This window comes from Manis pentadactyla, chromosome 2 (assembly GCF_030020395.1).
Source record: "Manis pentadactyla isolate mManPen7 chromosome 2, mManPen7.hap1, whole genome shotgun sequence".
In the NCBI taxonomy this organism is placed as follows: domain Eukaryota; kingdom Metazoa; phylum Chordata; class Mammalia; order Pholidota; family Manidae; genus Manis; species Manis pentadactyla.
Genome location: NC_080020.1, coordinates 32,732,388 through 32,876,566, shown reverse-complemented (window position 1 = coordinate 32,876,566; position 144,179 = coordinate 32,732,388). Strand labels below are relative to the sequence as shown.

The following is a 144,179-nucleotide window of genomic DNA, read 5'->3' as shown; positions in this document are numbered from 1 at the left end:
AAAACCATTGAGGAAAATATAACTGAAACTTTCATATGCTGCTGATGGGAGAGCATAATGGTAGAATTACTCTGTTAACAGTTTTGCAATTTCTTAAAAAGCCAAATATATGCTTACCACACAATCCTCTCCTAAGTATATACCCAAGGGAAAAGAAGGTATATGTAGACACATGAAACTTGTGTGCAAATGTTCATAGCAGCTTTATTCATAATAGCCCAAAAGTGTAAACAACTCAAATACCTATGAATAGGTAAATGAATAAGTAAATTGGAAATCCATACAATGGAATACTACTCATCAATAGAAATGAATAAACTATTGATACAGACAACATGGATGAAGTCTCTCAGACTGCCTGCCTTTCTTTTGTCCCAGAGCAGCCATATGTGGATCCCTGTTTTCCACAAGTGGCTGGAAACTCAGTTTCTCCAAGTATTCCACCTGTCTTAGCTTTCCACCCCCACTAATCTCCAGAGCACCATACAATGTAGGTTTGTGCTTGCAGAGCAGATCTCCAGGGCTGGGTCTTCAGCAGTCCTAGGCTTCCACTCCCTCCCCACTCTGTTTCTCCTCCTCCCTTCAGTGAGCTGGGGTGGGGGAAGGGCCTGGGTCCTGCTGGATCATGGCTTTGGTACATTACCCTTTTCCTTGAGGCCTGCTGGTTTCCCCAGGTGTGGACAGTCTGCTGCAGCCTTCTTTCCCATTGCTCTTTCAGGATTTGATGTATTTGCTATATTTTCATACTATATGTGGTTTTGGGAGGAGGTTTCTGTCTCACCTCTCATGCTGCCATCTTTAATCCCAGTTCTGGACAGACAACATAGATGAACCTCAAAATAATTACAGTGAGTGAAATAAATCAGACAAAAAAGATTATATACTATAGGATTTCACTTATATATAATTCTAGAAAATGAAAAATAACCTAAAATAAAAGAAAGCAGACACTACAGAAATACAAAGAATTATTAGAGAATACTATGAAAAATTGTATGGCAATAAACTGAACAACCTAGAAGAAATGGATAACTTCAAAGAAAAACACAACCTGCCAAGACTGACACAGGAAGAAACAGAAAATGTCAACAGACCAATTACCAGCCATGAAATCAAATTGGTAATAAAAAATTCCAAAAAACAAAACTGCAAGTCCAGATGGCTTCACAGATTAATTCTACCAAACATTTAAAGAAAAGCTGATACCCATCTGTAGGGAAGACCCTCCCCTACTGTTCTATGAGGGCAGCTGCCCACTGCTTCACCTCAGATATGTCTGGCCTTGAGAAACCTGAAAACACAGCATGTTATACCCATGGGAAAGGAGCTAGATAAGACCCTGAAAACCAGACACCTGGCCATGAAGGCCACACACATGCACATCTTCAAATACTTCTGTAACCATGAGTTAGTACTGGAGCAGTATAAGAAGTACAGCTTTGTGCAGAACAAAGTGGCCTCTTTCAGCACCCTCCATGATGACTCCCACTGCCTTCTTTGCTCATTGCATTGCCCTAAAACCTCAAAGGCAACCCCCGGATCCCGACACCATCCTTCTTAAAGTATTCCAAAAAATAGTAGAGGGAATACTTCCAAAGTCATTCTATGAGGCCAGCATCACTCTAATATCAAAACTAGACAAAGACACCATAAAATTATAGACCAATATTCCTAATGAACATAGATGCAAAAGTCCTCAACAAAATATTAGCAACCTGAATTCAAAAATATATCCATCATCCATCATGACCAAGTGGGACTGTGGAAAGCAGTATGGAGGTTCCTCAAAAAACTAAAAATAGAAATATCATGCAATCCAGTAGTTCCACTTCTATGAATCTACCCAAAGAAAATAAAATCCCTGATTCGAAAAGATATATGCACCCCAATGTTTATCACTGCACTATTTTCAATAGCCAAGATATGGAAGCAACCTAAGTGTCCATCAATAGATGACTGGAAAAGATGATGTGGTACATATGCCAGAAGAATATTATTTGACCATAAAAACAAAGGAAATCCTGCCATTTGCAACAACATAGATGTATCTAAAGGATATTATGCTCAGTGAAATAAGCCAGGCAGAGAAAGTGTCTTGCCAATGGGTTTCATCCCTGGGCAAGTTCGCTATGGATTCAGTGTGACCAAAGAAATCAACAGCAAAACGTTCTTGGGGTGAAAGGGTTTATTACCTGGCTTGTTCTCCGGCGATAGGTGGAGCACAAGCATCTCTGCATCTGCCCAGAGCACTGGGCTGAGCCCTCTATATAGCGCAATACCTTATTGCCTACAGGTGTGGAAGCGGCAGCCCAGCAACAGGCCAGTTACATCATCAGGTGATCTAAGTTCAGGGAGGATCCTGGCCATAGGAACCCCAACTTCCCCACACTCCACCCCTCCAGGATTCTCGCCTTACAATCTACACACTTTCAATCTTCTGCAATGGTCCCTGTGCAAGAAAGCTGGAGCACTGTAACCAGATTCCACAATAGCAACTGAGAAGAACAACTCAGAGATAATAAAAATTAAGATATAGCAAGATTTTGATACAAAAATTATAATAATCCTCAAGCCAGAGGAGGTTCCTAATAAAAAATATTATAATAATCCTCAAGCCAGAGGAAGTTCCCAATCCACAAAGACTTTAGAGGCAATAAGACACATGTTTTAATGCCACCAACATAGGCAAATCTTGTCCATCAGGTAGGATGCATGCAAGAGAGTGGTGCTGTGATAGGACTGTGGCAGGAAGGGGGTCCCTTCAAGGTCTAGTATACCATACTTTTACTTCTTTCCCCATGGAGGTTATGGAAGGGTCTATATATAGTGCTACTGGAGGAGCATGCACTGGCCATAATGATAAAACAAAACTCCCCAGTAAGATGCTCTTACCTTCTGGCCTTTCAGGATATACTACTGTGACCTTTGCCAGCCACTCTGCTGTTATTCCAGGAATACACAGGAGGCCAGCTTCCAGGCCTTGTCCCCAAGGTGCCAGGAAAGCCAGCCATCATTGGTCCATGTGTCGAAGGGTCCAAGGCCACGTCCGCTCAATGGAGTCTCCGGGGTTCAGTGCAGTTGGTGCTGGCAGCAAGATGTTATTCTGGTGGCCGAACCTTGGCTTCAGTGATTCTTCCTTGGTTTGTACTTGCAGTTGTATAGGGGAGGCAGCCATATGTGTTAACATGTCTACAGGACTCAGGGCTCCCTTCGGGGTCTCTCATTCAAACGCTGTAGCACAGTCCATAAGTGGACTGACCATCCCCGCAGACTATTGGTATCTGACTTTAGTCCGGATTTTAACAAGCCATTGTGCCTCTCTATCATGCCTGCTGCAGTAGGATTGTATAGGACATGAAACTTCCACTTGATTCCCAGCTGTCGCACCCATTCTTGCAGTATATGTCCAGTAAAATGGGTGCCCTGATCACTCTCAATCACCTGTGGTCAGCCATAGGCAGCAAAGAGATGCCCCAGGCCTCTTTTGGTCACCTGCTGGTCTGCACAATGGGTAGGAAAAGCAACCGGATGTCCAGTAGCTGTGTCCACACAAATCATCACTTACCAATATCCTTCTCACACAGATAGAGGCCCAATATAGTCTATCTGCCACCTGACAAGGGGTATAGGCCCCTTGGCTATTATCCCATGTTGCTGTGGAACTCGGTATAAGTCCCTTTTGAAGCACACAACACACTCCTGCTGGGCTCTACTAACTTCTTCGAAGGTCAAAGACAAGCCCCACTGACGAGCTACAGCCCACATTGTCTTTTGCCCTGCATGCAACAAACACTGAGGTAGCCATTGGGCTATATCAGAGGCAGGCTTTCCTTCTAACCAACGTATCTGGGCCAATTTATCTGCCTCATCATTTCCTGGGGATGCCAGTGCAAGTGACCTCTCACATGGTATACTGTAATTATTTTGGTCTGACCACAGGCCCATAAGTCTTGCCATAATTCTTGCCCCCAAAGAGGTCAGTGACCAACCAGCCAGTTGGCATGGTACCAGGTTGGTAGCCACAGGGTGAAGCCCCGATAGACAGCCCAGCTGTCAATGCAGACAACTATAGGGGAGGGCTCCTGGCTGATCACAAGCCACACAGCCCACAACTCTGCCCATTGGCTGCTCTTTCCCTCACCATCTTCCATCCATATTGTCTCAGTCTTAGGATGGAAAGCTACGGCCCTCCATTTTGGGGGCTGCCCATGGCTGGAGCCATCTGTGTACCATGCATCTTCAGGTATAGGGGCTCTTCCCTCTCAGTAGGGACTCTGCTTCTAATGGTTCAAAAGCAAGTTCTTCCTGCTTTTTACTAGTATATGTCACTGGCCCCAACAAGCATTAGAGTTCTTTACTCAAATAGCTACTAGAGAGGGCACTACGCTGCTGTAGGTAAGCACCCCATTTGGCTAGTGTGGGTGTTTGTGCCACACCACTCCTTGGCTTTTGGGTCCAGTCTCATACCCACCCCAAGATGGGATAGGTGGTTATTACCTTTATCGGGGCCATTTCAGTGATGGGTTCTGTAGCCAGCAAGGTGTGATACATGGCAGCCAGTTGTTTTCCTATTAAAGTGTATCGTACCTCTGCCCCTCTCCAGAGTTGTGACCAGAATCCAACGGGTTGGCGAGTTCATTCAAGCCGCTGCCAGAGACCCCAGTCATAACCATCTTCAGTCACATGAACATCCAGCTCACAGGGTCTTGATGGGCCTTTCACACTCAAGGCCTGCATGGCCTTGACTGCCCGTTTTGCTGTAGTAAAGGCAGATGCACATGTCTCATCCCAGTCCCACCTGATGCTCTTTTGTACCAACCGGAATAAGGGCTTCAGAATTTGCGCCAAGTGTGGTATAAACACTCTCCAGTAGTGTAGAGACCCAGAAATTCCTGTAGCAATGTTACAGTTGTGGAGGTAGGAAAGGCCTGGACTTTGTCTATAATTGCTTCTGGTATAACTTTGGTCTTACCCGACCAGACGACCCCCAAGAATTTAACAGGCAAACCAGTTCCCTGACCTGTGGTGCTGTTCACAGCCCATCCTTTCTCCTGTAAATGTTGCAGCAGTCTAGGTCCTGCACCTTCTAGATCTGAAAGAGAATCGGACATGAGCATGACATCATCAATATAATGGTACAGCCACACCGTTGGCAGTTTCTCCCATGTAGCCAAGTCCTGGGCTACAAGTCCATGACAGATGGTGGGGCTGTGGAGGTATCCCTGTGAGAGGACATCCTTCCCACGTGAAGGCAGACTGTTCCTGACTTTCCTGCTCAGTGTCACTGGAAAAGAAGGCATTAGCAAGATCTACCACATAATGGTATGTTCCTAGTTCATGGCTGAGGGTATCCATCAGGCCTGCAATAGAGGGGATGGCAGCATGCAAAGGGGGTATGACTTTATTCAGTTCTCTATAACCCACAGTCATACACCAGGAGCCATCTGGCTTTTGTACAGGCCACACTGGGAAACTGAAAGGACTATGGGTGGGCTTTATAATACCCACCTTTCCCAGCTCCTGGAGAGTTTCTCCAATTTCTTTATGCCCTCCAGGCAGTTTGTATTGTTTGGTATTAGTCACCGCTGAGGCACAGGCAAAGCTATGGGTGGGTGCCTAGCATGTCCCCTCAGAACTGCCTTCACCACACATACTCTCAGTCTGAACTCACCTGCAGTGTTCTGCAGCCATAGACCCTGCAGGATATCAATCCTCAAAATATACTCAGGAATAAGATATATACACAGAATACTCTTTTGGGGAGTCGTTTAAAGTACAGTATTTCTCATCCCAGTAGTGAAAATCTCTTCATCTGGGTTATAATTCTCTGGACTATAGATGGCATTTCTTATGCCTAGCTCTCATAGCACCTGTTGGAGCTCAGCATATGTCTGCCATCTAAACAGGGGAGGATGGCAGATCACCCGGATTGGGCCACACAGCACAAAGTGCAGCCATAAGCCAATGGAGGAGGGAGTGACTCCCTGGGGTCCGATGTGCATTTTGTAACCGCTGCCTCAAGGCAGGCTGCACTGTCAGGGAAGCCAGCTTTCCCATCTCCGATCTGGACAGAACAATTCCATCCACCCCTAAGTCCCACAGATGCAGGAGCCCAGCTGATATTGACTCAGAGGGCTTCTGCCTAAACCAGGAGCCCAAATCCACCAGCACAGGTTGAGTATAGGGGCGGACCATAGAGTGCTCCACGACCTGGGGAGGGGGCTGCTCCTCTCCTTGAGGAACTTTCAGCTGCTGGGTCTTTATTTTCTTTACAACCACTGGGCATGCTTTCAATACAGGAGGGGCCAGTGCCTCTGGCACCACCCCTTCATCCTTCTCCAGCTCCTCCATTTCTGGGGCTGATGGTCCTTTCTCTCCCCTCCCCCAATGCCTCCTCTGCTACAACCTTTACCTTTTCTACTGTGCCTTGCAGAAATGCTACCTCTGTCTTCAGAAGCTCTCTTACCTTCAGCTCAATGCTTCGCAGCTGATGTTCTCATGCCACCTCCACCTGCGCTTCCCTCAGAAGCTCGTCTTTTTCCTTGATGGCCTCTTCCTCCTTCAGAACACCTGGCAGCGCTGCCGACTTGTCTCCAATGGCACCTTGCTGCTGGCGCTCTCGTGCTGCCTCCTCCCGCATCAATGCCGTCTCCCTCCTCAGGGCATCCACAGAAGTCTGCAGCTCCCTTTTTCGTGTTGCCTCTTGCAACAATGCCTCTTCCCTCCTCAGGGAATCTACTGAAGTTTGCAGCTCGTGTTCTTACGCTGCCATTTCTTGGGTCTACTCTGCACACCTTTTTAAGACTGTGAGAAGCAGCCAACCCACAGTCCCCGCTGCCTCACAGGCACGCTGCTTCTCAAAGGCTCTGCTTACTATACCAAGGGCCACCCCTACTGCCTCAGGTGTCACCTCCACTTGCCTCCAGTCCTGGGGTGGGGCCCAGTCCTCTAGGAGGAAGCCACCTGAGACCACATACCCTTTGGGGGACAATTCACTGTCTCCCCATTCACAGGGGCAGCCTGCTGAAGCACCCCTCCCATAAGGGCAGCCTGTCTTTTTCCTTGGTCAACAGTGAACCCTGCCGACTTTCGCCAGTTGTCCTGCTGGTGGGTTTCTGCCCCAGGCAAGTTCGCTATGGATTCAGTGTGACCAAAGAAATCAACAGCAAAACGTTCTTGGGGTGAAAGGATTTATTACCCGGCTTGTTCTCCGGTGGTAGGTCGAGCGCTAGCATCTCTGCCTCTGCCCAGAGCACTGGGCCAGCTCTCTATATAGAGTAATGACAGCTTATTGCCCACAGGTGTGGAAGCAGCAGCCCAGCAACAGGCCAGTTACATCATCACGTGGTTTAAGTTCAGTGAGGATCCCGGCTGTAGGAACCCCAACTTCCCCACATAAAAACAAACACCATATTATTTCATTTATTTGTGGAATATAAGAACAAAGCAAAACAGAAGGAACAAAACAGCAATAGACTCATAGACACTGAGAAGTGACTGGTGGTTGCCAAGGGGAAGGGGCTGCAGAGGGTGGGGTGGGCAGAGAGGCATAAAGGAGCACAATAATTCGCAATCACAATGTAAGTTGGTCATGGGGGTGGTAGTAGAGCGTGGAGAAAATAGTCAATGATTCTGTAATATCTTTCTGCATTGATAGTGACCATGCTACAGGAGGTGAGGATTTAATAATATGGGTAACTGTTGAACCACTGTGCTGTACATTTGAAACCAATATATGATTGTGCATCAATAATACTTCAATAATGAAAAAGAAAGAAAGCAAATCAGTGTGCTCGGGAACATGGTAGGGGGAAGGGATTATAATGGAAAGTAAAACTGGAGAGATATGAATGTGTTCACTCCATTGATTTTGCTGATGGTTTCACAGTAAATGATTTGCCACAGCATAAATACCATATACTCCCAGTGTTCCATTTACAACTGTCAACAGGCTCATTTATGCCTTAAAATCAGATCAAACACCCAATTCTGAATTCCCATCATTATGGCTCTATTCTCTAGAACCATGCCTAGTACCAATAACCAATAACCGTATCAGAGAGGGTTCAGAGGAGCACAATCACCATGAGTACATAAAAGAAGTAATTTAACATAGAAATTAGACCTTGAACAGATGTGAAAGTTGCTGGGAAGTAAAGGCCAAGTAGGGAAAGCTAGAAGAGCCACTAACTCGCCAATCTGAGAGCCAAGAACAGTTAGCCTCTGAAGCAGAACACACAGAGAAGGAGCTCGTGGAAAGATCTGTGGAAACTGTTGCTTCTGTGTTACTGCTGCCTCTGTGGGTCCAGAGCCAAGAAAGTGGTGTTGAGTTCAGGACCCACAGTTCGGAAGACATGAGGAGAACACCAAGGATGAACTGGAGCCCTCCTGGCATTTATCTGCCATCACAACTGACCACAACAACCCTCTGAGAGTGACAGACACTTTTTTGATGGCCACTTTTTGACTTTGACCTTCCCAATCTCACAAAAGTTCCTCTTTCGACCAATCCAAACCCTAACCCTATAGGGAAGAACTCTGGGAAATAATTCCCAGCTGAATCAAGTTCACCCAGCATTATCTAACACAGTAGTATGCTATAAATAGGTGTATCATGTTTTATTTCTTTATTCCTTTAATGATTACATGTATTTAAATTGATTCTATATACTTGCTGTGTAACATTGTTGCAATAAATGTCTTTGAATATATATATCTTGGTAGGAGTACTTTTTTAAACATAAACTCCTGAAAGTAAATTGCTAGGTGTCTTGCCAGTGGGATTCAGCCCTGCGCAAGTTCACTATGGATTCATTGATCCTGGCGATAGGTAGAGCACTGGAATTACATCTGCATCCAACAGTCCGCAGGTCTGTAATCCTCCTTGGTCTCTGCCTCCACGCCTCTCTACTCCCACAGTCATCTCAGTCTCTGTCCTCAGCGCTGCCACCGTTCCAGTCTCTGCTCTCCTGCAGCTGTGCACAGGCCACCGTGTCACCCAGAGCACTGGGCGGAGCTCTTTATATAGAGTCAATGGCAACTTATTGCCCACACGTGTGTAGTGAGCTAGCTGACCAGGGCCAGGTGATAATCCTGGCCACAGGAGCCTTCTCTTTATCCCCAGGTCAAAGTATATATGCATTTAAAGTACTTACAGATGAGTCCAAATTGTCTTCCAAAATGATTGGTCCAGTTTACAGCCCTTTCTGCCTTGCTTCCTTGTCAACACTGGATATTACTTACCAATAGGATAGAGAGAAACAGTATCCTGCTTCATTTTGCATTTCTTTGATTATTAAAATGATTGAATCTTTCATAACTTTTGTATGTCTAATGGGTTTATATTTCTTCTTTTTTTGAATTGCCTGTTTATATTTAATGCTCTTTTTCTACAGAGTTATTTGTCTTTTCTTGTTGATTTAAGAGCTCTTTGCCTTTTAAGTGTATTTTAGGTAAATATTTGTACTCAGTTTACCTTTTAATTTGGTTTCTAGTGTTTGACTTTTGTTTTATTTGTTTGGTTAGGGTCATATCAGCTTATTTTACAATAAGAAATTTCAACATATGCTAGTGGGCTTAGCAACAGTGTGACTCCATCAGGTAGGAATTTACCACTTCTAGAAAAGCCATAGGTGTGTAGATCTTATTGCCAGCAGGTCAGAAGCAAAGCTGTCCTAAGTGAAGCAAAGAATTAAAACAATTTGCCTGCCCTAAACAACCCAACTATCATTTGAGGAAAATCCACAGAATCCTAATTCTGAATACAGAAACTCTCTTTGAATGTTTAACCAATACTCATTCACATTGTCTCAGAATTCTGATTGGAATTTATTAGAGTCTGTTCAACCAAAGGATACTAAAAATGAAGCACCCATGCTATCATGACCACCACCACCCCCTTTTTAACACCCATGGTAGACATTGCTAATTGATCTTTCTTTCCAGAGCCCAAATGCGGTTTAAAAAGCACAGCATTCCAGGGAGCTACTATCAAGCAATCGGAATTAGTGTATAAGACAAATCCTGTTTAGCTACCCTGGTGTTATCCCAACTTTCATTTTTAGAGAAAGAAATGAAGGCTCAGGGTGGGAACATGACTTACACAAAAACATGCAGCAAGTTAGATGCAAAACCAGAGTTCAAAGCTAGCCTTCTGCCTCCCAATTGAATGCTCCATCCATAGTACCAACCATGTCTTGCCTCCTCTGCCACCACCAGAGAAAGCCCTTTGTGGAGCATTTGGTGAAGACCTTTTCACAGACTGAATAATACATAAAAATAGTTTAATCATAAGATCTGTGTCAATAATATCCTGATAGGCTTAGAGCTGGGTTAAGAAGGGGACCAGCTGGGCAATCCACAATCTATAAGGCATACTGAAACCCAATGAGAAGTATAAGAAAGTGGAGAACCTGGCTCAGGAAGAACTCCTGTGGAATTGGAGGGAATAGCAAGTGAGCTAATTGTGGGAATGGAGCACAAGAGTGCCGTGGAGGAGCAGGCTCAGTATCAACAGATGGTCTCTGAGCTGGTGGTGTGAGTAACTTTCGTTTTGCCAATGGAGCAGTAACAGGTCTTTGGCAACAATACAGGAGAAACTAAAGGCTGACTGTAAGTCCAGGGAGAGGAAATCCTGGGGCAAAATACCTCTAAAAACCGAAATCAGTCAAAGGGAGAAATAAAGTTTAAAATCCGTTTATTGCTCACAAACTGCAGTCCTGGGCTATCTTTCCAGGTCCAGCAGAAGCAAAACCAGCCCTCCCCTCAGTACAGGGCTGTACAGATAAGCCCTCTATCACCCCAGGTAATTACCCATTGATATAGAGATGAACTTCTCTCTACCCCTGAGGAATGATGCAAACACACTAAAGCCATACCTCTTTCCACCTCTGAACACCTATTGATATACAGATGTACTAAAGCCAGGCGAGATATTCTGGAAATGTTAGAATTTTACCCACACTGACAAAAGCTAGCTTCCTTCTCTGTCCTGCCCCCATGAGTGAGCCTCTAAACTAATACCAAATAAATATCTAAGGACTATCAATTTAATGAATCACCACATTAGTCTCCTCTGAGCACCAATTCATTGGTCTTCAAGGATGCAGTCACATGTCTCCAATCAGCCTTGTTTACCCCCATTCCTAACTCCACCCATCCTTCCATCTTACTGCTCTACAAAAGCTTCCCTGACTCCTACTCTGCCCAGTTACCTGTCTCTCCTCTTGCTTATCATCTGCATCTTGATGAGACCCTAGGAATGTGCCATCTGTTATCAGCAAGTATCTCTATGGAAAGACAACCTTATTCTTTCCCACTAGGCACAAACTATGCCTTCTCCTTCTTTATCTGCAGCCATGTGGCACCTGGTTGACACTCATTGCCCAAAAAATATCTGTTGAGTAAATGCAAAAAGAAAAACTCAGTGACTTCTGAATTTGACTTTCATAGGGTCTGTGGAAATCTTGAAAGCAGTTTCTTTTCCTCAAAGGCCTAGGGGTGACTGGTCCTGTGCCATTCATGGGAGGATTCTACTTAGGGAGGCATGATTTTGAATTGCCTAGACTGTTTTTGGTTTTTGACTGACTCCCGTTTTACCATAGTATGGCACATATAGTAACGTTTGTTTCTATTTGCTCTCACATCTAAAACTAGCAACAATTTACAATGAGGCCTACTATGTTCTTTATTTATCCTCTATCATGACTGCTGGAATTAGGGAGATAGGAAAGAAAGAAGAGTCGGGCAGGAATAAGAAGGATGAGGTGGTTGATAGTGTGTGTTCACTGATAAATACAAATCTTTATCTAAAAGAGTGGTTCTTAACTAGAGGGGGATTCTGTGACCCAGGTAGGTTACCAGATTAAATATAGTATGCCCAGTAAAACTCACACATTCCAAAATGTATTCACTGTGTCTCTTAATATCAAATTTAACTATACATCCTGTGTTTTTATTTGCCAAATGTAGCAATCCTACCCCAGGGGACATATGGCAATGTCTGGAGGCATTTTTGATTGTCATGACTCAGGTTAAAAGATAACCTGAAGCGTATTAAAAATTTTAAGTTTACTTGAGCAAAAATCAATTCAAATCAGGCAGCACCAAACAGAAAGCAGGAACTCTCCTACAATAGGAGGTAGGGGCAAGATTTTATAGAGAAGACCCAGGAACAATGCAAGATTATTTAATTGGCTATAGGTAAGCAGTTGCCTTATTTGGGGAAGCCTAGTTGGCTCTGTGTGATTGGTTGTCCTTAGGTTTTGATTTCATAACCTTGAGTCACTTACAGGCTTAGGATCTCCTTTATGTTAAGTAGGCTGCTAAGGCATTGAACCACCTCAGTCTAGGCCTCCTTGTTTATTAACTCAAAAGGTGCTACTGGCTTCTAGCTGATAGAGGTCAAGGATGATAAACATTCTACAATACCCAGGCCAGTCCCCTCACAGCTAAGAATGATCTGGTCCAAAATGTCAATAGTGCCACTGTTAAGGAGCCCTGATATAGACAGAAGAATAATTTTTATCTCAAAAAAGTACCTAGTATGGCTAAAAGAGCATGGTAGGGAAACAGTATGCAAGTATACGCATAAGCATATATATTTTCCCCCAGAAAACATGTCTGCAAAGTTTCTCTTTTAAATCTGCAACCTATGATGATACAGTATTTTATATTAGTAATCTCTCCAATTTGTCCCCAGGAGATATCACAAAATTCAAAATTCAGGTTACATTTTGGGAAAAAAAATTACTCAGAAATATTAAGTGATTTTCCAGGATGCCACAGAGCCCTAAGGAAAATAGAACTATAACTATCAACTGTTAAACACATTGCTCATTCCAATGAAACCAGTCTGTCTGCACCTCTCCTGCTCAGTTCTTACCAAGCTCAATACAGGGCAATTGCAAAGGGTTTTAGTTTTCAAGGGGAGATCAAACGTTTCACAACTGATTAGCATCAACAGCCTTCTCTAACCTTGAGCTGCAAATAGCCAAAGACTGTCAAAGGACCTGAAGGGTGGGAGGATTTGATGGAAGATCAAATTCCCGACATTTCCAGGGTGAATAGTTTCACTTGCAAAGTCGCAGGAAGGTCCTGCCCAATCAGTAAAGCGGTAATAAGACTCTAGGCTTTACAAACTCAGACTAATTGGCTTGCACCCACTCAGCAGAGTTCATAGTGTTATCCCCATTTCATAGAACACAGAAGGTAGATAGATTATCTTTTGACTCTACCACCACCAGGCATGGCTTCTTTAATACTTCCGACTTCTTATCACTATACATAAATTCCAGATACAAAGGTTGGAATTGCTCTTTTAATTATTCATACTAGAGGGAAGGAAAGGTCTGGAACTAAGTCAAATCTCTTTGCGGGTGCCTCTTAAAATTCTACTTGAAGGTGAGTCCTGGCCTCAAAAAGGTTTAAAACTATTCAAACACTTTTATCTGATAGTTAAAGGAACTAGGCAGGAAGTTGCTGCCAATTACAGCCAGGACTTTGGAGCATGAGCTAAATTATTTTGAAAGATCTGATTGCAAAACGTCTTCCCTTACACTGGTGGCCAGGGCTGGAGCACAGCTGACCTCTCCAGACACGCTGTGGTGTTCATGATCCAGCCAGGTGGCCACGTCCACTTGGTGGTTCAAATGCAGCCTGTTGTCATGATAGATTTTCCGCTCACAAATGTACACTGATGTCTACATGTCTTATGTCACTGCCTCAGCTCCCTGAAGGGCAGCACAGCAGCTTTCTCCAGGCCGTTTAAAGGCTGGGAATCTTCCACTGGGAGACCCTGCCTGACAGACAAGATGTGTGACAACCGCAGACTCTTTAGGCCTTTCACCTTGACATTTCCCTTCCTCCGGAATGATGAGACTTTATGTTACACAAACTGGCAGCCCTGCTTTCTCAAATCAGCCAAAGGACACTGGACGCTAAGACTCGCCCAGAGAGAATGTGGCCAGCCACAGATGCTGATGGAATCCTCGCTGGCAGGACTGACTCCTGCCTGATCAGCTTGGCGCTGGCTTCCTCACCCTTTTGGCTTTCCACTCAGGTTTCATGAAAAAGGAGGGACTGATAACAGGAAGTCCAGGCCCTACAAAGGTTTCTGCCTCCCCTTATCTCACTTGTAACAGTAAGGTATGATAGTTAAGAACAGGACTCAAGTCTCTGCATTTTCCTAGCTTTGTAACCTTACACAGGTTATTTTTTAACTGCAGTTTCCTCCTCTGTAAACATGGGATAACGATACTGAGACCACAAAGAGTTGGAGGGAGCAATAAATGAACCATTGGCACGTGGTAAGGGCTTAATAAATCTGACCTTGTAGTGGTGGTGGTGTGGTCTTCCCCTGTAAATCTAGGTCACAGGCCAACTCAAGTCCTCAGGCCCACCATATGACCCCCACAGAATGAAAGGAAAGGGAACCATGAAAAAAGCCCTCCAGGTTGCCTCATTTTCTTGTTTGCCTGTTGCACTCTAAAACCTCTATCCCCACCCAGTCCCAGTGCTGCCCTTCTGCCCTGTTTTTACCAGAAGTCTTTATCACCCAATGATGTTTACTCAGACAGTTCTCCCCCACACACCCTGGCACACATTAAAACCTACTGTCCTTTATATCAAAACCCCTGCTGTCTCGGTCGCTCTGGCCTCCCCGGCCATTACAGCATCCACACTGGGCCGGCCCTGGGCACGGGCAGGTCAGACAGCTACCTTGAAAGTCTGACCTGAGGAATGCCAGGAGGCTGTGCTTGTCCATAGGCCTCCCCACAGGGGTCTGCCTCAGGGCACCCCTTTTGTCTAACTGGCCTAAAATGTCCCGTTTAGGCAACATCAAGTAACCCATGGGCTACTATGGAGATGTTCATTTATTACATGTGAGGTGAAGGAAAGCAGTAAGTTATTAGTTCACCAAAACTGATCAGATTAGTGCATTGCAAAGAGCCAAGTGAGAGAGCTGAGCCATAAGATGGGGAAGTTTTGATGGGATCGTAGGGAGCCATCTGTGCTAGTCATGAAAAATGAATAGGCTTTAGCCAAACAAAAGGCAAAGCTGAAGGTAAGAACATTTCAGGCAGAGGACCCAGCCTGTGCAAAGACCAAAAGGTGAAAATGAGGACAGCATATGCAGAAAACTGCAATAAATTTAGCCTGACTAGGACCCACAGTGCAGAGAGATGGAATTAAAGGTATATCAATTAGCTATTGCTGTGTAACAAACCACCCCAAAACTCAGAGGCTCAAAATAATAAGAGCATTATTGTTGCTCATGAGTCTGTGAGTCAGCTGAGCAGTTCTAGTCTTGGCGAGGCTCATTCATGTATGGGTGGGCAGTCAGCTGAGAGCTGGGCAGGTAGCTCTCTCTCACATGTTTGGGCATTAGCTAGCTGTAGGCTGGTTTAGGATAGCCCTGGCTGTGACAGCCAGGCTCTCCTCCAAACAGCCTCTCATGCCCCAGCAGCTAGCCTGGCCTTGTCCACATGGCAGCGGCAGGGTTCCAGGAGAGAGGAGAAACACTTCACGCCTCTGATATCCAGGCTCAGAATTGACACAGTGCTACTTGCAGGGCATTTGGTAAGCCAGAGCAAGTCACAAGGACGGCCCAGAGTCAAGAGGTGATGAGACAGACTCCACCTTTTGATAGGAAAAGCTACACAATATTTTGCAAAGTATATGGATACAGGGAGGAAGAATTTAGACTGTTTTTTTTCTTTTTTTAAAATTCAATCTACCACAGAAGGAGAGAGGTGCTAAGACATAAACCTGCAAAGATAGGTCCAGAACATAAAAGGTCTTGTTTTCTAAACTCGGGTGTTTGGAGAGACAATAGAAGGCTATGGAAGAATGACATGTTCAGAAATGAACTCTTGTAAGGTGCTGTTTTAACCCAGAAGATAGTTGATGAAGGCCTAATCATGGCAGGAGAGATGGCTGGTGCGGTGACTAGATTCAAAAAGATAACTACAGAGACTACCTGCTGTGGGGGTGAAAAAGGAAAGCATCTAAGATCTCATAGCTAGTGAGTGGCAGAGCTAAAATCAAAACCAGATCTCCTACGTCCTGATCTGATGTTATTGCCTGTCTTTCCCTGGCTACTGGGAAAAGTTTTAAATTCAGGCATTTTTTCCACTCACCCCCTTCTAGCTGCAGTGTTTCTTTGGCTGCTTGCTGAATCCATCACCAGGAAACGGGCATACCAAGACCATTCTAAGAAGTAAACTTCACTGAGATAGGAAGCCCTACTTATCACAGCTTTCTGTCAGTAACAGAAAGCCTTTAGAGATAGAGAATTAACAGTAGACCCTGATGACTAGCATGTCCGCTTGTTTTGGCTTGGAGAATCATTAACCATCATTACATAAATAAATCATGGCTGTTGCTTATCCAGGAGCATGCTTCTCAAAGTTGTCTATGTGAGAAGCTGTTCAGTTGCAAATAAAAACCCACCATTAGAAGAATCCACCCTTTGATCTTCAATTTAATTTACCAGTTAGTTTGTTTTCTCTGTCCACAGCATCTTAATCCTTTAGCATATCTCTCCCAGCCAGCAGTCTGCAAGCCTCAGTTGAATATCAGCTGTGCTAGTGAATAACCGCTCCAGAGCTCCTCACAGTGAATCACATGTATGTCAAGTGTGATTGCTTTTATTTTGTCTAATCATTACAAACCCATCCTCCAAATCTGATTAAATCTATCTAATTAATTCTACAGGTCATGGTGACAGACCAGAACTACATCTCTTTATTTATAGTGGATACTGGCTCCTACACTTTGACCGTACACTGTGCTTTTCTGCCAAGGGACTCAAAACACTTTGTGAATGTTGCTTCATTTGATATTACATCTTTGGGGTTTGGTATTTGTCAGCTGTCATTACTCCATTTTTTTTTCCAGGTCCAAGTGACAGATGATCTACAGAGACGGCCTCAATAATTCTGCCCATCCCTTATACTGCACACCCTTTTGCAGCAACTCTCCCACCTAGAGATGGAGTCTGCTTCCCCACCTCTTGAATCTGGTTTGGCCTCATCACTTGCTTGAACCAACAGAATATGGCATTAAGTGACAGTGAGTGACTCAACAGGCCTTGCAGCTTGTGATGCAGCTCTTCTGAAGCTGCTGTCATGTTACTGGGAGCCTGACAAGCTTGCCTGCTGATTAAACAAGGGTACGTGTACTGAGACTCCAGTACATAGCAGGCATTACAGTAGATGGGAGTTTCTTGCCTCTTTCTATAGTAACCAGATTCTATCTAGATAAGGCTTGAATTAAACTAGTAATTTCTGTGCATTTCTTTTTCTAAGAGTAGAATAGTTTTTCCCTCTTCCTTGTTCAGAAATGTATCAAGAACGTGGTGTGATGACGGCCAGCTGAAGTGTGTCAAATACGATCACCATCTGAAGGACAGCAGCAGGGTTCTTCAGAAGCCCGCTGCCCCTTGCTGAGAGAAAGGGTTCACTGTGTAATTTGTGGGCAAGCAATGAGCACAAAGAGTACTTTGAGTTCTGAAAACTTAGTTCAAAAATCCAACTCACTGGAAAGCAGAAAGGAATATCACAGGCTTTACAACAAAGTCACTCTTCAGGTTCTCAGAAGCACTTGAAAAGAACAATTTTACTCTTTGCCTGCCAAACCCGAGTTTTTTGTCCTGTTGCTGCTCGCTGCATAGGTCTCCCTGGGTCACCACAGCCTCAGAAGCAAAGAGACTGGCTGCCGCAGCAGGAAAAACCAGTCTAACTGGTGGAGGTCAGTGCAACAGGTGGCAACTTGCTCCTTCCTTGGAGCCCATTGAGGCTCACAAGGAGAAGAGGTGTGCTAGGTGGATGAGGCAGTGGAGAGGGCAGTGCGATGGTCTCTTGCCCAGAGAACAGCGGCAGAGCTGATAATAGTCTAAAATTTGGATAGTCATTAACAGAAGATACAATGCCTGCTCAAACATCCTGCCCACCCTCAGGAAATACAATGACACAGGCTCAGCAGGCTTTCACAAGCACCCACCCAGGCCTCTGATGCATGTTCTTCCATTCACTGAGTCTGCGCCAGTCCCTAGGGTGCTGTGGGCACTGGGGACTAAGAGTGGGACAGAAGTAAGGGAAGGAGAAAGTCAATAACCCCATGATCAGGTATTTCAGCTGCCGTGGTAGGGTGGGGAGGTTATTCCTCTGCCAGTTTTCTTTGGCATATGCCTGCCAATCGATGTTGAGTTGGTGTTTGCCTATACTTGGAATGAGTTGAAGTCTGATGAAAGTTATCTTAATGAGTAGAAATTGTGAGTCCATACTCCAGATTTGAGCAACGTCACATGTTTTTGTTTTTCTAAACCATACAAAATCCCACTCCATGGGATGAGATCAGTGAGAAGACTATTGTCTGTCATTTTTGTGGCTTCCTCTCTCTGCCTTGGTTTGTATCAGAACATGGTGCTGGTACATTCTGGTGGAAAAATGGAGGTAGGAGCTCTGGTGTCAGTCCCTGGAGATCACTGTTATCATCACTGTGCCTTCACATAGGTGTGCCATGCTTCAGAGCTGCTCCCTCTACTTGCTGGTGCTGGCTGTTCTGCCTTCCTCTCCCTGTGTCTCTAGGCCACAGCAGCTGAGACACCCCTCCCAAGAGCACAGGATCCACACAACTGCCTACTGGCCAAGGGCCTGGGATTTTTGAAGAGCTTTTGACAAGGCAGCCCAGGTTTCAGACACCCTATAGAGAAGACTACAGTCTTAATACCTCCCTCATCTCCAGAATGGAACTCAAGCACAGCCCTCTCATTCAGAAAATGAAGAAGGTTGTCCACACACCTATGGACTGGGGAACACAAAGATCAAGCCTGCCTGCCCTTGCTCAGATGCAAATGGAAAACTTACCTTTCCATTCTTTGGCTCTAAGTCTACCATAATGAATAAAATAAAGTGCAAATAAGTAATTATTAATGACAGCCTGCCTGCTGCTGAACCTTGGTCATTTGTCTGTCCTTCCACTTTTGGACAGGCGTAGATATGCCAAGCTGCTTACATGAGTTGTTTCTGTTGTCATTATTCAAGCTAGCGTTGTCAATAAGACAGTAAATTTCCAGGGAGTCACCACCAAATGTTTACGTTTCAGTATAATTACTATATGATGCACAAGTAGACAGTTACTTACGATAATCCCTTCTAAAAATAATTTTCATCATCATCATAGATTACCATTTATTGGGAACTTCATTTGTGATAAACACTATGTCAAAAGATGTACATGCATTACTTCATTTTATCCTTAGAACAACCCAGAGGAGTAGGCATTATTATCCAATTTTCCAGCTGTGAAAAACAAAGCTCAGAAAGATTAAATTGCCCATGACCATCAGCTAATACATAAAAGAACTGGGGTCAAGGACACACTGTCTAACTTGAAAGCCCATGCTTTGAAGCTACCGCATAACAGGATGTGTCCAAGTCTGGGTTACTATGCTCCTGCCCACCTCTCCACCTCTGTACAGTCACACATCACATTTCAGGTCCATCAAAAAATATGGAACTCCCCGAACACAGCCTGGTGTCAGAACCCTTAGTTCATGTGGGTCCCTTGGCCAGGATCACCCTTTTTGCTCATTTATCTCACACAAATAAGCTGAAACATAAGTTCCCCCAGAAAATTCTCCCAATCCTTTCCCCAGGCTGGGTTTATGTCCTCACTTTTTTTTTTTTTTGTACACTTTCTAAAGTATTTTTAATGTATAATCTTATCTTACATTTGTTTCCAATGATGTTTTGTTCCTTCTGTTTGCTTTGTGTTTATATTCCACAAATAAATGAAATAATACAGTATTTGTATTTCTCCACCTGACTTATTTCACAGACGATAATACCCTCTAGATCCATCCATGTTGTTGCAAATGGCAGGATTTCTTTTGTTTTTATTGCTGAATAATATTCCATTGTGTATATGTACCACCTCTTCTTTATCCATTCATTTATTGATGGACACATAGGTTGCTTCCATTTCTTGACTATTGTAAACAGTGAGGAGATAAACATAGGGATGCATATATCTTTTAGAAAAGAGGGATTTTGTTTTCTTCAGATAAACTCCTAGGAGTGGAATTACTGGGTATCTCTATTTATAGTTTTTTGGAAAAAAACCTCCATACTGCTTTCCACAGTGGCTGTACCAATTTACATTCCCAGTGTAGGAGGGTTCCTGTTTCTCTGCATCTTTGCTAGCAATTGTTCTTTCTTGTCTTGTGGATGTTGACTATTCTAACTGGTGTGAGATGATATCTCATTGTGATTTTAATTTGGATTTCCCTGACGATTAGTGATGTAGAGCATCTTTTCATGTGCCTGTTGGCCATTTGTATTTCTTGTTCAGGTCCTCTGCCCATTTTCTAATCAGGATACTTGTTTTTTGGGGTTTGAGGTATATGAGATCTTTATTTTTTTTTGAAGTTAACCCCTTAGGAAATGAGTCATTTACAAATATATTCTACCATACTACAGGATACCTTTTTGTTCTACTGATGGTGACCTTTGCTATACAGAAGCTTTGTAGTTTGTTTTACTCCCACTTGTTCATTTTTATTTTGTTTCCCTTGCCTGAGGAGATGTGTCCAGGAGAAAACTGCTCATTCTTATATTCAAGAGATTTTGCCTATGTTTTCTTCTAAGAGTTTTATGGTTTCATGACTTACATTCAGGTCTTTGATTCATTTCAACTTTACTTTTGTGTTTAGAGTTAAGCAATAATCCAGTTTCATTCTCTTATAGGTGACTGTCCAGTTTTCCCAATACCAGGTGTTAAAGAGGCTGTCTTTTCCCCACTTTATATTCATAGCTCTTCATCATGTATTTATTGACCATGCATGCATAGGTTTATATTTGGGCTTTCTATTCTGTTCCATTGATCTATGGGTCTGTTCTTGTGCCAGTACCAAATTGTTTGGATTACTATAGCTTGGTAGTAAAGCTTCAACTCAAGGAGCATAATCCTCCCAGCTTTGTTCTTCTTTCTCAGGATTGCATTGGCTATTCAGTGTCTTTTGTGGTTCCATATGAATTGTAGAACAATTTGTTCTAAGACATTGAAGAATGCTGTTGGTATTTTGGTAGGGATTGCATTGAATCTGTAAATTGCTTTAGGCAGGATAGTCATTTTGACAATATATTAAATCTTCCTATTCATAAGCATGGGATGTATTTCCATTTATTGGTGTGTTCTTTAATTTCTCTCATGAGTGTCTTGTAGTTTTCAGAGTATAGGTCTTTCACCTCCTTGTTTAAATTTATACCTAGGTATTTTATTCTGTTTGATGCAAATGAAAATTGAGTTGTTTTCCTGATTTTTCTTTCTGCTAGTTCATTGTCAGTATATAGGAATGCAACAGATTTCCATGTGTTCATTTTGTATCCTGCAATGTTGCTGAATTCAGTTATTAGTTCTAGTAGTTTTTTTGGTAGATTCTTCAGGGTTTTCTATAAATAATATCATGTCATCTGCAAATAGTGACAGTTTAACTTCTTCCTTTCCCATTTGGATGCCTTTTATCTCTTTGTGTTGTCTGATTGCCGTGGCTAGGACCTCCAGTACTATGTTGAATAAAAGTGGTGAGATTAGACATCCTTGCCTTGTTCCTGATTATTAGAGGAAAAGCTTTCAGCTTTTCGCTATTACATATGATGTTGGCTAATGGTTTGTTCTATATGGCCTTTATTATGTTGAGGTACATAACACTCTATACCCATTTTGTTGAGAGTTTTATCATAAATGGATGTTGAATTTTGTGGAATGCTTTCTCAGCATCTATTGAGATGATCATGTGGTTTTTTTCTTTCTTTTTGTTAATGTTTTGTTAATGTTCATTGATCCATTGATTATTTAAAAGCATGTTGTTTCCATCTATCACAGCCCCTTTAACATATCCTGTAAGGCTGGCTTACTGGCGGTGAATTCCTTCACCTTTTGTTTATCTGGAAATTTTTTATACCTGCTTCAAATTTAAATGATAATCTTGCTGGGTAGAGGATTCTTGGTTGGAAGTCCTTCTGTTTTAGTACATTAAATATATCATGCTTCCTTATCTGCAACATTTCTACGTGCACAGCAAGCAAGCAAGGGGGAGTAAGTTTAGGGAATGAGTTTAGAGAGTGAGTGCTTAGCAGAGCGGGAATTAAGGGAGTGCTCTGTTGTTTTTGCTGAGTAGCAGAAGGGAGCCATCTGAACTAGACCGCTGTTCTTGTAAATTTTTCCCTATCACTACCCCAGCCGAACATGCAGCATTGGGTTTGGACACCCATAGGGAAGAAGGAGCTCTTGGGGCTGGCTCCTGCAGGTACATCTCCGGTTGGGCTGAAACAGCCAAGGAAGCTGGAGAGTCTCCCTCTGCCTGCCAGGTAGCAATGTCTGATGCTGCCACTGGGCCAAGTGGGTTGGCTCCTAGAAGCATGCACAGGGAGGATCTTCAGGGGCTGCAATGCCAGCATGGGGGATGGACCATCTGGAGCTCCTGAGAGTTCCTGATCTGGTAGGCCAATGAAGGGCTGGGGAGGTGTACTCTATCCACTTTTCTCCTGAGGAGAGAGTTCCATCCAACCCTTGCCCCTCTGGTACCCCTCCCACTGCTGGCAGGCCTTTCAGACTGCCATCTCTGCTTTGGGTCAGGACACGCAGAATATGCCTGCCCTCCACACTGGCTGGAGTCTCAGCCTCCTAGAGTGTTCTACCTGCCCCTGGTGTCCAGCCCACTTATCACCAGAACCCAATGTAATGTGGGCTTGTGCTCCCAGAGCTGATCTCCAGGGCCAGGTGTGCAGTGCTCCTGGGCTCCAACCCCCTCCTCTCTCCATTCTTCTTTCTCCTGTCTGGCGCTGGTGGTGGGAAGGCTTGGATCCTGTTCAATCTTGGCTTTGCCACTTTACCCTTTTCTCTGTGGTCTTCTCTTTTTCCTCAGGTGCAGGTGGTCTGTTCTGCAGTCTTCAGGTCATTTTCAGGTTTAGTTGTATTTGCTGTATTTTCTTCTTTTATGTGTTTTTGGGAGGAAGTTTCTACCTTGCCTTCCTATTCCACCAACTTTAACCCCCGCATTCGCACTTTCTTTTCCTTTAGCATCCTGGGAATTCTTCTGTCCTTAACTTGTACTATGGTATTATATTTCCTTTTTATCTGTCTTACTAGACTTTGAGCCCCTTCAAAAACAAGAGTGATATAATATACTTTTAAATATATATTTATATTTCATATATTTTTCATCTTCAACATGTAAATACATTCCCTATTACATATCAGACACTCAATAAATATTTGATGAGTCACACATGCCAATATTAAGTGAGTTTCCAATACTTATCTAAAGTATTACCCATAGCTTTGGAATAATAGGTTAAAAAGTGATCACTATTTAATTCAACCAATATTAATCACAGAGCCACTTACTCAAAGAGCATGAAAGGACCTTGGAGAAAATTTATCTCAGAATGGTATATATATAGATGAAACACTAGAATGGGAAACAAGGAACTGAGTTTGAGTCCCTCTTCACTACTTTCCTACTTAGGCCATCTTGTGGCTTCCTTGTGCTTTGGTTGGCTCATCTGTGGAATATGGTCAATCATATCTTACCTACCAAAAATGTCTTGTGTGAGGATCAACTACTATATTTATGCATATACTCTTCTTACTGAAAATATTCTATATTGTTTTGTTTTTGCTTTTCACAGAGGCAGGACATAGTAAGAGTTCAATAATTGCCATTAAAATGAATTAATGATTAAACTCTTCTCACTTCCTAGTAGAGTTATCAGAGATCAGATTAAGTAATCTGCCCAAGGTTCTCCCTAGACTGTAAACTCATTGTGAGCAAAACATTTTTTAATTCTCAGCACCTTACATAATGCCTGGGCCGTGGTAGGTGTTCCGTGACTACTTATGGCAGGAGAAAAGGAGGAATACAGCTGGGAGGGACAGAAAGCTCCAGGGTGCTGATTCTCTGGTCATAGATGTTTCCACTTGTCTATGGATTTAGGTGCTGTAGGTCAGTGGGTCCCAAGTGTGGTCCTGAAAACAAGCACCATCAGCATCACCTGAGAAATGCAGATTTTCAGGTTCCATCCCAGACCTGCAGAATCAGAAATTCTGGAAGTGGGGCCCAGCAATCTGAGGTTTAACAAGACCTCTAGGTGGTTCTGATGTATGCCAAAGTTTTCAACCACTGATGGAGGACAAACTCTTCATTACCTGCTTAGATTTGAGAATAAATGGACAGAAGAAGGTGAATTTATTTATAGCTTTTAAGTATGAACTCTAGGTTTATATTCTAGAAACCTACTGCATATTATTTTCATTGTTATTTCTTATTAATTTGACAAATTTATGATACAAGGGGAAGACATTTCTGGAAAGACTGTAACAATAATGCAATACATTTTTGGTTAAAAATAACATTTACTGAACTGTTTTCTGAGGAAAGAAGACTATATGTGATCATTGCTAATAATATGGACAATACTAAAAATTGTAATGACACTTACATAGTATGGTAGATCCAGCACTTGTATCCACATAATCTAGCTCCAGAGCCCATGACATTAATGATCATGCAATACTATAAATCACCCATAATTGAGAGATAATCATGGATTATTAATATCTGTAGAGAATTTAGTATTTTCCTTGGCTGATAAATATATATATTATAATATACATACACACACATATATGAGCATATACATATATAATGTGTTAATAAATATTTTTATTTTTTATAATTGGCTTATTTATATTCTAAATAATTTTAGCATAGTTTTTCCATTTTTAACATATTTTTAATTTTTCAAGTGTATTTTAAAAATAAAATCACTTCTTATGCTGTTGTGACCTGATTCTTTTATTTAATTAATATATTGTAAACATATTCCATTATTACAATTCTAAAATAATTATAATGTACTGAATTCTCTTCTACTTTATTTAATCAGTTCTCTAGTACTGGATAACCAGATAATATTCAGTTTTGAATGATAACATGCAATGAACATCCCTGAGCTTGAAGTATGATGATTACATACTTCATGATACACTTCATTTTTGAAACTTTGCATAACTCTTTAACGCAGACCCACATAAATAATGAAAAATAACTCTCTCTAAACAGTACATACAGTCCATAAATTTTTTCACTTTAAAACTTTATGACAGCAAAATCAAATTATACCCCACAGCCCAACAGCAAGACTATCTGGTAATTATATGTCATTTAAAAATATTCTGAGTGACAACTTTATTAGCTTTATATTAAGGAAACCGCAGGCATTATATCTTCAGAGATTCAGAGATGCAGTAATGGAAGAATTGAATAGCAATCAAGGGTCAATATATTTATGAAGGAAAATAAAAGCTCCCCTTGCATGGAGATTCACCCCATGGGCAAGACAGTATCTAGAACATAGTAAATGTTTTGTAAATGAATGAATATTAGAGCCCAGTAAATAGACAAAAACATGAGGGAAACTAGAGAAAGGGAGAAAATAGGCCCTCTTTCCTGACTTCTCTGAAAAAGCTATTCATTCCATTCTAGCAAACAACTTGAATATGACTCATACACCAACACCAACCATTTCTCTATTACATATAGGGAAATATAAATAGAAAAACAATTAATTTATGCACAAATAACTTTCCTGATGCACACTTCTAGGGCCACAGCATGTTTGGGTCTGGACTGAGGTCTCCCAAAACATATCTCCCAAAGAACTTGTGGGAAGCTAAAATATGTAAGTCAAGTTGGAGGGACCCAAGATGTCTGCTGCAAGCTAAAAATAGTTGGGTCTCTGGGTCCACACTTACCACAGTGGGAAGGAGAAGTGTGACTCTACTAATCCAGACTTAACTAAAGGGTCAGTGCTGGGGAAAATGTTTAGGGAGGAGACAGGTTGGCAGTGTCAAAAATTTCAGGAAAGTCTCTTTGTGTGTATGGGAGCATCCGGATAATGAAACACTCAACAATTCTCAGTCAAAATGACACTGCAAAAAACTACTCAAGAACAAAACCCCTGGGCCAGATGGATTTACCTCGGAATTTTATCAGACATACAGAGAAGATGTAATACCCTTTCTCCTTAAAGTTTTCCAAAAAATAGAAGAGGAGGGAATACTCTCAAACTCATTCTATGAAGCCAACATCACCCTAATACTAAAACCGGGCAAAGACACCACCAAAAAAAGAAAATTACAGACTAATATCCCTGATGAACATAGATGCAAAAATACCAACAAAATATTAGCAAACTGAATTCAAAAACATATCAAAAGGATGATAAACCATGACCAAATGGGATTCATCCCAGGGATGCAAGGATGGTACAACATTCGAAAATCCATCAACATCATCCACCACATAAACAAAAAGAAGAACAAAAACGACATGATCATCTCCATAGATGCTGAAAAAGCATTTGACAAGATTCAACATCCATTCATGATAAAAATTCTCAACAAAATGGGTATAGAGGGCAAGTACCTCAACATAATAAAGGCCATATATGATAAACCCACAGCTAACATAATACTGAACAGTGAGAAGCTGAAAACTTTTCCTCTGAGATCGATAACAAGACAGGGATGCCCACTCTCCTCCACTGTTATTTAACATAGTACAGGAGGTCCTAGCCATGTCAGTTAGACAAAACAAAGAAATGCAAGGAATCCAGATTGGTAAAGAAGTTAAACTGTCACTTGCGGAAGACATGATATTGTACATAAAAAACCCAAAAGACTCCACTCCAAAACTACTAGAACTGATATCTGAATTCAGCAAAGTTACAGGATACAAAATTAACACACAGCAATCTGTGGCTTTCCTATACACTAACAATGAACCAATAGAAAGAGAAATCAGGAAAACAATTCCATTCACAATTGCATCAAAAGAATAAAATAAATAGGAATAAACCTAACCAAAGAAGTGAAAGACCTATATCCTGAAAACTATAAGACACTCTTAAGAGAAATCAAAGAGAACACTAACAAATGGAAACTCATCCCATGCTCTTAGCTAGGAAGAATTATTAATGTCAAAATGGCCATCCTGCCGAAAGCAATATACAGATTCGATGCAATCACTATCAAATTACCAACAGTATTCTTCAACGAACTGGAACAAATAGTTAAAAAATTTATATGGAAACAACAAAGACCCCAAATTGCCAAAGCAATCGTGAGAAGGAAGAATAAAGTGGGGGGGACCTCACTCCCCAACTTCAAGCTCTACTACAAAGCCACAGTAATCAAGACAATTTGGTACTGGCACAAGAACAGAGCCACAGATCAGTGGAACAGAATAGAGACTCCAGACATTAACCCAAACATATATGGTCAATTAATATACAATAAAGGGGCCATGGACATACAATGGGAAAATGACAATCTCTTCAACAGATGGTACTGGCAAAACTGGACAGCTACATGTAGGAGAATGAAACTGGATCACTGTCTAAAACCATACACAAAAGTAAATTCGAAATGGATCAAATACCTGAATGTAAGTCATGAAACCACAAAACTCTTAGAAAAAAACATAGGCAAAAATCTCTTGGACATAAACATGAGTGACTTCTTCATGACTATATCTCCCCAGGCAAGGGAAACAGAAGCAAAAATGAACAAGTGGGACTACATCAAGCTGAAAAGTTTCTGTACAGCAAAGGACACCATCAATAGAGCAAAAAGGTACCCTACAGTATGGGAGAATATATTCATAAGTGACAGATCCAATAAAGGCTTGACACCCAAAATATATAAAGAACTCATGCACCTCAACAAACAAAAAGCAAATACTCCAATTAAAAAATGGGCAGAGGGGGAGGGGCAGAAGATGGCGGCGTGAGTAGAGCAGCGGAAATCTCCTCCCAAAACAACATATATCTATGAAAATATAACAAAGACAACCCTTCCCAGAATAAAGACCAGAGGACATAGGACAATATCCAGACCACATCCGCACCTGAGAGAACCCAGCGCCTCGCGAAGGGGGTAAGATACAAGCCCCGGACCCGCGGGAGACGAGCGCCCCTCCCCCCAACTCCCGGCGGGAGAAGACCAGGCAGACCGGGAGGGAGACGGAGCACAGGGCTGCCGAGCACCCAGCCCCCGCCATCCGGGCCAGAGTGCAGGGCCCCCGATACTGGGAAAACAGGGCAGCAAGAACAGTGAGCAGGCACTGGAGGCTGGGCGACAGAGGGCATAAGAAAAGCGCGCGACCATTTTTTTTTTTTTTGCTTTTTTGCTGTTTTGTTTTGGCGAGCGCTTTTTGGGAGTTTTAAAGGGATAGGGACCCCAATACTAGGGAAACAGGGCAGAAAGACCGGTGAGCAGAGGCCTGAGGCTGGCACCGGAGAATAAAGAAAAACGAACGACCACCTTTTTTTTTTTTTTTTTTTTTTTTAATTAAAAACTTTTTTTTTTTTTAAATTAAAAAAAATTTATTTATTTTTCTTTTTTTTTGGTGGGCGTTGTTTTGTTTTGGCGGGTGCTTTTTGGAAGTCTGAAAGGACCAGGGCGGGTCACTTAATCCAGAGGTAGGGAATCCGGGATCTCTGGGCACCCTAACCCCTGGGCTGCAGGGAGCAGGGAGGCCCCTTACGCAGATAAATAGCCTCCCAGCAGCTCCTGCTCCAACACGACTCCACCATTTTGGAGTAGCTGCCAGAGCCAGGCAACGCCCACAGCAACAGCGGAGATTAACTCCATAGCAGCCGGGCAGGAAGCAGAAACCCTGTCTGCGCGCAGCTGCGCAGCACAAGCCACTAGAGGCCGCTGTTCTCCCAGGAGAGGAGGGCCACAAACCAACAAGAAGGGAAGTTCTTCCAGCCGTCACTCGTCCCAGCTCTGCAAACTATCCCTATCACCATGAAAAGGCAAAGCTACAGGCAGACAAAGATCACAGAGATAACACCAGAGAAGGAGACAGACCTAACAAGTCTTCCTGAAAAAGAATTCAAAATAAGAATCATAAACATGCTGACAGAGATGCAGAGAAATACGCAAGAGAAATGGGATGAAGTCCGGAAGGAGATCACAGATGCCAGAAAGGAGATCGCGGAAATGAAACAAACTCTGGAAGGGTTTATAAGCAGAATGGATAGAATGCAAGAGGCCATTGATGGAATTGAAATCAGAGAACAGGAACGCATAGAAGCTGACATAGAGAGAGACAAAAGGATCTCCAGGAATGAAACAATATTAAGAGAACTGTGTGACCAATCCAAAAGGAACAATATCCGTATTATAGGGGTCCCAGAAGAAGAAGAGAGAGGAAAAGAGATGGAAAGTATCTTAGAAGAAATAATTGCTGAAAACTTCCCCACACTGGGGGAGGAAGTAATCGAACAGACCACGGAAATACACAGAACCCCCAACAGAAACGATCCAAGAAGGGCAACACCAAGACACATAATAATTAAAATGGCAAAGATCAAGGACAAGGAAAGAGTGTTAAAGGCAGCTAGAGAGAAAAAGGTCACCTATAAAGGGAAACCCATCAGGCTAACGTCAGATTTCTCAACAGAAACCCTACAGGCCAGAAGAGAATGGCATGATATATTTAATACAATGAAACAGAAGGGCCTTGAACCAAGGATACTGTATCCAGCACGACTATCATTCAAATATGACGGTGGGATTAAACAATTCCCAGACAAACAAAAGCTGAGGGAATTTGCTTTCCACAAACCACCTCTACAGAACATCTTACAGGGACTGCTCTAGATGGGAGCACTCCTAGAAAGAGCACAGCACAAAACACCCAACATATGAAGAATCGAGGAGGAGGAACAAGAAGGGAGAGAAGAAAAGAATCTCCAGATAGTGTATATAACAGCTCAATAAGCGAGCTAAGTTAGGCAGTAAGATACTAAAGAGGCTAACCTTGAACCTTTGGTAACCACGAATTTAAAGCCTGCAATGGCAATAAGTACATATCTTTCAATAGTCACCCTAAATGTTAATGGGTTGGATGCACCAATCAAAAGACACAGAGTAACAGAATGGATAAAAAAGCAAGACCCATCTATATGCTGCTTACAAGAAACTCACCTCAAACCCAAAGACATGTACAGACTAAAAGTCAAGGGATGGAAAAACATATTTCAAGCAAACAACAGTGAGAAGAAAGCAGGGGTTGCAGTACTAATATCAGACAAAATAGACTTCAAAACAAAGAAAGTAACAAGAGATAAAGAAGGACACTACATAATGATAAAGGGCTCAGTCAAACAAGAGGATATAACCATTCTAAATATATATGCACCCAACACAGGAGCACCAGCATATGTGAAACAAATACTAACAGAACTAAAGGGGGAAATAGACTGCAATGCATTCATTCTAGGAGACTTCAACACACCACTCACCCCAAAGGATAGATCCACTGGGCAGAAAATAAGTAAGGACACGGAAGCGCTGAACAGCACAGTAGAGGAGATGGACCTAATAGACATCTATAGAACTCTACATCCAAAAGCAACAGGATATCCATTCTTCTCAAGTGCACATGGAACATTCTCCAGAATAGACCACATACTAGGCCACAAAAAGAGCCTCAGAAAATTCCAAAAGATTGAAATCCTACCAACCAACTTTTCAGACCACAAAGGCATAAAACTAGAAACAAACTGTACAAAGAAAGCAAAGAGGCTCACAAACACATGGAGGCTTAACAACACGCTCCTAAATAATCAATGGATCAATGACCAAATCAAAATGGAGATCCAGCAATATATGGAAACAAATGACAACAAAACACTAAGCCCCAACTTCTGTGGGACACAGCAAAAGCAGTCTTAAGAGGAAAGTATAAAGCAATATAAGCATATTTAAAAAAGGAAGAGCAATCCCAAATGAATGGTCTAATGTCACAATTATCGAAATTGGAAAAAGAAGAACAGATGAGGCCTAAGGTCAGCAGAAGGAGGGACATAATAAAGATCAGAGAAGAAATAAATAAAATTGAGAAGAATAAAACAATAGCAAAAATCAATGAAACCAAGAGCTGGTTGTTCGAGAAAATTAACAAAATAGATAAGCCTCTAGCCAGACTTATTAAGAAGAAAAGAGAGTCAACACAAATCAACAGTATCAGAAACGAGAAAGGAAAAATCACGACGGACCCCACGGAAATGCAAAGAATTATTTTAGAATACTATGAAAACCTATATGCTAACAAGCTGGGAAACCTAGGAGAAATGGACAACTTCCTAGAAAAATATAACCTTCCAAGATTGACCCAGGAAGAAACAGAAAATCTAAACACACCAATTACCAGCAACGAAATTGAAGTGGTAATCAAAAAACTACCAAAGAACAAAACCCCCGGGCCAGATGGATTTACCTCGGAATTTTATCAGACATACAGGGAAGACATAATACCCATTCTCCTTAAAGTTTTCCAAAAAATAGAGGAGGAGGGGATACTCCCAAACTCATTCTATGAAGCTAACATCACCCTAATAACAAAACCAGGCAAAGAGCCCACCAAAAAAGAAAACTACAGACCAATATCGCTGATGAACGTAGATGCAAAAATACTCAACAAAATATTAGCAAACCGAATTCAAAAATACATCAAAAGGATCATACACCATGACCAAGTGGGATTCATCCGAGGGATGCAAGGATGGTACAACATTCGAAAGACCATCAACATCATCCACCACATCAACAAAAAGAAAGACAAAAACCACATGATCATCTCCATAGATGCTGAAAAAGCATTTGACAAAGTTCAACATCCATTCATGTTAAAAACTCTCAGCAAAATGGGAATAGAGGGCAAGTACCTCAACATAATAAAGGCCATCTATGATAAACCCACAGCCAACATTATATTGAACAGCGAGAAGCTGAAAGCATTTCCGCTGAGATCGGGAACTAGACAGGGATGCCCACTCTCTCCACTGTTATTTAACATAGTACTGGAGGTCCTAGCCATGGCAATCAGACAAAATAAAGAAATACAAGGAATCCAGATTGGTAAAGAAGAAGAAGTTAAACTGTCACTATTTGCAGATGACATGATACTGTACATAAAAAACCCTAAAGACTCCACCCCAAAACTACTAGAACTGATATCGGAATACAGCAAAGTTGCAGGATACAAAATCAACACACAGAAATCTATGGCTTTCCTATATACTAACAACGAACCAACAGAAAGAGAAATCAGGAAAACAACTCCATTCACAATTGCATCAAAAAAAATAAAATACCTAGGAATAAACCTAACCAAAGAAGTGAAAGACTTATACTCTGAAAACTACAAGTCACTCTTAAGAGAAATTAAAGGGGACACTAACAGATGGAAACTCATCCCATGCTCGTGGCTAGGAAGAATTAATATCGTTAAAATGGCTATCCTGCCCAAAGCAATATACAGATTTGATGCAATTCCTATGAAACTACCAGCAACATTCTTCAATGAACTGGAACAAATAATTCAAAAATTCATATGGAAACACCAAGGACCCCGAATAGCCAAAGCAATCCTGAGAAAGAAGAATAAAGTAGGGGGGATCTCACTCCCCAACTTCAAGCTCTACTATAAAGCCATAGTAATCAAGACAATTTGGTACTGGCACAAGAGCAGAGCCACAGACCAATGGAACAGACTAGAGAATCCAGACATTAACCCAGCCATATATGTTCAATTAATATTTGATAAAGGAGCCATGGACATACAATGGCGAAATGACAGTCTCTTCAACAGATGGTGCTGGCAAAACTGGACAGCTACATGTAGGAGAATGAAACTGGACCATTGTCTAACCCCATATACAAAAGTAAACTCAAAATGGATCAAAGACCTGAATGTAAGCCATGAAACCATTAAACTCTTGGAAGAAAACATAGGCGAAAACCTCTCAGACATAAACATGAGTGACCTCTTCTTGAACATATCTCCCCGGGCAAGGAAAACAACAGCAAAAATGAGTAAGTGGGACTATATTAAGCTGAAAAGCTTCTGTACAGCAAAAGACACCATCAATAGAACAAGAAGGATCCCTACAGTATGGGAGAATATATTTGAAAATGACACATCCGATAAAGGCTTGACGTCCAGAATATATAAGGAGCTCACATGCCTCAACAAACAAAAAACAAGTAACCCAATTAAAAAATGGGCAGAGGAACTGAACAGACAGTTCTCCAAAAAAGAAATACAGATGGCCAACAGACACATGAAAAGATGCTCCACCTCGCTAATTATCAGAGAAATGCAAATTAAAACTACAATGAGGTATCACCTCACACCAGTAAGGATGGCTGCCATCCAAAAGACAAACAACAACAAATGTTGGCGAGGCTGTGGAGAAAGGGGAACCGTCCTACACTGCTGGTGGGAATGTAAGTTAGTTCATCCATTGTGGAAAGCAATATGGAGGTACATCAAAATGCTCAAAACAGACTTACCATTTGACCCAGGAATTGCACTCCTAGGAATTTACCCTAAGAATGCAGCAATCAAGTATGAGAAAGATCAGTGCACCCCTATGTTTATCGCAGCACTATTTACAATAGCCAAGAATTGGAAGCAACCTAAATGTCCATCGATAGATGAATGGATAAAGAAGATGTGGTACATATACACAATGGAATACTACTCAGCCATAAGAAAAGGGCAAATCCAATCATTTGCAGCAACATGGATGGAGCTGGAGGGTATTATGCTCAGTGAAACAAGCCAAGCGGAGAAAGAGAAATACCAAATGATTTCACTTATCTGTGGAATATAAGAACAAAGGAAAAACTGAAGGAACAAAACAGCAGCAGAATCACAGAACTCAAGAATGGACTAACAGGTACCAAAGGGAAAGGGACTGGGGAGGATGGGTGGGTAGGGAGGGATAAGGGGGGGAGAAGTAGGGGGGTATTAAGATTAACATACATGGGGGGGTAGGAGAAATGGGAGGGCTGTACAACACAGAGAAGGCAAGTAGTGATTCTAGAACATTTTGCTATGCTGATGGACAGTGACTGTAAAGGGGTTTATAGGGGAGACCTGGTATAGGGGAGAGCCTAGTAAACATAATATTCGTCATGTAAGTGTAGATTAGTGATACCAAAAACAAAGCAAAAAAAAAAAAAGGGCAGTTCCTGTGTGGTAACCTCCAACGAGTTCTACACAAGGGTATAAAGGGCATATAAAAGTGTAGGCAAAGGGTCTGTTTGTGTTTATACAGAGGATCAAAGCCTAATTGGGCTACCCCGAAAATGAACTAAGATACGATATGAAAAAGAACTTCCAACATCTGCACTCTCTGGAAGACTCATGCCAGAAGATGATCATCAAAAAACCCCAACAAAGATCCACGCACTGCTACAGCAGTAGATGCACTCATCCCACCCGTTCCTGGACTTGCCATGGGAATGAGGAAGGAGATATCTAAGCTGGCCTGTGCATACAGTAAAACAACAAATTTGACTGAATCTATACTGTTGGAACTCAACCAAGAATTTGGAGAAGTGCAAATTGTAGCGCTCCAAACTCTTACAACTATAGACTATTTACTGTTAAAAGAACATATGGCATGTGAACAGTCCCCAGGAATGGGTTGTTTTAATTTGTCTGATTTCTCTCAGACTGTTCAAGTTCAGTTGGACAATATCCACCATATCATAGATAAGTTTTCACAAATGCCTAAGGTGCCTTAATGGTTTTCTTGGTTTCACTGGAGATGGCTGGTAATTACAGATATGCTTTGGTTATGTAACTATACTCCTATTATGTTAATGTGTGTGCGCAATTTAAGTAGTAGCTTAAAACCTATATATGCTGAAGTTACTCTACAAGAAGATATGTCAAAGAAATAATCAATCTTCCCATGTTTTCTTCCGCCTGCTACTTCTATAGCTTTTCTTCTTCCTTCCTAATTACAACCCTTAAATAGAATTCGTGCCTCATATCAAATTTACCGAGTATCATAACTCCTCCAAGTGGTAAAGATACCTCAAGACAAATGCTGGGCATAGAAGCCACAGGGCATAAATATGCAAAGAAGTAAAAAGCTAACCTTTTCAAACAATAAGGCTTCCCTCTCACTTACCAACTCTACATTTCCCCGTATGGCCCCGGAAGATGACTGGTTAGCCAGAGACGGGTAAGATTCCTCAAGGGAGGAACAACCTAAGACAGGCACAGTCGCAGGGGACCATCAGGTGAGAAACTGGGGATCAACAGAGGTGAGGCTTAGAACCTCACCCCCCCTGTTCTGAGAGAAATCTTCTGCATACGTGGATGTTTTATTGCCCTTGTCTAGCTTGGATTAACACATAGTCTACAGGCACACACCTGATCATCTACATTTGCTCTCTTACAACACTAAACTATGTTTTCTACCTTTATCTTGTATCTACCTCCCACTTCAGCATTTTATTAAAAATAATAATAATAAAGAGAGAAATGTGGTTTCCACATATAAATCAAGTATAAAAACCAAATGATTATTCATATTTGAACTGACTGTTTAGAGTTCATAGTGCATGAGCAAAACCAAAAGTTTCTGTGATGACTGCCCTTGTACTGTTCACCATGTAACTTATTCATTATGTAAGAATTTGTTCTCCATGTAAGAACTTGTTTGTTATGCCTCAGAAGATTGGAGACTGACGAAAATTAGGCTTGGGGTGGATTAATGATTGTGCATTGAGCATTGACTCCCCTATACAGAATTTTATTGTCGTTAACAACCATTTGGTCAATAAATATGAGAGATGCCCTCACAACAACAACAAAAAAAAGGACAGACTTCCAATGGTAAAATAAATAAGTAACCGGGATGTAATGTATAGCATAAGGAATATAGTCAAGATATTGTAACAGCTTGGTAGGGTGATAGCTGGAACCTAGAATTATGTATATAAATGTTCTACCACTGTGTTGTACACTTGAAACTAATGTAATGTAATACTGTGCGTCAACTACCCTTAAATAAAAAATAATTAAAATAAAAAAAAAAAAAGGGCAGAGGAGCTGAACAGACAGTTCCCCAAAGAAGAAATTCAGATGGCCAACAGGCACATGAAAAGATGCTCCACATCACTACTGATCAGAGTAATGCAAATTAAAAACACAATGAGATATCACCTCACACCAGTAAGGATTGCCACCATCCAAAAGACAAACAACAACAAATGTTGGCGAGGTTGTGGAGTAAGGGGAACCCTACTACACTGCTGGTGGGAATGTAAATTAGTTCAACCACTATGGAAATCAGTATGGAGGTTCCTCAAAAAGCTCAAAATAGAAATACCATTTGACCCAGGAATTCCACTCTTAGGAATTTACCCTAAGAATGCAGCAACCCAGTTTGAAAAAGACAGATGCACCCCTATGTTTATCACAGCACTATTTACAATAGCCAAGACATGGAAGCAACCTAAGTGTCCATCAGTAGATGAATGGATAAAGAAGATGTGGTACATATACACAATGGAACATTATTCAGCCATAAGAAGAAAACAAATCCTACCATTTGCAACAACATGGATGGAACTAGAGGGTATTATGCTCAGTGAAATAAGCCAGGCAGAGAAAGACAAGCATCAAATGATTTCACTCATCTGTGGAATATAAGAATAAAGAAAAACTGAAGGAACAAAACAGCAGCAGAATCACAGAACCCAAGAATGGACTAACAGTTACCAAAGGGAAAGGGACTGGGGAGGATGGGTGGGAAGGGAGGGATAAGGGCTGGGAAGAAGAAAGGGGGTATTACAATTAGCATGTATAATTAGCATGTAGAGGGAGGCATGGCGAGGGCTGTGAAACACAGTGAAGACAAGTAGTGATTCTACAGCATCTTACTACGCTGATGGACAGTGACTGTAATGGGGTGTGTGGGGGGGACTTGATGAAGGGCGGAGTCTAGTAAACATAATGTTCTTCATGTAATTGTAGATTAATGACAACAAAATGAAAAATGACACTGCAGTATAGGAGGGAGGCCTTATTTTCAGAGTAGATGTTATACGTGAAATTGGAGAAGGAAAAAAAATCATGTTAAAATATATACATACTGCCAGGAGTGAGCAGGTAATTTCAGTGTCAGAACCTAAGGTCACCTCTTTCCCATAATCACTTTCTTGCCAAAGGAAGATTTCCCATTGTAAAGATATAGGTTCTTCAGGTATTACTCATCTTTTTGGATCATGTAACTAAATTTAAAAGTAAGCCATTGACTTAAATGTTTGTGATTCCTAACATGCTGAAGTTGGAAAGATTTCACATTCAACAAATTTCATTCTCGTAGTGTTTCTCAGTTTAAAAATCAAGGCCTATAGAAGATGCAGTGACTTTTTCAGAGTCACAGAGCAAGTCAGTTGCAGATCCAAGACAAGGCCACAATTTTGATTCCCACTGCTATACCACATGGCCACTGCCCCATGTCTGTGGCCTCAGCATAATAATATTGCCTCCCTCAGGCCATCAGCCAACAAATATTATTTTACCCAAATACTGCTTAATTTGTTTGCATTCCTTTATTCAACACCTTTAAATGAGCACTTTCTACATATCAACGTCCTAAGCACAGTGAAGAAATTAACAAGACAGGTTCAACTTTCATGGCAAGGGAAGGAAACACAGGAAGCAAGTAAACATTCAGCAAGATTACTTCAAGTCATGATAAATGTTATAAAGACAAAATAACAGTGTAATGTGGCAAAGGGTGTCTGAGATTAGAAGATGCAATGTGAGAGTGGTTAAGGAAGCCTTTTGTGAAGTAAAACCTGAAATATGAGCAGGAGTCAGTCAATCAAAGATCTATCTAGGTGAAAAGTATTTCAAGCAGGAAAGAAATTAAGTACAAAATCCCTTAGACAGGGGTTCTGGTTCCAGGTACAGTGGAGTAAGAACATTCCATCCTGTCTCTCCCAATGCATGTGGCTAGAAATCATGGCGTTTTCTTAAACTATTGAAGACAAATTGGAGAACCCCAGAATTTGAAGTACCACCAAACCAGCTGTGAATTTCCCTTTTTTCCGGTATTCCAACCTGCTTTCAAGAAATCCTGATAGCTAGAAACGGGCACTGGGCACAAAAGAATGAGGTCTAGGAGAAGCCCTCTAGCTCTTGGCCTCAGGAGAGGGAAGAGGAACTCCTAATGCCAAGAAAGAATGAAAAAATTCTTTGGAGTTGTTCTCTCATTCTGCCAGGCAATGCCAAGGTGGGGACAGCAGAAATGACAGCAGCAGTAACAGCAGCCAGGCCCACAGGCACCTAACATTCTGAAGAGGGGAGCCCTTCTCTCCAATCAGAGGGGCTGTGGTCCGAGCAGGTAGGAACACCTTTTGCTTTTCTCTCTCCCTGTTCTCTCATCACTTGGCCCCCAACAAGTGCAGCTGCATTAAGTCCAGACTTGAGTGTTGTACCTAAAGGCCTGAGGACTGAATGCAGGAGCCCCAGGGCCCTGGAAAGTACGGGGAGAGCATGAAAAGGGAGAAACCAGAAATAATTCCCCTGTCATAAAAAAAGAAATGTAAATGACTCTTAAACATATGAAAACATGTTCCATCTTGCTTATATTAAGAGAAAGGTGATTTAAAACCATGGTGAGATACCATTTCGCACCTTTCAGGTTGGCAAAAAAAAAACAACCCAAAGATTGACAACATATTCTGTGATCGCATTTTGGAGAAACAGACCTTTTCATTCCTTGATGGTGGGAAGGCAAAATGTTATAACCTCTATAGAGGACAACTGGCAATACCTACAGAATTTTCACTTTCATTTTCATTTTGACCCAGAAATCCCACTTCCAAGTATCTATCCCAAAATAACACTTAAAGAAACTTAAAAAGATAAGTATATACCTTGCCAAGTATAAATTGGCATTATTTGGAGTAACAAAAAGTTGGAAACAAGCTGAATGTTCATCAGTAGGGAGCTGGCTGCACAAATAGTACATGCCCACAATGTAGTTCTCTAAGCTGTAGAAACGCTATGAAGTGATCTCCAAGGTGTCACAGTGAGTGAGAAAGCAAAGCAGAGAAAACCTGAGTAAGCCCCTGTTTAAATACATATACACTTCTATACACGTTATAAATGTACATTACGTGCTCATAAATACATATTATATATATGTATGCATATATGTATAAAATATATTTATATGTACATATACAGATACATATTTTATATCTGCATATAATGTTTATATATATTTAAATGGATTGTTCCCTATTGAGGAGGGAGGGAACAAAGGAGAGGGCATAAGGTGAGAAACTAGACTTTTGAGTATAATTTGTTTTGTAGATTTGACTTTCAACCACATAAATGTTTACATAATTAACAAAAATAAAAGCACTCCTCAATAAACAAAATAGAACAAAACTAATGTTATATTTAAAGAATTATTTCACATGACTTAAAACATAGTAATTGACTATATATCCCTACTGAAGAAAAAGAACTGCAAAAACTGTCTTAAGCTATTTTTAGAAATCATATTGTTGGCAATAATATTGCTATTATTCTTCTGAAACTATTACACTCATGGTAAAATAAAGCAAATAAGTAATTGTTAATGGTGTGAGGAACCAAGATTTTCAATATGGGAGAAACAAAATACAAACATAAAAACCAAAGAAGTAATAACCTATAGTAATAGTTTTTGAATTATTGTGAACTCATTATGTTTTTTTTGCTTAAAATAAACATTGTTTCCAAGCTCTGTTCACTGAAAAGTCCTAGAAACAAAAATAAGCCCAATAATAAGAAGCACTGCCAGTCTTTCAGTTTATGGCCTCTAAATACCGTTTCGTTGGAGAAATAACCAATTCTAGGTTGGGTCAGGAAATGTAGAAGATAGCCTGGATTTCCTGTCATAATAAAAAGCAAGGAAGCAACAAAAGAAGTCTAATACTGAGTTAGAAGAACGGAGGAGTCATAGTGGAAACACTTCCCCTGGCTAAAGTTGTAATAATTTGAACATCAAAAATAATAATACACATAGTAATTGATTCAAACAAGTCAAATATATTAAGCTCCATGAGTTTATGTTTTTAAAATAAAACAAAAAGTTTTTTCAAGCATTTATCACTTTCTCAGAGTTTCCAAATAATTGATGAGGGAAAAATGTCTCTTTAGAAAGTAATTCCAGTTAAATGGAGAAGGAATGATAAAATTAGAACATGATGATTTTTGCAAACCTCAGATGAAATAATGGATCCAGACAGTAATCATTAATGGCGGCTAATAATGCCACATAGAAAGACGACCCCTAACGATGTACCTCGTGATGGAAATTCCCAACAGCACCTGTGTGTTTTCTAAAGCTGCCAAACAAAATATCACAGACTGGGTGACTTAAAGGATGAAAATTTATTTTGTCACAGTTCTGGAGGCTGGAAGGGTAAAATTAAAGTGCCAGAAGGATTAAATCTCCTAAGGCCTCTCATCTCAGCTTGTAGATGGCCATCTTCTCATGTTCTCACAGGCTCTTCCCTCTGCAACTGTGTCCTAATTTCCTCTTTTTATGAGGACACCAGTCATGTTGGATTAGGGCCCAGCCTAATGACCAGATCCTAACTAATTTCCCTCTGCAAAGGCCCTGTCTCCACATACAGTTTGCATTCCAAGGTACTGGGTTATGACTTCAACACAGGAATTTTGGGGAAACACAAGTCAGCCCATAATACCACCCATGAAATATTCTTGTCAAAAACTAGAATCTGAATCAGATTAAGCCTCTAGAAATATATACTAGTTTACAGGGATTACAGGGGGAAGAGAAACATGTTAAACACAGTGGGAATGTAATCAGCAAAATTCAGAATTTGGAAAACTCCAAACTCTTCTTCTACACAATTGACCTGTTTCTGCAACAAATAAACTCCAAGGACAAAAGCAAGAAGCAGGAATGTACCTGTAGATTACTAGAGACTTAAGAAATGTATGAGTCAATGATATCTAGGTACCTCATATGGGTCCCAATTAAATCAAAGTTTTAAAGATATTATTTATGAGACACTTGAGAAATCTGAACATTGACTGGTTCTGAATTTCTTTTTACAATATTAAAGAATGACTGTTATTTTTAGGTGTGATAATGGTATTGTGGTTATGGTGTTTAAAATAGTCTTTGTCTTTCAGAGACACATACTGAAATATTTACAGATGGGTGATATGATATCAAGGATTTATTTCAAAATAATCCAGCAAGGAAGGAGGCAGAAAGAGTATAAGTGAAACAAAAGTGGCAATGAGTTAATGATTGTATCTGGGTGATAGGTACATTGGGCATTATTATACTGTTCTACTCTGGGTCATGTCTGAAGTTTTCCATAATAAACAGTTTGTAAATAAATGAATGAATGAACGGTGGTTATGCCATGCACCCCACAGGGCAAGAGATGAAAACAGTGAATACTATGTATGTATGAAGGGTGAAACTGGAAATATAACATGGCTAACAAATAATAGCAGCTGTCCTGTGTAGAGCACCAGCTAGATTCCATGACAGGCAGTAGGCAACATTATCCATCTATATATAAAGTAACAAATCTCTACTGCTTTTCGCTTCATAACATTCCTGAAGCAGGGGGGGAAACTGTGTTACTTTACAGTGAATCTGAGACTCAGAGACTCCTGAAACCACAAGCTGATAAGGATCAGAGACAAACCAGCACCCAGGAATTCGGTCTCCATCTTGTCTGCCCTTTTCCTGCCTCCGGGGTCCACAAGGGAATGAAATAAAGGCAGAAACTTGAGTCAAGAGGAAGGGCCTCAAACTGGAAATAAATCTTTTGCTTTCCTTTCTTTTTTCTTAAGGAAACTTGTTTTAAGAGCTTACCTTATTTTGTCCTCTATTAGTGCTATTTTTTTTTTTAAAGCACTTAAAATAGTCCTTATCCATCAGAAATGCTTGCAGTTACATTTCTTCTGCAGGTTCACTTTTACAGTAATGAGTACCTAACCTTCTCTTTATCCCTGAGATGACATGTGTTGAGTTATGACACCAATGTGGAAAACATGAAGGAAACAGAGACAGTGTGGAAAATATTTGTGATCCTTTATCTTCTGGTATGAGTTTCTAGGTAACCCGCCATAGCAAGATGAAACTCCTCAGACATGATTCACATGTACACGTACTAAAATAAAACAGCATGTATCTTTTTCATCTGGAGAGTATGTTTCAGTTCTATTTTTTATTTTCACCCTTTCTTTAATAACGTAAGGAAGTAGACTCCATTTTAGAAAGATTTCCATCAAGATAGATAAAAGTGAAAGGTGAAGCCTGCATCAGTCTGCTATGCTATTCGGCCAGGCATTACTCAAGCTACTGGAATGTCAGCTTCTCTCTCCCCGCCGGATTTTAGGTACCCTCGTGAACATCAGGGAAGGGCTGAGATGGAGGTGGGTATTAATGAGTTGTCCCTTGCAGAATCATCCTCCTGATACTGCTCCTTCAAGCTGCTTATTCTCCGGCCACTCCTCCGTCTGCAAAAGTAGCAGGAGGGGTCTGGGGAGAGGGAGCCCTTACTTCCCTTTATGAATCCAGCTGGAGCCCAAAGGATTAGGGGTAGAGGGGTGCAAAAGGGCCTTTTGAGCTGGCTTCCCATTCACGGAAGGACAAAAATGTGCCTTTAAAGTTATTTCCAAATGGGATTACATAGGAAGACTGGCTGACTGGACTAGCAGATATAGACATTCACCTTGGAGCTTTAGGTTTGTATACTATCCCTGAGCTACAGTGGCCAAATTACACTACGCAATTTATGTACTGTGTAATTACCCTGTGAAGAGCAAGGTTTTATTGTTTGTATTTTTTTGTGTGTTGCAAAGCATTAATTTGTTATATGTAAATGTTTAAAGCCTACCACAATGTTTTGCAATCATATTTTGTAATTTCCTTATTTTTTAATATACTGGCAGCCTCAAAAAATGAAAGTGACCCTGGCCTCTCTCAATGCCTGACAGGCTTTGAGAAGGAGAGAGGAGAAGGTGGAGTAATAACAGTCACAGCAACAGGTAACATATATACTGAGCGCTTTACCAGGCACTGCCATGTGTCCTAAATTAATTCACATTAATTAGCCATTAATTAACAGTTAGTAATTTATTTAATTCTCACCTATGAAGTAAGTATTATCTCCATTTTACAGACAAGGAAATTGAGGCACAGCTGATTAAGTAGCTGTATATCAACCTTTACTGAAGGGTTGGCAGAAGCAAAAGGGAATTACAGAGTATGAGAGGAATTGTATAAAACTATATATACTAAGTATAATTTTTCATGGTTAAAGGGAAAAGCATCTAAGAAATTAAATCCTTCATATAGAGTTTCCTTCCTGGAAACCTCAGGTCCTATCTTTGTTTCTGGATCCTCATATTTTCTCATGAGAGGCCCACCTTCCTCTCAATCCTCTCAGGAAAATTTCACTCTTCTTCTCAAGGGCTGTTCTTGCTCCAAGGCCAACCCTCTTACCCCACCAGGTGAGGTGTTCCCCATGAGTGAAGTACCTCAAAGTCTAAGTTTTTCAGTCTAGAATGACACTCAGAAATTTGTCAGGAGAGGGTAGGAGAGGAGGAGGTTGTTACTCCAGGTGTCTGGTTCTCTTTGGTGTCTCTTTGATATGGTAGGTGACAGTTGAAGATCTTTATTGACCTATCAGTAACTATTGGTCTGTTTGTATCTTCCAAAGGTTAACATAAATTGTCAGAGGCAGTTAAGTCTAAACCAATCCATAGGGATACAGAGAATCGTGCTTCATAATTTGCGAATTTATCTTTCTTACCAATGGAGTTAGTGCTTTGGATTACTACAGCTTGTTTATTTGGTTCACTGTCACCCTCCCCTCAAATTGGGTTCCTGTGGGCAAACCATATTCCTACCTATAACTGCCTGAGATGGATGGGAGGTGGGCTGGTGAGTGTATGAAGGCTTAGGTCTTCCAGCTCCACCATAATGCGAACACAGTAAGCTAAGACTTTTTTTTAACACATTTCCACTACATTCTAACAAATCAGTAAAAAAAAAAACTACAGTTATAGTCTTTGGTCACCTTTTACCACAGTACCAAAAATAATTATTGAGAGTTCCCTGAAGGCCTGGTTGTTATTAACCATTGTGTAACGACTTTCTTTGAACCAAGTGCCAGGCCTTCCTTACCCAGCTAAGTGGTGAGAAATCTCACATTAATGTTTTTTTTTTTTTAAAGTTTAAAACCCATTAATTGTTTACAAACTGCAATCCAGGGCCCCATCTCTCCTCTGCTCTGGAAAAAGCAAGCCAGCAAGCAAGGCAGCTCCTCCCTTTAAACTCTCAGATTCAGACACACCCATGGTTTTCCAGGTAATTACTCATTGACATAGAGATGAACTTCCCTCCACCCCTGAGGATATGCAAATGACCCCAAGCCAGGAGAGATATTCTGGAAATGTTACAATTTTACCCACAGGCCACCCATCCAGAAATCTCGCCTTACAATCTACTTGTTCCCCTTCTTCCGCAATGGTCCCTGGGTGAGAAAACTGGATCACTGTGACCAGACTAATGATATAACAATAGCAACAGCAATAAAATCATGACAATCCTCTAGCTGGAGGATTCAGCTAGGTTCAAAGTCCTATGCAGATTCAGTCCATAGCTCCTCCATTCCATAGGCAGGCAGCAGCCGAGGGTTCAGAGCAATCATCATGCAGCAGCTGCAGCCAGGGGGGCGCATTCATGCCACGAGGACTGTAGGAAAAAATAACCTTCTGGATGTTTTGGGTACACTACTGTGACCTTGGGGGCCATTCAGCTGTTACTCCAGGAATACACAGGAGGTCAGCTTCCAGGCCTTTCCCCAAAGGTGCCACAGTTGCCAGCCATTGCTGGTCCATGTGTCAAAATGTCCAGGGCCAGGTCCATTCAACAGTGTCTCCAGGGCTCAGCGCAGTAGGGGCTGGCAGCAGGATGTTGCTGTGCTGGCCATATCCTAGTTTCAATAACTCTAATTTGGCTTGGACGTACAATTGCATAGGAGAGGCAGCAAGGTGTGTGAGCATATCCACAGGGCTCAAAGCTCCTTTACGTGGCTTCTCATTCAAATGCCACAGCACTGTCCATAGGCGAACCAACCAATCCCGTAGGCTATTGCTGTCTGACTTCAGGCCAGATTTTTTTTTTTTTGAGAGGGCATCTCTCATATTTATTGATCAAATGGTTGTTAACAACAACAAAAATTCTGTATAGGGGACTCGATGTACAATCATTAATCAACCCCAAGCCTAATTCTCAGCAGTCTCCAATCTTCTGAAGCATAATGAACAAGTTCTTACATGGTGAACAAATTCTTACATAGTGAATAAGTTCTTACATGGTGAACAGTGCAAGGGCAGTCATCACAGAAACTTTCGGTTTTGATCATGCATTATGAACTATAAACAACCAGGTCAAATATGAATATTTGTTTGATTTTTATACTTGATTTATATATGAATCCCACATTTCTCCCTTATTATTATTATTATTTTTTTTTTTTTTAAATAAAATGCTGAAGTGGTAGGTAGATGCAACATAAAGGTAGAAAACATAGTTTAGTGCTGTAAGAGGGCAAATGTAGATGATCAGGTGTGTGCCTATAGACTAAGTATTAATCCAAGCTAGACAAGGGCAACAAAACATCCATGGATGCAGAAGATTTCTCTCAAAACAGGGGGGGTGAGGTTCTAAGCCTCACCTGTGTTGATCCCCAATTTCTCACCTGATGGCCCCCCTGCGACTGTGCCTGTCTTAGGTTGTTCCTCCCTTGAGGAATCTTACCCGTCTCTGGCTAACCAGTCATACAGGGAAATGTAAAGTTGGTAAGTGAGAGAGAAGCAATATTCTTTGAAAAGGTTAGCTTTTTACTTCTTTGCAGATTTATGCCCTGTGGCTTCTATGCCCAGCATTTGTCTTGAGGTATCTTTACCACTTGGAAGAATTATGATAATCGGTAATTTCGTTATGAGGCACGAATTCTACTTAAGGGTTGTAATTAGGAAGGAAGAAGAAAAGCTATAGAAGTAGCAGACAGAAGAAAACATGGGAAGATTGATTATTTCTTAGACATAACTTCTTGTAGAGTAACATAAGCATGTATAGGTTTTAAACTTCTAAGTAAATTGCGCACACACATTAACATAATAGGAATACAGCTACATAACCAAAGCAGACCTACAATTACCAGCCATCTCCAGTGAAACCAAGAAAACCAGTTAGGCACCCTAGGCATTTGTGAAAACTTATCAATGATATGATGGATATTGTCTAACTGAATTTGAATAGTTTGAGAAAAATCAGACAAATTAAAACAACACATTCCTGGGAACTGTTCACATCCCATATGTTCTTTTAACAGTAGATAGCCTGTAGTCGCAAGATTTTGGAGTGCTGCAACTTGCACTTCTCCTAATTCTTGGTTGAGTTCCGACATCACATTAATGTTTTATTTTGGTAAACATTACTTGGGACCGCCCGAAGCCAGAATGGCTAAATTGGTACTATAAACAAATCAAAGGCAGTTTTTAGAATGAAAGCAAGCAATTATCTCTGAATTGCTCAGAATGCCCAGAATAAAAAGTTAAAATTTTCCAAAGCACTTTTACACCTACTGCATTATTTCAATCTCATAATAACACAGAAAGGTCTTTAGACTTGGCATTATTACCAATACTCAATAGACCAGGAAACTGAGTCTCCAAGAGTTTAAGTGATTGGGAAAGGTCACCCAGCTAATTAAGTACAGAGGAAAGTTTGTCTTCTGACAGTCTATTCCAACTCTGGTCAAAGCACTGATGTTTGCCCTCTTTGTATCTGTAAAGCATTCCACAATTACTTCCTGTAACATATATTTGTATAAGCATCTTTTTAAATTTATGGAATCCCCATGGTTAATTTTATGTCAACTTGACTGGACCAAAGGATGTTTACATAGCTGGAAAAACACTGTTTCTGGGTGCATTTGTGAGGGTGTTTCCATAAAAGATTAGCATTTGATTTGAAGGTCCAAAAAACAAAAAGGTGGAGGAAGAGTGAATTCATTCTCTCTTCTTGTGAGCTGGGACATCCATCTCCTACTTTCAGACATCAGCACTTCTGGTTCTAGGGCCTTCAGATTTGTGCTGGGACTTACACTATTACCCTCCCTCCACCACCTCCTTTGGTGGATTCAGTGTTGTGTTAGTCAAAAATACAAGTTTGAGATCCTGCAGTTAGCTCTGAAACAAAAGTACTCAAAGGGAGGAGATTATGGGTTTTTATTAAACCAAAAGCCAGCAATAATTTTAGTCATTATTATTGATATTAGGAATAACTTGGGAGAATTATCATCAATTGATATTCAGCAAAGCACCAAAAAACAATTCACCTGGGAAAGAATAATATTTCCAACAAATGGTTCAACTGGAGAGCAACATGCAAAGAATGAAGCTGGGCCCTTACCTCATACCATATACAAAAATTAATTAAAAGTGGATCAAAGGCCTGAATCTAAGAGCTAAAACTACAAAACTCTTAGAAAAAAATATAGAGATAAATCTTTGTGACTTTGGATTAAGCCACAGTTTCTTAGATGCAACACTAAAAAGCAAAGTAACCAAAGGAAAAAGTAGATAAATTGGACTTCATCAAAATTAAACACTTTTGGGTTTCAAAGGTCACCATCAAGAAAGTAAAAAGACAACCCACAGACTGGGAGAAAATACCTGCAAATCACATATCTGACAAAGGACCTATAGCCAGGATATATAAAGAACACTTACAACTAACAATAAAAATACAAATAATTAAAATATGGACAAATGACTTGAATAGATCCCTATTTGTATATCTCCAAAGAAAATATACAAATGGCACTTAAGCACATAAAAGATGTTCAACATCATTAGCCATTAGGGAAACACAAATCAAAACTATAATGAGATACCACTTCCCACTTACTAGGATGGCTATAGTCAAGTGCTAATGATGACATGAAGAAACTGGAACCCTCATACTTTGCTGGTAGGAGTGTAAAACGGTACAACCACGTTGGAAAACACTCTGGCAATTCCTCAAAAGTTTTAAAATAGAATTACTATATGACTCAGTAATTCTACTCCTAGACATATACTCAGGAGAACTGAAAATATGTCTACACAAGAGTCTGCACATGAATGTCCACAGCAGCATTATTCAAAATAGACAAAAAGTGGAAAGAATGTATGCCATCAAATGTGTATCACCTGATGCATGGATAAACAAATATAGCATATCCATACAATGGAATAATATTCAGCCATAAAAGAGAAAGGAAGTATTGATATAGACTACAAATAGATAAACCTTGAAAATAGCATGCTTAGTGTAAGAAGCCCACATATTGTATGACTTCATTTATATAAAATTTCCACAGAAGACAAATCCATGGAGACAGAAAGTACACTAGTGGTTGCCAGGGGCTGGGAGAGAGAGGGAAGGTAAGTGCCCGCTAATTGGGGGGAGCACTATTTTTGTGTGGGGGTGGATGAAAATAAATGTTTATGTGAGGGAGGATGAAAATAAATGTTCTGAAATTGGATAGTGGGATGGGTGTATGCCTTGTGAATAATATCTCAATTAAAAAAAAAGAAGAATAACTTCTGGCTTTTCACAGGTGCTACATTGAGAAAAACAAATAATTGCTTAATTCAGGGAATCTAAGCCCATCCTCAGGGTGCCAAGTGAGAAAACAACAATGCTCAGAAAATCACCAGAGAGGTCAAATCGGTTGTTATGATTATACATGTATTCTAGCAGCCCTCCATGTCAGTCTCTGGATTTTGCATTCACGCTTTATACGACATCTGGCCTCAGGACCAAGCTGGTCTCATTTCTCATTTACCTCCATCTTCCCATCTTTCAGGTGTTTCCTGTGCAGTATCAGAAAGAAGGAAGGTCAAGTTTATAACTCGATCTCAGATAATTGAACTCACTTCAATTCAGCACATTTTGCTGAATACCAGGCAAGTGCCAGACACTTGGTAGACCCAGGGAATCAGCTGTGATCAGGAGGGATACTCCCCTCCCTTGATGAAACTGACATTCTAATATGAGAAACAGATAATAAGAAATATGCTGGTTCTTCTTCAATGGCCCGCCCATCCCTAATCCATTCAGTGGCCTTTTCTGACCTGCTTTGCACTCTGGAGAGGAGGAGTTGAACTCTGGTAACTCTATCAACCAGGCTCCCTTGTACTGGCAGGTAATCAAGCAGCAGAAGAAAGAGATCAGGGTATTTCTTCAGCCATTCTCTCCTGCCTCAGCACCACAGTAGATTTCAACTACTGCATCTCCTGTAGGTCAGACCTTCTTCCATAGGGTCGGATCTCATTGGAAATTCTATTTTCTACCTTTGTCTTTTCATAGTGAGGCATGTGTGGTAGATTACCTGCAAAGATATCTACTAATGATTCATCTTAATTCTATATGTACATGTTGTTCTTTCCCTTAAAAGGTAGTATCTATTTCACCTCTGACACTGGACTTGCCTTATGACTTCCTTTGATCGGTAGAATGCGGCAAATCTGATGTATCTGTTCTTGAAAAGTCCTTATGAGGCCTGGCAGCTTCCACTTTGACTTTCTTGGGGTCTAGCCACCTACTGAATTATTAAATAATGAGAGACCACAAGGAGAGAAAGGAAAAAAAGCCTAACCCACCTATCTTGTCAATGGGTTTCAGCCCCAGGCAAGTTCACTGTGAATTCAGTGAGACCAAGGACGGACAACGGAACATTCTTGGGGTGAAAGCATGCATTACCTGGCTTGTTCTCCCAGCAATAAATGGAGCACTAGAATTACATCTGCATCCAATAGTCTGCAGGTCTGTAATCCCCCTTCATCTCTGCCTCCACCCAGTGCACTGGGCAAAGCTCTTTATATAGTGACTCAGTCAATAATAACTTATTGCCTATAGGTGTGGAAACAGTAGCATAGCAGCAGGCTAGTTACATCATCAAGTAGTTTAGGTTCAGGTGAGGATCTTGGCCATAGGAAACTTCACTTTATCTACACTCCACCCCAACAGGATTCTCACCTCACAATCTACACACTCTCCATCTTCTGCAATGGTCCCCATGTAAGAAAGCTAGAGCACGTAACCAGATTCCATGACAGCAAGAGAAAATAATAACAACATAGAAATAATAACAAAAATTAAGGTACAACAGTGTCTCACAGAAATACTAGCTCAGTCTTCAATAGCTCTCTTACCTTGACCTCAATGCCTCGCAGCTGGCATTGTTGTGCCACTCTTTCTGTGCTTCCCTCAGGAGTACGTCCTTCTCCTCCATGGCCTTTGCCTCATTCAGAGCATCTGGCAGCACTGCTGTCTCATTCTATAAGGAATCTTTTATCTCCTTTACTGGATCTTGCAGCTCACATTCTTGCACTGCCTCTTCTTGTGCTTTTTGCAGGGGTCTGTCCTTTTCCTTCATGGCCTTTACCTCTTCCACAATACCTCACAGTGACACCGTTTCAGTCACCAACAAATATTTTACCTCCTCAATGGCACCTCGCAGCTGGTGTTCTTGTGCTGCCTCCTCTCATATCAGTGGCATTTCATTCTTCAATGAATACACAGCAGTTCGCAGCTAGCATTCTCATGCTGCCGTTTCTTGCATTTCTTATAGGAGCATATTCTTCTTATCTGTAGATTTTTTTTTTTAAATAATTATTTTTTATTGAAGGGTAGTTGATGCACAGTATTACATTACATTAGTTTCAAGTGTACAACACAGTGGTAGAACATTTATATACATAATTCTATGTTCCAGCTATCACCCTACCAAGCTGTTACAATATCTTGACTATATTCCTTATGCTATACATTACATCCTGGTTACTTATTTATTTTACCATTGGAAGTCTGTCCTTTTTTTTTTTTTTTTTTTTTTTTTTTTGTGAGGGCATCTCTCATATTTATTGATCAAATGGTTGTTAACGACAATAAAATTCTGTATAGGGGAGTCAATGCTCAATGCACAATCATTAATCCACCCCAAGCCTAATTTTCGTCAGTCTCCAATCTTCTGAGGCATAACAAACAAGTTCTTACATGGAGAACAAATTCTTACATAATGAATAAGTTACATGGTGAACAGTACAAGGGCAGTCATCACAGAAGCTTTCGGTTTTGCTCATGCATTATGAACTCTAAACAGTCAGTTCAAATATGAATACTCATTTGGTTTTTATACTTGATTTATATGTGGATACCACATTTCTCTCTTTATTATTATTATTTTTAATAAAATGCTGAAGTGGGAGGTAGATACAAGATAAAGGTAGAAAACATAGTTTAGTGTTGTAAGAGAGCAAATGTAGATGATCAGGTGTGTGCCTGTAGACTATGTGTTAATCCAAGCTAGACCAGGGCGATAAAACATCCACGTATGCAGAAGATTTCTCTCAGAACGGGGGGGTGAGGTTCTAAGCCTCACCTCTGTTGATCCCCAATTTCTCACCTGATGGCCCCCCTGCGACTGTGCCTGTCTTAGGTTGTTCCTCCCTTGAGGAATCTTACCCGTCTCTGGCTAACCAGTCATCTTCCGGGGCCATACAGGGAAATGTAAAGTTGGTAAGTGAGAGAGAAGCCTTATTGTTAGAAAAGGTTAGCTTTTTACTTCTTTGCATATTTACGCCCTGTGGCTTCTATGCCCAGCATTTGTCTTGAGGTATCTTTACCACTTGGAAGAATTATGATACTCGGTAAATTTGATATGAGGCACGAATTCTATTTAAGGGTTGTAATTAGGAAGGAAGAAGAAAAGCTATAGAAGTAGCAGGCGGGAGAAAACATGGGAAGATTGATTATTTCTTTGACATATCTTCTTGTAGAGTAACTTCAGCATATATAGGTTTTAAGCTACTACTTAAATTGCGCACACACATTAACATAATAGGAGTATAGTTACATAACCAAAGCATATCTGTAATTACCAGCCATCTCCAGTGAAACCAAGAAAACCAGTTAGGCACCTTAGGCATTTGTGAAAACTTATCTATGATATGGTGGATTGTAGATTTTTTTAATACTGTGAGAATCAGCCAGCCCACAGTTCCCTTTGCCTCAAGGGCACTCTGTTTCTCAAAGGACCTACTTACTATACCAAGGGCCACCCCTACTGCCTCACGTGTCACTTCCACCTGCCTCCAGTCATGGTGTGGGCCCAGTCCTCTAAGAGGCAAGCCACCTCAAACCACATACCCACAATTGACTGTCTCCCCATTCATATGGGCAGCCCACTGAAGCACCCATCCCATAAGGGCAGCCTGTTCTTTTCCTTGGTGTCTTGCCAATGGATTTCAGCCCCGGGCAAGTTCACTATAGAGTCAATGTGACCAAAGAAATGACAGTAGAACGTTCTTGGGGTGAAAGGGTTTATATACCCAATTTCATTCCCATGGTGGCAGGTCAATCACTAGAATCCCATCCACTCAGAGCGAGTCTGCATGCAACAAGCTGGTCTCTGCCTCTGGGCCTCTCTACCCTCACAGCTGTCTCAGACTTTGTCCTCAGTGCTGCCACCACTCCAGTCTCATCTCTGCTCTTCTGCAGCTTCGCAGCCGTGTCACTGTGTTGCCCAGAGCACTGGGCAGAGCTCTTTCTATAGTCAATAGCAATGTATTGCCCACACATGTGTAGTGAGCTAGCTGACCAGGGCCAGGTGAGAATCCTGGCCATACGAACATTCACTTAATCCACTTAATCCACACTTGGTGAACAATGAATTGGTCACCAATTGTCTTGCCAATGGGTTTCAGCCCTAGGCAAGTTCACTGTGGATTCAGTGATACCAAGGAATGACAAGGAATATTCTTGGGGTGAAAGGGTTTATTACCCAGCTCATTCTCCCAGCGATAGGTAGAGCACTAGAATTACTTCAGCACCCAACAGTCTGCAGGTCTGTAATCCTCCTTCATTTCTGCCTCTGCCCAGAGCACTGGGCAGAACTCTTTATATAATGACTCAGTAAGTAATAGCTTATTGCCTACAGGTGTGGAAGCAGTAGCCTAGCAGCAGGCTAGTTACATCATCAAGGAGTTTAGGTTCAGATGAGGATCCGGGCCATGGGAACCCCACCTTTCCCCACAGGGCCCTCTGCTAGTCTAGCCACCTGAGCAGAGGTGCCAAATGAGAGTGAGCTCATCTTGTGTCCTCCTCCAACTCTTGCTGAGCTGCCTCAACCAACTTCACCAAGTGTAGAGGTGGACATGAATTAATTTCCAGCAAGCCCTTCTCAAATTGAAGAACTGTGAGCAACTAAATCGTTTTTTTTTTTAAGTCACTAAGTTGTGGAGTGGTTTCTTACACCGCAATAATAGGTAAGTGAAACTGGTAGTTAACGACTCTTCACCACTGCTTGGCCCAGGTGCCCTGACATCCTGATTAATACCTAATCCTGACCTTCCCTCCATAAATAGTCCATTTGCTTCATTCTCTTCAATTAAACCCTTTTGAGTTCTGTTCTGTTTTTTGTTCTGTTTTGAGTTCTGAGACCCTGCCTAATACAACAAGTAAATAAATAAATAAGACCATCACAGATTCTTGTTAGTAGCAAAATGAAAATAAGTGCTTTTCTATGATAGGGAATGACAGAATAGGGAATTCTTCCTATTAGGCTATTTGAATTTAAAGAAAAAACAAACAATGGGAATAGCTCCTTCCCTGCCACGCCTGCCTTTTATCTCCCAGTACACATGAAAGTGCAATTTTGGCCATACTGACCAGGAAGAAACAGGACTGAAAAATGGAAGAGATGATAAAAGAGATTTTTATACAATCTATGAAAGCATAGATTTACCTCAGTTAGAAGTACTTCAAAATTAAAGCTGTTAATTTTTTATTAATCTGTGGGGAAAATGGAAGTTCCTATGGCCAGGATCCTCACCTGACCCTAAACTACTCGATGATCTAGATTTTGGCAGGCTACTGCTTCTACACCTGTGGGCAATAAGCTATTATTGACTGAGTCACTATATAAAGAGCTCTTCCCAGTGCTCTGGATGGAGGCAGAGATGGTGGACTACAGACCTGCTGACTGCTGGATGCAGAGTGATTTTAGTGGCCAACCTACCACTGGGAGAATAAAGCCAGGTATAAACCCTTTTACTTTGGGAATGTTCTGCTGTCATTTCTTGGTCTCACTGAATCCACAGTGAACTTGCCTGGTGCTGAAATGCTCAGGCAAGACACAATCCAATAGGCAAAAATTCAAAAGAGCAATAGCATCTAGTGCTGGTGAGGATGTGACAAAATGAGCTTTTCAATATGTTGCTTGAGAACTGCTATAATCTGTTACAGCAGGTGAGAGTGAGAACTGCTACAATCTCTTCAGTATATAATCTGCCAACATCCAATTAAACAAAAAACACACCATTGAAATGATATATTACAATTTGTTTGTCTCTATCCTGTTGATGGACATGTGGGTTGTTTCTAGATTTTGGCAGTGTGAATAAAGCTGTTATGAACATTCTTGCATAAGACTTTTGACATAGATCTTAATTTCTTTCAGATAAGTACCTAGGACTTGAATTGCTGGGTCACAGGGTATTAAATGAGGATATATGAACTTAGCTTACTTTTCTAATAAAGAAAACTAACAAAAACATTTCAAGGAAAAAATTTTGAAGAAAGAGAATGAAACTGAAACTGTATTTTAAAAAGAAAATACATTGTGCTTTTTCTCCACTCCTTTCCCTTCCAACGGGTGTTTAGATCTGTCAGATCTTAGGCTTCCCAGGCCAGATCAGTGACCCACCACTTTTCAGGGTGAATCATCAAAGGTGGGGAAATTCTAATGTTATACCTGCCTAACAGGAACTAGATTTATATGCCACCCACCAGGGCCATAATATTCCAGTGATAATTCAAGAGAACTGCTAACACAGGAAAAAAGCTTCCATTGTTGGAAACCACTCGCATACAAAAATAAAACTCATGGCACTCTTTTTCTATAATAACAAGGTGTCACCAGAATAGATACTTAGCATTAAAAAGAAGAAGAAAGGACTAAGTTCTGAAACTAGTCAAATCAACACATCAAGGATGAGAGCAGCAGAAGTAACCTCACTGGCAAGGGAGAGTTTATAAACAAATTATGAACCAAACCTTGGTACTTCCAAATCTAAACTGCAAGTCCAAAATGCTACAAAAATCCAATCAATAACACAAAGATCTATTCTTAGGAAGGACTGACTAGAACATACATATATTTTTCAGTGCTAAAAAGTACTGTCAGACTGTCAGTGACAGATTTTAGGGGTATCTACTAGGCCCATGGCCCACCACCACCTTTTTTCCTCAAAACTGGCCTTGAGCCCTAACCCTCAGGAGGATTAGGAAGCATTTAGTTGTGATGAGATGATTGTGGCTGACACTGGCAATGAAGGAGAGAGGTAAGTCCTAGAAAGTTCCTCAACATCTACAAGCCAGGCAGAGGAACACAAGGTTTCTGAGGAGCCTGAAAGGTTGGAAAATGAGAAGACCGGGCCCGTGAGAGCTAAAAGAGCAGGGAGTTTTGAGAAGGCAGAAGTGGTCAACTGTGACTTGAGAAATAATGAAGAGGAGCCTGCTTGTGAAGAAGACAACCTTCTCTTAAGAGGAGCAGAGAAACAGGAATGTAAGGACACAGAGTGACAAAGAAGTGGCTATAGCACGGTTGTAGCTTCTTGTTGCCCGCCTGATACAGACCTACAAGGTCATGTCCTTAACTTGACATACATGCCACTCCGTGTTTTGACTCTTTATATCAGTCAGGGTCCCAACAGCAAACACTGGCACATTCAAGAGTTTAGCTGAAGACAGCACAACCAAGACACAATTTAGAGCAGTACTGACAGGGCGAGGAAACTAACAACATTTGGGGAAGCACCCAGGGGTTCGCCTCAGGGTGAAGACATTGCCACCCAAAGCCTGAAGAGGCAAGGGAAGGAAACTTGGAGCAAGAGCCAGAGGAAGGTGGACCACCTGACACCAGAAGTGGCCACAGAGGGACTTGGCTACTACTGGAACCATGTTGCTGAGGCAGGAAAGAAGGAGAAGGAAATATCAAGGCCTAGCGGTCCTCCATTTTCTGATCCACCTCGCATTAGCTGAACCCAACTGGAAGCCAGAAGCCATGAGAATGCAGGTCATGAAGTCCCTGGAGGTCAGGAAGGCATGGGGCGGGGCAGGGCAGAGGACGCTGGTGAACGGGCAGGCAAATAACAAGCACATCTGTGCTCCTCTCCTGGCTCATCTCCAGTCATTCTGCCCCTCTCCCTCCACCCTCACTGGCTCTTCTTTCTCATCCTGGAACAAAGAAGAGCTGCCAAGCTGCCTCCTACCTCAGGCCTTGGTGCACACTGTTCTCTCTGTCTGGAATGGTCTTCCCCTCTCTACCTCATTAACTCAGTATTATCTGTCCACTTCACTTAAAATGTCACTTTCCCAAAAAGGCCTTTCCTGGGCCTTTCCCCTTCCCAGTATAAGTACAATACCCGTTATCTTCTCTCACAGCACCCCCATCCTTTTCTTCCAGAGCATTCATCCTACTTTGCAATGATAGATTTATCGAAATGTTACCTGTTTTAACATTCACCTCCTCCTTCAGACTGCAAACTTCATGAAAACAGGAATTCTGTCTATTTCTCACAGTACAATTCTTGGCAATGGAGTAAGTGTCCAAATTTAAATTTATAAAAGATTTAATGAACCTGTTCTAATACCCTTTGTTATATCTCCCATGATCTCTGGATACAAACAGTTCAGCAATGGTAACATATTTTATTTAACAGATCTGATTAATGTGATGTGTCCACCACTATGCTAGGGTGTCATCTCCTCACAACAACCCTATGAGTCTGGGAATCTTATCAGACCCACTTTTCCAACAAGGGAGCCGAGACTTGAGAGGCCAACTAATTTAGCTAACGTCACACAGCTATGTGGTGTGAACCAAGGACCTGCTGATAGCCTAGCTGGTGCTCTGACCTCTCCCCAACACACTACACCACCTCCTTAAATATCCTGTTGTGGTTTTTGTTTGTTTATATGTCTATCTTCATATTAGACTATAAGCACCTTGGGCAATAACATGTTCAGTCATCTACATTTACCCCACTACACATTGCAGGGGCCCAGTAAATGCTGAATGCTGGCTCTTTCCCACCAAGAAAGAATGCTGTGTGATGAATGACCCTCCACATCTTTAGCCACATTCATTCTATTTATCAAAGAGCAGTGGCTATCCATCGGACTCTTTTGATATCCATTGCAGCAAGCTCTTCCTCTAGAACATAATTCAGCTGAACTGGTTAGAGTTCAAGAAGCAGCAGAGCCTCCACGTGAACTCTGGACACCTGGGGCTTTCCCAGGCCACTTGACCTTCTCTAGAAAGACCGTGCCTCAGAAACCAGCCAGCCTATCCTTTCTGACATCTACCCCATTCACCCTGAATTTGACTTGACAATGAAGGATTGGTTCCCACAGTCACGAGCTGCCTAGCTGCTTCACTGAGGGCACCATGGCTTCCTGTGAATAGAGCGTTCAGAGGCCTAGCTACCAAGAGCAGCACATCCACTCTGGGCTCACCTGTGGACAGGAGACAGAAGGAGACATTGTGTCCCAGGAAGCAGGAAATTATTCCATGGGCACTCTACCTTCGCCTCACCTCCTGCCGGTGCCTGCACATTCTTGCAGAAGGACTGAGACTGTGTTATCCCTTTAAAGCACCTACCAGGTTTTCTGTATAGGCTCACCGGAGCTATGCTGACAGCCCTGAAAGGAAATTGAGTTTCAGCCAAGAAGAGTCCAACTGTCAGCCAAACAGAGAATTAGCAAGAGTTAGCCCTGCTGCCAGCTTACCTCACACAATGCTGCAACTCCACTTAACTTTGATCTACTTCATTGATTCTTCCTTCTTTTTTATTATCCCCCAGGGCACTCTTTTCTCTCCCCAACCCAACTTCTGTAGAATTTGGACCCTAAAAAAAAATGGTGTCTGAGATGAAAAGGACCCCGTGTCATCTAACCAAGGGCATCCCAAACCCTAGCAAAATTATTTAAGAGGTTTTCTAAAAATACAGATTCCTAGGCCCCACCTTAGAACTACAGTCAAAAACAACTGTTGCTTTTGTCTGCCAAAGCAGGGCTTTCTTCAGAGTTTCCCCCACTCCATGTGGTTCTCCTAGGGCTACCAAGTCTGTAATGCACACCTCCCTAGAGGTGATTGGCCCTGACATAGGCACATGATCCAAACTAGACCAGTCAGAGTGATTTCCTGTGATATCAGACTCAGTGGATGAAAGACAAAAGTGTCTCTTCCCCCTTGGTTGCCTCACTGAAAAAAAAATGGAACCCATTCTCCACAGAGTGGTTGCCTTGTTCCCTGCCAACCAGGAGAAACATATCTGCAATTAAGGAAAATGAGAATCAGAGAGAGTTCTGACAATATTTGCTAAGTTGCTGAGGCAAATTCTGTTTCTGAACTCCCCAGTCTCCTATGTCAATGAATTCCCTTGGTCAGCTTAAGAGGGTTCTGAGTTTGTTACTTGTGACCAAAGGTACAGGGAATAATTTACCTACTGAATCAGGAACTCAAGGGGTACGACAAGAGCTTGAAATTTTTAAATATGTCTAGGAATTTCTGATACATAGCTAGGTTTAGGATACTCTGATGGGACCAACCCTTCAGTTTATAAGGAAAAAAGCTGAGAGCTTCATAAGATAAGGAATTTGATGATAATGAGGTAGAATTTAGTGAGCACTTACTACATGCAGGATCCAATGTGAAGTGAGTTGTATGTTTTATTTCAACTGATCCTTAGCATATCACTGAGTTTACTATGTTTACCACATCTATTTGCTTATTTTCCAGGTCTGATTTATCTACAATTATATATCTACCATGTAGCACAGTACCTGGAACATAGTAGGAGCTTACTAAATACCTGTTGAATACTGAATAAGTTGTACAGATTAATACATTACTAGGAGTAGTAATAATAGTAGTAGTAGCAGTATCGCTAACATTTATTGAGTGCTTACTTTGCATTAGGAACTTCTGTAAGTTTTTTTAAACATTACCTTGTCTGCAAAAGCTTTTAAAGTAGTTTTCTATTTTTCCCTTATTATATGAGAAAACTGAGTCACAGAGATGTCAAATAATTTATCCAAGGTCAAACAGCTATTAAGCAGCAAAACTAAGTTTCAAACCCAGGCAATCTGGCTCTGAAGTCCCAGTTCACAATCACTATGCTATACTGGCTTAACTGACTTATCCAGAACAACCAAACTACTGAATAGGAGATGTAAAATTTGGGCCTAGGTTTGCCTAAGTCCAGAATTTGCTCTCTTTAACCACTACTTTATACTTCCTCTCTGTGGTTGTCTGACAGTTCATGGTAGTACACATAATGGTGCCCCTGGGATTCCTGTGGCAACCCTCTTAATGACTAGAAACCAAGTATCCTGACTTTTAGAGAGGGACAGTCAGGTGTGATCAAAAACAAAACTCACTGGGCCAAACAGTGGAGCCAAGGTACAACTGCTGGCTTGTTGTGTTTGTTTCAGTACTGTAGGAAGCAGAAACAAAGATGGAATTAGAAATATAGGAGATTTACTGGGGGGAATGTCTGCAGAGTATAAAGGGAAAAGGGAAAAAGAGTAGGTGGGGATTATCTCAGACCACAAAGAAGTTCTGACACCCGTCAAGGGGGAAAGGGAAGGAAGGAAGAGTGGAGAGGAAGAACACCCATTTGCAGTAAAACTTTGAGGAAATCTGGGCCAAACCAATGGGCCAGAAAGGGTACAGAAAACAGAATTCAGGACAAAGCTATCTCAGATCTGTATCAAGCTAGAGTACTTGGGCAGACCTAAAGTGAGTTGGAAGGTGTGTGTGGGAGGGGCAGGTAAAGAAGAGCAGAAATAGCTAGAGAAATGGGCTTTCAAATAAGAGGTTTGTGTTTCATACTGTGTACAATTCTTTCAACTTACTTCCCTCAGGCCTTAATCCCAAAGCTTTGTTGAAACCATTTGCAAAGGTGCATGAAGAGGTGACTTGACCTGAAGAAATAGGAGTCAGAGGTTCTGGGTTCTCCTGGCAATGCTTGTCGAGGAGAGAAGTCCAGCACTGGGGAGAAATGGCCTGACTCCAGCACACTTGGCTCAGTCACTGGCTGGGAATAGCCCAGTGAAGAGGGTAGCATTAGTGTAAATGCTGTGGCTGATGGCTGAAGAGTGGCTGCTGGAAACTGCTGGCCAGCCACACTCCTCAAAAGTGGTTCTCCTGAAGAAAGATCTGGGCAGTGCCTTCCCATGACTGACATTCCTGCGTACCATGAGATAAACTCCCCTGAAGGAACACCAAGGAGACAGCCAGGAGATAAGCAGTCAACGTCTACAGCTGCTCTCACACATAAATAACACAGCTGGGCATCCGCTTTCAAACCTTATGCTGGTTTGGCCTTACTAGAAGTGTCAGCTCACTTAGTGAAAAATATGTTTTCTTGAAGTGGAGTGGGTGGGGACATTTTCTCATTTGTTTTTCTACCACAGACACATTTAAATTGCCACAAAGAAGTTACTGTGGAAACTGTTCAAAATTTGCAAGGTAAAGGTAAAAATGAAACACTTTGTTGACATGCAGATGGTTAGTCTTTGGAGACCACTTTTTAACAAACTCTCCTTGTCTGGTTCTTCTGAGTCCTTTAGAGGCTCTCCTGAATCAAAGGTAGACAGGCAGGTTTTTTTGGTATCAACCTTCTAGATGGCCCAAGCCAACTGTGAAAACGCCACCAGGTGACAACTCTGGAATAAGTTTAGACATTTTCAAACATGGTATTGAAACAAACAAAATAGACAGTGACATTGTACTCTGTGGGTAACTCTGGTGAGGCTGAATTGTTGTGAATGGGCTTAGTGTAGGGAAGATAGTTATTTTCACACCAGGCCCATTCCGCTGGTGTACCCTGGATCTGCTTGTTTGACAGTTAACTTGCTGAGCTCTTATTTATGCAAAGTAGTTTATCTTATCTTCCTTTGGATCTTGAGCTGAACAGTCCTTTCAGTATGAAACACAAACCTCTTATTTGAAAGCCCATTTCTCTAGCTATTTCTGCTCTTCTTTACCTACCCCTCCCACACACACCTTCCAACTCACTTTAGGTCTGCCCAAGTACTCTAGCTTGATACAGATCTGAGATAGCTTTGTCCTGAATTCTGTTTTTTGTACTTTTCTGCCTGGCAATCCTTTCAATTTACTTCCCTCAGGCCTTAATCCCAAAGCTTTGTTGAAACCATTTGCAAAGGTGCATGAAGAGGTGACTTGACCTGAAGAAATAGGAGTCAGAGGTTCTGGGTTCTTGCCTGGGGAATCATTGTTACCTAGTCTCTTGACTAGCAGCAATCAATTTCACTTGTTTGTAAATCAGTCTTCACCTGTTTCCTCCACCAGGCCTTTTCTTGCATTTTTTTTTTATGGCCAGCTCCTTTTTATTATTCAACTTTCAGCTTAAACATAATGTCCCCAAAACAGCTTTAATGTTATTTTCCTCTAACATCATTCTTTATAACATTATCTTCTCTTCTTTTGAAGCACTTTCTATATGCAATTACCTTAAATGTTTCCTTCATTATTATGTTTCCTTCAAAAACCTTTGAGATCCAAGAGAGCTGAGATCTTGTCTTGTTACCAGCTGTATTTCCCCGTCCTGCACATAGAAGATGCTCAATAAATATTTGTAAGATGAAAAGAACTGTAAAATTTAAGCATTTGAATCAAAGAACTCTAAGGCTTCTGGCAGCTTTAACATGGGCATTGTCAAAAATGAGTAAGTGAAAAATGAAGTGACAACAACCACTGTAATAAAACACTAAATGCAATGACGTGTAGTTATGCATTAAGAATATAAACCTACAAAGTTCTAAGGAGTGTCATTGTGTTATAATTTTGTCTTTCTACAGTTTCCCATGGAGTGTAAACTGAGTTTCTGAGCTTTATAATAAAGTATCTAACAAGGATGTCGGATAGCTCTCTAAATATAAAACCACTTTATTACAGAATTACAGTGGAACCGGTTTTGAATACAATCTTTTCAACTTACAGAGATGGAAACTAAAGCCCAAAAAAGGTCGTGTATTTGGACATTTGGAACCAAATACTGCGGTATTGTCAGTGAGGAATACATATGGCAAGCACACTTCCGTATAATCATTATTAATAACATAGCCATGCCTAATATTTGAAAAGCATGTTAGAGTGTGTCTAGATACAGTATCAGTGGTTCTGAAACTTGAGCACGGAGAATTTGTTAAAGCACAGATGGCTGGGCCGTGGCCCCGGAGTTTCTGGTTCTGTAAGGTCAGGGGAATAGGGATGGGAGTGGGGAACAGGGAGAGTTTAAGAAAAATTGTACCAACCTTACCGCCCCAACTCTCAGCTTGACCGGCCCCGCTCGGCGCGCAAAAATAACTACAAGTCCCGGCGTGACCCGCGCGCAGTCGGCAGAAACTCGGGCACTTCCGCTCTACGCAGTGCCTCTGCCCCAGCGTCTCGACGTGTCACCGGCGGCGCCGCAGCTGTGGCAAGAGGAACCTACTGGGGGAGTTCGAGGCGGCAGGCGGCGAAGGCGACCCTGGCCAGGACCTGCCTCGGCGCGGAAGCGTTCCCGGGTCCGTGGGGAGCGGGAGAGGGAGGCGGCGGCCCGGCCCGCGCAGGGCACAATGTTGAACATGTGGAAGGTGCGGGAGCTGGTGGATAAAGCGTGAGTATCGGGGGCAGTCGTGGCCGAGGCCCACGCGGGGGAGGGGAGGAAGGGGAAGGGGAGCCGGCCGTGTGCTCTGGGGCCGCCGCGTCACGCCCCCCGGCTCGGCCAGCTCCATCATGGCGGCGGCCGACTCTCGCCGTGGCTCGGAACCTCGCCCGGATCGGCGCAGCTAGGAAGAGACCCTTTACTCGTTTCAAAACGTCCCTTTAGCCCCCTTCTCTCATACCCAGCCTTCCTCACCCTGCCCTCACCGCTCCAGGCACAGCCCCTTTGGTTAGTCTAGACCTGGGGCACTGCCCGGGCAGGAGGACTGTCTTTTGGGGCTGCCTTCTGGGCAGCAGCAAAGACTTGGGGGTCGGGGCGCAGAGCACTGAAGTGTTAAAGTGGGTGGTAGGTGTAACAAGTGGCCGTTGTGGTCAGGCTGAAGTTACTCAAGAGGAGACTCAAACTACTTTTCCAACACCAGTGAAAGTAGATCATCACATAACTTGTGGTTTTCTTTTCCTGCTTGCTTTTCCACTGCAACTTCATTTTTGAAGGGCCACTTGTTCATTCGGTTTAATTAACAAGTCTTTGAGAAATTTTCCCTAAAGAAGAAAACAACCTTGTTTCTGTCCTTTTTGATCTGCCTTTAACTTCTTTGACAGGCAAAATGGCTAGTACATAGTTGATTTCCTTTAAGACTTAAGAGATAACTTTAGTTGTTACTAGGAAACTTAAGTACACTAGGAAAACCTTAATACTTAAATTGAGTGTAGCAGATGTAACGGAGGTTAGGGTCTTCTAGGCCTGCAGGAAATAAAGTTTAAGAATTTAATCAACCCTTCCTGTTGGGTTTTAGTGATTATGCAGTAACTGCGGTGGCAAAAATGAAGTATTTTTGCCAAAAAAAAATAATTCACAGTGGCCTGAATAATGCAACAGATAGAATTTAGAGTTTTAACTGTATTTTCAAATTTTCTATGCTCCCAAGAAGGCAATAGGTAGAGCGCCTAAGGAACAGAGGTTTCAGAACCTCCAGAGCTGGGTTCAAGCTGTGTAACCGTGGCAAGTTACTCAACTCCAAGTGCTGCAATATTCTCAGGTGCAGTATGGAAGGAAATAATGATGGATCCCTGCCTTAGAATGTTGTTTGAGGGCTTAGATGGCATATAAAACCCTTAAAAATATTTTTAGATCATACTTTTAATAAGTATAACATGTTTTTCTTTGAGAGTGAGCTGAACTCCATTAAGAGAAACTCCATGTTTGAAGGGTGATTTGCTTTAGTAATTACCTTTTAGCACTTACTCATTTGGCCATTAAGCCCTCAGATGTCTGGGGCTTATTTTGCTATTTACATATCCTTTGCTTTTGCTTTCCAAAAATAAAATAAAATCATGGCTCTTTTCTAGATCCAGGTTCATTGGTTGTTTTTTAATATATCGTATAAAGACTACTCTACCAGCTTAAATCGTTTTATAAGTCCAAGGTCTCTACAAAACCATCTCTCAAACAGGACAGCAGAAGAAAACCTCTGTGAAACACTTTGTTATCTTAGAGGACCAAATTTGTGGTGCTCAAAAATTTGAAGAGGCTGTACATTTTTCAGTAGATGCAAATCAAGGCCATATTCTTGCTGCTGCTGTTCATTTTGTATTGTTTGTCTTTATCACCTGTGTTACTACTCTTCAAGGGCTTCATGTTAAATTTGCCATGTAAGTAATCAAGTCATGTAATGGAAGAGCTGTTACTGTAAAATAACTTCTATCTTCCTTTTTACTACCCAGTTTAGAATGGAGACTTGAACCAAGTTATTCAAGAACATGTAAGAATGTTAACACCAAGGACTTTTCTGAAGCTCTCTTGGAGGACTGACACATGATACTAAGATTAAGATTAGAACATGATATTAAGATATTTTATTGATGAATACTCAGAATTTAATTTTCATCTTTCACTGAAGAAGTTCTTCCCCCAAAATGTAAGCATCTTACAGAATTAGTACCTGTGGCACTGTGTCCAGTTAAATTGTTCATTCACCTGAAAATGCCATAATGGAGTGAAAAGCAGATCCATAAAATGGTAGCCCTGATTATCAAGGGAATATGGTGATGAGGGAACTTGCTAATGAGGAAACAATGAAATGATTAAGGACTGTTCTGAGAGCTTGGATGAATAGAATGCAGGTTAGTTACAATACAAAGGGCACTGGTTAGAAGTTTTGGAGACCTGGGTTCAGGTTCTGACACTGCCTTTTAACCAACCATATATGTAATGAGGCAGAATCACATGAATCTCCAGACTGTGGATTCCTTATATGTAAAATTGAGGGGATTTGACCAGTGTAAGACTTTTTCCAACTTTGCTGATTATTTGGAGATGTAAATTGCTATTGGGCAGAAAAAAATTAGTAGTATTTCATAGTAGCAGATGAATTTTGGAAAGTCATTATCCTCCGAAGATAGTTTTGGCTGAAAAGGGAAATTAGAAAGTGGTAATCAATAATGTTATATTTAAATGCTTTATGCAGTAAATAAGTGGATCCTATGACTCATAAAACTATAACTTTTATCTAGTGTATATTCCTACCCAGTGAAGTTTACTTAAGAAAGAAAAATGTACTGTTTCAAAGTGTGTTCCCTGGATCTACTGTTAGATCCATTATGATGGCAGTTTTTGAATATAATGAGATATTTCAAATATTGCCTTTTGAGACCTTGAAGACAAGGGAGACAGTTTCCACAATTGTTGCACCTCCTGGTGGTGGTGAATGGCACTGTTTCGCAGAACACGTGAAATGAGGAAAAGCAGATAAATACTGTAGGCCAGCTGGAGCTTGGAGTGCCTGTTTCTTCCCACTCGTACTCAACTTGAATGAAAGGCAGCTGTGGTGGGAAATGATAGAAGTGGCACAACTTCCACCAACTAGGACTAGCTTCACCATTGTCATCTTATAACTTGCTGTCCTTTGTTTCAGGCTGTAAAATTGAATATGTTTATATTTTGGTATCTCATACTTGGTGTAAATTGAAAGTTGCTGCATTCCATTTTTCCCTCCAAATTTTAAAAATGGTGGTGAAGATGATGTGGTAGTGGTAGATCAAAAACTGCTACTTATTATTCAAGCCCAAATAGTCCTTCTCTTTTCATCACAATGTGTAGTATTAATGATGAATCAATTTCATCAGTGGGCTTTATTCTTTTTGTGAGAGTGATTCAGACAGCTCTGGCCAAGGTCCTAAGGCAACTGCTATAGATGGTCAATTTTAAGTTATTCTCTTAAGCATAGCTTGCATTTTTCTCTTATATAAGTTGATATTTGTTGGTTTTATTTGCATATTTTTGATTCCTAAATGTTTAGGTTATGTACTGGAGCTGTAGAAACTACAGTTCCAGTCTAGCAGAGAGAGAACCTTTTGCTTTTATAGAAAAGGTTCATTCAATTATTTCAACAGGTAATAATTTTATTTATTGGATTAGCACTATATTTTCTCATAGAAAAGTAAAACACCTGCCTTCAAGAAACTTGCTTCTATAAATACGCAACTTCAACTTATTGTTGGTTTTGCTTTGCTTTCTGTTCTCAGATGTTTTCCCCCATATTTTCCCTATCTTACCAGTAAATCTCTGTTCACTTTGCTTCTTAGAACTTGAAAGCAGAGATTATTGTCAGCTTATTAGTCTTCCCATATCAACTTTTCTTTGCACTGACTTTAAGTAATTATTACTAGTGAAACAATAAATTATCTTTCCTATCTTTTAGTAACTGAATGAAAGTAGATACTAAGAATTTAATTCTAAAGAAAGATGGGTTCTTCTGCCAGCATTTCTTAGGGGTGGTTTTCTGTAGTTTAGTCTCTTTGGTACTTCTGTCAGGGTGCTTTTAAAAGCACTTAACTGCCTCTCACATTTTCCTGTACCCTTTAGTGTGTTTACAAGTAGTTTTTCATCTGTTTACTGATTCATCAATTAAAAGTACTTGGCCTTTTACATTTTAAGTACCACTTACTAGTACTCCTAGTTTTTACAGTGTGGTTCCACAGTTGAACCTTTTTCTATGCTCCTATACTATTTTCTTGTTTCCAGTGTTTATTTAAAACTTTCTTTTAAGAGAAAAAGTATAGGCAGTTTAAAAAGCTTTTTATCTTGAAGAAATTTTATTGTTTTACTTATTTACATCTACCTAACTGGAATTTATTCATATTTTTTGGCTTTTATTATGAAAAATGTCAAATACATACAAAAATGGAGGGGATATTGTAATAAGCTTTGTGTACACATGACTTAGCTTCAATAATTTAGCCAATCTTGCTTCATCTGTACTTCTACCTACCACCCCCCACTCCATATTATTTTGAAGCTAATCCCAGACACATAGTCATTTCATCTACAAATACCAATCTCAAGAAGGTAAGGAGTCATCTTTAAAATCATTAAAAAAATACCATTTTCACACCTTTTTGAAAAAGATGATTACTTAATACCAAGTGTCCAGTGTGTATTCAATTCTTAATTGCCTTATAATTTCTTTTCGCTGTTTCTGTCTAGTTGGTATATCTCTTGATACTTTTAATCTATGGGTCCAATCTCCATCTTTTTCCCTTTGAAATTTATTTGTTGAAGAAACTGGTTATCCCTTAGTCTGGATTTTGCTAATTGGATTCTTTTTTTTTTCATGTTTCTCTAATCTCTATATTTCCTTTAAGTTGGGAATTGCATCTAGTCACTTGATAAAGTTCCAGTTTGGGGGAGCAAAACTGCTTGATAGATTGAAACTTCATTTTTCAGCGTACAAATAATCGACTCTTTTCAGTCTCAGCTGATACTACTTAACATTCTGGGACACCATATTTAATTGTTTATTTGTTTATGGTTTTTTTGAGGTGTCATTTCATGTGAGCTTTCCTTGTTAGTCTAATTATGTGTGTTTGTCCATCTGTATGTTTTTATAGTAACTTGGTAGCCATGCACACTCTCCTGCTGTTTACAGGAATGGCCAGGTGATATTTAATGGACCTGGGATTCAGTTTGTGGTTCAGAGATCAGAATAGGGTTGAAATGCTAAGTCCACTACTAAGGAACAGTATCTCTGAATTTCCCTATGTATAAAATGGAGATGATATTTATTTCACAGTGTTCTTGTGAGGATTAAATTGATGTGAAACACTTAGCATGATACTTGACATAAACTCTTGAAACACATATATATTGTTGTTATTATGTAATATACAGAATACTTTATAACATCTAAAATATCAAAGGAGTATAGTGTTTGAAGGAATAAGGAAAATATTATCAGACTAGATTACTTACATGTATGTTAGAACTGTGTCTTAATCCATTAATCATTTTTCAGTGGGCACTTCCCTGAAACTCTTCCCCTGAATGAACATGTTAACCTACATATACGAAAACTAACATAAATAGCTCTATTGTGTGTTCCTTGTGTTTGCCAAATCACAAATGCTTTCACTTTAATATTGTAGAGGATATTACAGAAACCTTTCAAAAGACATATTGAGGAATAGTCTTTGGAAAGACATACTGCAATTTCCATCTGCTAATTTCTGTTCTGTGTTTTCTCAAGATTTTAAAGATCCTGCTAATGCAAAACATTTCTTCTAAAACGTAAAAAGATTTATGAAGGCAAATTGAAGTTGACAGTTTATCCTTAAAGAGACTGAACAATATCAAGAAAAAGAAGCCTTTAAAGTATGGCATCAAATTCTTGGTCTCTGACAGTAGAAGAGTAGTATATACAAGGAAAACACATTACAGAAAGGGTTTTCCAGTTATTCAGTCCATTCTCCCAAATTGGCAAGAAATCTTTTGGCTTACCAGAGCTCTTTAGCCTGAAAATTAAATACATTGTATTCCCATTTTGGAACCAATTTATAGCTATTTATGACTTGTGGATAGATTTAGGTAATGAATTATTAAATGAGTGATTTTGTTAATGTGCAACAGTAGACAAGAATGTTTTGTGCTTTGCTTGAAAGGGTCTAGTTAGCCAGTCATTTTAGGATGTCTTCTTTTGACATGAATTTTATTTAGTTTCTAAATTCATAGGAGACTATTTAAGTTCTGCATAATTCTATTATAATTTTTTATAATTCATCAATATATAGTAAATGTGTGTGTATGCTTTTGAATTGTTTCAAAATTTTTCATCCATATAGCCTTATATTTTTATAGTAGAAAAAAGACATGCATTGAAAATTCATTTTCTTGCATTTCTTGCCATTTATTTTCATGCATTTTTAGCAAATCACCAAAGAACCAAGCAAATAGAGATATTGAGCTTTTTTTCTATTACTTTTTCTTATATTCATTCTTCAGTTGTCATTTTTTTAAACTGACCTAAGGTGGTATAATTAAAACTTTTATTTGCAGTTAAAATACATGGTTAAGTAGTATCCTTCATTTAATGGGTTTGGCTTTTAAGTTTGGTACTGAAAGGGCTTTTGAAGTGTGGCTCATTTCTCAGTGAAGCCAAATAAAAATTTTAACCTTGTAATTTGTTTTCCATACAAGAGTGATTATTTAAAAATACTGTCAAATCTCAGAATCTCCAATAGCTCGTTGTCTCAAATGCTTACCAGCCTTTACTTGATCTGACTCTCTGCTGCCCCCTCAGACTTCATCTACCACCACTCCGTTTCTCTCAGGATACAGTTCTTATGTAAAATAGCATGCATTCACACATAACACTCTTTTCTCTACTGCTTCCTTTATTTATATTTTTTTTTTTTTTTTTTTTTAATAATTATTTTTTATTGAAGGGTAGTTGACACACAGTATTACATTACATGAGTTTCAAGTGTACAACACAGTGGTAGAACATTTATATACATAATTCTAGGTTCCAGCTATCACCCTATCAGGCTGTTACAATATCTTGACTATATTCCTTATGCTCTACATTACATCCCGGTTACTAATTTATTTTACCATTGGAAGTCTGTCCTTTTTTTTTTTTTTTTTTTTTTTTTTTTTTTTGTGAGGGCATCTCTCATATTTATTGATCAAATGGTTGTTAACGACAATAAAATTCTGTATATGGGAGTCAGTGCTCAATGCACAATCATTATTCCACCCCAAGCCTAATTTTTGTCAGTCTCCAATCTTCTGAGGCATAACAAACAAGTTTTTACATGTAGAACAAATTCTTACATAATGAATAAGTTACATAGTGAACAGTACAAGGGCAGTCATCACAGAAACTTTCGGTTTTGCTCATGCATTATGAACTATAAACAGTCAGTTCAAATATGAATACTCATTTGGTTTTTATACTTGATTTATATGTGGATACCACATTTCTCTCTTTATTATTATTATTTTTAATAAAATGCTGAAGTGGTAGGTAGATACAAGATAAAGGTAGAAAACATAGTTTAGTGTTGTAAGAGAGCACATGTAGATGATCAGGTGTGTGCCTGTAGACTATGTGTTAATCCAAGCTAGACAAGGGCAATAAAACATCCACGTATGCAGAAGATTTCCCTCAGAACAGGTGGGGTGAGGTTCTAAGCCTCACCTCTGTTGATCCCCAATTTCTCACCTGATGGCCCCCCTGCGACTGTGCCTGTCTTAGGTTGTTCCTCCCTTGAGGAATCTTACCCGTCTCTGGCTAACCAGTCATCTTCCGGGGCCATACAGGGAAATGTGAAGTTGGTAAGTGAGAGAGAAGCCTTATTGTTTGAAAAAGTTAGCTTTTTACTTCTTTGCATATTTATGCGCTGTGGCTTCTATGCCCAGCATTTGTCTTGAGGTATCTTTACCACTTGGAAGAATTATGATACTCGGTAAATTTGATGTGAGGCACGAATTCTATTTAAGGGTTGTAATTAGGAAGGAAGAAGAAAAGCTATAGAAGTAGCAGGTGGAAGAAAACATGGGAAGATTGATTATTTCTTTGATATATCTTCTTGTAGAGTAACTTCAGCATGTATAGGTTTTAAGCTACTACTTAAATTGCACACACACCTTAACATAATAGGAGTATAGTTACATAACCAAAGCATATCTGTAATTACCAGCCATCTGCAGTGAAACCAAGAAAACCAGTTAGGCACCTTAGGCATTTGTGAAAACTTATCTATGATATGGTGGATATTGTCCAACTAAACTAGAACAGTCTGAGAGAAATCAGACAAATTAAAACAACCCATTCCTGGGGACTGTTCACATGCCATATGTTCTTTTAACAGTAAATAGTTTTTAGTTGTAAGACTTTGGAGCGCTACAATTTGCACTTCTCCAAATTCTTGGTTGAGTTCCAACAGTATAGATCCAGTCCAATTTTGTTGTTTTACTGTATGCACAGGCCAGCTTAGATATCTCCTTCCTCATTCCCATGGCAGGTCCAGGAACTGGTGGGATGAGTGCATCTACAGCTGTAGCAGTGCGTGGATCTTTGTTGGGGTTTTTTGATGATCATCTTCTGGCATGAGTCTTCCAGAGAGTGCAGATGTTGGAAGTTCTTTTTCATATCGTATCTTAGTTCATTTTCGGGGTAGCCCAATTAGGCTTTGATCCTCTGTATAAACACAAACAGACCCTTTGCCTACACTTTTATATGCCCTTTATACCCTTGTGTAGAACTCGTTGGAGGTTACCACACAGGAACTGCCCTTTTTTTTTTTTTTTTTTTGCTATCACTAATCTACACTTACATGACGAATATTATGTTTACTAGGCTCTCCCCTATACCAGGTCTCCCCTATAAACCCCTTTACAGTCACTGTCCATCAGCATAGCAAAATGTAGAATCACTACTTGCCTTCTCTGGGTTGTACAGCCCTCCCTTTTCTCCTACCCCCCCATGCATGTTAATCTTAATACCCCCCTACTTCTCCCCCCCTTATCCCTCCCTACCCACCCATCCTCCCCAGTCCCTTTCCCTTTGGTACCTGTTAGTCCATTCTTGAGTTCTGTGATTCTGCTGCTGTTTTGTTCCTTCAGTTTTTCCTTTGTTCTTATATTCCACAGATAAGTGAAATCATTTGGTATTTCTCTTTCTCCGCTTGGCTTGTTTCACTGAGCATAATACCCTCCAGCTCCATCCATGTTGCTGCAAATGATTGGATTTGCCCTTTTCTTATAGCTGAGTAGTATTCCATTGTGTATATGTACCACATCTTCTTTATCCATTCATCTATTGATGGACATTTAGGTTGCTTCCAATTCTTGGCTATTGTAAATAGTGCTGCGATAAACATAGGGGTGCATCTGTCTTTCTCAAACTTGATTGCTGCATTCTTAGGGTAAATTCCTAGGAGTGCAATTCCTGGGTCAAATGGTAAGTCTGTTTTGAGCATTTTGATGTACCTCCATACTGCTTTCCACAATGGTTGAACTAACTTACATTCCCACCAGCAGTGTAGGAGGGTTCCCCTTTCTCCACAGCCTCGCCAACATTTGTTGTTGTTTGTCTTTTGGATGGCAGCCATCCTTACTGGTGTGAGGTGATACCTCATTGTAGTTTTAATTTGCATTTCTCTGATAATTAGCGATGTGGAGCATCTTTTCATGTGTCTGTTGGCCATCTGTATTTCTTTTTTGGAGAACTGTCTGTTCAGTTCCTCTGCCCATTTTTTAATTGGGTTATTTGTTTTTTGTTTGTTGAGGCGTGAGAGCTCCTTATATATTCTGGACGTCAAGCCTTTATCGGATGTGTCATTTTCAAATATATTCTCCCATACTGTAGGGATCCTTCTTGTTCTATTGATGGTGTCTTTTGCTGTACAGAAGCTTTTCAGCTTAATATAGTCCCACTTACTCATTTTTGCTGTTGTTTTCCTTGCCCGGGGAGATATGTTCAAGAAGAGGTCACTCATGTTTATGTCTAAGAGGTTTTCGCCTATGTTTTCTTCCAGGAGTTTAATGGTTTCATGGCTTACATTCAGGTCTTTGATCCATTTTGAGTTTACTTTTGTATATGGGGTTAGACAATGGTCCAGTTTCATTCTCCTACATGTAGCTGTCCAGTTTTGCCAGCACCACCTGTTGAAGAGACTGTCATTTCGCCATTGTATGTCCATGGCTCTTTTATCAAATATTAATTGACCATATATGTCTGGGTTAATATCTGGATTCTCCAGTCTGTTCCATTGGTCTGTGGCTCTGCTCTTGTGCCAGTACCAAATTGTCTTGATTACTATGGCTTTATAGTAGAGCTTGAAGTTGGGGAGTGAGATCCCCCCTACTCTATTCTTCTTTCTCAGGATTGCTTTGGCTATTCGGGGTCTTTGGTGTTTCCATATGAATTTTTGAATTATTTGTTCCAGTTCATTGAAGAATGTTGCTGGTAGTTTCATAGGGATTGCATCAAATCTGTATATTGCTTTGGGCAGGATGGCCATTTTAACGATATTAATTCTTCCTAGCCACGAGCATGGGATGAGTTTCCATCTGTTAGTGTCCCCTTTAATTTCTCTTAAGAGTGACTTGTAGTTTTCAGAGTATAAGTCTTTCACTTCTTTGGTTAGGTTTATTCCTAGGTATTTTATTTTTTTTGATGCAATTGTGAATGGAGTTGTTTTCCTGATTTCTCTCTCTGTTGGTTCATTGTTAGTATATAGGAAAGCCACAGATTTCTGTGTGTTGATTTTGTATCCTGCAACTTTGCTGTATTCCGATATCAGTTCTAGTAATTTTGGGGTGGAGTCTTTAGGGTTTTTTATGTACAGTATCATGTCATCTGCAAATAGTGACAGTTTAACTTCTTCTTTACCAATCTGGATTCCTTGTATTTCTTTATTTTGTCTGATTGCCGTGGCTAGGACCTCCAGTACTATGTTAAATAACAGTGGAGAGAGTGGGCATCCCTGTCTAGTTCCCGATCTCAGAGGAAATGCTTTCAGCTTCTCGCTGTTCAATATAATGTTGGCTGTGGGTTTATCATAGATGGCCTTTATTATGTTGAGGTACTTGCCCTCTATTCCCAGTTTGCTGAGAGTTTTTAACATGAATGGATGTTGAACTTTGTCAAATGCTTTTTCAGCATCTATGGAGATGATCATGTGGTTTTTGTCTTTCTTTTTGTTGATGTGGTGGATGATGTTGATGGACTTTCGAATGTTGTACCATCCTTGCATCCCTGGAATGAATCCCACTTGGTCATGGTGTATGATCCTTTTGATGTATTTTTGAATTCGGTTTGCTAATATTTTGTTGAGTATTTTTGCATCTACGTTCATCAGGGATATTGGTCTGTAGTTTTCTTTTTTGGTGGGGTCTTTGCCTGGTTTTGGTATTAGGGTGATGTTAGCTTCATAGAATGAGTTTGGGAGTATCCCCTCCTCCTCTATTTTTTGGAAAACTTTAAGGAGAATGGGTATTATGTCTTCCCTGTATGTCTGATAAAATTCCGAGGTAAATCCATCTGGCCCGGGGGTTTTGTTCTTGGGTAGTTTTTTGATTACCTCTTCAATTTCGTTGCTGGTAATTGGTCTGTTTAGATTTTCTGTTTCTTCCTGGGTCAATCTTGGAAGGTTATATTTTTCTAGGAAGTTGTCCATTTCTCCTAGGTTTCCCAGCTTGTTAGCATATAGGTTTTCATAGTATTCTCCAATAATTCTTTGCATTTCCGTGGGGTCCGTCGTGATTTTTCCTTTCTCGTTTCTGATACTGTTGATTTGTGTTGATTCTCTTTTCTTCTTAATAAGTCTGGCTAGAGGCTTATCTATTTTGTTTATTTTCTCGAAGAACCAGCTCTTGGTTTCATTGATTTTTGCTATTGTTTTATTCTTCTCAATTTTATTTATTTCTTCTCTGATCTTTATTATGTCCCTCCTTCTGCTGACCTTAGGCCTCATCTGTTCTTCTTTTTCCAATTTCGATAATTGTGACATTAGACCATTCATTTGGGATTGCTCTTCCTTTTTTAAATATGCTTGGATTGCTATATACTTTCCTCTTAAGACTGCTTTTGCTGTGTCCCACAGAAGTTGGGGCTTAGTGTTGTTGTTGTCATTTGTTTCCATATATTGCTGGATCTCCATTTTGAATTGGTCATTGATCCATTGATTATTTAGGAGCGTGTTGTTAAGCCTCCATGTGTTTGTGAGCCTCTTTGCTTTCTTTGTACAGTTTATTTCTAGTTTTATGCCTTTGTGGTCTGAAAAGTTGGTTGGTAGGATTTCAATCTTTTGGAATTTTCTGAGGCTCTTTTTGTGGCCTAGTATGTGGTCTATTCTGGAGAATGTTCCATGTGCACTTGAGAAGAATGTATATCCCGCTGCTTTTGGATGTAGAGTTCTATAGATGTCTATTAGGTCCATCTGCTCTACTGTGTTGTTCAGTGCTTCCGTGTCCTTACTTATTTTCTGCCCAGTGGATCTATCCTTTGGGGTGAGTGGTGTGTTGAAGTCTCCTAGAATGAATGCATTGCAGTCTATATCCCCCTTTAGTTCTGTTAGTATTTGTTTCACATATGCTGGTGCTCCTGTGTTGGGTGCATATATATTTAGAATGGTTATATCCTCTTGTTTGACTGAGCCCTTTATCATTATGTAGTGTCCTTCTTTATCTCTTGTTACTTTCTTTGTTTTGAAGTCTATTTTGTCTGATATTAGTACTGCAACCCCTGCTTTCTTCTCACTGTTGTTTGCTTGAAATATGTTTTTCCATCCCTTGACTTTTAGTCTGTACATGTCTTTGGGTTTGAGGTGAGTTTCTTGTAAGCAGCATATAGATGGGTCTTGCTTTTTTATCCATTCTGTTACTCTGTGTCTTTTGATTGGTGCATTCAACCCATTAACATTTAGGGTGACTATTGAAAGATATGTACTTATTGCCATTGCAGGCTTTAAATTCGTGGTTACCAAAGGTTCAAGGTTAGCCTCTTTAGTATCTTACTGCCTAACTTAGCTCGCTTATTGAGCTGTTATATACACTGTCTGGAGATTCTTTTCTTCTCTCCCTTCTTGTTCCTCCTCCTCGATTCTTCATATGTTGGGTGTTTTGTGCTGTGCTCTTTCTAGGAGTGCTCCCATCTAGAGCAGTCCCTGTAAGATGTTCTGTAGAGGTGGTTTGTGGAAAGCAAATTCCCTCAGCTTTTGTTTGTCTGGGAATTGTTTAATCCCACCGTCATATTTGAATGATAGTCGTGCTGGATACAGTATCCTTGGTTCAAGGCCCTTCTGTTTCATTGTATTAAATATATCATGCCATTCTCTTCTGGCCTGTAGGGTTTCTGTTGAGAAATCTGATGTTAGCCTGATGGGTTTCCCTTTATAGGTGACCTTTTTCTCTCTAGCTGCCTTTAACACTCTTTCCTTGTCCTTGATCTTTGCCATTTTAATTATTATGTGTCTTGGTGTTGCCCTTCTTGGATCCTTTCTGTTGGGGGTTCTGTGTATTTCCGTGTTCTGTTTGATTACTTCCTCCCCCAGTGTGGGGAAGTTTTCAGTAATTATTTCTTCTAAGATACTTTCCATCTCTTTGCCTCTCTCTTCTTCTTCTGGGACCCCTATAATACGGATATTGCTCCTTTTAGATTGGTCACACAGTTCTCTTAATATTGTTTCATTCCTGGAGATCCTTTTGTCTCTCTCTATGTCAGCTTCTATGCGTTCCTGTTCTCTGATTTCAATTCCATCAATGGCCTCTTGCATTCTATCCATTCTGCTTATAAACCCTTCCAGAGTTTGTTTCATTTCTGCGATCTCCTTTCTGGCATCTGTGATCTCTTTCCGGACTTCATCCCATTTTTCTTGCGTATTTCTCTGCATCTCTGTCAGCATGTTTATGATTCTTATTTTGAATTCTTTGTCAGGAAGACTGGTTAGGTCTGTCTCCTTCTCTGGTGTTGTCTCTGTGATCTTTGTCTGCCTGTAGCTTTGCCTTTTCATGGTGATAGGAATAGTCTGCAGAACTGGGACGAGTGACGGCTGGAAGGACTTCCTTTCTTGTTGGTTTGTGGCCCTCCTCTCCTGGGAGAACAGCGGCCCCTAGTGGCTTGTGCTGCGCAGCTGCGCGCAGACAGGGTTTCTGCTTCCTGCCCGGCTGCTATGGAGTTAATCTCCGCTGTTGCTGTGGGCGTGGCCTGGCTCGGGCAGCTACTCCAAAATGGTGGAGTCGCGTTGGAGCAGGAGCTGCTGGGAGGCTATTTATCTCCGTAAGGGGCCTCCCTGCTCCCTGCAGCCCAGGGGTTAGGGTGCCCTGAGATCCCGGGTTCCCTACCTCTGGATTAAGTGACCCGCCCTGCCCCTTTAAGACTTCCAAAAAGCACCCGCCAAAACAAAACAACGACCACAAAAAAAAACAAGAAAAAAAATTTTTTTAATTAAAAAAAAAAAATTTTTAATTAAAAAAAAGGTGGTCGTTCGTTTTTCTTTATTCTCCGGTGCCAGCCTCAGGCCTCTGCTCACCGGTCTTTCTGCCCTGTTTCCCTAATATTGGGGTCCCTGTCCCTTTAAGACTTCCAAAAAGCGCTCGCCAAAACAAAGCAGCAAAAAAGCAAAAAAAAAAAAATGGTCGCGCGCTTTTCTTATGTCCTCTGGCGCCCAGCCTCCAGTGCCTGCTCACTGTTCTTGCTGCCCTGTTTTCCCAGTATCGAGGGCCCTGCACTCTGGCCCGGATGGCTGGGGCTGGGTGCTCGGCAGTCCTGGGCTCCGTCTCCCTCCCGCTCTGCCTGCTCTTCTCCCGCCGGGAGCTGGGGGGAGGGGCGCTCGGCTCCCGCGGGGCCGGGGCTTGTATCTTACCCCCTTCGCGAGGCGCTGGGTTCTCTCAGGTGCGGATGTGGTCTGGATATTGTCCTGTGTCCTCTGGTCTTTATTCTAGGAAGGGTTGTCTTTGTTATATTTTCATAGATATATGTTGTTTTGGGAGGAGATTTCCGCTGCTCTACTCATGCCGCCTTCTTCCGCCCCCTCCCTTTATTTATATTTATTCGTCTGCTGTCTCTGAGATGTAAGTTTCTTGAGGGCAGGAACTTTTAAGTCCAGATATTTCTAATAAAAGCTAATCATTTTTGAGCATTTGCCGCATGCCAAGAACAGTGATGACATTATTGTTCTTAACTGACTAATGAGGAAACTGGCTACAGAGAACTTGCCCAAAGTAAAACACCTAGAAAAGAGATTCTAGATTTAAATCTAGATGTTTGCTTTCTTCAGAACATATATTTAACAGTTTCTGCCAACTTTTGCAAGACATTACTTTAAAAATTGTCTTATTTCGATCTCACTCATATGTGGAGTATAAGAACAAAAGAAAACTGAAGGAACAAAACAGCAGCAGAAGCACAGAACCCAAGAATGGACTAATAGTTACCAAAGGGAAAGGGACTGGGGAGGGCAGGTGGGAAGGGAGGGATAAGGGCGGAAAGAAAAGAAAGGGGGCATTACAATTAGCATGTATAGTGTTGGGGGGGCACGGGGAGGGCTGTGCAGCACAGAGAAGACAAGTAGTGATTTTACAGCATCTTACTATGTTGATGGACAGTGACTGTGAACGGGGATGTGGGGGGAACTTGGTGAAGGGGGGAGCCTAATAAACATAATGTCCTTCATGTAATTGTAGATTAATGATACCAAAATAAAAAAAAATTGTTATATTTCACTATAGTAGAGGTGAATTTTTAGTGTATACATTATACAAGTTAAAAATTACTTAGAAAAACTTTATAATTCTTAGGTTTCTGAACCAAATTCAGTGAGAGTGTTTATTATTTTTTCCCCTATATATGTACGTGTCATTAAAAAAAGTTTTTCTGGCCTCTTGCTGTGCTCTGAATAAATGACTGTAAGTTGGATGCCCCTCAACAAAAGGAAAGCAAACAGATGTTTTTATGGGTGAAAAAGAAAATCTTAGCTGTCCTAATGAAGGTACTTACTATAATTAATCCTAAAAAAAATGCTGGCATTCATGAGCTGCATTATGTGCTTCAGAATCAGTAGTCCTCTGTAACCAGCTTTCACAACTTTAATTAAAGTTTCACATTATCCTGTGATCTTTATATTGTTGTCAGTTTGCTGTGCCTGTAGTGCTGTGTCATTATTAGTCTGTGATTTATGCACAACTTTTCCCAATTTTTCTTAGGTCCAGAATAATTTTCCTTAGTCCAATATATGTCTTTCCAAGTAGTGTATTTTTGTCATAGGTTGTAAATACTTAAATGTTATACAGTAACTGAAAATACATTACTGGTGTTCTTATTAATTGCAGCCATACCTTAGAAGGTTCCTGCAGTGACTGCTTATTAAATGCCACAAGCCCAGTAGAGTACTGTAAGATGGGAGACATCTTATGGTTCCAGGGGCAACTTATGATTATGTCAAGTGGATGCACATGAAAAACACATGAAAAAGAAAGAACATAACACAAGATGACATGATATATGAATTGGAGCTATAAGGCAAAAATACTGTAGAAAATCAGAATGAGAAGCAAGACTGAACAAAAGCTTCACTAAAGAGGTGGGTCCTGGTATTTGTAAAAAGTATACTTGCTGAAAGGAAGGTGAGGCTGAAAAAGGTTTCAAAAATGGAGTGATAAATCTGACAGAGGTCCAATGATGTAGGCTCACTGATAAGTTGATTCCAAGCATAGGGTGACAGTGAACACCTTTGGAGACGCTGTTCTGTTGCAGAAGGTCCTCTTTCTACTCCAATCACATAATCCTAATTAAATAATTTCAAGTATAAATGTTTGGGGTTTTAAGAGCTTGAGGGGAAATAATAAATTATAAAGGTTTCAAAGGTTTAATAGTGTGGTTCTTACGGAAACAATTTCCTTCATGTCTGAAAAGTTGAAGTCTAGTTTTTGAAATTTGGAAATGCATTTGAGTAAATCTTATAGTCAGTCACAGGTAAAAAATGAAAAAAAAAAGCTATTACTGACTAAAGTTTTAACAAAATACCAAGTATTTGAATTCTCATAGAGGTAGTTTTTACAGATATTACTGTTGAGGTGCAGGATTTCTCATTTAGTCATTCTGTTGATAAGAATTTTAGTTACATACTGTGGTTAGGGTTTAATCTTTGGCACTGCATCTGAACTTAATCAGAAGTGAAAAAACTCTTAAGTCATGTAATCAAATTGTACAATATAACGCATTTGTGTTTACAAATATAATTTTCACATATTGTCCCAGTGCAGCATGTCTCATCATTCTCTTTGGAGGGTTTTTTTTTTTTTTTTTTTTTTAAATAATTATTTTTTATTGAAGGGTAGTTGACACACAGTATTACATTACATGAGTTTCAAGTGTACAACACAGTGGTAGAACATTTATATACATAATTCTAGGTTCCAGCTATCACCCTACCAGGCTGTTACAATATCTTGACTATATTCCTTATGCTATACATTACATCCCAGTTACTAATTTATTTTACCATTGGAAATCTGTCCTTTTTTTTTTTTTCTGAGGGCATCTCTCATATTTATTGATCAAATGGTTGTTAACGACAATAAAATTCTGTATAGGGGAGTCAATGCTCAATGCACAATCATTATTCCACCCCAAGCCTAATTTTCATCAGTCTCCAATCTTCTGAGGCATAACAAACAAGTTTTTACATGTAGAACAAATTCTTACATAATGAATAAGTTACATAGTGAACAGTACAAGGGCAGTCATCACAGAAACTTTCGGTTTTGCTCATACATTATGAACTATAAACAGTCAGTTCAAATATGAATACTGATTTGGTTTTTATACTTGATTTATATGTGGATACCACATTTCTCTCTTTATTATTATTATTTTTAATAAAATGCTGAAGTGGTAAGTAGATACAAGATAAAGGTAGAAAACATAGTTTAGTGTTGTAAGAGAGCACATGTAGATGATCAGGTGTGTGCCTGTAGATTATGTGTTAATCCAAGCTAGACCAGGGCAATAAAACATCCACGTATGCAGAAGATTTCTCTCAGAACGGGGGGGTGAGGTTCTAAGCCTCACCTCTGTTGATCCCCAATTTCTCACCTGATGGCCCCCCTGCGACTGTGCCTGTCTTAGGTTGTTCCTCCCTTGAGGAATCTTACCCGTCTCTGGCTAACCAGTCATCTTCCGGGGCCATACAGGGAAATGTGAAGTTGGTAAGTGAGAGAGAAGCCTTATTGTTTGAAAAGGTTAGCTTTTTACTTCTTTGCATATTTATGCCCTGTGGCTTCTATGCCCAGCATTTGTCTTGAGGTATCTTTACCACTTGGAAGAATTATGATACTCGGTAAATTTGATATGAGGCACGAATTCTATTTAAGGGTTGTAATTAGGAAGGAAGAAGAAAAGCTATAGAAGTAGCAGGCGGAAGAAAACATGGGAAGATTGATTATTTCTTTGATATATCTTCTTGTAGAGTAACTTCAGCATGTATAGGTTTTAAGCTACTACTTAAATTGCACACACACATTAACATAATAGGAGTATAGTTACATAACCAAAGCATATCTGTAATTACCAGCCATCTGCAGTGAAACCAAGAAAACCAGTTAGGCACCTTAGGCATTTGTGAAAACTTATCTATGATATGGTGGATATTGTCCAAATGAACTTGAACAGTCTGAGAGAAATCAGACAAATTAAAACAACCCATTCCTGGGGACTGTTCACATGCCATATGTTCTTTTAACAATAAATAGTTTGTAGTTGTAAGACTTTGGAGCGCTACAATTTGCACTTCTCCAAATTCTTGGTTGAGTTCCAACAGTATAGATCCAGTCCAATTTTGTTGTTTTACTGTATGCACAGGCCAGCTTAGATATCTCCTTCCTCATTCCCATGGCAGGTCCAGGAACTGGTGGTATGAGTGCATCTACAGCTGTAGCAGTGCGTGGATCTTTGTTGGGGTTTTTTGATGATCATCTTCTGGCATGAGTCTTCCAGAGAGTGCAGATGTTGGAAGTTCTTTTTCATATCATATCTTAGTTCATTTTCGGGGTAGCCCAATTAGGCTTTGATCCTCTGTATAAACACAAACAGACCCTTTGCCTACACTTTTATATGCCCTTTATACCCTTGTGTAGAACTCGTTGGAGGTTACCACACAGGAACTGCCCTTTTTTTTTCTTTTTTTTTTTTTTTTTTGCTATCACTAATCTACACTTACATGACGAATATTATGTTTACTAGGCTCTCCCCTATACCAGGTCTCCCCTATAAACCCCTTTACAGTCAGTGTCCATCAGCATAGCAAAATGTTGTAGAATCACTACTTGCCTTCTCTGTGTTGTACAGCCCTCCCTTTTCTCCTACCCCCCCATGCATGTTAATCTTAATACCCCCCTACTTCTCCCCCCCTTATCCCTCCCTACCCACCCATCCTCCCCAGTCCCTTTCCCTTTGGTACCTGTTAGTCCATTCTTGAGTTCTGTGATTCTGCTGCTGTTTTGTTCCTTCAGTTTTTCCTTTGTTCTTATATTCCACAGATAAGTGAAATCATTTGGTATTTCTCTTTCTCCGCTTGGCTTGTTTCACTGAGCATAATACCCTCCAGCTCCATCCATGTTGCTGCAAATGATTGGATTTGCCCTTTTCTTATAGCTGAGTAGTATTCCATTGTGTATATGTACCACATCTTCTTTATCCATTCATCTATTGATGGACATTTAGGTTGCTTCCAATTCTTGGCTATTGTAAATAGTGCTGCGATAAACATAGGGGTGCATCTGTCTTTCTCAAACTTGATTGCTGCATTCTTAGGGTAAATTCCTAGGAGTGCAATTCCTGGGTCAAATGGTAAGTCTGTTTTGAGCATTTTGATGTACCTCCATACTGCTTTCCACAATGGTTGAACTAACTTACATTCCCACCAGCAGTGTAGGAGGGTTCCCCTTTCTCCACAGCCTCGCCAACATTTGTTGTTGTTTGTCTTTTGGATGGCAGCCATCCTTACTGGTGTGAGGTGATACCTCATTGTAGTTTTAATTTGCATTTCTCTGATAATTAGCGATGTGGAGCATCTTTTCATGTGTCTGTTGGCCATCTGTATTTCTTTTTTGGAGAACTGTCTGTTCAGTTCCTCTGCCCATTTTTTAATTGGGTTATTTGTTTTTTGTTTGTTGAGGCGTGAGAGCTCCTTATATATTCTGGACGTCAAGCCTTTATCGGATGTGTCATTTTCAAATATATTCTCCCATACTGTAGGGATCCTTCTTGTTCTATTGATGGTGTCTTTTGCTGTACAGAAGCTTTTCAGCTTAATATAGTCCCACTTACTCATTTTTGCTGTTGTTTTCCTTGCCCGGGGAGATATGTTCAAGAAGAGGTCACTCATGTTTATGTCTAAGAGGTTTTCGCCTATGTTTTCTTCCAGGAGTTTAATGGTTTCATGGCTTACATTCAGGTCTTTGATCCATTTTGAGTTTACTTTTGTATATGGGGTTAGACAATGGTCCAGTTTCATTCTCCTACATGTAGCTGTCCAGTTTTGCCAGCACCACCTGTTGAAGAGACTGTCATTTCGCCATTGTATGTCCATGGCTCCTTTATCAAATATTAATTGACCATATATGTCTGGGTTAATGTCTGGATTCTCTAGTCTGTTCCATTGGTCTGTGGCTCTGCTCTTGTGCCAGTACCAAATTGTCTTGATTACTATGGCTTTATAGTAGAGCTTGAAGTTGGGGAGTGAGATCCCCCCTACTTTATTCTTCTTTCTCAGGATTGCTTTGGCTATTCGGGGTCTTTGGTGTTTCCATATGAATTTTTGAATTATTTGTTCCAGTTCATTGAAGAATGTTGCTGGTAGTTTCATAGGGATTGCATCAAATCTGTATATTGCTTTGGGCAGGATGGCCATTTTAACGATATTAATTCTTTCTTTGGAGGGTTTTATGGATTGTTTTTTTTAAGTTAGCCAATTTTAATACTTTATTGTAGATTTTTTCCCTGAAGGAGGCAGATAATATATTCAATAAAATTACATTAATTTTGGGTATTTGAAATAGGGTTCCACATATCTAAAAAGATGATTTGTTGTGAGTATGCCCAAGCCAGGCAAACTTCTTTGGGTTTCAATTTTATTTTTAAATGAGAGGTGGGAGGGTTAATTGGAGGGAAAATCTGATGTCAAGAGACATTGTCCACTTGTGCTGTATAAAATGAGGTAAGTCTACCTTCCAAGATTGTTAAAATTAAATTAGTTAATATATATAAAATGTTTACCATCGTGTTCTCATTACATTCTTGTTTTTTGCTGTTTTTTGTTTTGTTTTGTCATTGTGAGACAGTTTTTAAAAGCTGTAACCCCAAATTAAAAGAGCTAGATGAACAAAGACCTTTTATTATTCCTTACAGTAGTTCTAATAGGAAATTGAATGTTAGCAAAAATCTTTAATGGTAAATTTTTATTACTAAATTAATGGCTATTTTATCATACCTATAGAAACTAGAATTGTGATCTGATAATGCAAATAAAATTCTAACAATACTAATTTTTTAATCACTTGGGTATTTTATCTGCTTCTGAAGCCAGTTTAACACAATACTGCTTGAAAAGAAAAACATTATGCTCTCCCCTCTTAAAAAAAAATCGATTTACCGAATAACCCATGCAAGTGCCCTTCAGCAAGTGTCAGCAATAGGAAAGATTTGTTTCACAATTAAACTTACACATAAAACAATGTGAGTGTGAAGCTGCTTTAAGTACAGAGTATAGGAGTGTTCTGGTTGTTGAATAGGAATATTATTCCCATACTTTAACAAAAAATGGACCTTGGGAGCTTAAGCTTTTAAGATTTATTAGAAATTGCGTTTGAGGAACTTGTACTTGAATTGCCAATATATAGATACACAGTTGAATTTGTAATAACTAAGATTTCCAAAACAATTTTCACAATTTTGTACCAAATATTTTACTAAAAGTTTTTCTAGCAAGTAGGATTGGGTGTGCTAGTAATTTACAACAGTAAAGGTGTTGTCTGGTTCTTCCACCATATAGTTACTGCCTTTCTCATTGCAACTGTTAAGCAATCTGTGGGGAGGTACTTTGAGACCTCTCCTCATCACACTCCCCGCTGGCCTTAGCATTTACTGATGCTTCTTCCTTGAGCAGTACTGTAATGGTCACAAATGGTAACACCTCCCCCCACTCCACCCTCCTCTCCATATTCATCAGTTTATTGTAAGTAAGAGCTCTCATTTTGTATTCCCTCTTTCCCTTCATCCCTCCCTCAGGAATTTTCACTTTAATCAATGTTATAATCTGTTACTGTCTTTACTTGCTTTGATAATTCAAACTGTCACAAATTTGACCAGTGCGAGCCCCATAAAGCTGGCCCATGTCCTTTTGACATGCCCTTTTATTTTTTAAAGCACTTTTCCACTTTCTCACACAAGACATTTCATGCTTATCCTGTGCTTTTACTACTTTAGTCCTGGAGTCAGCCGTTTGTCCAAGAACACCTGGTTTTGATTTCTTTTAATGATGATGCAGATTTCTAAAATAGAGAGTACATTGTAGATTAAGAGAAATTTTTGTCATAATTGAGATAATGATATAACTTCTTAGCATGTAGGAACACCTGTAGTACAAAGAGTTGGCCCATGGGGCAAAGAGCTCTTTGGAAGTAGTTTATATATCATTAATGTTCAAGATTTTCTTTTTATATTTTTAAGAAGATAAAATTTGTGGAAGATGCTACATTGCTGTTCTCTCTCTGCATTTCCCACCTCCACAATGTCATTTGCTTTCCATAGATCAAGTATGAAAAGATAAAATATCAAAACATATGCTATACAAGTGTGCATATTGTCGATAATCTGATTGTGTCAAAAAAGTGTTCCCATAGAATGTACTCTTCTTAGTGGTATTTCCCGTTACAACCATCTACCTGTAATTTACGTACTTCTGTTTTATTATAACTCCTGTTTGGCTTTTGAATTGTTTATACTAACAGCTGATTACTGAGTAATTTGTCTCATTTATGGCAGCAGTATTCTAATTAGAATGCTGGAGGTTAGCACTTTATTTGGCAAACGAGTATAAAATAAAATAGCTGTGATTATGATATTTGTAGATAAAAGTATTGAGGATTAATTTTCTGTAGATAATCTTAGGATTGTATCTTAAATGGAGATTTACACCTACTTTACCCCCACACTAAATATATTAACTCATTTGGAATATGAAATCCTTTTGACTTGAATTGGAAAAAGCTGGTCATATTTTGAGAATGACACTTTTCCAACAATTAAATAATAATACATGTATATATGTGTTAATATTTTTAAAAGCAAAATTACACAATCTTAAGTAAATAAAATACATATGGGTAATTTGAACATTAAGAGTAGAAGAGCCTGAAAAATTTGCTGGTTACGGATTTGATGCTTGAATTTAACATAGGTAGTATCCCTTTGTCCATGTTGGGATTTATAAGGATAATTAACATTCTAGACTGGTAACATTTTTCAGATGTGTGTTTTCTTTTTAATTTATTCATATCTAAAGGGAATGAAAAGTCCTTTTCTTTCCACATCATAATATGGAGACCTTAATGACAAAAATATGTTGATTTTCCCCAGTAGGAGAATTAAATGTGTAGACATACCTGGATTGTGTTTTGTATTCAGCCAGCATGTGGAGACAAAGCTGGAATTGTGGAGCAGGAAGGAGGCAGCAGTGAGTCCCTCCTCCCCTGCAACACAGTACGGCCACTGCCTCAGGTCCCTGATGCAGATTCTAGTAACTCACTAGAGGACTCCATTCAGTACCATTGGGCTCACATGAGGATTTGCATCTATTTAACATTTAAAGTAGCAAAACCCACTGAGTATTCAGAGAAGCAAGAAATAGGAGATACAGATATAGGTATAGGTGCGGGTATAGATACAGATTAAAGGGGATTAATTTTAGGAATTGGCTCACGCAGTTAAGGAAGCTGAGAATCTGCAAGCCCATAGTCGTTATAATCTTCGCTCTTGATAATCTGCAATCCATAGTCTTCCATCTGCAAGCTGCATTCACGTGGGTGACCCTGCAGATGACGGTGACCACGTGACTCCCCAGTATCCCTGCATCATGGTTGAGTGATCCTATCGCTTACTTGTGACCTGCTGCAGTCTGATCTCCTTGGGCTGGAGACTCAGACTTCTGCTCAAAGAAACCTCATATACTGCCCCGATAAGCTAGAGGCAGAATCTGGAATGGGGTAACCAAGCCGGCAGATCTGGAGCAGGGCCTTCCTCTTGTGTGGACTTGCCAGCTCCTCTTCGTGGGGAGTCCCCTTGTTGGCTGGGGAACTACAGGCATTGCCTTGGGTTTCTGTTGCCTCCCAGTTTCAGTTTCTTGGGGAGTTATCTTGGTATTCCTGATAAGGAGCCCTCCATATTCAATGAGGTTTCTCTAGGAGTTTGGATGGGGTGGGTCTTCTGCAGGGACTGGGTGAGCAAGGTGGGGCTGTCAGCTCGTGCTGGGTGCACCTTAGGCATTGGCCCTTTTTCCCAAGTGGAGGTCCACTGCCACATGGGGTCCCACCACCAACTGGAAAGTGTCACTTTCTCCCAGGCAGAGCTGTCAGTCCATCACACAGGTGGCTCTGAAGTCTGTGCCCAGCGACTACATGGGGCCAACAACCATTTTTTTAAGAGTATATGATGATAATCATCTTTTAGTGAATTAAAAGTATATTCTTAATTCTTATATAATCACCAATAAAGAGGAGTCCAATTATAGGTCTGCTGTTTATGTCAGATTACCCATATGATAAAGAGAATGAGGTATACTTGTAGGAAGTCACAGGATAACCTGGTTTATTTATTTAATGAATATTTATTGATCTGGAACTCTTTCAGATACTGAAAGTATAGTAGTAAACAAGCTTTGATGGGAAATGATAAAGAGAACAAGTAAGCAAAATATATTTTTTAAGTTTTGTGAAGAAGAGGGGCTGAAGTAGAGAATGATGAATAGGGCTATTTTTTTATAGTCATTTTTTTATTCATTCAGCTCTATTCTTATAATTTTCTACCTGTGTATTTTTTTAATCTAATTTTTAAAAAAATTTTGGTATCATTAATCTACAATTACATGAAGAACATTATGTTTACTAGGCTCCCCCCTTCACCAGAATAGGGCTATTTTTAAGTAGGGTGGTTGAAGCAGTCCTTTCTGAGGATATGGCATCTCTATTAAGACTTAAATGCATTTAAGTAGAGCACAGAGAGTAGAGGAAAGTATTTCAGAGAGAGGATATTACAGAATGAACAAAGACCCTGAGTTGGGAAAGAGCTGGTCAGTAAGTTAGAGAACAGTGTGGAAAGAGCATGAAAGAAGAGGGTAGTCTCAGGTTTGTAGACTCTTGCATGGAATTTGGATTTATTTTAAGTATGATAAGCTGGTGAGCAAGGGAGTGAAATAATTCCACTTACCTAGCTTGATGTTGGTGTTGAGATAAATAATGGATCAGAGTGGGGTACAAGAGAAGGGGGAAGTGGTTAAAATCATGATTGTAATAGGGAGTATAAGCTCTAGATATTTATGTCTAGAGTCAGATCAGGTTCAAATCTTGAGCACATCACTTAGTAGAAATACTTAAACCTCTTTGTGCCTCAGTTTCCTCATTTGTAAAATGGAGTTGATAGTATCTGCCTCATAGAGTTATTAAGAGGATTAGGTGAATTGCTTGTAGAAGACTTTAGGACATTGCCTGTCCCATATAAGTATTAAAAACCAATAAACAAATAAATATGGCCACCTTATGGAATACAGTATGCTCATTTGCCTTTGCTATTTGCATTACTTTGATGGGAACTCACAGAAGTTATTTCTGTACAGTCGGCTTTGTGCAGCTCTTCTGTGGCAACCGATGATGCAAACTAAGGACATGGTTTCGGTGTGTACAAGTTTCAGTTAACAAGGTGCCATGCAAGGTGAGGGCTGCTTGTACATAAGAATCACAACATCTATAAAAGGGAAATCTGATGGATCCCAACTCCATAGTTGACACCAAGAATGAATAGGAGATTTAAAGTTTTTGAAGCATTTTTTTTTAGCCTTAGATTTCATGTTTAGCTCTTCACATGTTTTTGTGGGATATGTAAGTCTTTGCCAGGGTGTCTTAACATTTTAAGTCTTATCTAGGGGTCAGTAAGTTAATTTTAGGGATATAACAAATTAAGTCTTTCTGGCCATGTCCACAAGAGACTTGGATTGAATTATTGTATAATAGCCTGTAAAAGAACATTTGTGAGGGTGGGTATATTCTCATGTCTTTCTCTTTGTTGTTCAGGAGGTGTTATTTTAGTTCCCTCTACTCGCATCTTAATCTCAGCTTCCTTCTCTTCCATTCCCCTTTCTGTTACCAAGAGATCATAGATTTAATTTATATATTCACTAGTCAGTTATTACCCATTTTATGTGAGGTACTCATTGTTTGGCATTGAGGGGGAAAATATGCTTAATATATAGAACAGTCAGTGTAACTCTGGGAGGAAAATCCTGGGGCAAAATACCTTTGAAACCATAATCAGTCAAAGGGAGAAATAAAGTGGGAGAAACCCATTTATTTCTTACAAGCAGACCACTTTTGCTCCCCTGTGTCTCTTGCAACTAGGCTGCAGAAGAAGAGACCCCCACCCAGCATCTCCAGTCCAGATAAGCCTCTCTTACCCTTGTAATTGCCTATTGATATGGAGATGGACTACTTCTCTCCACCCCTTGAAAACACCTATTGTATGGAGATGCACTAAAGCCAGGCGAGAGATTCTGGAAGTACTTCAATTTTACCCACAGTCAGTCCTTGTTATTTGAGGTAGTTATGGTCTATAAAGTCACCACAAACTGAATTGCCAAATGCTGAGTCATTGTTCTTATGGGAAATAACAGGGTTAGGTTCCTGCAGACCTCTCGTCACATTTTCATCAACCATTCAGTGCTTGTTTTTGAGTGTTTCTGCTCAAAGAAACCTCATTTAACATATATATACACACACATATATAGTTGATTCTTTAACATTGAACACACCCAACAACACTATACCTCATTCCTGAACAAAGCTCATCTAACACAGTTATTTTCCCTGTAAAGCACATCACAGCCTTCTTATGCTTAGGAACACTACACAGCATCTCAGTACTAGGCTTGGGGCCATATTAAACTGAAATCACCAGCAGAAAGCACAAAGATATGAAAAATATGGTACTGAATAGAGCAGAGAAACGATACCTGCTAACAATATGACAACTGAAACAAGAAGCCAGAGCATCACCCTTTGGAACTCAGCTGTTCATATGTGCAATGAATGACCTAAAAGTTTTGTGTTCTGTACATGTTCACCAGTGACCATGAAAAGTGCTTTGAGTATTGATTTAAATATGTTACAAATACATTGTAGTGAGCAAACAAACTTGCAGGTACAGAGTCCTCAAAAAATGAGAATCAGCTCTACTTGCTTCTTAAAAACCTACAGTGTGTTAAGGGAATTAAGATAAATTCATATATAGCCATTGTACGGGGCAGAATATAATACATAGGAGTTATAAATATGATGTTTGTTTCATCATAGGAAGGGAAGATTACTTGTTGGAAAGAATCAGAAAGGCTTTGTTTTTGTTACATCTTGTTAAAAATTAAGTTGGATTGTAACTGAAAGGAGAGGGGGATTCCAGAAACGAACAGTTACTAAGATAAGAAACTAAAAATGCGTTTAAATTTCAGCTAGTAATGCAGTGTAATTATCCTATAAAGGAAATGAAACATTAATAGTGGGAGAAAAGGTTAGACAGGTTGAGGCCAGTTCTGTTAAGACTTTTCTAGTCAAAGGAAAGAAGCCATTTAAGAACTTTAGTTCTTTTGTTCAATTACTCAATAAATATTTACTGAACATCTGCTGTCACCAAAGCTGTTCCATGCACTGGGGATCTTTTTTTTAAATTTTTTAAGATATTACTGATATATACTCTTATGAAAGTTGCACATGAAAAAATCATGTCTACGTTTACCCATATTATCAAGTCCCCACCCATACCCCAATGCAGGCACTGTCCATCAGTGTAATAAGATGACACAGAGTCACTATTTGCCTTCTTTGTGCTACACTGTTTCCCCATGATCCCCCACACCATGTGTACTCAACATCATACCCCTCAATACCCATCTCCCTCCCTCCCCACCTGCTCTCCCACACCCCTCCCCTTTGGTAACCACTAGTTCCTTCTTGGAGTCTCTGAGTCTGCTGTTATTTTGTTCCTTCAGTTTTGCTTCGTTGTTATACTCCACAAATGAGGGAAATCATTTGGCCCTTGTCTTTCTCCACCTGGCTTATTACACTGAGCAAAATGTCTTCCAGCTCCATTCATGTTGTTGCAAATGGTAGAATTTGTTTCTTATGGTTAAATAGTATTCCATTGTGTATGTGTACCACATATTCTTTATCCATTCATCTACTGATGGACACTTAGGTTGCTTACATATCTTGGCTATTGTAAAAAGTGCTGCAATAAACATAGGGGTGCATATGTCTTTTTGAGTCTGAGAACTTGTATTCTTTGGATAAATTCCAAGGAGTGGGATTCCCAGGTCAAGTGGTATTTCTGTTTTTAGTTTTTTGAGGAACCTCCATATTGCTTTCCACAATGGTTAAACTATCTTACATTCCCACCAGCAGTGTAGAAGGGTTCCCCTTTCTCTGCATCCTCGCCAGCATTTGTTGTTCTTAGTCTTTTCGATGATGGCCATCCTTACTGGTGTGAGATGATATCTCATTGTGATTTTAATTTGCATTTCCCTGATAATTAGTGATGTGGAGCATCTTTTCATGTGTCTGTTGGCCATCTGCATTTCTTCTTTGAAGAACTGTCTCTTCATATCCTCTGCTCATTTGTTAATCGGGTTATATGCTTTTGGGTGAGGCGTGTAAGTTCTTTATATATTTTGGATGTTAACCCCTTGTCAGATATGTCATTTACAAATATATTCTCCCATACTGTAGAATCAGGCACTGGGGATCTTTAAGTGAGTGAGACACTTTAAGTGCTCTGGTATTTGGTCCAGTGGTATAGTATGCTGGTTTTAGTTTTAGTTCAAGATAATAGAAAACACAGCATGCTACAAAGAGCACATAGGCACATCCCCCAGAATTAAAGATTTCTTGGAGGAAGTGGCACTTAAGCTAAAATCTGATCATGAGGGAGAATTAGGTGGGAGCAAAATGGGTGGGCGGAGTACTTAGAAACAGAACCACCTGTGTAAACACCTGGAATTGAGAATGACAATAATAGGACTGAAGAAATGAATTGGTATCTCATATGAAGGGCCTTTTTGTTGTGTTAAGGAACTTGGACTTCATCTTAAAGGTAGTAAAGAAGCCTTTGCTGGATTTCAAATGGAAGCTCACTTAGATAGGATTTTTATTCCAGCAAGAGTTTACTTTGACTCCAGCCTGGTAGGAGATAGAGGAGCAGCAGAAACACTAGTTACAAAGTTGTTGGCAATAATCCAGGTGAGATATGGTGGTGACCATGGAAAAAGGTAGCAGCAGTATAGGTAGGAAGAAGGGGATGGACATGTCTGAGAGATAACAGACTAGGAAATAGAGTTGAAAAGGCCAGGGAATGTATGAATAGGAAGTGCTGAATAGGAAGAGCAGAGAGAAGTCATCAATAGTGATGACAATCAAGCCAAAGCCCTGGATGGTACGGTCCTCTGATGCAGGAGAACAGTGTGGACGGGAAGGTGGTGGTGAATTTGTGATGGACTAACATGGCCAACATTTAATGTTAGCCTGGTGAATCTGGTGATGATTTAGAGGATTAGTAAAAAGAAAATACTCCTGAAATAGATTAATAAATGGCTTTTGTTAGGAGTCTAGGCTAGAGGAGAGTGCCTGTATTTTTAATGCCGAATGAACAGGTCTAGGAAATTAATGGGAATTAGGCAAGGCAAAAGGCTCCCAGAGATGACTCCAAACATCTCAACGAATGCATGCAGCCTGCCCAGCTTTATGGTGTGCCCTGAGATCATTTTTCAGAAAGAAACATAGTGAAGCTGACCTTCATGTTGATACTTCTCAAGTACATAGAAACTAACATTTTATTGTTAAAAAGGAGCCTAATTTGTAAGAACAATTTTTTGCCCTTGGAACTTGATAAATCTCATTTCTTTTTCAGCATCTCATATGTGCATTTAATTGATCCTTATGAAAAATGTTGCCTCTGCATGCTGCTGCTGGTATGAACATTAAGGGGCTGTGGAGAGAGGCCATTGTCTCTTTTTCTGAGCTCTTTGCCCCATTTTTATTTGGTTAGCTGTTCTTTATAAAAATATCAAAAAATAAAATATGCAGGAAAACAAGACAGATATTTCACATAGGATTATTAACTGAGGATTAAGAAATTAAAACTTAAAACTAAAAATAAAAAACTGAAGGGATTAGAATAAAGTTTAAACATTTTTTAAACCCAGTGGAAAAAACGATACAGAAAGAGTAAGACAGATGAGACTCAAACAAGATGGAAAACTAACATCAACAGTAAAGATCAATTAGGAGTTTTTTAAAATACAATAAAAATAAATGAGATATAAATCAAGATAAAAGGCTGACAGTCATCCAACAGATAAGAGTTTAAAAACATTAGAGGTTAAAGGAAAAGCTATTAATTAGGTAAGAAATAAAAAGTAAGTTAAAAACAAGAATGGTAAGATGAAAGGTAAAATCGGACAGTATTTTTGGAAGTTTGAAAAAGGCAATTTTAGAAAATAGTTTGTACTGAAGTGGGTTTTGGGGACCCTTACAAATAGCTCTAGAGAAAAGGTATGCTGTTCCCAAAGTTGTGGAGATGTTTAATGTAGTCCTCTCTTGGAGATTCACCAATGCACATTAGACTAGTAAAGTCTCTGAGAATTGTTGAAGTAATAAAGTTACTTTTGTTTTATGTAACATTTCCCAAACCTTATCATAGAACGCTTTTCTCACATAATACCTATTAATACTTCTAGAGTATTTTTCACAAAATGAGAGTACTGTTTTAGAAGAAAATAAAAATGGAGATTTTAAAAGTTAACATGATTTAAGAAAACAAAAACAAAAGAAACAAAACAAAACAGCTGGAAATAGGAAGTAGTTTTGGGATGAGTCTGGCATTCCTAGGGAATAGTGTTCTGTTGAGGCAGCAGTGTTCTGCAGCTTGCCAAGAGTCAGAGAGCAACTTGACACCCTTACCTTCTGGCCCTCCCGCCAAAGCTGTCTTTTCAGAAAGCTTTTATATATGCAGACACCGCACTGATACAACACACAGGCTGCTGAGCCAGGGAAGTGGAAGCTGATCCTCAGCAGAATTCAATCAGCCCAGCCATTGTACAGTTCCCCAGCAAGTGAAGAGTTGTTTTTCTTTCCTTAAAAATAAAAAAAAGAAAGGATGAAATTTTTCATTGTATAAATAAAATTATAAATAGATGTGCTCCTCCTCCCCCCAACACTGTTTTCATAGGTTTTTTTCTTTGTAGGCTTTGTCCACAGATCCGTTTTTTTTTGCCTTTTTTTAAAATATATTTTTTATTAAGGTATTTTTTTTATTAGGGTATTATTGATAAACACTCTTATAAAGGTTTCACTTGAAAAAACAATGTGATTACTACATTTACCCATGTAAGTCCACACCCATACCCAAATGTATGGGTCCATCTGTAGTAAGATGCCACAGATCCACTTTTTGTCTTCTCTGTGCTACACTGTTTTCCCTGTGATCCCCCACACCATGTGTACTAAACATTATACCCCTCAATCCCCTTCTCCCTCCCTCCTCCCCACCCGCCCACCCAAACCCCTCCCCTTTGGTAACCACTAGTCCCTTCTTGGAGTCTGAGTCGGGGGCTATTTTCTTCCTTCAGTTTTGCCTCGTTGTTATACTCCACAAATGAGGGAAATCATTTGGCCCTTGTCTTTCTCCACCTGGCTTATTTCACTGAGCATAATACCCTCCAGCTCTATCCATGTTGTTGCAAATGGTAGAATTTCTTATGGCTGAATAGTATTCCATTGTGTATGTGGACCACATATTCTTTATCCATTCATCTACTGATGGACACTTAGGTTGCTTACATATCTTGGCTATTGTAAAAAGTGCTGCAATAAACATAGGGGGGCATATGTCTTTTTGAGTCTGAGAACTTGTATTCTTTGGATAAATTCCAAGGAGTGGGATTCCCAGGTCAAATGGTATTTCTGTTTTTAGTTTTTTGAGGAACCTCCATATTGCTTTCCACAATGGTTAAACTATCTTACATTCCCACCAGCAGTGTAGAAGGGTTCCCCTTTCTCTGCATCCTTGCCAGCATTTGTTGTTCTTAGTCTTTTCGATGATGGTCATCCTTACTGGTGTGAGATGATATCTCATTGTGATTTTAATTTGCATTTCCCTGATAATTAGTGATGTGTGGAGCATCTTTTCATGTGTCTGTTGGCCATCTGCATTTCTTCTTTGGAAAACTGTCTCTTCATATCCTCTGCTCATTTGTTAATCAGATTATTTGCCTTTTGGATGTTGAGGTGTGTGAGTTCTTTATATATTTTGGATGTTAACCCCTTGTCGGATATGTCATTTACAAAGATATTCTCCCATACTGTAGGATCCCTTTTTGTTCTGTTGATGGTGTCCTTTGCCATACAGAAGCTTTTTAGTTTGATGTAGTCCCATGTGTTCATTTTTGCTTTTGTTTCCCTTGCTCAAGGAGATGCATTCAGGAAGAAGCTGCTGATGCTTATATTCAGGAGATGTTTGCCTATGTTGTCTTCTAACAGTTTTATGGTTTCATGACTTACATTCAAGTCTTTAATCCATTTTGAGTTTACTTTTGAATATGGGGTTAGACAGTAATCCAGTTTCATTCTCTTACATGTAGTTGTCTAGTTTTGCCGACACCAGTTGTTAAAGAGGCTGTCATTTCCCCATTGTATGTCCATGGCTCCTTTATCGTATATTAACTGACCATATGTGGTTGTGTTTATATCAGGGCTCTCTATTCTGTTGCATTGGTCTATCGTTCTGTTCTTGTGCCAGTACCAAATTGTCTTGATTACTGTGGCTTTGTAGTAGAGCTTGAAGTTGGGGAGCATAATTCCACCGGCTTTATTCTTCCTTCTCAGGATTGCTTTGGCTATTCGGGGTCTTCTGTGGTTCCATATGAATTTTAGAACTATTTGCTATGGTTCATTGAAGAATGCTGTTGGTATTTTGATACGAATTGCATAGAATCTGTAGATTGCTTTAGGCAGTATGGCCATTTTGGCAGTATTAATTCTTCCTATTCATGAGCACGGGATGTGTTTCCATTTATTGGTATCTTCATTAATTTCTCTCTTGAGTGTCTTGTAGTTTTCAGAGTATAGGTCTTTTACTACCTTGGTTAGGTTTATTCCTAGGGATTTTATTCTTTTTGATGCAACTGTGAATGGAATTATTTTCCTGATTTCTCTTTCTGCTGGTTCATCATTACTGTATAGGAATGCAACAGATTTCTGCATATCAAGTTTGTATCCCGCAACTTTGCTGAATTCAGATATTACATCTAGTAGTTTTGGAGTGGATTCTTTAGGGTTTTTTTAATGTACAATTTCATGTCATCTGCAAACAGGGACAGTTTAACTTCTTCCTTGCCAATCTGGATGCCCTTCCTTCCTCCCTCCCTCCCTCCTCCTTCCTTCCTTCCTTCTTCCTTTCCTCCCTCCTTTCCTCCTTCCTTCCCTCCCTCCCTCCTTCCTTTTCTTTATTTTTATTCATTTTATTATCTTTCTCTCTTCATTTCTTTCTATATTTTCATTCATTTTATTATCATTAATCTACAGTTACATGAAGAACATTATGGTTACTAGACTCCCCCTTCACCAAGTCCCCCCCCAGAAGCCCCATTACAGTTATTATACATCAGCATAGTAAGATGCTGTAGATTCACTACTTGTCTTCTCTGTGTTGCACAGCCCTCCCTCTGCCTCCCTGACATTATACATGCTAATCGTAACGCCCCCTTTCTTTTTCCCTGCCCTTATCCCTCCCTTCCCACCCATCCTCCCCAGTCCCTTTCCCTTTGGTAACTGTTAGTCCATTCTTGGGTTCTGTGATTCTGCTGCTGTTTTGTTCCTTCAGTTTTTCTTTGTTCTTATACTCCACAGATGAGTGAAATCATTTGGTACTTGTCTTTCTCTGCGTGGCTTATTTCACTGAGCATAATACCCTCTAGCTCCATCTATGTTGTTGCAAATGGTAGGATTTGTTTTCTTCTTATGGCTGAATAATATTCCATTGTGTATATGTACCACATCTTCTTTATCCATTCATCTACTGATGGACACTTAGGTTGCTTCCATTTCTTCGCTATTGTAAATAGTGCTGCAATAAACATAGGGGTGCATCTGTCTTTTTCAAACTGGGCTGCTGCATTCTTAGGGTAAATTCCTACAAGTGGAATTCCTGGGTCAAATGGTAAGTCTATTTTGAGCATTTTGAGGAACCTCCATACTACTTTCCACAGTGGTTGAACTAATTTACATTCCCACCAGCAGTGTAGGAGGGTACCCCTTTCTCCACAACCTCGCCAACATTTGTTGTTGTTTGTCTTTTGGATGGTGGCGATCCTTACTGGTATGAGGTGATGTCTCATTGTGGTTTTAATTTGCATTTCTCTGATGACAAGCGATGTAGAGCATCTTTTCATGTGTCTGTTGGCCATCTGAATTTCTTCTTTGGAGAACTGTCTGTTCAGCTCCTCTGTCCATTTTTTAATTGGATTATTTGCTTTTTGTTTGTTGAGGTGCGTGAGCTCTTTATATATTTTGGATGTCAACCCTTTATCGGATCTGTCATTTATGAATATATTCTCCCATACTGTAGGTACCTTTTTGTTCTATTGATGGTGTCCTTTGCTGTACAGAAGCTTTTCAGCTTGATGTTGTCCCAGCTGTTCATTTTTTCTTTTGTTTCCCTTGCCCGGGGAGATATGTTCATGAAGAAGTCACTCATGTTTATGTCCAAGAGATTTTTGCCTATGTTTTTTTCTAAGAGTTTTATGGTTTCAAGACTTACATTCAGGTCTTTGATGCATTTCGAATTTACTTTTGTGTATGGGGTTAGACAGTGATCCAGTTCATTCTCTTACATGTAGCTGTCCAGTTTTGCCAGCACCATCTGTTAAAGAGGCTGTTATTTCCCCATTGTAAGTCCATGACTCCTTTATTGTATATTAATTGACCATATATGTCTGGACTAATATCTGGGGTCTCTATTCTGTTCCACTGGTCTGTGACTCTGTTCTTGTGCCAGTACCAAACTGTCTTGATTACTGTGGCTTTGTAGTAGAGCTTGAAGTTGGGGAGTGATATGCCCCCCACGTTATTCTTCCTTCTCAGGATTGCTTTGGCTATTCGGGGTCTTTGGTGTTTCCATATGAATTTTTGAACTATTTGTTCCAGTTCGTTGAAGAATGTTGTTGGTAATTTGATAGGGATTGCATCAAATCTGTATATTGCTTTGGGCAGAATAGCCTTTTTGACGATATTAATTCTTCCTAGCCAAGAGCATGGGCTGAGTTTCCTTTTGTAGTGCCCTCTTTAATTTCTCTTAAGAGTGTCTTATAGTTTTCAGGGTACAGGTCTTTCACTTCCTTGGTAAGGTTTATTCCTAAGTATTTTATTCTTTTTGATGCAATTGTGAATGGAATTATTTTCCTTATTTCTCTTTCTATTAGTTCATTGTTAGTGTATAGGAAAGCCACAGACTTCTGTGTGTTAATTTTGTATCCTGCAACTTTGCTGTATTCCAGTATCAGTTCTAGTAGTTTTAGAGTGGAGTCTTTAGGGTTTTTTATGTACAATATCATGTCATCTGCAAATAGTGACAGTTTAACTTCTTCTTTACCAATCTGGATTCCTTGTATTTCTTTGCCGTGGCTAGGACCTCCAGTACTATGTTAAATAACAGTTGGGAGAATGGGCATCCCTGTCTAGTTAACGATCTCAGAGGAAAAGTTTTCTGCTTTTCACCGTTCAGTATGATGTTGGCTGTGGGTTTATCATAGATGGCCTTTATTATGTTGAGGTACTTGCCCTCTATGCCCGTTTGGTTGAGAGTTTTTATCATGAATGGATGTTGAATTTTGTCGAATGCTTTTTCAGCATCTATCGAGATGATCATTTGGTGTTTGTCCGTGTGGTGGATGATGTTGATGGATTTTCGAATGTTGTACCATCCTTGCATCCCTGGGATGCATCCCACTTGGTCATGGTGTATGATCCTTTTGATGTATTTTTGAATTCAGTTTGCTAATATTTTGTTGAGTATTTTTGCATCTACGTTCATCAGGGATATTGGTCTGTAATTTTCTTTTTTGGTGGTGTCTTTGCCTGGTTTTGGTATTAGGGTGATGTTGGCTTCATAGAATGAGTTTGGGAGTATTCCCTCCTCTTCTATTTTTTGGAAAACTTTAAGGAGAATGGGTATTACATATTCTCTGTATGTCTGATAAAATTCCGAGGTAAATCCGTCTGGCCTGGGGGTTTTGTTCTTGGGCAGTTTTTTGATTACCGCTTCAATTTCTTTGCTGGTAATTGGTTTGTTCAGATTTTGTGTTTCTTCCTTGGTCAGTCTTGGAAGGTTGTATTTTTCTAGGAAGTTGTCCATTTCTTCTAGGTTTTCCAGCTTGTTAGCATATAGATTTTCATGGTAGTCTCAAATTATTCTTTGTATTTCTTTTGGATCCGTTGTGATGTATCCTTTCTCATTTCTGATTTTGTTAATGTGTGTTGATTCTCTTTTTCTCTTAATAAGTCTGGCTAGAGTCTTATCTATTTTGTTTATTTTCTCAAACAACCAGCTCTTGGTTTCATTGATTTTTTTTCTATTGTTTTATTCTTCTCAATTTTGTTTATTTCTTCTCTGATCTTTATTATGTCCCTCCTTCTGCTGACTTTAGGCCTCATTTGTTCTTCCTTTTCCAATTTCGATAATTGTGGTGTTAGACTATTCATTTGGGTTTGTTCTTCCTTCTTTAAATATGCCTGGAGTGCTATTTACTTTCCTCTTGAGACTGCTTTCACTGCGTCCCACAGAAGTTGGGGCTTTGTGTTGTTGTTGTCATTAATTTCCGTATATTGCTGGATCTCCATTTTAATTTGGTCGTTGATCCATTGACTGTTTAGGAGCGTGTTGTTATGCCTCCATGTGTTTATGAGCCTTTTTGCTTTCTTTGCACAATTTATTTCTAGTTTTATACCTTTGTGGTCTGAAAAGCTGGTTGGTAGAATTTCAGTCTTCTTGAATTTACTGAGGCTCCTTTTGTGGCCTAGTATGTGGTCTATTCTGGAAAATGTTCCATGTGCACTTGAGAATAATGTGTATCTTGTTGCTTTTGGATGTAGAGTTCTATTGATGTCTGTTAGGTCCATCTGTTCCAGTGTGTTGTTCAGTGCCTCTGTGTCCTTACTTATTTTCTGTCTGGTGGATCTGTCCTTTGGAGTGAATGGTGTGTTGAAGTCTCCTAAAATGAATGCATTGCGTTCTGTTTTCTCCTTTAGTTCTGTTAGTATTTGTTTCACATATGCTGGTGCTCCTGTGTTGGGTGCATATATATTTATAATGGTTATATCCTCTTGTTGGACTGAGCCCTTTATCATTATGTAATGTCCTTCTCTATCACTTGTTAATTTCTTTGTTTTGAAGTCTATTTTGTCTGATACTAGTACTGCAACACCTGCTTTTTTCTCCCTATTGTTCGCTTGAAATATCTTTTTTCATCCCTTGACTTTTTGTCTTTGTATGTCTTTGAGTTTGAGGTGAGTCTCTTGTAAGCAGCATATAGATGGGTCTTGTTTTTTTTATCCATTCAGTGACTCTGTGTCTTTTGATTGGTGCATTCAGTCCTTTTACATTTGGTGATTATCGATAGGTATGTAGTTATTACCATTTCAGGCTTTAGATTTGTGGTTACCAAAGGTTCCAGGTTACTTTCCTTACTATCCGAGAGCCTAACTTAACTCACTTAGTATGCTGTTACAAACACAATCTAAAGGTTCTTTTCTATTTCTCCTCCTTTTTCTTCCTACGTCTTTCTTTATATATTAGGTATCAAATTGTGTACTTTTTGTCTATCCCTTGATTGACTTTGGGGATAGTTAGTTTAATTTTGCATTTGCTTCGTAATTAGCTGTTCTACCTTCTTTACTGTGGTTTTATTGTGTCTGGTGACAGCTATTCAACCTTAGGAACACTTCCATCTATAGCAGTCCCTCCAAAATAGACTGTAGAGATGGTTTGTGGGAAGTAAATTCTCTTAGCTTTTGCTTATCTGGAAATTGTTTAATCTCCCCTTCAAATTTAAATGATAATCTTGCCGGATAAAGTAATCTTGGTTCCAGGCCCTTCTGCTTCATGGCATTAAATACATCATGGCACTCCCTTCTGGCCTGTAAGGTTTCTGCTGAGAAGTCTGATGTTAGCCTGATGGGCTTTCCTTTGTATGTGATCTTAGTTCTCTCCTTGGCTGCTTTTAACAGTCTGTCCTTGTCTTTGATCTTTTCCATTTTAATTACTATGTGTCTTGGTGTTGTCTTCCTTGGGTCCTTTGTGTTGGGAGATCTCTGGATCTCCATGGCCTGAGAGACTATCTCCTTCTCCAGATTGGGGAAGTTTTCAGCAACTGCCTCCTCAAAGACACTTTCCATCCCTTTCTCTCTCTCTCTTCTTCTTCTTCTGGTATCCCTATAATGCGAATATTGTTCCGCTTGGATTGGTCACACAGTTCTCTCAATATTCTTTCGTTTTTGGAGATCCTTTTTTCTCTCTGTGCCTCAGCTTCTTTGTATTCCTCTTCTGTAGTTTCTCTTTTATTTATCGTCTCCTCCACTGTATCTAATCTGCTTTTAATACCCTCCATTGTGCTCTTCAACGATTGGATCGCCAACTGGAATTCATTCCTGAGTTTTTAATATTTTTCTGTACTTCCATGAGCATGTTAATAATTTTTGTTTTGAAATCCCTTTCAGGAAGATTCATGAGGTCGATTTCATTTTAATCTGTCTCAGGTGTTGTACTCATAATTTTACTTTGAACCACGTTTCTTTGTCATTTCATATTTGTACATGGTGCTCTCTAGTGCCCAGAAGCTCTGCTCTCTGGAGCTCTTCAGCCCCTGAAGCAACGTTGGGGGTCTCAGGGAAGCAGTGTTGGTGCTTGGGGGGAGGAAAGAGCTGTTTCCTGCTTCCTGGCTGCTATGCCTGCCTCCACCACCAGAACCAGTGGGCCCAGCACACAGGTATAATAAGCCTCTGTGCTTTGCGTTAGTAGTTGCTGCAAATGGGGCTTCCCTCTGGCTGGCCTAATGCCAGGGTAGGATTCGCTGATTTGCTAACCAGGTAGGGATGGCCGGGAGAAAGGCGTAGTAGTCTGTATATCACAGAGGGGATCTTTGAAACTGTGTAGCCAGCCAGAGAGTTGGAGCACCTGAAGATCGAGAAGGATCCCAACCTGCTGGGCAGAGTGCACCCATCAATTTTGTCTACCTGTCATTCCTCCTGTGCAGTAAGCTCTGTGCAATCCTTGCCCCTTTAGCAGCCCTCTCGCTGTTAGGAAGTCTCTCAGACTGCCCACCTTTCTTTTGTCCCAGAGCAGCCGGATATGGATACCTGCGTTCCACAAGTGTCTGGAATCTCAGTCTCTCCAGGTATTCTGCCTGTCTTAGCTTTCCAACACCCTAATCACAAGAGTACCATGAAAGCACCATGAAATGTAGGTTTGTGCTCCCAGAGGAGATCTCCAGAGTTAGGTATTCAGCAGTCCCAGGCCTCCACTCCCTTTCTGCTCCATTTCTCTTCCTCCTGCTGGTGAGCTGGGGTGAGGGAAGGGCTTGGGTCCTGCCAGGCCACGGCTTTGGTACGTTACCCTGTTCTGTGAGGTTTATTCATTTCTCCAGGTGTACGCAGTTTGGCTCAGCCCTCTTTCCTGTTGCTCTTTCAGGTTTAGTCGTATTATTTATATTTTTATATTAAATGCTGTTTTAGGAGGAAGCCTCTGTCTCACCTCTCATGAGGCTTGTTTTTAGTGGTTAGTGTCCATACAATTTTGTGTTGTGAGACTTTTTTTCTGTGGTCATGAAAGGAAAAAAAATGTTCAAGTGGAGGCTGCCTCAGCCTGTTGTGTTGCAACATTGTTCCAGGCACCATTGGTGCTACAATTTGGAAACAGCTTTCCATCCTGCTTTCCTGGAACATACATATCAGCCATAGAACATCCCCTCTTCAAATCTTATTGTTATCAGAATTCCTCTCTGGAATAAAACTCCTTGGTATCATAGGGCTAGCCTTTGTTGGGGCAGCTTTTTTTAAGCCTGACATCCGCTGTCAGGTCATGGTGACAGCAGCACCTGTGCTAGAGAGAGTAGAAAGGCTTCCATATAAACCGTCAAGACCTATAGCCTTCCAGACATTTCTGTATATAATATTTATGCCCTTGGAAAGGGAAGAAGGCACAAAAATGGGTGTTGTAGCTCTTCTGAAATCCTTTATTGAGTCAGGTAGTCCCATCAAGTGAGTTTCATAGACCTTATTTTTGGCATTTTGAAAGCCCAGAATTCTACAGCTTTTGATATCTTAAATTGTAAATACAAATGTCACGCCAGATAATTTCCCGTCTTACTATAACAGCTTAGAAGTCTTTGGCATAATTTGCTTTGTGATGTGTGATTCCAGTAGTTGATATGAATGAGTTAGTTCAGTGAATCCAAAAGAAATTAGAGACTTTTTATTTTATCAGATGATTTCAGATTACCACTAAAGGAGGAATTGATACATAACATAAAATAAAACCCTAGTTCACAGTTGGTGGTGTACCAAAATCATTAAGGAACGTGAACTTCAAAATACGTACTCTATTATACATAAAATAGCCATTGTTCTGTGCCAAGGCTTGTATTAAGAGACACTTGTCCTGTCTCTTAGTGATACTCATTTCTAGCTCTTTGACCATTTTTTAGTAATAGAGTCATTTCTGCCTTGCTATATAGTTATGTCCTCAAATTCTTCATTTCCATGTCTACACTGTGGGTCAGATAGGGTGCTCGTTACTGTGACTGTAAAGTTCTGCACCAATGAATGAGATGTGGGTGAGTAATAAGAATTAGGCCAGTCTACTGTAAGGTACCATATAAAGAATATTTTCAAGATGGAAAAAAATACTGCAGAAAAACAACCAAGTCTGCTAAATGCTTTACACATACCATTTCATTTAATCTCTTTAAAACATAGGAACTACCTTGCATGTGAGGAAACTAAGACACAGAGTGGTTAATTCATACAGGGATCAGAGACAAGATTATTAATTTCTAATACATACAGTAATATACATTTTGCTTCTCCATGAAAAGCCTTTTATAAAAGATGAAGGAGATTATGAAAATATATAAATGTGCAATATTTTTCTTTAGTGTGGCCTTGTGTTTTGGAACAGTTCCTGGACTCAAGGCCCATTTTAATGCCTGAAAAGGACTGCTATCAAATGGGTTATTTTATATGGTATTGCTAACCACTAAAGTTGTAAGGAAAGGGAAATAGTTTTATAGTTTCTTCCTCCCCCAGGTCATAATTTAGTTGTGGACATCAGGATGTTTTTCTTGGCTTATCTCATTCATGTAGTTTTTCTTGAACATCTGTTTCATAAATTACTGAGCTATTTCCTTGAAAAGTTGCCAGTTTAAGTCACACTCAATAGTGATCAAAAGGTCGGTACCTTTTGAGAAAAAGAATTAAATGACAGGCTTTTGAGGGGCAGAAATCCAAATACCATCCTGGTTTAAGTATTTTCTGTTTTGGATCAATTCCTATATTTTTAGAGGCATTGAAATAATTATATGTGGTTTCTAGTGTTTCCCAAAAGACTTCATGTTGGATTAGAACATCTAATGACTTTTTATATAAAATGGGGTATTTTAGTCACTGCTTCTATATGTCTTATCTTTCACTGCTAATTTATGTATACATTCTAGTCTGGTACATAGTTTGTACTAAATGTGGAGTAACTAAATGTTACCATTAGTAACTAAATGTGGAGTATTTATTTCATTAATGATTATTCATATAATATTTCTTGACTGGATTCTATGTAAACCATACAATAATGATTTTTTGTGGGGTTTGTTGGGGTTTTTCTGGGGGAAAAATAGGACTCATTACTTCTCACTACATTTTAAAACAACTTTTTACTTAAATGAGGAACATGCCAATTGTTAGGAATCTCAGATATCTTAGGTGGAATCTGGGTAGTTACAGGCCATGCAAACTGGTAATGAATCAATACTGGAAATCTTTCTAAAATGTTTAGGTAAGCTTTTCCATAAACAAGGGGAACAAGTATTTCTCTAATACACAATTTGAAATTATGTGGATTTGGGATACTAGTTTTCAAGCTTGGAATACTGATAATCTATCTATAATGGGTATTTTTAGAGATTAAAAGAGAAAGTGTTATAAATGAGCTAATGTCAATTACTGATGAAAGTCTTTAATTTTTTTTGCATTACATTTCCTTCCTGTAACTGTTCTCCTTTCTAAAACACAATAGATACTTTATTTTTCTGTTCAAAATTTTGAATTTCTCTGCTCAAAATTTTGAATTTTTAAAACTGGTGTAGATTTGTTAACAGAAAATAATGTGTAGTGTCTTTATGAATCAATCTGACTTGTACATGGGGATTATGTCACCTAGTTAGCCTGACACAGGCATCCACCTTGCAGCTCAGCTTCATTGTGTTCCAGTTCTGGGGCTGTGGTAACAAATTAACATCTTTTGGAAAAGGACTCAAGAGTATAAGCCAACCTCCAGTACTGGCGGTGAGTGTGGCAGAGCCTAAGAAAACGATGCTTCACAGACAGAAAATAGAAGCTTGACATATTTTTAGACAGGAACACATCAAGTTTGATGGTGTCTTGGAATGATAATACAATCAAATCTGTATGGAATCAGTAAAAAAAATGATGAGAAGTGTTCTGCCATGCAAAAATTTCTTACCTGAGAAGTAAAACTTGGTGAATGTAAATACTGGTTAACCTGTGTTGAAGAAATATAATATGCACAGGATAGTTCGACTGTTGATGGAGTCTGGGAGATGTAAACATTTTCATTTTTTTAATTTTGGGAGATACACAGAGGTCTAAAGTAATCTTTCAGAAATGTTAGGGGTATATTCTTAACAGTTTTTTCTACCTTCAGAATAGTGTTCAGTGTTCCTTTGCTTCCTGTGGACCCCTACTACCCCCCCCCCCCCCCGCCAAAAGAACTGAAAAATACTTTTGTAGAAAATAGTTTTATAGAATTACTTCCTACTTTATCTGGAAGTAGTACAAATGTACTACAAATCTAAATATTTAAGATTATAAGAATATTGGGCCATATCAATCAACAGTGTTCAGTAATAGGAAAAAAGAATAATAACAATTTTGTAGTTCAAACCTAAGACAGGCACAGTCACAGGGGGGCCATCAGGTGAGAAATTGGGGATCAACAGAGGTGAGGCTTAGAACCTCACCCCCAATGTTTTGAGAGAAATCTTCTGCATCCGTGGATGTTTTGTTGCCCTTGTCTAGCTTGGATTAATACTTAGTCTATAGGCACAGACCTGATCATCTACATTTGCCCTCTTACAGCACTAAATTATGTTTTCTACCTTTATCTCGTATCTACCTACCACTTCAGCATTTTATTAAAAAATAATAATAATAAGGGAGAAATGTGGGATTCACATATAAATCAAGTATAAAAATCAAATGAATAATCATATCTGACTTGATTGTTTATAGTTCAGGATGCGTGATCAAAACCGAACGTTTCTGTGATATGACTGCCCTTGCACTGTTCACCATGTAATAACTTGTTCGTTATGCTTCAGAAGATTGGAGACTGTTGAGAATTAGGCTTGGGGTTGATTAATGATTGTGCATTGAGTCCCCTATACAGAATTTTATTGTTGTTAACAACCATTTGATCAATAAATATGAGAGATGCCCTCTCAAAAAAAAAAAGAAAATTTTGTAGTTCAATTCTCCCACCCCTGTGATAATACTAGACTCAACTATTACTGAAATTGAAGGCCAACATTTATCAGAATGGATCAAAGAACTTGGTTGTAAAAGTGGTGTGAGAACAGCTTTTGGCTTAGAAAAGAGTATAGAGTCCTTAATTTTCTTAGAACTTAAATAGAATTTCAAAAACAGTTACATCAGGTAGGGGTAGTTTTACATTGGGAGGGGAGGAAACAATTGAAGTGGTATTATTGAATATTAATAAATTTTCTGTGGTTTTAATGTCTTTTAGGCAGGCAGCTTGAGTTTGGACTTAGGCAGTTTATTGTATTTTTTAAATGTTTTAGGTATACAGTTACACTATGTACTTTGATCTTCAGGTATCCAAAATTATTCTAAAAGTAGAAGTTTTTAAAAGGTCTGTGGGACTCCCTCCCTCAATAAAATCTGGCAATAAATTACTTTTTAATATTTATTTGTTTTTTTTTTTTTTTTACAGTAACAGCTACAGGATGAGGTATAAATATTTCAGTGAAAATTCTTGATGGTTATTTTAAAAAAGGAAGTTTCATGTTTCAGCATCTAGCATTTTAATGTCTCCTCTTAAAAAGTAAAGAGGGAAACAGAAGGTGCATAATCCAGCATAGTTCCTCTGTGTAAATACTCAAAAGTCATAAATAATATGCACATGAGCATCCCACATACTTGCAGCATAAGTGGATTGAAATAGGGTGTATGTTTCTTCAGTAACCAGGTTATTCTTTTCTGAAATCTTGTTACTGCAGAAGAATGGAAAAAGAGCATAAGATTTTAGGTGTCTTCTATTTCAGTTTTTCTAACTGATATTTTCTTTATCTTACTTTCTAAGAGTATGTGTGTTTAAGAAGGATACATTGGCTTCCTCCTTTTCAGTTGGATAGTTTGTACTTAATATTTACTAAAACCAAAGAAAATGTTATTTCCATGCCTGAAAATACATCTTTTTAAACATTAATTCTGCATTTAGTTCTTTTAGTAGCATAATTTGTGATATCATCGTATATATTAACTTAAAGGGTTTTTTATTTTAGGTTAGATGATACTACTAATTCTCTAATTTAGGGCAGAATCTGTAACAAAAAGTGGACTTTGGAATTAGAAGACCTAACAAAGTTTGACCATCTGTTTAAGTTCTCTACTAAGGAGTTGCTATTAAATATATTCTCCCTCTCATTCAAAAATAATATATTATTTTTTTGGTAGAGGGGTTTGTTGCTGGTAATGACAGCATGGCAGCACTGGAGAGAAAGTGGCCAAGCTTAGGTTTGTTATGCTTGTTTCTTCTGTACTTGCCAGTATTTATTTTATTAGTTCTCTTATGGTGTGAAGAGAGTACTGAAATCTATTCCTTGTCTTAGCACTTGAGCTATTTTATAATTAAGATACTATATAATCAAATATAATACTTGTTTTAGCAACACTGATTCTTCTATGGAACCACTGCTTGTGAAGACATTTCTCATTGCTTTGTGTTTCACTTTCAGACAAAGACAAGACTTTTTTGATGGGTAGCAAATATCCAGCCAAGTGGATGAATCCGTTTTCCACCTCCCCAGACCATTTCTGTGACAGCCTCAGATTTTGTTTCAGATTTTAACAACTAAAGTTAATGTATGTGATGAATTTAGGAGTACGAGACTTCTTGGTTGTTGGCCATAAATTAATACCATCCACCGGGCTGTAATAACATATAACTTGGTTTTAAACTATGAATATTAAACCTGTAAAATAAGGGTACTGTTATGAAGGCCATCCCCTGATGAAAAATGAGTATCACATTGTCCATTATCAAGCTTTTAAGAGGAAGTATTGTTAAAACTATTTCCCCAATGTTTTCTCTAGAAACATTAAAAAAAGAAAAAGCAGAAGAAAGAAAGAACAAACATTAAAAAAAAGAACTTGTTACCTAAGAATACTTTGTCTTCTGAGTTCATTTTATGGGTGTTTTTTTATTATTATTATTATAAAGCTTTTTCATACATTGATACTTCATAGGTATCATAATAGTTTTACCTATATCATAAAAGTTATCTTCTGAAATCTTTGTGGCATTGAGAGTGGGGTGATTTAAATACAGATTTTAATGTCAGAAAGCATTCCTATCTAACAATTTTTTAAGTCATGTTAATTTCAATATTAAGTAATTATTCTCTGAAGCTTTGCACACATAGCACTTAGCATACATATTTCAGTATGTAGTATATATATTTTAGTTACTAGTTTGCTCTACTTATTAGCCTGAAAAAACAAGACATTGGAAGTACAAATAATACTCGTTTGCTGTGATGGTTATTTGCTTATAAATAGTTAAAATGTTACTAGTAGTGATGCAGTACTTGGTTTATATTTTTAATGGCATTTAAAGGGTTTCCCTTGGTTACAATATAATATTCATGGGGAGAAGTTCAGGAAAATACAGCAAAAGTATAAAGAAAAAAATACCATTATTTAAAAGCATCACTTGAACGCTGTTTTGCTCTGTCTCTTACTGCCTCTGTTTTTCTGTTTCTCCAACTCTAAGTGTGGATGTATGTATGCACACAGCAAAACACAAATTTAAAGGTTTAAAGAAGATACTGCTTAATATTTTCTTGATCTCAGAGGGAATGAAAGGTTTATAGTAAGTCTAAAACAAAAAGGCGAAACCATGTTAAAAATACAAACCGATTTGACTACATTTTTAAAAAATGAAGTAAAATTAAAAGGACAAGCTGGGAAAACATTTCTTATTATATCACTCTGTTTCAGTTTCCTTGTTTCTTGTTAGAAGTTGGAAATGGATTATACCTATACTTTTCCTCTTGGTATAGTTTGTCTTAGCAAAGTAAGTTCTTGAGCTTTTGACATGAAAAATGTCAGAGCTAGGTTTTTTTCTTGTCTGTCATTGTAGTGATTATTCTTAAGGTGAGATTAGAAGCAATGACCATCTAGAAGTAAAAGCCCCATTTTTGTTTTTACTTTCAACCAATTTTACCTCTAAAACCTGTACCCAAACTGTTATCATTAAGTAAAATAACTGATATTTTGTCAGTAGTGACTGGTGAAATAAGCATAAAATGAGGAATAAAGAGGAGTGCTAAAATGAACATAGTAATTTGCAAATGGAGTAATCAACCCTTGACTAGTTGAGCATTGGCTGTGTTCACACAGCCATAAAAACGTGTACAGAATGTGAGGCTGGTAACTTTTAGCAGTTGGCATTAAAGAGCCAGTGTAGTGGTTCTGGGCTGCATAAAGTTAAGTACGTTCCTTGGGCCCTCACTCAGTCTTGCCCTACCTGTTGCTGGGGTGTTGTGAAGAGCAAATGTCAAAGTATGTAAAAGCACTTTGTAAGCAGTCAACAGTTTTACAAATATATGAAGGATGATTTTAATTGTAGATTTTATCCTTATGAAGATCAATGGTTCAATATTGCTGTAAGGTAAAATCTTCAGAACATGAGCAGCAGCTTATATTCCTCACTCTTCGGTCATTCCCTTGTAATTTCCTGTAATTTTGTTTACAGAACAGATCCTAAACCTTTTTCTAAATGTGTGTTTTTACAAAACTGATGAGAGAGCCCCCTCTAGTGTCTGAAGTATCCAGTCATAAAAAAATTTGTGTCAATCATAGAAAGTTTTAGGAGTTAAACTAGCAGTTTTTTTCTTTCACATCTGGACTTTTTTTTTTTTTTAGCGGGGAGGAATGGTTATTTTCCTTTTTTAAAAAGGTCACTGGAATTATGGGTAGACGTGGACTGTGAGGGCAGTAGAAAACATGGGAAAGGAAGGATCAAATCCCATTTTACCTTTTTAGAAAGTTATTTTTAAATGACCTGGAATAAGGCCAAACTATACAGTGTTTTGTTTTGTTTTAGGAATTAAGTGCAGTTTAAAAATATATTTTGTTTTGGAGTTCTTTATGCCATCAGACCTCATTTTAAGGGAGTTCTTTCCACTTTTTGAAAGCAATCGTTTCTTTGGAAAATTGCTTGAAAATAGAGACTGATTCCCTTCTTTGTGGAAGTGTTCTAACTTTGTTTTCTTTGTTATTATTATTGCCATATCTTTCTGTGGATATTTTATAACTATATTGTGGGTGTATTCTAATGGCAAGTTGGTATTTTACATAATTCCCCTTGTTTTCAACCAAGGAAATAAGGAGATTCTTAAATTACTGACTTTCTGCATGCAACCTCTCCCTCTAAACACACAGCACTCAAAAACACAGGCCTTCAGCTAAGAATGTTGTGAAGGGTTTAGGGAAACCCTTTCTCACTTGACCAGGGGCTTTTGTATTTTGAACAAGGAAAGTAGTGTTCTGAAAGCTACTACATTTAGGAAAGCTCTAGCAAAAATATTTCATATACGTGGACCAGAGATTAACTCCTTTCATCTTGTTCTCCAACAAGTTAAACAGTGCAAAAAGACCTCAAACAGTGCAAAAAGATCTTAAGTGCATTCTTGGTAATGAAATGCTTGGGTGAATTATAATCCTAATTGCTATTGTTCATTCCCACTGCTGCATTTTGACACTTCTAACTGCCTAAGCCACGCATTTTTCAGCCTCTAGGATAAACAAAAGCATTCTGAAATCCATCATTTTGCAGCATCTTAAATTGCAAATCTGCTATTGACTGCCTTTATTTTATTTTGGTTTTGTTGTTGACAAAATAAGGGAGAAAATATTATTCCTTTGTATTTATACATAAAATTATTTTCAGGATCACTGCTGGATTTTTATGAAAATTCACTCATTAATGCTCTTTAATTTTGAATGAGGCAGTTGAGATTATGGAGTTATTTTAGTCTTAGGGAAATAATTTGTATGTGTATTATCAAACTCGTTGATATTTTAGGAGGCAGTTTTCTCTAAGATTTGAAAACATTAATAGGATTTTGCTTTTCTTTCTTAGTAGAACAGTATTCTGAATGTAAATCTTAGAAGCTAGATTTATTGTATGATATGGCAAGTCATATTTATATGTATAATGGTTCCTTTAAAATTTGATTCAAAACTATTAGTCTCTTCCTTATACGTAAGAAATTAAAGTATTTGCAGTAAGAAAGAGATTTGTGTGCCAATTACAACTAAACCTTCCTTATTTAAAAAATAGAACTTTTGATGACTGAAAAACCATACAGCAAAAATGGGATATATGTAAGTAATAGCTACCAAATTCTGATTTCTCACTAATCCTAAGACTTAACTTTAAGTTAAGATTTGAATTTCTATATTCAGAGGCATCTGTTATAACAATTATTTAGTAATAATTAGATCTTTAGATGTCAAATGAATGCTACTATAGTATGTCACATTCATTAAAATGTTTTTGAATTCTTAAAATCCATATAAACATGAGAAATTTTGTTTTAACCACCATTTTGCCATCTCATGTCTTAATTTTAAGGTATTCTTTTCAAAGTTATTTTTCTTATAAAAATATTACTTAATTTAAAATTCTAATAGGTGATTATTATATCCAGTAATAATAACAGCTAACATTTATTGAGTGAGCACTTCCCATATTTCAGACACTATGCTAACAAGTGCCATTTGATATGCTACCCTGTGTTGTAATCTTCTTACTTATTCCCATTTTACATTGAAGGAAACTGAGATTAAGAGAATTAAAACAATTTTGCCAGAAGTCACTAAGTAATTAGAATCCAAACTGTCTGACTCCTGGAACCCATGTTCTTGACCACTGCTGAAGTGTTAAATTAAATACATTATTATACAGTCTTCTGATGGAATATTATATAGCCATTAAAAGTGAGGCTTACAGTGGCCATATAGTAACATGGAAAAATATATATAAGTGGAAAGACACAAACGGATTACAGTCAAATGTTCATACTGGTTCTAAACATATTCAGAGTGTTATCTTCAGTTTTTCATAGATTCTTTAAATACATTATAAATAATGTTAAGCTTTCATATAATTTTCCTGATTACAGAATTTCTTAAGGAAATACAAAACTTCATTTAAACACAAGTCTGGTCAGGAAACTGACATCTTAATTTTATAATAGACTCTAGCATGTTCAATTTCCTTTCTGATTTGACCCAAAGCCACTTTTTACTGGACTCATGCCAGCTGTAATGTAATCCCGCATCTGTGTTCTTGAAGGTTAATGGAAGAGTAATGTCTTAAAGGTAACTTTAAGTGTGTTATATAGTGTCCTTGAGGTAGATTGTGCACAAAAGATGTTTTCTTTCCAACCCTGTAGAGGTATCTCATTAGGACACCCAGTAGTGTCATTATTAAGTTTTCATGTGTTTCTCAGTTTTGATGCTAATCTTTGTGTGTATGTGTGTGCGTTTTTTTCTCTGCAGCACCAATGTGGTTATGAATTATTCAGAGATTGAGTCTAAGGTTCGAGAAGCAACAAATGATGATCCTTGGGGACCTTCTGGGCAACTCATGGGAGAGATTGCCAAGTAAGTGATAATTTGACTCAGCAGTGCAGAAAGAATCCAACTACCTTTACATGGAAATGTAAAATTTGCTTTTGGTTTCAAACTGTTTGGCTGCCAGCAAAAAGTTTTGCATAATCATTCAGATATTAATGGAGAAAGTTTTATGCAGGGTCCATTCCCCTTCAAAAATTCACTCAAAAACATAAAACTTTTTTTAAGGAGTTTTAGAGACTTACTGTAGCTTACCATGTAAAATTTTCACAAATGTGTATAAAGTAAACATTAAATAAAACTTCTGAAGTTTTTTTCCTGATAAACATGTGGAGCACTATGCCCCTGAATGAAGATCTTGTAAAATATGGTTTTAATTAGTGGGGCTTACACAAGTGCTAGATATTAAACAAAATCTAACAAATACATTTTTAAGGAAGCATATCATATAAATGTTTTGAATTAAGCTTATTAATTTTTTTAAGCTCTTTGGGAAAACAGCAGTAGCTTAGAACAAGTCTGCCACCTACTGTCAAAATTAACATACTGCAAACGAGGAAAATTATTATTTTTTCAGGGCTACATTTATGTATGAACAATTTCCAGAACTTATGAACATGCTTTGGTCACGAATGTTAAAAGACAACAAAAAAAACTGGAGAAGAGTTTATAAGGTATGGCTATTAGTCTGTTTTTATTATTTGACATGTTGAAAACAAATAATTGAAATTTTAAGGTATACATATATAAGTGATAATGAAGGATATTAAATCCTAGAATAGAATGTTCTGAAACAGGTAAAAGAAGTGCTCTTTGTGTTCTGTTTTCTTTTCACCATAAACAACAATTCTTAATGTCAGATGTTTGAACTTAATAATAACAATTGTAAATGATGATTTTATTAAGATTTTTCCTAATAAAAATGTGCACATGAAAAGTAATGAATCTGTAATAGCATGTATGTTTAGCTTATGAACAGTTAAAATGAAAACTATAGTCTAATACGGTTTGTCATATTACCAGGTATTCTGCACCAAAAATATGTTAGTTTAAAAAATAATTAAGTTATTCTAACACATTGAAATCCTAATTTATAAAGTTTTAAATTTTGTACTCTATCATATTCATTTAGCTCTGATCTCGTCATACAGTATGTTATTCTGAAACAAAATAGTTACTTGTTTTTTCATCCCCACCATATTTTCTTGCTACTCAGAATCTAAGTTTTTCAATGCCTTCCAAAATGGCATATATAATACTCACATTTGAAACTCTGAAAGCAATGTTTCATGCTGTCAGGATTGAAAATCAGTGCTTATGTAGTTCCGTATTTTTTATGTTATTTGTTTCTGAAACATTCGTTGTCATTCCCTCAGCTTGTATAGTAGTCGTGATGAATAGTTGGAATTTGTTTTTTATTAGCATTGTTCTGTTTTGTTTAATACTTATGTAAACTACTTTTTAAAATAATAAGTTCCTACTAGGATAGGGATTTTTGTGCCTGAACTTGACCAACCTAACTAGTTTTTCAAAGATTAAATCATCTTTATGTGAGATTTGTTCCAAGTATAGTGAACGTTCAAAATGCCTTATTCAGTGTTTTTAGTATATTCACAAAGTTGTGCAACAGTCCATACTAATACCAGAACATTTTCATCATCCAAAGAGAAACCTGAAACTGTTTTTTTTCTATTTGTTGATAGCAAATTTTTGAAAGAAAAGTCACATCATTAACCGCCCCCCCCAGTTAAATTTTGTCTGGATAAAATGCTATGGAATCCTAATTACGAAACAATTGTTCTCTTTAAACTGATGTGTGTAACAGTTCACGTCCCATAATGCCCAAATAAAAAGTAAAAATTGAGCCAGCTTTCTAAAAGCTTAGTGTTCATTTATGTCATATATACCAGATATTTCTTAACATCAGACTTACTTTTTTAATCATTTGACACATGATATCCAGTGAATAGTTTGTTTACTGTTGTTGGAATTTCAAATTGATAATGTAAGTTTTAGACTATTTATTTGAAGTCTAATCCAAGGTAAAGAAACTCCCCCTGCCCCATACATACGTACATGAAAATTTATTTACTAATGTTGGAATTTTTTTAACCATTCACCAAAGCTTTACTGAAATTTATTTCATTAAATCATTTGGTGCTTTGTATTTTTACAGTCATTGCTGCTTCTAGCTTACCTCATAAGGAATGGATCAGAGCGTGTTGTTACAAGTGCCAGAGAACACATTTATGATTTGCGATCCCTGGAAAATTACCACTTTGTAGGTGAGCAATAGAAAAACCTTATAAGCAAATTAAAACAGTAGTTGGAGTTGTCAGTCACCTGAACCAGCTTAGAAGCTTCTCCGCTCTAATTAGAATGTGACTATTGCTGGTTGTGTGACGAGTGCAGAATCCAAGACGTGGGGCCCTAGAGTATTAATTAGTGAAGACAAGAACTTGCAGAAAAGACTGGCTAATAACAACAGAACCAACACAACATGAGTGTTCGGGTTTATATTAAAATATGCACTGGAGACTGGTCCCCTGTGGTGTCCATAAAGGAATAGCTTTAATCATATGGGAAGAAAAGGTTAGAGCTCCAAAACACACACATCTGTTTGAAGCTGGGGTTTTTTTTTTCCTCCCACCAAATAATATTTACTGTGCAAAGGCAGCAAAGCCAGAGTGTGTTTTGAATGTGAAAGAAGATACAAAATGAACCACATTTCATTTTGTAGTATACCCGAGTTGAAAGCACTTTAAAAATTCAGTTTTCAGCTACACTAAATCCTGGTAATTAGTGTTTTCAAACTTGCATTAGGGAAACCAAGGCTTTTGGGTGCTTTTCAGTCATTAAAATGTTAAAGTGGGGTTTTTTTGTTGTTAAAATACTATAGAAAAAGTAATATTTATGGATATACGTCCATTTCTTGGGGTCATCAGTAGTAATCCTTCTTAGTGAATCTTTAATTGCTCTTGCATGGCTCTATTATCTGTGGTGTTTTTTCATTGATCTTCACATATTCTTATAAGCCAAAGTAGTATCTCAAGATTAAAAATTTGCTGATGAGGAAATGACAAAATTCAGGAGCAGAATTTGTCTCTTTTTATTAATTCTGAAAGATTGAAGTTAGTTTCTCGGGTTGAAATTTTCATGTCTGTTTTTTTGTGTTAAAGGGTTTGATACATATTAACTGAATTCTTAAAGGTTTTGTTTTTCCCTTACAATACTCACAGATGAGCATGGCAAGGATCAAGGTATAAATATTCGCCAGAAAGTGAAAGAATTGGTTGAGTTTGCCCAGGATGACGACAGGCTTCGTGAAGAGCGAAAGAAAGCAAAGAAGAACAAAGACAAATATGTTGGGGTTTCCTCAGACAGTGTTGGAGGATTCAGATATAGTGAGTATTAGAGACCAACTGGCACCTACGGATCCGTTAAGCTTTTTAGATGTACTTTAAGAATTGAAATACAAAAGAGCAAAATACTATTTTTCCTTTTCTTTCCCCAGAAATAGGTAGAATGCTGAATTATTTGTATTACTCATTGTGGCTCATATTACATGTATCTTAGGAAACTTCCTGTCTATTTTTTACTTTCATGGGCTCAAGAATATGATTTTAACCATTAATTATTAATTAAACGACTGCAATCTTTTGAGTTCACACACAGAAAATAAATACCCTTATCTCTTGGGGTTACCATCCTAAAAAAGAAAAGATATTTCTCTCCCTCACCATTTAAAGCATAAAAATAAAGATGATCAAGAGATTCATCTTCCTAATTTGAAACCAATTGAGTTCTATTACATAGAAAGGCTTCCTATAAATTAGTCCAGCCCTGGTCTCTTCCCTTAATTAAGCAGTGAATTAATTTGACATAGAAAAAGGTGACTGACAATACCATCAGTTTTTCATCTAGGCCTATCACTATCACTTTATTGTTCCTAACACATTTAAAAGCAGCTAGAACATTCATCTCTCTTATTCACTTTTAATGTAATAATATAATTTCCCTAAAATAGATTGGTAGGTGCTTGAAATAGATACAGAAAATAAGAACTCTTTTTTACAGAATGACCCTTTGGACTCATTCTGTCTTCTGTGAGATCTGACAGTCCCCGGGTCATTTTGCGCATAATGCAGATAGGCCCGCGCAGTGTATATTTAACAGCTGCATGTTGGTGTTCTCCAATTCCCCTCTCCCATATGTGAGTTTGTTTATATTTGATACTGAGATCTCAGAATTCCTTCATTGGAATCCTGTAAAAATCTATTTATTATCTTGTGATTACTTATAAAACCATACCTTTACTCCTTTACTCTTCTTGGCCTCAAAATATTGTATACTTAATTAGTTATTAAGGGATATTTATAACAGCAGAAAATTCCTTTCATGTTTCTGCATCACATAAAAGTTCTGAACTAGGCAAAAATATTTCTCTTAAAAAACCATATTAAATGTTTTGGAGGTTTCATTTGCTTAGGAGAGTAAGAAATTTTTGGATTCTTTGTGCAAGTAATTTAGCTTGAGCTATAGCAATTTAATGTGCTTTTGAGTGGAAATTGCTATTTGCAACTCGTTTCCTCATTCTGTTTGCTTGTAACTTTTTTACCAGCCTAATATGTTAATAGAATAATTTAGAAAATTGAGTAAGTTTTCAGACTCAGTCACAGTGAACTAATCTTTGCATTGAGATGGAGTTGTGTGTCCTGTGTTTTTGTACCTCATTCTTTTATAAATTATTTTTTATGTTATACATGTTAATCAGAGACTTAACTGACTTTATATATTTTTTCATTTTTACATTAGCTAGTCTTCTTAATGTACAGGATCTTTGGCACTCATTTATCAGTTTAGTTTTCCACCACACTAATCAGTTTAGTTTTCATCTACTTTCATTCTTCCTGTAAATTTCTCTCCTTTCAAAATCTAGTTTATGACATTGTCATTGAAATGTGCATATACATGATGTGCATACACGGAAAAACCACTGGGTCTTATAAAACCATCCTAGTTAAAATTTTGTCTAGAAAACTTCATTTTGTCATGTTCTCTTTAAGTTAGTGGTAACTTTGAGATTTAGTAGACGTGTTTTAAAATCCTCAAACTCTTATGCAAAATTTTGGCTTTATAGTTTTAAGAAGCAATTAGCAAAGCAGTTTTGTCAGTCTTCAGAGGGCATGTATGCCATCAGAACTTAATAACCAAAGTTCAAACAAAAGCTTCGTTAGCCACCTTTTGATTGTTTATTTCTCATCACTCTTACCCTTTTCTCTCCAATGTGCCTTAATTTTCAGTATTTTCTTTTTAACCTCATGTGATTTTTATGTACGTTCTTTTGCCTCTTAAGTTGAGTTTGGATATGGAAAAAGAAATCCTGTTAGTGTTTATAATCCCTCTCTCTCTTTTAGGTCCCAGAGTCAGGGAGTAACACAAATCTTGACGGTTTGGGGTTTTTGTTCACTGCCATGATCTAGTCTCTTCATTCTCAAATTCACATATAGACTCCCTAGGTTTGCCAGTCTGCCAGTCCCAGCAGATGTTTGAATAGATCATTGCTGTTCTGAACTGCTTGAACATACTTCATGGTTCTAGTCTGTGTTGTTTTTGGTACTTAGAATATTCCTTTCTTTTTACTGTAATTAAAAGATGTTTTCCCATGCCATGAAATCTACTGAGTTATTTTTCTAGTTTGATACTAAAGAATGAGTTATGAGTCTTCATAGCAAATTGGGACATGTAGCATTTAGAGTGGTGTTTCCTCTATTTGTGTATTTTGAGATTTGCTATCCAGTACCTTTTCTAATTATTGGAAAACCATTAAGAGACAGGAATGAAATACATAATGCATTAAGTGACTTTTGTAAAAACAAAAAAATGTCCACTACTCTTTTGCTTACTTTGCTTACATAGCTTGTGTTGGTTTTTGTGTTTTACTCTTATTTCTTTCAACAGCCTTTAGGAACTTCCTGATACATTGTACTGTGCATTAAGGTTGTGTAAGTTTTCATAAACAAAAGCTTTTGAATTTGCATTCCTGCCACTTAATGACTGGCACTGCTTGCTGTGCCTTGCTTTAATTGTGTTGGTTCAGCACTGTGGGAGCTTTCTGTTTTCCTTTGAAAACTATTTTATTATGAGGAAAAGCTTCAGAAACAAGGGCTGTAGGCACCTTTTGAATTTAATGTCCTTAGAGTTGCTTCTCTTTTTAATGCTTTACATAGGTGAAAGATATGATCCTGAGCCCAAGTCAAAATGGGATGAGGAGTGGGATAAAAACAAGAGTGCTTTTCCATTCAGTGATAAATTAGGTGAACTGAGTGATAAAATTGGAAGCACAATTGATGACACCATCAGCAAGTTCCGGAGGAAAGATAGAGAAGACTCTCCAGAAAGATGCAGGTATTAACACTTCACCTCTTGTGTCTCTTGGAAAGGGTGCTAAATTTATGCAGCTGGGTTTTTGGGTTTTTTTGTTTTGGGTATTAGCATTATGAAATTCAGCTGTTTTCTTTTTAATAGATTTTATTTTATAGAACAGTTTCATTCACAAAAAAATAGTGCATAAAGAGTTGCAGTATAACCCTCCCCCTCCATCCTGTACACACACACACACACACACCATTTATCTGTTATTAATGTGCATTATTAGTAAGGTACATGTATTAATAGTAACCAATATTGATATATTATTATTAGCAAAAATCTGTTGTTTGCATATAGGGTTTATGGTGTTGTACAGTTGACAAATGCATGATATCCACCATTAACAGAACCATACAGAATAGTTTTATTGCCATAAAAATGCCCTGTGCAAAAATATGGAACAGTTCATGAATTTGCTTGTCATCCTTACACAGGGACCATGCTGATTTTCTCTGTTCCAGTTTTAGTATATTTGCTACTGATGTGAATAATGTGCAGCTGTTTAAGATAACTAGGTCAAACATTTGCAATTAGTATTGATACACTTTCCATGTTATCTGTGTCCATTTATTTCTAAAGTTAATACCATTTCCTGTACATATTTATTCAAGCTGTTTATTGGATTTTTTTTTTCCCCTGTGAGAACTTTTGCATTTGGGCATCAGGTGATCCAGGGATCCTAAGGTATTGCTGAGGGGTAATGAACTTTAAAAGGGCAGGATATAAGCACTTACTCTGCAAAGCAAGTTTTACAAGATCTTTGTCATTTGTGCCTCACAGTATCTGTATTAGATGGACTTGATCAGGGATTTTACCCTTGTTTTTCTAGAGGTAAAACCTGAAGCCTAGTCAGGCTGTGTAGAACTTGCCTAAAGTAATACATTTAGTGATAGAAATGAGCCTTCCAGTGAGTTCTTGAAGTTCAGTACCATCTCATTTTTTCGTAAAATCCTAATAGTTCAGATTTAAGGGTCATTAAAAAGAAGAAAAAATTAATTTTGAAACTGTTCAGATTCTGAAATATTTTTGAGTCTTTTCAGTGTGTTTCTGTACTTGTTAAATCCTTGGAATTTCTGTCTTTTTTTTTTTTTTTTTTTTTTTTTTTTTTTTAATAATTATTTTTTATTGAAGGGTAGTTGACACACAGTATTACATTACATGAGTTTCAAGTGTACAACACAGTGGTAGAACATTTATATACATAATTCTAGGTTCCAGCTATCACCCTACCAGGCTGTTACAATATCTTGACTATATTCCTTATGCTATACATTACATCCCGGTTACTAATTTATTTTACCATTGGAAGTCTGTCCTTTTTTTTTTTTTTTTTTTTTTTTTTTTCTGAGGGCATCTCTCATATTTATTGATCAAATGGTTGTTAACGACAATAAAATTCTGTATAGGGGAGTCAATGCTCAATGCACAATCATTATTCCACCCCAAGCCTAATTTTTGTCAGTCTCCAATCTTCTGAGGCATAACAAACAAGTTTTTACATGTAGAACAAATTCTTACATAATGAATAAGTTACATGGTGAACAGTACAAGGGCAGTCATCACAGAAACTTTCGGTTTTGCTCATACATTATGAACTATAAACAGTCAGTTCAAATATGAATACTGATTTGGTTTTTATACTTGATTTATATGTGGATACCACATTTCTCTCTTTATTATTATTATTTTTAATAAAATGCTGAAGTGGTAGGTAGATACAAGATAAAGGTAGAAAACATAGTTTAGTGTTGTAAGAGAGCACATGTAGATGATCAGGTGTGTGCCTGTAGACTATGTGTTAATCCAAGCTAGACCAGGGCAATAAAACATCCACGTATGCAGAAGATTTCTCTCAGAACGGGGGGGTGAGGTTCTAAGCCTCACCTCTGTTGATCCCCAATTTCTCACCTGATGGCCCCCCTGCGACTGTGCCTGTCTTAGGTTGTTCCTCCCTTGAGGAATCTTACCCGTCTCTGGCTAACCAGTCATCTTCCGGGGCCATACAGGGAAATGTGAAGTTGGTAAGTGAGAGAGAAGCCTTATTGTTTGAAAAAGTTAGCTTTTTACTTCTTTGCATATTTATGCCCTGTGGCTTCTATGCCCAGCATTTGTCTTGAGGTATCTTTACCACTTGGAAGAATTATGATACTCGGTAAATTTGATATGAGGCACGAATTCTATTTAAGGGTTGTAATTAGGAAGGAAGAAGAAAAGCTATAGAAGTAGCAGGCGGAAGAAAACATGGGAAGATTGATTATTTCTTTGATATATCTTCTTGTAGAGTAACTTCAGCATGTATAGGTTTTAAGCTACTACTTAAATTGCACACACACATTAACATAATAGGAGTATAGTTACATAACCAAAGCATATCTGTAATTACCAGCCATCTGCAGTGAAACCAAGAAAACCAGTTAGGCACCTTAGGCATTTGTGAAAACTTATCTATGATATGGTGGATATTGTCCAAATGAACTTGAACAGTCTGAGAGAAATCAGACAAATTAAAACAACCCATTCCTGGGGACTGTTCACATGCCATATGTTCTTTTAACAATAAATAGTTTGTAGTTGTAAGACTTTGGAGCGCTACAATTTGCACTTCTCCAAATTCTTGGTTGAGTTCCAACAGTATAGATCCAGTCCAATTTTGTTGTTTTATTGTATGCACAGGCCAGCTTAGATATCTCCTTCCTCATTCCCATGGCAGGTCCAGGAACTGGTGGGATGAGTGCATCTACAGCTGTAGCAGTGCGTGGATCTTTGTTGGGGTTTATTGATGATCATCTTCTGGCATGAGTCTTCCAGAGGGTGCAGATGTTGGAAGTTCTTTTTCATATCATATCTTAGTTCATTTTCGGGGTAGCCCAATTAGGCTTTGATCCTCTGTATAAACACAAACAGACCCTTTGCCTACACTTTTATATGCCCTTTATACCCTTGTGTAGAACTCGTTGGAGGTTACCACACAGGAACTGCCCTTTTTTTTTTTTTTTTTTTTTTTGCTATCACTAATCTACACTTACATGACGAATATTATGTTTACTAGGCTCTCCCCTATACCAGGTCTCCCCTATAAACCCCTATTTCTGTCTTTTTTGAGGCTTTTTCTGGAATATGATCTTTGAAGACACAGAACTTATTTTCGATACTTGCAATACATCTGTTTTAACAACTACAGTTCTAGCTCCTTTATACTGAAAGTGTATGCATATGGCGAAAATAAATACTAAACTCTAGGAAACGGTGCCACTTCAGATACTCTATGCTAATTTTTTTCCTCTCATTAATGTTCTTATGGACTATGCGTTTACAGTTTTGGTCTGGTTTAGAAAACATAGCAACCGTATATTGCGTTACCATTTCCTGAAGAAGTGTGGGAATCAGGTAGGTAGGCTGGTTAGAAATCTAACTATGTACATTCTTGTGTTGTTACTTTCTCTCCTTTGCCCTTCCACCCACAGTCTTTCTCTCCTTGGTCTTCCTATTTCTCCCCGCCCCCATGGTTGCCTCTAGAGTTCTGATTAAAGAGACGATTAACATTTAAATGAGTGAAAATGTGGTTTGTATTTTATAGCATAATAACTAAAGGGAATAACCATGTGAGAAAAGAGATTTTTAGATGTTGCATGTGACTTCTCTGGCTTGTTGCCAGAATTTCATACTTATTTACTCATTATTAGACTCAGGAATTCTTGAACATTGATCAGTTATGAGCCTTCCATTTCACTGTCTGCTAGTCAGGTTTATATTCTCAACTTTTAAAGAAATCATCTCAAACAAATAAAAGTGGACATCAGAAAGGTGAGAAATTTCAGTTTAACTTACAAGACTGATGGTGGGAATCATCATGTCATTTGTTGCTAAGAAATTAATAAGTGACAAGGGCTTTTGAACACTTCATCAAAACTTATATATTCCTTAAAATGCTTACAGATAAAAATACATTTAACCCCTTTGCTCTGTTTCGGAAGCCATTCTTCTTCATCCTTGATTTATACAGGCTCCAAATCAGTTTATATTTAAGTAGAAATTGTTGTAGATTGGTCTGAGTTAAATTGCATCAGTAGTAATAGTCATAGTTTTAAGGAGAATTTTAGGCATTTTGTATTTCAGAATATTTATAAATTAAAGTACCTACTCTAAAACCAAGTAATAATAGGTAATGGAACATATTGCAGGTAATTTCTCTCTCTGTCCTACTTGCACCAGAAAAAACTCAGTGCCTTTTTTACTGGAGGACATGGCTAGTGCTGATAGTTTTAATTCACAGCAGATGAAAAACCCAGGTTTTTTAAAATCATTATGTAGTTTTTTCTTTTGCCCTATTACAGAAAAAAAATTTTTTTGAATATGCCTGAAGAAGAATTATTTCAAAACATTTTTAGTATACTTAAGTTTTCTTAAAACCATTTTCAGTTATGTTAAAAGTTTTACTTGCTGATACTATAGTAAAATAGAGTATAGTTGTAAAGTGCATTGCCTCATTCTTTTTCTGCCGTTTATAGATAAGAGCTTAATTTGTATTCAGATAGGATAATATTTAAAATATATCCATTGAAATTGTAATATTTTATTATGTATTTGCATTAGTATATAAGAGTCAGTGACAGAATTATGTTATATAAATGGAACTGTAGTCATTTGCACATAGGCCATTTCAAAAAGTGGTCATCAAATGCAGATGTTTGCATTCCCAGGGTCTCATCGGTTGATTTTGATATGATTATTGTGCTGTTTTATTTTCTAATTAAGCTTTAAATTTAATAAGCATTTAAATTATTTCAGACATTTTTTATGTGTGCACATTTATGTAAGTACTTTCTTATAGCAGTATTTTAGACTTATCTAGGGAATTCAGCAGGTTCGCACTTCCCCTCCCCAACACACACGTATTATTCAGAAAGCTTAGATAACATTCTGTTGATCTCTGTCATATAGTGAAAGTATGGAATTTTGGAGTTACTGCATTTGAAATTCTCTAGCTCAAATCACTGAGGGCTCCATGTTAAAATAATCCCTAGTCTTATTATTTTGCTTCATTTTTAATATCTTTTAGTGACAGTGATGAGGAAAAGAAAGCAAGAAGAGGCAGATCTCCCAAAGGTGAATTCAAAGATGAAGAGGAGACTGTGACGACAAAGCATATCCATATCACACAGGCCACAGAGACCACCACAACCAGACACAAGCGCACAGCAAATCCTTCCAAAACTATTGATCTTGGAGCAGCAGCACATTACACAGGGGACAAAGCAAGTCCAGATCAGAATGCTTCAACTCATACACCTCAGTCTTCAGTGAAGGTGGGAATGGCACAAGTTTACACATTTTTATTTTCATAAATTACTTTTAGAATTACTGCTTTAGTAGGCTTGGGCATTTCTAGGCAATCATATTAATTATAGATCATCTGGCATGTATTGCCCAGAGTCATTAATAGTAAGAAATCTCTTTGGGGGAAGAAACCTGTCCAGTTGCTGAATGATTGCCTATATACTTTCTGTGAAAGTAGAAATGACACTCTGTTCAATTAGAATTACTGAATAAGAATGTAGTGCATCTGTTTCTTTCTAGACACCAGCAGGATTACCAAGCACAATGAGATTGACTAAGGAAGATTTGAGGCTATTTAGAAGTCGTAAGAAATGACAAAAGAGGACCAAGTAGATACATAGGGGAGTGGTTTTCATTTAACATAGAGGTGGTACCTATAAATGGAGGCTTATTTGTCTGATCTTCACTACTGATGAGTAGCAACACTGCCTCTCACACTTTCTTCCTTTGTTTTTCATTTACCACAGAAATGAAATCTACTATAAGCTAGTCTTTTGGACAGGTATCTGCCAAAGAGGGAGATTTGCCCCAAAGGGCTGAAGTGTTTCTTTGTCACTCTCCCCTCACTAGTGTTTACCCAACTTGTGTCTTCATTGGAAGTAGTAAAAGCTAAGGAAAGCATTTTGCAATGTATCCTGTAAATTGTAGGTGACTCTAAAAATAAAGCTAGTCCTACTTAGTGGCAAGAACAAGTAGTGTCACCTTTTGCCAGATAACCTCTGGTGTATAATTTCACCCATATTGTGTTCTTTTTAGTTTTGATGAAAATCTCAAAATTATAACTCCACTTTAATTGTAGTTAAATGGTTGGTTGTTCTTTTTGGTTTTAGATTTCCCCTGCTGTGGATTCAGTTAGTTTACTGATGGAGGTACAGAATCTAGTAGATAGTCTTAATTAAAACCGAAATACATGATGGTGGGTACATGGAGAATTTCATTTAGGGTTGCATGAGGAAAAATCATCCAAACTATAATTTTTTTTAACAATAAATTGCAAATTTTTTATGTTGAAGGATTTTAAATGTCAGTTTGTACAGTCTGAATATGTGTCAGTGCTGTGAATATTTAATATTTGTACTGTAAGCTTTTTTATTTTTTTGCTCAAAAAGTTTTGAAGGCTGAAGTTCTTGAAGATTTACTCAGCTGCTTCAGACCTCTTCCAATCTCAAAGCCTTTTGAACTACAATACAGATTTTAATCTTCAAAGCTCAAATTAACATGCCTAGGAATTTACCGTGTTTCCCTGTATCCTAGCAGTTCTGTTCTAATTTAGCATATACGTATTGAACATACAGGACATACACATCAGAGTGCTTAGGACTGTGGAGAAGAGAAGAATCATATTACAACTCTAACCCCACAATTTAGTTTGGAAACTAAATATGAAACATTAAATGTCAAGGTATATCAAACAATATGGAATTACACCTTCTTATATGGGATACAAATAGTAATCATAGAATCATAGAATTTTAGAGCTACATAGGATCTCAGCCTCTTATTCCAGTGGCTCTCAGACCTTATTCCTATTCATTGGAATTATTGAGGGCCTTTATAAGACTGTACAGGCCAAGATCCCACACTGGGCAATTATAACTCAATATGTTGTGATGGGCTGGAGCCCTGTGTATTTTTCAGTGCCTCTCAAATGATTCTGATACACAGCATTAAGATTTGGGTGGGATCTGGAAGGTGTGTTTTCCAGAGTGAAATGCAGTGAAAAAGAAATGAGAGGAAAGAGTGTGGCTGTTAGGGACTTCTACAGCGCTGGGAATAGAATTACTGAAAAACACTTTCTCTCCATAAGGATTCAAGGTCACTTCTCTTTTTTCAGCTAAATCTACCCATATTGAGATAAGTACAGGTGTTTGTGTCCGTTAGGCGTTAGAGATGCATAAAGCAGATCTAGAAAAAATAGTAGAAAATTGTTTTCTAAGCTTATTAGTTGTGTATGTACTTCCAGACTTCAGTGCCCAGCAGCAAGTCGTCTGGTGATCTTGTTGATCTGTTTGATGGCACCAGCCAATCAGCAGGTGAGCTTCCACATTGTTTTTTTTATTTTTAGAAACCTTGGTTTCAGAGTAATTTTTTAAAATGCCAAATAAAAGATGAAATAAAAATAAGTGTTTTTTGTATTGGTTTAATTTTTAATGTGAAATTGGTGAGCCTGGAGCATTATTTGTGGGGAAGATTGTTTAATTGCCTAAAATAAGGAAGAGTGCTTAAATGTATGACTAATACTTCAATAATCTCTCTCCTTAATTTCTTCAGCAATGAGTATTTGGGCCACTTTGCTTTCTCAATAAGCAAAATGTACTGCTCTGCCCATTTTATTGTCCTTCCCCAAATCTTAATTCTGACTGTCAACATCAGCCATCTCTAGAGTTCATTTAAGCTTTTCATTCATCTGTTCAACAAATATTTGTTGAACCGGACACTGGTCTAGGTACTTGAGATACAATGCGTTTTTAGTAAAACCTCAGTTCTTTCCTTCATGGGAAGGTCAAGTGGAAGAAGTAATTCTTAAACAAAAAGTCACAGTTCGTTACCTAGTTACAGACATGCAGAGTGCTTTGGAGGAAAGGGGCACTCCCTGAGTGGGTGTACTTACCTCCCTGACATATTTTAAGAGGGCTTGTAGCAAGAGAATAGTCCATTTACCAAGATTTTCTCATAGGATTAATGATTTCTTCAGTTTGATATCCAGTATGTGCTAGGTGTTACTTAAGTAATTCCCTCTGTTTTCAAGAGTTGATATTTTAGGTTGCATCTGATGACTTTGGAGTTCTAATAAACTCCTGTGCTACAAGTCAAAACAGCTTAAGAATACAACTTCTGCATAAAGACAGTCTTTTTTCCCAGCCTGTTTGATGATTATTTCACATTAAAATGTGACAGCAAGATTGTCTTACTGTAACATACTAAGTAAATCTTTTGTTCCTAGTTGTATGTAATGATTTCCTCAAACTGAATTGTTTTAAAGTTGATGTTAGTGTTTTAAGTAGAAGTGTGAGGGACATTACTTTTCATTGACAGTTTAGTATATGTAATTAATATAAAGTCTCCTGTTACTTTTCTCCTTTTCCTTGCCTAATATCATAAAATTTTTGGACTGGGAGTGAACTTAATAGGGCATCTGGTTCTGTGTAGGTCCTGAGATTGTTCAATTCCTGTTCCTTTTTTTCTGTAACTATAACTGTTCTCAAATTATTTTTTAAATGCTATTGAACTGTCACGCCTAAGGTTACAAACCAACTACGTTAGTTGTCTAACAATTTCTGTGTTGTCTTTTTGTATGTTTAAGATTTTAACTGTAGTATTAATTGGTAGGTAGGGTAGTTAGCAGGTAGTCATATAATACAGATATAGTGTCACAGAATATCAACTAATTTGGACTTCCTGGCATGAAATATTTAAGAGCCCCTTTCATGCATCTGTGGAAAGTTTTAATGGAGCAGAGAAAAATTAACTAGGAAGGTCAGAGGAGTGAATGTAACTTTTTTCTCAGTGATAGTAAGATTGCATTGAACACAGAGAATTATTAAATACCAACATGCTTTCTTTGCCTGGAAAGAAACCTTTGAGTGGTTTTTCTTCTCCAGTGCAAACAGTAGATTGACTAATTAAATAGAAGTAGCAGTTAATATTAATAAAGTAATTGAAGCAAAGTCTGAATGAAATCTGGAAGATTTCTTTCCTTAATGTTTATTTTATCATAATATTCTCTAAAAAACAACTGAATATGGGTTGACATCAGAATTAAATATTTTTAAGTTATCTTCCCTTTGAAACAGTATGTTTAATCAGTTTGTGCAGGACCCTCCCCCATCCAATCAGTACATAAATTTGTTACCCTGAATCTCTATTTAAATATTTCAGTAATACGTATTTTAAATTGACTTCAGCAGTGGAAAAAAAATTAGGTGTTAGATCTTTAGCCACTCACACATGAGAAAGTCTAAGAACCTACCACCATGCTAGCAGTACTGTTTGGTATGCCATTTGGGTGTCATTTACCAGATGTGCCATTATTTATAATCGTACTGTCATGCAGTGATACGGGCATGAACTGTAAACCTAAGCAGATATGGCATCTGTACCACTCACCAAGTAAATACCTCCTTTGAGGAAATGCTCGGATTTTCTTTCTTTTCTTTTTAGTGCAGTGTTGTATCCTTCTTGTTAACATCTTCAAAAGTATATGTGGTAAAATCATTGTAGAATACCTACATATCTCATTTAAAAATACACGTGAAACCCATTCGTCAAGATTTACTTGAGACTCTCTTGATAAATGTCCCACTGTGGTGATACTCTTTTAAAAATCTGTACTTAAATGATATGTTTCTGGCTTTTATATATAGTACATTTCTAAGTAAATACAGTTGAAAATAAAGTATTTAGAAAATAAGCCAATTAGAAACAGAATGCCAGGAACCATGCCATTTCATTTTTTAGTATATCTCACCTCTCTAAAAGATAAATGAAAGATAACATAATTATTATAACATTATTATTTCTAGTAAATAAATGAGGTTGAAGAGAAAATACACCATTATTAGTACAAATAGATACATGACTTACAATATTTAGAAAATTCTTTAAAAGATCATGGTATATCAAATCCAAATTTTTCTTTGCATTTATGTTTGAAACTCTTCTCTTGTATCCAGTAATCACTGTAGTTTAAGATGTTTACATGTATATGAGCTGCCTTGTTACATCTTCAGTACACCAATTTATATATTAGAATGTCCATGGGTATGGTCTCTAGGTTAAGCTGGGTTTACTAAAAATAAAATTTGCTCTTATCACTAATTGTAAAAACATTCTTTTCACTAATTAAAAACTAACGCAGGCTCATTTTAGAAATATGGTGGAAAAACAAGTGATTCATCATAATAGATTCATAAGGTTAATAACTTAGTAATTTTGGTAAACACATTTTCTATATTCAGTCAGTATATTTATGTAAGCATTTATTATGTGGCAAATCTTTTTCAGGCTTCTAGGTAAGGATTTTCTTTTGTAAACTGCTTTTTCCCCAAAATTTCATGACTATTTCCTTTTATAGTAGTTGGTATTTTATAGACCTTTTATTTGCTTTATAATCTTCACATTGTTTGGATATACTATGTTTAGCCAATCAGTCTCTTATTTTTATACATTAGGTTTTGTTTTATTTCCAAGTTTTTCTCTATTATAAAGTAGTGAAATAGCATCTTTCAAAATATTACAGTTTGGTAAGTAGAAAATAGTATTTCAGTTTTGCATTTGTTTGATGACTGAGTTGGAATACTTTTCATGTTTTTATAGGCAGCATAACTTGTCTGTCTATTCATGTCCTTTGTCCATTTTGATTGGAGGCATTTATCTGTACTTATTTTTTTTTAACTTCTTATGTATATTTTGATTCTGTATCATAAATTTACAAATTTTTTCACATTTTGTCATGTAATTTTGTATGTATTAGAATTCTTCATGCAAAGATTTTTCATAATCTAGTTGAAATTCTTTGTTGAAGAAAATATCCATTTTTAGGTTAAGCACTGTCTAGATCAGCTGTATTTTTCCTGTTTTCACAGTATTGCTTTAGAAAATGCATGTTCCCAGCTGGTGATTGTAAATAACCTCCTTGCTGCCCTGAAAAGGCATATGGAAATGGCTCATTTATAGTGACAGCTCTCATGTGGGAATCTTGAAGGATAGCTCTTGTGAAATTTAGTAGTCTTCCACATGCAGCAATTTTTGATAGACTCTTTTATTCAAATTCCCTAGATAGAAGTTATCTGGAAAAATGCTTAAATATAGAAAATTTCTGTTGAATTTAAGGCATTGGTATGACTATCATCATGCATACAGGTATGGATAGTCCCTCCTCGGAGAGGGGGAAAGAAACTTAATATGAGTTTTTGATTTTTGAGATAGTTTTCAGAGTTGAAGATCATACTGTATAAAACTCAAGTGGAAACATAATCAGTGGTGCTTAAGAAGATTAAAGTGAACTCCTTCTCAAGGAAAAGTGGATTCTATTTGTAAAATACTTATATGTTTCCATTCTCTGCTCCCAGTGTTACTAAATTAGTCATGTTGAAATCAAACTCACTAAAATATGGGTGAGGAAGAATATTTGCTATAGGTAAGTTATGGATATAAGATAATTTCAGTTTAGATATTAGAAGGTTGAGTAGTAGAAAAACCAAAGTAAGGTAATCATCTAAAGTAATAAATTCCAGATATGAGAACATTAAAATACCCAGCTTAAAGTTGTAATCTGCAGTATTCAGTGAGTTTATCCACAACATGAACTTTCTTTGTAGTCTATACTGGATAAGATTTGAAAATCCCCAACTTGTTTGGCATAATAAACTAAATTGAATATTGATGTCTTTTCATGCTTGTAATTCCTCAGTTTTCAAATTCCTTAATGCTGTAGTAAATAATTATGTATCATTCTGTTACCTAACAGTATACTTTGATACAATATTTTTATGTAATATTATACAATATTTTTAACATGAAGACAAACGTGTGAATATAAAGCAACTGTTTGCAACATTTATTTCCTTGCTAGTTTTTATTAATACATGTTCTTGTTTAAGTACTTTAAAAATACAACTCATTGATCTTTTGTGCCTATTGTCACATTTTATCATGATGTATTTACCTTTAAAAAAGTGAAAAACAAATCACTGTGACATCTTTTGGAATAAACAGAAGTGGATATACGAACTGTAGTGTTGGTAGGAGTGGAGAACCTTGGCCTTGGAGGGAGTTAGTAGTGAGTGAGACATACATGAATATATGCACCTGAAATGAGATAAAGGAATGAGGAATTAATTATGCCAGCTAATATTTGACTACAGTGAGTGTGCATTAAGAAGAAATACCAAGTACACATGTATCAGAAACTGATTTGTTCCTTTTGTTACTGCTGGCCATTTATTATAAAGGGGAGATAGTTCTAGTTTAATTAACCCAGTTGAGTGTAGCAGATGGGGCAGAATGTCTCGCAGCGATAAGACAATTCAGAAATGGCACCAGATGTTAGAAGCTGTCCCTGGTGGTGTTTGAGTGCAGCCCAGATGTTCCAGTCCCACCTGGCTAGTTTCTAAGCACTGCAGGCTAAGCAGCTGTGATGTAACCTATATAATGTTCACATAACACTAAAAGCACCATAATTGAACTGCTGCACTAAACTTGTAAGGTTGTGACTCTTAAGAGGTGAGATCTTTAAGGACAAACAGAATAAGGACAACTCATTAAGGTTTTGATCCATTGGCTGTTGTTTCATTGATAACTGAATTGGAAAGAAATGGATTATTAAAATGTAAAATAGTATTATTATTCAAATTGTAGACAAAAGTAAGTACTCTTACCAATGTAGTGTTTATAAATAAAAATTTATATGAGAATGTGATGTGTACAGAGATTGGTTTGCAGCCTTGTTGTCTGGATCTCGCCTCCTTAAAAATACCAGTCTGAAAGTAGGGAAAAGCTATTATTTTTTCATCTATTAAAATTGCAACCATTTGCTTGTTCATGGAATAAACACTAAAAAAAAGTTCACCAAAATGATTACATTTTTTTCTGATAACTATTATAACTGATCTGTATGCAAATCAACTTCCAAGTTTTTCCTCGGTTTTTTTATTTTTAAAGATTTCAAACCTACAGAAAATTTGCCAGGTTTTTTCTCTCTTTCTGTCTCTCTAGTTCTTTTTGTTGTTCTTGTTTGTTGATTACATACCATTTGTTTGTTGTGTACCATTTAAGAGACAATTGCAGGCATCATGAAATTTTGCCCCTAAAATATTTTTTAGCATGCGTCTCTTCACAACAAGAGCATTCTCCTTTATAATCACAATATAAATATCATACTTGGGAAATTTAACATTAAAACAGTGTTATTTTCTAATGTACAGACCATATTCAGATTTGCTTGGTATCTCAATTATGTCATTTCGGATTGTACTTTTTAAAACATCCAGAGTCCAATCAAGAGTCGTGCATTTCATTTACTTGTTTCTTTAGGCTTCTTTGATCTAAAGCACTCCCAGCCTTTTTTATCTTTTATAATGTTGACATTTTCTGAAGTTTTAAGAGTTGTTTTGCAGAATGTCCCTCAGTGCATTGTATTTGTCTTGAGTCATTACTCCTGATTAGATTCTGGTTAAATATTTTTGGCAAGAATTTCTACATGTGTCATGATCTCCTTTTCAGTCCCTTGCACTAGAAGGCCTGTGAACAGTCTTGTCCAATTATTTGTGGCATTAAGTTTGATCAATTGTTTAAGGGGGCATCCATCCAATTTCTCCACTGTAAAAGTAATTTCAACCCTTTGTAGCTGAGATTATGTGAGTATCTTATTTCCTAACAACACTTTACCCAGGTTTTAGCATCCCATGAAGATTCTTAGAAAGAGTGTAATTGTCCGAGTAAACTGCATGCTCACCTTTTGTTTGTGCAGTATAAGAGAGGGATAACTTTAATGACAGTTGTAATGTCAGTTATCTTACTGGATAGGAATGCAGGAGAGTCTGGTAGCTAAAAGGGAACATGGTGACAGGAAGACCTAAATCATCAAATTAGCTTTTATGATGGGTCTGGGGCCTCTAATACCGGGGATTTTGTAAGTGTTGTGCCAATTAAAATGGCTTCCTGCAGTTGCTATCAATTGTTCTGACCAGTTAAACTTAGTCCTTATACTTAATTTCTAGGAGGATCAGCTGATTTATTTGGAGGATTTGCTGACTTTGGCTCAGCTGCTGCATCATCAGGCAATTTCCCTTCCCAAGGTATGACACGATTTCATTGGCCAGAAATCTAGGGGTGGTGAAAGGATTATCAAAACAAAACAACTCCCTCCCCAGCTGTTTTTTGGCAATTTTCTCCTTCAAGTATTTATAATTCCTAATTCCTAAAGAATATTCATTGATAAAGGTATTTTATTCGGCCAGTGTCTTAAATATACCAAATGATTGAATTTGGTTACAAACTACTCGGGCAAGTACACATACATAAAACTGCCCTTTATTCTTAAGTGACTCTTCTTCAGCTTTTCTTTTTGTGGGGAGGGGTCAATAAGTATAAATAATCACATTTTTAGCAGCAAGATTATTACCGTTAGCTGAATTGGTTTTCATGAATGAAATTCCAGGGACATTGGGATTGGACAGACTATCTTACTAAAATTCATTTATTGTAATTTAGATATCTGAAGAGCTTGTCTTTGAAAATTAACGGAACTTCATTTTGAGATATCCTTAAATAGTGAGCAGTTGAACAGTTCAGGCAGACCTTCCTCACTCCATTGTCGTTAGAAATTTTAAAATACCCTAAACTTATTGTGATGATGATTTCACAATATATACTAATGTGGAATCATTACATGGTACACCTGGAACTAATATTATATGTCAATTATGCTTCCTTTTTTTTTTTTTTTTTTTTTAAAGCCAACATCCAAGCAGAATATAGATTTACCATCATGGAGTTAGGTGAAGGTCTTGTCTTTTTGTCCTTTTTATTATTATTTAACTACCTCTGCCATGTGCTCTGGTAGCTGTTTAACTTTGGGAAAGCCTCTCAGCCTCCAACTTTCTAAAATTGGGAATAATGCTGCTTGTCATGGTTCTAAGTAATATATATAGGAGCTTATAGAATAGAGACTAAGTTGGTTATTAAGTGTCTTCTTTAAAGGTTGTAAAGGAGGTGGTTGTAGTGTTTTTTTCCTTAATATCTAGTCAGTCTGAAGTTTGACAGATAATATAAAAAATTTAGCTATAAGAATCCTAAACATGAGGTGAAGCAGGAAGGAAAGATGTAATTTAACTGAATTATTCATTTCAAATGGTTATCGACTGCTGTTATATTAATTGCATTAAAATTTATACTTAGTAACAACTGACATAGGTTTATGAGGATTTAGGAAGAAAGAACCATAGCTCTTAATGTGATTTGGGGTTGTTTTGACAGTCTACTTCTCTAAATTCCAAGAATTTCCCAGAAACCAGAATTGCGGAGTAATAACTTTCATTTTAGAAGTGTGGTTATGCCTTCTAAGGGTTAATACCTTACTGTAGGCAAACCAAAGTGAAAGGAAAACATTGCCCTAATGTTACAGACTGCCTGTGTAATTCTCAGAAGTTTTATATACATAAAGTTGCCTGCTATGCAAGTAATTTGAATATGTTAACATCTCTTCATCTGTATGCATGTGATTAATATAACGTGATCACCGTTAACCAAGGGGCTGAAACTGTTGCAACAATGATTAATCATTTCCAAACAATATATGCCCTGCTAGAAATCTCTTCCTCTCATGATTAATCATCTCTGTTAAAGTTTTAAGGTGGGGCAACACCTTTTGTCCCAGTTTCCGTTCTTACATTGCATTATAGATCAAGCAAATAGAAAATCAGCATAAAGTTTACCTTTTCCAGCAATGTCCCTTAAATTAGTTTAAATTGTTTAATATATAGAACTAATTGTAGAATTCTTAATTCAGTCTCTGGTAAAGAAGATCAAAGACATGTTTTAGTAAAACCCTGTGGCAATAGATATTAGCCCAGTTCTGTTAAATTGTTGGTAGAGCTTGGGGTTTCTGCTTGAATTACTTTCTCTTTTGAGGGTACTTACATTTTAATATGGTAATAGGAGAGTATAATTTTTCAAACAGTGTTATTTTTCTCTTTTGATTATTTAGCATAGTGAGACAGAATATTGTAGTGATTGGTTACCTTTTAGGCTACACAAAATGTATTTCCAAGTTGTAAGTGAATGTGGACTACAAAGAGATGGTGTTAATTAACTTGGAAATACATACTGTTTAGATGACAGTTTACTATTCTCTTTCTTCACCTTTGCTTTTTCCATTAATTCGTATTCATTTATTTGTTCCTTCCTTAAAGCTTTATTTACTTAGAATCATATAACCTTGTTAAAAAATTTTTAAATGTCACTTACCTTTACATTTATTGTGTTCCAGAAGTTAATGTTATGTATGCAGAATTTATAGAAGCTTGACTGACACTTTTATATGGCAAACTTAAAGGATAGTGCAATATCTTGGCCCTTCCCTGTCTTTTCACAACAATCCAGAGTAGCAATAGCAAACCTTAAAGGGCACTTAATATATATTAAATTATTTAATCTTCACACCTTAGATTTCTTAAAAAGTGAGGCACTGAGAGGGTTAAGTAGCTTAACCCTTACAGCTAGTAAGTTACAAAAGCTAATGTAAGTTACACTACACCGTTTAAGTTCTGTTAATTAACCTATTACCAATTTTTATATCATAGAATGCATTAAATCTTAAACTTTTTATAATTATGCTTTGAAATGTATTGATAAAGGTTTGGGGAGTGAGTTTCATATTAGCATGAGCTCCTTCCTTAAGACTACTCCCTGCTTTTTGTTTAAATAAACAAATGAAACAGTCCCATTTCAGGCAAGCAAAGTATTATGGTTCTCTCTGGGCTGTCTCTAGCCCTTGTGCTGTCAGTGGAAGCATGGTCAAAAGGGTGAGATTTTCTTACAGAAATGTATTAACCCAACTCCTAATTGATTTTTTTTCCTCCATGTTCTTCTGGAGGTTTTGTTTTTTTTTTTAATAACTTTAACCTCATGAATTTGGGTTTTATTTACATGAGGTGGTATAAATTGTACTTTCATTATCTTTGAATCTTTCCAAATAATGATTGAAAAAAAATGAGTTGAATTCTCTAATTTTACTGAGTATCTCACCATGTAAGAATTCTAGATCTCCCAGCAAAAAGTTTAACTAGTTTAGTTTTCTTCTTGCTTTTTGGGGTCTTGGGCTAGCTAGTTCATACTTGTTTAGCTGGAAGCATATTTGATATGCAAACTTAGGTTAACAGGGAATATTTGTTGTAATTTCTGTGTGTCACCTCAGACCTGCCAAGAGGTGGATTTTGCTTTATTATGTGGGAGTTTTATTTTTTCTTCCCTTCCTTGCTAACGCTCCTGGAATATTCACGAGAAATAATAATATCCAGATGGAGATGGTACCTGCAGTTGTTAATCTGGATGGACAGAGATCAGCTCTGATTTGTTTCGAAGTTCTTAGATTATTATATTTGTTCTGTTCATTTGGGAAAGTTTCTTAACATTTATTGTTTTTTTCTCAGTAACAGCAACAAGTGGGAATGGAGACTTTGGTGACTGGAGTGCCTTCAACCAAGCCCCATCAGGCCCTGTTGCTTCCAGTGGGGAGCTCTTCAGCGGCGCCTCGCAGCCGGCTGTAGAACTTGTCAGTGCCTCGCAGCCGGCTGTAGGCCCACCTCTAGCTGCCTCAAATTCTTCAGACCTGTTTGATCTTATGGGCTCATCCCAGGCAACCATGACGTCTTCCCAGAGCATGAATTTCTCTATGATGAGCACTAATACTGTAGGGCTGGGTTTGCCCATGTCTAGATCACAGGTAAGTTGTCTGCTTCCCTTGGAAATTGTGATTTATAATTTTTGAGCTGCTGTAAATAATCTCATGATAGCTTAGTATAAAACAGAAAAATAAGAAACAATACATAGATTGCTTTTGCACATTGCATTTACCTTACACTCTTTCCCCTGGTGTAGTCCTTTGGATTCTGCAGGGCTAGGCCTTCTCATCCATCTTGTAGTCTGTGTGGAGCCAAGCTTGGTGACTTGCACAGTGGAGTCACTTGCTGAAAATTTACTGAATTAATATACAAACTGGTGCTTAATAGTTCAAAAATTTTGTTTTTAAGAAGGAATAGAGATAATTGCTTCACCCATGGCCAGCATTCACTCAGTAAAATCTCTGGTCATGTCCTTAAAGAAGTGTCGCTTAATCTGTTGCAAACAATCATTGCTTATTACAGAGAATCATTCTCTGAAATGATGGATGTTCTTTCCTATTCTGGGCCTGTGCTATATTATGTAATAGTCCCATCTTTCAACTCTCATTTTCATAAAGGAAAACAACTAAATGGGAGCTTTTTAATTCACTTCTTATAGTTAAATCTAAATTACCTAATACTAGCTTAGAATTCATACAAGTGCAGAATTAGATGTAGTGTCTTGTGTGAGTTGCACGAGGAACTTGCTATTTTTTATTCAAGCTATTCAGAATATTTGTTTATGATGCTAACTACTCATTTTAATGTGTGGATTCTCCTCTTTTGGATGTTAGAATGAAGGAAGAGAAGAAAGAAGCAGAAAGGTGACTGCTTTGTATAACAGAAATTAGACATACCATTAAGAAAGGATATGAAAGCCACACCAATCCCATTAAGTTAAACTGTGTATCATGTACCACTGAACAAGCCCAAGCCAGTTTATTCTCTGAGTTTCTTTCATATGATCTAAGCATAAAGCCAGTCTCCTTATTTGCCATCTTAACTGCAGCTATTGTGATTCTTTGCGTTGGTGGGTTTTTTATTCTTCCTATTCCTTTCCCTTTTTTCTGTCCTTTTCACAGTTATCCTTAATAACTACCAGGCACCTCTGCTGCTTTCTCCTTTCTCCTGAATTGGTCCACATAATACTAAGTTCCACTAGACTTGTTCACTTTAAGGCAGTAGAAGCGTACATGACCCAGAAATGTCGGTCTAAGATAATTTGCTTTTTATACCCCTGAAATCTATTTTGTAAGAAAATTTCTTCTTGTTTATTTCCTTAAAACTGAACTAACCTGAAGCTGGTAGTTTCCCTGGGACAGTGGCTTCTAGACTTTGGGTGACAGGATGATAATTGTTAGGAAATACGTTGTTTTCTTCCATCCCCAGACAATTGTTTGGACTTCAGAGGAACATTTTGGGGATGTTAATAACTCAGGATTTTGAAGACCTTAGCCTAGAACATTTGTGATTCTTTTTGGTTACATGAGTTTATTACAGAGTCTGTGCATAGAGTTATTGTGATTACCTGCCATCTGATAATCTGTGTAGAGCAGGTGCTTAATTTTTAGAGCATTTTTCTATTTTCCAGCCTTTGCAAAATGTTAGCACAGTGCTGCAGAAGCCTAATCCTCTCTATAATCAGAATACAGATATGGTCCAGAAATCAGTCAGCAAAACCCTGCCCTCAACTTGGTCTGACCCCAGTGTAAACATCAGCCTAGACAACTTACTACCTGGTATGCAGCCTTCCAAACCCCAGCAGCCATCGCTCAATACAATGATTCAACAACAGAGTAAGTAATCTAAAGACATCCACCTTCTTTGTGTACTTGTAATGTCTTGCCCTGGTGCCAGGACTACTTTAAGCCATGAAATAAAAATACATAATACAAAGTGTTCTGAAGGCAACTGTGTGTTCAGTTTAGATGTTTTTCGTATAATACTTGATAGACTTCCTGGCACATTGAATCGCTTTGTAGTCTACTCTTGGCACGATAACATTAATTGTATTGTGCTGAGTTTTTGGTTCCTGATCACTAAAATAAAAATATTTATTGTAGAAAATGTTTTAAATATAGGCAAAAATGGCAGAGAAAAAAAATCATCTCAACTCCAGGGATAATCACCAGTAATTCATGTTTGTTGCCATCCTTCCCAGCCATATTTTTAATACTTGCGATCACTCTGTCCATATTGATTTGTTTCTTGGAGTTCTCATTCATTATCGTTTTTCCTCTGTGAATATTCTTAAGAAAATAATGATTTTTACATCTTTATTCATCATGTCAGTGTGCAGTTCCTCTTTGATTAGTTATTTCAGTTGTTTCCAGCCTTTTGCTATTATAAATAACTACATGATTTTGTATAAATCTTAATACTTGTGATTTTTTTCCTTAATACAATGTTCTAAAAATAGAGTTGGTCAAGGGATATAAACTCAAGACTTCTGATACACAGTAGTTCTTAACAACTTGTTAGATCAGGATTAAATGATACATTTTGTAGGAATGATTTTCACGTGCCTCGTGTTTTCCGTCAATCCACTCTTAATTATGTCTGCATCTTTGGGGAACCAGAGCTAATAGCCACTGCATATTTCTCGAGAGTAAAGAATGCACGTTAATTAGCTTATCTTGTAAAATCACTATCAAGGAAATTTATTTTGGCTTATAAGTATTAATATTCAGGGAGATTGTGTTATTTTTCTGCTCTATGAATTAAGAATTTTAGTTTGGTAAAGTTCTTCTCTTTTCTTCTGATAGATATGCAACAACCTTTGAGTGTGATGACCCAAAGTTTTGGAGCTGTGAACCTCAGTTCGCCATCGAACATGCTTCCTGTCCGGCCCCAAACTAACCCTTTGATGGGAGGACCCGTGCCTGTGAGCATGCCCAGTGTCCTGACCGGCGCCATGGGGATGGCCCCTCTTGGAAGTACTCCGATGATGAACCAGAGCATGATGGGCATGAACATGAACATAGGGATGTCAGCTTCTGGGATGGGCCTGCCAGGCACAATGGGAATGGGCATGCCCAGCTTAGCCATGACTTCTGGAACTGTGCAACCTAAGCAAGATGCCTTTGCAAATTTTGCCAACTTTAGCAAATAAGAGATTGTAAAGGAGCAGATTGAATGAAGGATTTTTAGTGGTGCAAATAGGTGATGTTGGGATGGAAAATGCTAATCAACTCCCCTTTCTTTTATCAATTAATTAAAATAAACCTATATAAAGAACAAAAGGCTGTTTTATAAAAGTGAAATATCTAGGATCTCAGATGGCCGGGCCAGGGCTCTTCAGATGAAGCTGTCAATCATTTTTCCCAGTGAGGATTGACCACAAATGGAGTGAGACCATCAGAAGAAGCTTTTATAAATGGAAGAACCCGTTTTAATGTCATGATTTGTGGGGAGACTGGAAAATAGGGCTGAATAAATGTATTTGAATCTCTAATTTTATACTTTCTTTTCCTGAGGAACTTGATTTTTCTGTCCCTGAATCGCCTTGTCATAATTGGGTCTGTTCCTTTTACTACCACTCTTGAGTCCATATATGAAATCATTAAAGTTGGATGATCAGTTTTTTATAAAAATATATATTTTTGTCCAAAAAAGGCATACATATGTGATTATGGCTAAATCAAAGGTAACTGGAATGTATATACTTTTGCTAATGTTCCAGCAGCACTGCTATAATACTATCCAACTTTTTATTGTAACAAAACTTCTTTAAGCAATTGGTGACAGTTATGGGACTTTTCCCACATCTTCTGCTATAATGATCCTGTACAAACCTGGCAAAATACTTTTTTCAGGACTGCTCTTTGGTTTCCTTTAAAAGAAAAAAAAGCCTCCAGTATTTTTGTTTTTAGCAGTCTTTTATTTACAATTTGCAGTGATTAACTTAGCAAGGCTTCCTTCTGTGTTTATCCCTGTAGCCACCATTTAACAGGAACAGTCAAAAGAGAAAAATATTTATTTATTTTTTTTGGTGTCTTTTCAAAAAACTGAAAAGGTAAAAAGACCATTAAAACCTTAAGTTAAATATGAATGTTAGAACTCCACAATGTTGGCTTTTAGATTTTATACAGTATTTGTTTGGTTTTGGTTTTGAGTGTACATAATATGGCATTAGCACTATGGATCCAATAGAGGAGTTAAATATATATTATTAAAGGAGACCTGTAGCAGTCAAATACTATATTGATTTAATGGCAAATAAAGGAAATTAATTAAGATGTTTTGGTTTTCCTGCTGTAATTCTGCATTAAGATCACAATGAAAATCATGAATCTAGAGTTTGGATTGCAAAATTGTTTCACCCTCCAGCTGGGAATATTTTTTAAAATAATATAGGTACCAAATTATTACTTTCCCACTTTGTGTTGCAGTTTTTTTTTTTATTAAATTGATAAAACTTTGTTTCCATTGTATTCATAATGTTCTGTTATACATAACATTAAAATGTTCATTAAAATCAATGTTGAACTGCTTTTTCTTTCATTCTGTTAGACATTTGAGACCATTTGGGGAAAAATAATTATGATTTGGGCAAAGTAATTTTTATAAATAATTTAAAATTATTTAATGACTTCTCTATTCTTTCCTATCAGACTCTACTGTTAGGAATTAAAAATGAAGTAGCAAAGATACCCTGACCAGCTCTGTTCTTGCTAATGTTCCATCTACAACATTTCTAATTAGGCAGAAATTCATGTACTTCAGCTAAGTGGTAATGAAAAGTGATTCATTTGCTGAATAAGAGATGAGAGAGTGTAATTAGCTGACTGCGGTTTTTAATCTTTCAACAATTCAATGTGTTTAAATTAGTTTCAAAGAACAGGAGCTTTCAAGTGTTGTTACTTCTGAGCAATCAGGCCAGGCTCTTGGCAGCCTGCTGAATGTCTTCACTGATGTTTAAAACCCATAATCTTAAGTGTATTTCTTCTTTAAATTGAGAGGTATAGCATCACCTTTTCAAATATATATGATTCTTAGAGGAAATATTTTGTTTCTAAACTTCAGTGTTCAAAATTTTCTAATAAAATGAAGATTTATCTCAAGCACTTCTGCACTGCCTTCTTGTGTTTGTAAGGACAGAGGGGGGACCCTTATTTCAGTCACTGCACCTCATCATACTGTTTGCTGTCTTATTACTATTTTTTGTTTCAGAGCCAATGGAGGAGGAAAACGTAAGAATTGCCTTACTGGGAGTCCATAAAATATAATGAGTTGTCTCTGAAAGGGTTGAGTGTTACTTCAAAGAGAGGTCCAAATACCCCCAAATCATTTGGAGTTGCAAGAAAATACTCTTTAATTCAGACAACCTTCTGCCCATACTTAGCTTTTTCAGTAGTTTATCTGTTGTATCTATATTTTATTCTAATATTTGGGAGTGAGGAATCACTTCCTAGCAATTTGCATATGAGTGAGACTCCACTGCCACCCTAGATTCATTATTTTACTTGAAATAATTTTTTACTGTCTGGTAGGATCCTCAGTAATCATAAGTACACAGTGTTCTCATACAATGTTTTTGGATGTCTCCTTTTTTATTTAAATAGCCTCAATGATAACCCATAATGCTTTGGTTTGGGGTACTAATGAGTTGAGGTCTATAGTTACTTATATTTGGAGGGAAGGGTTAATACTTTTCTTCTTCTCAAATAGTAGGAAGCACATTAGTAAAATAGAGCTAACTGTCCTAAGCACAAGAGCACACCTTACGGTAAATAGGTTTCTGAAATAAATGGCTTTCTGTTTCAGCTCTTCTGGGAGACAACATTGCACTGTGGAAAGAGCCTGGACTTGGAAGCACATGAATCTAATCCCATTTCAACCATCTTATCTGTGCCACTTCAATTTACCTGACTTCTCTGGGCTCTAATACATTTTTTTCTAAAATGAAACTTAAAATCTGAAAGTTTTGGTTAATTAAATAATGATGAGTAAGATCCACCAACACTGACAGGTGTGACTGTAAATGTTTCTCTGCCTCCCATTTTTATATTTATGTAAAGTTGCTTACATAACAAGACTTTCTGTGTGCCAGTCCTTGTGCTGAATACTTCACATACATGTCTTTCAGTCAACACAGCAAACCCAAAAGTTGGTATTTCCTATTTCATTCCTAGAAGCAGTGGGTGGTTAAGAAAGCCTGAGGGACTGTTCTAAGTTGATTTCTAATTGAGTATTCTGCTTGCTTTCTATAACAGAATAAGGAAATTGTAAATGAGCTGTTTTGTGAATGTATTGGCTCACTACTTACACATTAGTGCAGATGTGAGGGAGAGAACTCTGAAAGCAGGCTCTCGGTATGGGATTTGCCACACTAAGATAACCCTCATTAGAATGTTCCCAGCTTTTAGAAACATCTCAATTATTCTATAGACTTCTTGCAGTTTTGTTGACTAAGGTCTCAACATTCTACTAATACCCAGATAAGTAATCAGATACAGACTAAAAAAAAAACACCCATGAAAGAGGATTTTTTTGTTTCTCTTATCTCATTATGACCTCTCTTCTTGTGTGTCTCCCTTCTTTATTAATGGCAGTCTTGTTAATGCATTGTTCCTCACAGGCATGAGTAGCTCCTGGCACCTCTACGCTGCACTGGCGTGACCCAGTGGGTGGGGAATCAGCATGCAGCCAATTCAGATACTTAGCTTCTCAGGGATTTGGGAGGTATTTGAAAGTCCTGATGGGCAAACGTGGGTTTCACTTGTTACTCTTTAAATGTTACTTTAAATAACTGAGTCCTGCACTATGAAACTACATTTCTTTTCCATTTGATTTTTCTTAACCATACATTTTTCAGCTGGGTTCTTTATATGATCCAAGCACACTCTTTTCCATTTTGTAATGAGATAATGCTTAGAGGTGGTATATGGAGCTGCCTG

General features: G+C 38.4%; 1 protein-coding gene, 2 long non-coding RNA genes and 1 other non-coding gene across 7 annotated transcripts; 2 read left to right on the top strand and 2 right to left on the bottom strand.

Moving 5' to 3' along the window:
- Positions 1–45,198: 45,198 nt before the first annotated feature.
- On the bottom strand, positions 45,199–62,511 carry LOC130680514 (uncharacterized). Its single transcript, XR_008993541.1, has 3 exons — positions 61,614–62,511; positions 50,225–50,660; positions 45,199–48,883 (listed from the first exon to the last, which is right to left on the bottom strand). It is a non-coding gene; the product is annotated as an uncharacterized LOC130680514 (long non-coding RNA).
- A 21-nt stretch (positions 62,512–62,532) lies between these two features.
- On the top strand, positions 62,533–141,773 carry CLINT1 (clathrin interactor 1). 4 transcript variants are annotated; one of them, XM_036914891.2, is made up of 13 exons: positions 62,533–62,761; positions 64,534–64,727; positions 113,054–113,158; positions 113,706–113,802; positions 115,305–115,413; positions 116,368–116,532; positions 119,359–119,536; positions 124,620–124,866; positions 126,861–126,930; positions 133,618–133,695; positions 137,050–137,342; positions 138,872–139,076; positions 140,046–141,773. In XM_036914891.2, the coding sequence occupies exons 3-13, from the start codon at positions 113,067–113,069 to the stop codon at positions 140,390–140,392; spliced, it is 1,881 nt and encodes a 626-aa protein (XP_036770786.1). In that variant the 5' UTR covers positions 62,533–62,761; positions 64,534–64,727; positions 113,054–113,066; the 3' UTR covers positions 140,393–141,773. The 4 variants fall into 4 exon arrangements, with proteins under 4 accessions (XP_036770786.1, XP_036770612.1, XP_036770949.1 ...); XM_036914717.2 differs by lacking the exon at positions 64,534–64,727; XM_036914981.2 differs by lacking the exon at positions 64,534–64,727 and having other exon boundaries at positions 62,534–62,761; positions 138,926–139,076.
- On the top strand, positions 100,624–111,378 carry LOC130680515 (uncharacterized). Its single transcript, XR_008993542.1, has 2 exons — positions 100,624–101,143; positions 102,418–111,378. It is a non-coding gene; the product is annotated as an uncharacterized LOC130680515 (long non-coding RNA).
- LOC118930445 (U6 spliceosomal RNA) lies at positions 119,950–120,051 on the bottom strand. The gene has a single exon (XR_005032065.1). It is a non-coding gene; the product is annotated as a U6 spliceosomal RNA (small nuclear RNA).
- Positions 141,774–144,179: the final 2,406 nt, after the last annotated feature.

Bases quoted from the DNA above. Each gene is read 5' to 3' on its own strand.
- CLINT1 (XM_036914717.2), top strand. From the start codon at position 62,721: ATGTTGAACATGTGGAAGGTGCGGGAGCTGGTGGATAAAGC. The intron at 116,533-119,358 runs GTGAGTATTAGA...TGCTTTACATAG, and splicing joins TGTTGGAGGATTCAGATATA to GTGAAAGATATGATCCTGAG. The intron at 133,696-137,049 runs GTATGACACGAT...TTTTTTTCTCAG, and splicing joins AGGCAATTTCCCTTCCCAAG to TAACAGCAACAAGTGGGAAT.